The sequence below is a fragment of the Cinclus cinclus genome, chromosome 11 (assembly GCF_963662255.1).
Source record: "Cinclus cinclus chromosome 11, bCinCin1.1, whole genome shotgun sequence".
Taxonomy (NCBI): domain Eukaryota; kingdom Metazoa; phylum Chordata; class Aves; order Passeriformes; family Cinclidae; genus Cinclus; species Cinclus cinclus.
This window is the reverse complement of record NC_085056.1, coordinates 19,378,145-19,515,770: the sequence shown is the minus strand read 5'-3', so window position 1 is coordinate 19,515,770 and position 137,626 is coordinate 19,378,145. Positions and strand designations below refer to the sequence as shown.

At 49.3% G+C, this 137,626-nt stretch overlaps 2 protein-coding genes across 2 annotated transcripts; one reads left to right on the top strand and one right to left on the bottom strand.

Moving 5' to 3' along the window:
* The first annotated feature begins 35,902 nt into the window (after positions 1-35,902).
* On the top strand, positions 35,903-46,646 carry LOC134048148 (uncharacterized). Its single transcript, XM_062499747.1, has 5 exons — positions 35,903-36,148; positions 37,583-37,741; positions 37,918-38,035; positions 46,363-46,492; positions 46,583-46,646. The coding sequence occupies exons 1-5, from the start codon at positions 35,903-35,905 to the stop codon at positions 46,644-46,646; spliced, it is 717 nt and encodes a 238-aa protein (XP_062355731.1).
* Positions 46,647-51,310: 4,664 nt separating this feature from the next.
* On the bottom strand, positions 51,311-125,994 carry LOC134048147 (hydrocephalus-inducing protein-like). Its single transcript, XM_062499746.1, has 72 exons — positions 125,697-125,994; positions 125,477-125,541; positions 122,415-122,534; positions 120,276-120,395; positions 117,767-117,901; positions 116,162-116,361; positions 112,921-113,051; positions 111,396-111,591; positions 108,261-108,453; positions 107,079-107,178; positions 105,758-105,876; positions 104,358-104,581; positions 102,321-102,388; positions 99,373-99,605; positions 98,481-98,581; positions 97,097-97,232; positions 96,488-96,652; positions 95,409-95,561; positions 94,862-94,936; positions 93,379-93,617; positions 91,946-92,120; positions 91,535-91,678; positions 90,056-90,199; positions 89,250-89,566; positions 87,523-87,688; positions 86,943-87,002; positions 86,429-86,653; positions 85,435-85,563; positions 82,370-82,547; positions 81,661-81,860; positions 80,799-80,932; positions 80,649-80,708; positions 80,221-80,319; positions 79,708-79,844; positions 77,822-77,943; positions 77,507-77,734; positions 76,998-77,150; positions 75,716-75,955; positions 75,281-75,461; positions 74,636-74,803; positions 74,165-74,407; positions 72,915-73,042; positions 72,329-72,424; positions 71,918-72,037; positions 71,242-71,375; positions 68,335-68,593; positions 67,885-67,909; positions 67,687-67,778; positions 67,068-67,255; positions 66,711-66,893; positions 66,352-66,471; positions 64,917-65,076; positions 64,639-64,811; positions 64,285-64,483; positions 63,506-63,605; positions 62,830-62,929; positions 62,169-62,337; positions 61,646-61,884; positions 61,265-61,325; positions 60,435-60,639; positions 59,827-60,059; positions 59,099-59,250; positions 57,969-58,161; positions 57,316-57,424; positions 56,470-56,724; positions 55,995-56,137; positions 55,430-55,651; positions 54,094-54,263; positions 53,481-53,581; positions 52,391-52,898; positions 51,475-51,589; positions 51,311-51,406 (listed from the first exon to the last, which is right to left on the bottom strand). The coding sequence occupies exons 1-72, from the start codon at positions 125,992-125,994 to the stop codon at positions 51,311-51,313; spliced, it is 11,622 nt and encodes a 3,873-aa protein (XP_062355730.1).
* Positions 125,995-137,626: the final 11,632 nt, after the last annotated feature.

The window sequence follows — 137,626 nt, the reverse complement described above, 5'->3', positions numbered from 1 at the left end:
CTATCCTTCCTGGACCCCTTTGCTTTTAAGGGCTGTTTCCCAAGGTGCTCTCCAAACCCGTCTCTTGAACAGGCTGAAGTCTGCCCTCCAGAAGTCCAGAGTGGAAGTTTTGTTGATGCCTCTCCTTGTTTCACTGAATATTGAGAACTCTTTCACAGTCACTGTACACCAGACAGTGGTGAACAGATGAAGTACATTAGTTCTTAGGGAATCTCCTGCTGATATCCAGTACCTGGGTCCCAGGGAGGCAGCAGACTTCCCTGTGGAATGGATCTGGTCAATACACAGGGCCCTCAGTTCCCCTTACAGGGGAGTCACCCACTACCACTACCCTTCTTTTCTTCTTAGTACTTGAGGCTGTGATCTGTCTGACAGACAAAGTGCAACTGGGACACTCTCCAGACAGAATTTTTCCTTTAGTGTCATTTGCCTGACCCTCTGGATGCAGGGCCTCATACCTATTCTGTCAGGGCACTGGGTAGGTGATAGGGGTCAGGATATAATTTTATTGCCTCTCCAATAGAGAGCCATTTCCATTCCCCAGTGTCTCCTAGGTCTCCTCCTTCTGCCTGATTGCAACAAGGGCAAGGCTCCTCTGACTCCTGCTGAGCTTCTCTCAGGGTTGGAAGGGTGTAACTCCACCAGTTAATTTCTGTTTTGCTCTCCCTAATGCTCCTCAGCCTTTGCACTTCCTCCTAAAGCTTTGCCACCAGACAGAGCAGATCATTCACCTGCTGACACTGCACGCAGGTGTCTTTTGCACTATCCTCTGATATTAACACCAGGCTCAGACCCTCCTTGCAGCCAGGGGCTGGACAGCTGAGTCCTTCCTGGGGGGTTCTGTTTGAGTTAGTACACTCCTGCTGGCAGAAGCAGCAATGGCTTTTGATCATTTGTAAACCATTGCTGGGGGGGGGGGGGGGGGGGGGGGGAAGAAAAGGATAGAAAGAAAGAAAGAAAGAAAGAAAGAAAGAAAGAAAGAAAGAAAGAAAGAAAGAAAGAAAAAGGCAATCACCTCTCAACCAGCCAAAAGACACAATCCACTACACAACGAGGGTGGCTGGCTACACCCTTTCTGCTCAGCTGCTTGCATGAACTGAAGTGCAAAATTGAAAAAACACCACACAAACTGCTGTGCCAAAACTGCCATGTAAAAACTGCTGTGCCAAAACTGCCATGCCAAAAAACTGCCATGCCCAAAACTGCCTTGGCAGAACTGTTGTGCCAGAACTGCCATGTCCAAATTGCCAAGTTCCAGTTTCCTTTGGGTCAGGTTGCTCACACTCCCCAGAGTAATTTAAAATTGCCTCCAAAGCACCAGGAGATGGACCCTCACCCACTTGAATGGCTGGCAAGAGGATCCTTTAGTGCCCTGGACTTCTTGGTTTTCCACTGTTCTCTATCTACTTAGACAGCATCTCACTTCCATACAAGCTCCCTGTGCTAAAAGAAAATCCTCTTACCTTCTCTGGCTACTTTCCTGGGCTGTTGATTTCCATTTTTTCTCATTTGCTGCCTCAGCCTGAATGCCAGTTGATCCACTTTTCCCTCTGAAGCAACTAGGTTTCCCCAGGGTAAATTTCCAACTGGTTTTGGTTTTGTGGGTTTTTTTCCCAGTTACATCTGTCCACATGCTAGTTAAACTATCACCAGGACATTTTCTCCTTCCTTCCTTCCTTCCTTCCTTCCTTCCTTCCTTCCTTCCTTCCTTCCTTCCTTCCTTCCTTCCTTCCTTCCTTCCTTCCTTCCTTCCTTCCTTCCTTCCTTCCTTCCTTCCTCCCTCCCTCCCTCCCTCCCTCCCTCCCTTCTTTCCTTCCTTCCTTCCCTCCATCTTAGGGATGGTTTTATCTCCAAGACCACTGTCCTGCTGTCACAGAAGCTTCTGAGATCTCAGAGCAGAGAGGACTTGTTTATGAGAGGAGGTAGTGCAAGATCCTTTCCCTCTCAGGACATTCTACTACCATGTACTGGCATGGGACCCAAAAAGCTCTGGATCATGAAAAGGTCTCTCCAGGAGTTTGCTGTCTCCCTCCTGCACACAAAGTCCCTCGCTCTCTCAGAGCCTCTCTTTTCATCCATATAAAACCTTGAATGTCACTGAAGGGGTGCGGTGTCTCAATTAATTGATTTCCTTTGGAAGTGCTCTGGGATGCTCTTGTGAAAGACAGAGTAGGGAACAGGCCAGGTCCAAAATGGAAGAAACAAAGAGTGATGCTGGTAACACGTAGCTGCAACCCAGAATTGTCTCCCCTTCCCAGGGAAGTCCTGCAGTGGGCACTCCGTGATCTTTATCTGCCTCCCCCGAGCAGCTCAGGGGTAGGAAAAGCCAGTTGAGGTGCCTGGGGGGATTCTCCCTCAATTTTGGCAGAGGCTTTGAGCCAGGGGGTTCTTCTGAGGGGTGCTGGCTTTCCAAAACTCTCTGAGCTTGCAAGTGTACAGTAAAACTACCTGCTGTGCCAGTGAACAAGTTATCCTCTCATTGATTTGGGACCCCCGTGGCTTGGGGTCAGCGCTTGCTGGGGAGCTGCTGCTGCTCCTCCCCCAAGTGCTTTGCTCTCCTGCACTCAGACTTCTCTCTGCAAATGCGTGGTTTATTAAATGATCTGCTGGCTTTGTCTCTCCCTGTGGATGCAGGCAGTGCTATTTTCTGCAGCCACTGACAGAGGTATCGCTGGAAAACTTCATTGAGGAGAAGAATATAGAGCAGGAGAAGGGCTATTGTGAAGATAAAACTGCCCTTGTGAGCCACACAGTCCAGGAGGAGATGGCAAAGGTGCAAGAAGACCCCATGCTGTTCTCCCGATGACATTTTTTCCATTGAACCAGTGGTAAGTGATAGCATTTTCCTCCTCTTCCTCCTCCCTCTCTTCCTCCTCCCACCTCCCTCCCCATCCTCCTGGATGCCGATGCACTCACTCAGCAGATCCTCAGGTGGATCCATGTGCTGGGAGGAAAGACATCAAGTCTCTGGTGTGGCTGCAGAGCTCGCTGCTAAAAGCAGTTCTGCCCTGCAGGCTCAAGGCAGGGAGCCTGACAAGGCTGAGCTCTGCTGCCAGGGCTCCAGCTCAAGGGCACTCGTTGCGTGTCCTTGCACTGTCCACAGGACCAGTTCTTGTAGGTACGTGGTGTGCAGGGTTTAGCAGAGGGTGTTGGAGCTCTGCCAGTTGCTATCTTGACCTGAAGCATGCAATGGTTTGCTGTAAAAAGGAGGCCAAATTCAGCCCAAAGTTAATCCTAGAAATGCCAATCCCTTCCTGCATCCATGACTTGCACTATTTCTGAGTCTCCCTTCCTGTGTCATCTGTGAGCCTGGACTCAAGGCTGGAAGGTCTAAATGGGCCTTTTGAGTTCTCTTGCACACAGGGACAGAAAGCCTTTCCTGTTTGTGCAAGCAAACCCCCCATGTCCTGCCATCAACCAGAGCCCTGATTCTGAGTATTGGTATTGTGAGAGATGATGAATGCCTGGTGCCTGCACAGTGCAAAATCCCTTCTCATCCTGGAGTAAACCCTAGAATAATGCCAACCTCCGCTTTCTTTCAGAACATGTGAAACTATTCTTTTTATTTCCAAGTAAGGGGATCATGGTCTCTTCTTGAGAAGAGCCACCAGTGCACAATGGCAGTTCCACACTGCTGTAGCTGACAGCAGCATGATGTGACCAAGAGCTTGTGTCAGAGCAGTAGGATTGTTGTGGAGAGTGGGAGCTGATCAGCTGAGCATTAACACACACTTCCAGCACTGTGTTGAGCTGGGTTTGGAGTGTTTCCTTGGGCTCCTTGTGTTCTTCACTCATCACTGACGCTCTAAATAAAGGCTTAGAGGACTGAGGTTGAAAACAAGAAATGTGAAGTTGGAAGATTAACGTTTTGCTGTCTCTTTGTGCCTTAGGAGGGAGAAATTGGGCCGAACTGTTGCACCAAAATCAAGGTGACCTTTAAACCTGTAGAAGCACTGGAGTATCGAAGTGTGGCTTACTGCAACATCTCAGGTACAGCTCCTTTCCCCTGCTTGTCTCACCCACAGTGAAGCCATGGTGCAAGCCTGAGCCCGCTGGGCTCCCCTGTAACTGCTGGGAAGAGTCCCTGCTCAGCAAGGCAGAGCTGGCACATTCCACTGGCCCTGCAGCTTCCAGGGAGTCCTCTCGTGCAAGGCCAGGGCTCAGAACACCTGTGTCTGGATTACTGATCCCAGAACAAGCAGGCAGTGCAGGGAGACGTTTTCATGCCATGACTTTGCCAGCATTTCCACAAAGGGCAAAGAGCTACAGAGCAGAACAGCTTTAGTGAACCAGCACTAAGCCCCCTCTAGACCACTGACCTCCAGGATGGGTCCATTTGACATGGATCCATCATCAGGCAGTAGGAGCTGAGTTAGAAATGTGCTCCCTGCCCCTGGATCACATCCCACTGCCCAGACACCAGCAGACCAGAGGTGGCTGAGCCCTGCTGAGCCCAGGGTGTTTGTAGAAGGACCACCCTCAGCCAGCAGCTTCTTCTCTCCCTGTGTGGCAATTGTCGCCTTGCAGCTCTGTCTGTGGAAATAGAACAGAGTGCCGAGTGTCAGAAGTTGAGGGCTTTGGCAACAAAGTCGTGTGCTACTGGGCTAGACAGTTTGGTAGTTGCCAAACCATGAGCTTTGTGCCTTCATTGAATGGATTTCAAAGCTCCTCTAAGCGCATGGGAAGGAAGCCATAGAATCATAGTATGTTAATGATATTAAGGATGGAATGGACCTTAGTGGCAAGACCAGGTAGCTCCAAGCCCCATCCAGCCTGGCTTTGAACACTTTGGGGCTGGAACCTCCACAACTCTCCTGGGGAACCTGCTCCAGTGTCTCCCCACCCTCACAGTACAAAATTTCTTCCTAATATCTAACCTAAACTTCCTTTCTTTCAATTTTCCCCATTACTTCTTGGCCTGTCACTACAAGACATCAGGGATGTTTTAAACTCGGCAGATGGGTGGCTAAAATTGGAAAGCAGCCCAAGGAATGGCTTAGAAATTGGAAGTCAGCCCCAAGGAATATCTCCCAAGGGAAGAGAAGAGTCCAGATCTTCTCCTGTAGCAACAGGAGCTGGTTGCATCTAGCTCAGAGTCAGGGACTAGCATTGAGGCAGCCTGGAAAATGCAGTATAACAGAGAGAATTATTGTACTGAAATGGACATCTCTCCCCAGGCCGAGAGAGCAGGCTGCCCCTGCACCTCATAGGGGAAGGCCAAGGACCCTTCGTTGAACTCAGCTCTCATACACTGAACCTTGGGAACATTTTTGCCAACACCCCCTACGTCTATGAGGTGAGCAGCAGGCCTAGGGATGGATCCTGATGGCTCCTGAGGCAGCAGCAAGCCTGGTGGATCTGTGGAATTCCTGCCAACCTGGCTAGTTGTGAGCAGGGAATATTTGATGTACTGGTCAAATCTGGGAGGTCAGGAAGGTGTGTCTGTTGTTCATGAAACCCCAATCCCTGCTTTTGTGTGGCCTTCCTTGGGGATCAGCTGGGAGGCTTCCTGCAAAACAGCCCCCTGGCATATGAAACCAGCACTGGGTTCAAAAAGCTGCATGTTCAGAGGCTTTTGTGGCAGCTCCAGACACAAGGCACCTTTGTACTGAGCTGTTCAGAAGCAGCTGGAACAAACTGGCTACGTTTGAGCTTTGGTCCATTGCAAACGATTTTCAGTCAGGTGTCTCCTGCTTATTCCTGGAAGTCACAGGAAAGCCATCCAGCCCTCTGGCTCAGTGCTGGCCCTTTCAAAGGGCTTGGCAGTTCTTCCCTTGCTGACCAGTCCCGCACCACACTTCAGCCTTGGTGCATCTCTGACTCTAGAAAGAGAAGAGTGTTCCTAGGAATAAAGCAAAGGATTTTTCTACCTATTTGCCTTCCCCCTCCCCGCCACAGTAGTGTCAAGTTTGCAAAAGAAAATGGAGAACAACTAAAAGAGGTAAAAAATGAGGCACTACATCATGCTAGACACTTTCAAGAGCTTGGCTGTGGAAGAGAAAGACATGCTGAGTTTTCTTACCAAAAGATGGTGCTGTCTATACATTTTGATGCTGATGCCTCATTTTCAATGTATTGTTTTCATGATATGGGACAAGGTGAATGAGTAGATGGTACTGCTGGAGCTGTGTTAACTGGGGCAGCAGCTGCAGCTCTGTGGTGATTCACTGTGCAGCTGCAATCACCCCACGTTGCTCTCAGGGCCAGGTCTGAATGAGCTTGCTGATGCTGACCAGAGGTGGACTGCTCTGTGTCCATGGGATAGCCCCAGAGTGACTCTGGTTATGTGGACTTACCACTGCTTTGCATGCAAACCCAAAGGCAGAACTTGTCCTGTTGTATTTTTTGGATTTCTGCCATTCAGCATCACAAAGCATCTTCTGCCTTTTCTGGGTGTTAATTGTGTCATTAGACAACAATTCACACAAAGGGAAGACTGCACGTGCATTTCCGTTTTGCTTTCTTGCTGCTGCAGGTGAAACTGATTAACCAAGCACCTATTGATGCTCCCTTCACCTATATCTGTACAACTGCAAACGTGGGCTACTGCTTCAAGTTTGCACCTGAGGAGGGCATCATTGCACCAGGTGGGATCCAGACCATCCAGATCTCCTTCAATGCCACCGTACTGGGGAGGTTTGAGGAAGAATTCCAGTTCAGTGTGGCTGGATCTCCTATGCCTGCAATCCTGACAATCAAGTAAGGACTCTGGGAGCTTGCTGGGCACATCTGTAGCTGTCTCTGGGACATCCCCCACCGACCTCATTTTGGGGTCAAGAAGAGAAGAAAAGTGCTGCCTGAGGTCCTCATCTCTGCTCTGATTGTGGCATTGCCTTAGGGGGGAGGTGCCTGCTGCCCTGTGTGCTACCTGAGAGCTGGAATGACACCTCCCTGCAGGGATCTCCCTCTGCCTTGGGCCATAGCAGGCAGTGGGAGGGAACAGCTTTGGGCAGTAGCTGCTCTGGGATGTCCCACCTGAACACCCAGCAAGGCTCCCAGGGCTTTGGAGATGGGCCAGCCTGGGTGATTCTGCACCAGCAGCAGTGATTTTAAAAACTTCTGTGAATAATCCATCCCAAATGGGCAGCAGCAGCCTCACCTCACCTCTCATGGCCATGCTGTGGGGGACAATCTGTGCTCCCAACTCCTGTGCAGAGAGTGCTCTGGTACCTCCTTTCCACAGCCAGGAAAGGGCTGATCCCGTGGGCTGGTGCCATTGCAAGAGATAATCCTGGTCCAGTAGAAGGGAGAAGGGGTGATAACAGGGGAGGCAGAGCTCAGTCCTCAGGACCACAGCAGCATGAGGGCTTGTCCCTGCTAGCCTGAGCCATGTGCTGGAAGGATGATGTAGTGTAAGCAGGAAAGCTGATGCTGGCTGCACTGGAGCTTTGGAGCTGGGCTGTTGCTGTTGGGAGGCCCTGGATCAAGGCAGCAAAGAAACAAAAACAATCTGCAGTCCATTATACCAATGAGATAAGGGAGATGGATAAAAAAGGACAAGCAAGTGATCACTTAGCAAGAGAAAAGTGGTGAGTAGGTCTTCCCACAGTAGAGAAACAATTATGCTGGCTTTGTCTTTGGAGTACTGCTTTTTTATTTTGGAAATTAAGAGGGAACCATCCACCATCAAATGATTGATTCTCCTCTGTCCCTCCCCCAAAGTGGTCACAGGATGTTATTGCATAAGCAGCTTTCTCCTTGAGCAAGGGCAGGTGTGCCCTGTTGAGGTGTGTAGAGCAGAGCCAGTGGCAGTCCCGTGAACACAACAGAAGGCACAGTTCACTGGTCCTGGATTTTTAACCAAAGGCCGAGTGGGCATTGATTGGCATCAGCCATGAAATAAACTCGTGAGTGTTGTGCAGCTTCAAGTGCTGATTTCAGTGGATGTTGGGGCCTGTCTGCTGAGTTCAAGCACAGCTGAGGTGGTGTGGTAGATTCAGGACATCCACGTCCTGAACGGATGAAGTGCAGTAGCTGTTGGCTGTGCCAGCTGGTGCACTGGTGACAAGCTGATCCTTTCCTGAAGCGATGCACTTCACTGGGCTCCTCTGAGAACGAGCTGTGCTTTTGGAGCCCTGAGCACACTTGCTAAAAACAAAAAGTTGCTGATAAAACAGGCGAAGGGCAGGTCTTTGTATGGAAATCCGAGGGAAGGTTTATTGGGTCTTGAAGGCAGTCCAGGGACAAAGACAAAACTGGGTTGAAGGCAAAGGGTTAACTATGGGACGAAAGAGGCACGTCCTGAGGATCAAGGTCCTATAGGGACAGGGAAAAGCAGTGCAGAGGAGGGGCAGCCAACCAGGGGAACCAATAAGGTAACAGGGCTGGAGCAATATGGGCATATCAGGAGCAATAGCGATCAGGAGAAGGGAGAACATTCTAGGAGGAATAGCAATGAGGTGAACAGGCGCTGGACAGGGGTGGAACAACTCTACAAGCCAAGAGAACTTCAGACATCAGCATGTGCCTGCAAAGGCCTATGGGAGGGAGGTACTTCTCACCCCAGCCTGGAGGGGTGTTTCTCCCTGCCTGCTCCTGCTCCTCCAGAGCTGAAGCGGCACAGCCCCAGTGGCTGACTCCTGAGCCTCCGTGCTTTCCTCTAGGATTCATCTGTTGATTGGGTAGAATTGTTGCTGCTGTTTCCAGAGAATTCTTGAGGCTCCCTTGACTCCATGTCTCAAAACTCTGTAATGATTGTGTGGGTTAAAATCTGCTGAGAAAGTTCCTCCATGGGAACACCAGTTACAGTTAAGAAGCAGCAAAGCAGGGAACCTGTGGCTGGAAAGGCTGGTTACAGAAGTTTGTGGGGACACCTTTATGTCTGTCATCTTACAGATGGGGAATCTGAGGCACAGAGCCATGTCTGGGTGTGTGTTCAGGGTCCTTCATGGGACCACCAGCAACTTGGGGGCTCTTCCTGCCTGCCCTGTGCCCAAAGCCCCATCCGTGGCTGTGGCTGCTAGCCACTTGGGCTTTAGCTGCCTCCTGTCCACATGACACTGTGCTGAGCACATGGTGGTGTGTTGATCTGAAACCCACAGTGCCCCCGACTAGGTTTTCTGTCCCCAAGCCACTACAGCCAGACACTTTGCAATTGCCTTTAACCAAGCCATTTCCTCCTCATTGCAGGGGACATGTCTGTGAACCGACTGTACACTTCAACGTCGATGAGCTCGACTTCGGTGACATTTCCTTTGGTGAGTGTTCCCTGGGCTTAGACACAGCATGAGGGATCTGTGCATTCCAAAGTGGAACGCTTGAATGTGAAGGCATCCGTCACTCATGTTCTGCCACTGCAGCAGCATCTTCAGGGTGTGAACTCCAGGGCTGCTGGTGCCTCAGGTAGCATTTTGCCATTGTGAGATCAAATAGTACCAGGGAATAGAAAGGCAGTATTTTCTGGTGTCTCCGTCCTGGTTTAAAAGACAAGATGTCTGCCAAGAAAGGAGGGAATCTTGCTGAATGGGAAGATGACTCCCTCCCTCCAAATTATTGTACCTGTGGAATTCCAGGGCTTCCAGGCAAAACTATGGGAAAAGGAATGACAGTTCTTTACTAGAATATAGCAGAACAGCACAAACAACAAGGCAGTAACAGAAGTTTCCAACCTGCCAAGTACTGTTTTTCCCCTTTGGTATAGTTACGATCACAGGCAGGAGGAGCTGTGGGATCTGGCAGGGCAGTGATCCCCTCCCAGCTGGCAGGGAAGGTGTGGGAAGGGAAGGTGTGGGAAGGTGTGGGAAGGTGTGGGAAGGTGTGGGAAGGTGTGGGAAGGTGTGGGAAGGTGTGGGAAGGGAAGGGAAGGGAAGGGAAGGGAAAGGAAGGGAAGGGAAGGGAAGGGAAGGGAAGGGAAGGGAAGGGAAGGGAAGGGAAGGGAAGGGAAGGGAAGGGAAGGGAAGGGAAGGGAAGGGAAGGGAAGGGAAGGGAAGGGAAGGGAAGGGAAGGGAAGGGAAGGGAAGGGAAGGGAAGGGAAGGGAAGGGAAGGGAAGGGAAGGGAAGGGAAGGGAAGGGAAGGTGTGGGAAGGGAAGGTGTGGGAAGGGAAGGGAAGGGAAGGGAAGGGAAGGGAAGGGAAGGGAAGGGAAGGGAAGGGAAGGGAAGGGAAGGGAAGGGAAGGGAAGGGAAGGGAAGGGAAGGGAAGGGAAGGGAAGGGAAGGGAAGGGAAGGGAAGGGAAGGGAAGGGAAGGGAAGGGAAGGGAAGGGAAGGGAAGGTGTGGGAAGGTGTGGGAAGGTGTGGGAAGGTGTGGGAAGGGAAGGGAAGGGAAGGGAAGGGAAGGGAAGGGAAGGGAAGGGAAGGGAAGGGAAGGGAAGGGAAGGGAAGGGAAGGGAAGGGAAGGGAAGGGAAGGGAAGGTGTGGGAAGGGAAGGTGTGGGAAGGTGTGGGAAGGTGTGGGAAGGTGTGGGAAGGGAAGGTGTGGGAAGGTGTGGGAAGGTGTGGGAAGGGAAGGTGTGGGAAGGTGTGGGAAGGTGTGGGAAGGTGTGGGAAGGTGTGGGAAGGGAAGGGAAGGGAAGGGAAGGGAAGGGAAGGGAAGGGAAGGGAAGGAAGGGAAGGGAAGGGAAGGGAAGGGAAGGGAAGGGAAGGGAAGGGAAGGGAAGGTGTGGGAAGGGAAGGTGTGGGAAGGTGTGGGAAGGTGTGGGAAGGTGTGGGAAGGGAAGGTGTGGGAAGGTGTGGGAAGGTGTGGGAAGGGAAGGTGTGGGAAGGTGTGGGAAGGTGTGGGAAGGTGTGGGAAGGTGTGGGAAGGTGTGGGAAGGGAAGGGAAGGGAAGGGAAAGGAAGGGAAGGGAAGGGAAGGGAAGGGAAGGGAAGGGAAGGGAAGGGAAGGGAAGGGAAGGGAAGGGAAGGGAAGGGAAGGGAAGGGAAGGGAAGGGAAGGGAAGGGAAGGGAAGGGAAGGGAAGGGAAGGGAAGGGAAGGGAAGGGAAGGGAAGGGAAGAAGGAAGGGAAGGGAAGGGAAGGGAAGGGAAGGGAAGGGAAGGGAAGGGAAGGGAAGAAGGAAGGGAAGAAGGAAGGAATTGTGCAAACTCACGGGCAGCAGCGGATCTCGGCAGTGCCAAACAGCAGCAGGCAGAAGCAGGGAAGGCAGGCGAGTTTGATGATGGTGCTGAGCTGCAGCCTAGTGAAGTGCTGGGGACAAGCACTCAACCTCCCACAGCACCACACGGCTGAGCTTCCCCATCCCCGAGTGGAAGGAAGGAAAGGTCTGCTCCCTGCAAAACCTCAGGTCCCACTTCAAAACTGCCCATGGCATCATGCCATAACTCCCAAAAAACCATGAACAGAAAAACCCACCCCCCCACAGCCAAAACCCCCCAAACCCCTATCCCCTTCCCAGACCAAGGGGAAAATTCACTACAAAGCCTAAACCCATAACAATGAAGTTCATGAGCTTTGCAAGAAAACTAATTGCCTTTCCTGAGCTGCTTCTTCCCCACTCTTCATCACCCCTGAGGCACTTTTTAAGTTGCTTTTTGAATCAATGAAGCAAGAAAGGCAACAGGTTCTGTAATAGCAGATTCTTGCTGCTTAATCCGATTTCATTCCTGAGGTCTCTTCAGCTGAAGGCAGCTGTTGTAGTTTTGCTTCTTTTTAACTGTTGATTGCTGTCTGCATGTGGTGACCTCAGTCTCATTGGAGTTTTTGAAATCTGTGTTTGTCCTTCTTGTGGCCTCTCTTGCCTCCCTGCTGGAGTCACTGCTGGAGCTGGCACTGATCACTGTTGATGTGCACAAAGAAGCCCTGGGCTGTGCCACAGTTGTTTTTTCCCCCCCATCTGTGTTCAAATGACTCTTGGTGAGCAGGCCTGGAGAGAAGTCTCCTCCCCACCGAGCTGGCCAGCCAAGCCAGATGTCCACTGCAGAGCAGGTTGTGGCTGGTGTCCGGGCTCTGCAGGACATCCTCACCGTAGCAGCGTGCACTAGAGGGTGAAGTGCCGCTACCTTCCTGAAAAGTGCCTTTAGTAGAAGGCGGTCAGGCAGGCACACAGACACACACTAAGTCCACACGGCCGCAAGGAGCAGAATAAACCACGGAGAAAAGATGAGAGGGATCCTCTGTATGGAGTTCTGATGGAGGTTTCTTGTAGCCACACACCAAAGGGGTCCAGGAGCAGAAGAGCCAGAAAAAAGGAGGGTCGAGGCTTAAGTACAAGGCAAGAGGGGGCAGAGTAGAACACGAGGGTCCAAGGGGCTGAGAGCACAGGGGCGATACAAAGGTGGGGCAAAGGGCAACAACCAACAAAGAAATGGGGGTGGAACACTGTGGAAAATTTGGGCCAATAGGTAAACAGAGAAAGGAGAACTTTGCAGAACTGGGGTGGACATTAGGGATGACATAACTGGGGTACATTAACATAGAGGAGCAAAGAATTGTGGGGAGAATCCCTTTTTGTCACCCTGGGTTAAATGCCCTTTAGACGTCTCCTTGTCTTTCCTTCCAGGGCATGGAGATTGGTATCTCCCTGGCAGGCCCCTGGGTCTCCACGCTTCACCATGTGTGGCTGTATCTCTGGCTTTCCAGCAGGGAAAGCAAATCTCAGAGCTAAAGCGGGGTAAACACTTGCAGGCAGCAATCACAGGGAGCAGCACGGGTGTGATGTCCGGGTTTTTTGGGATGAGGTGGGACATGTTACTAATTGCTAATCTCAAAGCAAGGCTCTGGTTTACCTCCAGCTGAGTGGGCTCTGAGATGTCACATGCTCAGTGTGTTTGGCCCAAACCAAGAGATGCCTTAAGGATCCTGCAGAGAGAAACTGCATTAGGGTACTTTGCATCATATTCCAGTTCCTGATTCCATCCTCACTTTCTTTGATGTAGCTTCTCTCAATGACGACTCACTGTTTATGTATCTTAAAAATTGTGGGAGTGTTGGCAGACTTAACAGGGAATTTTACAGCTTGGATTTTCAGAGTAAATGCTTGGTGTGGGTGCACACTCATCAGTGGGAAATAACTGGTGCTGGTTTGGGGCAGGTGAGGGAGCTCCTCCCCATCAGAGAGAAGCTTGCAATACTCAGCAGGGCTAAGAGTGGGCATTTTCAAGGCTGCAGTTTGGAATCAGCATCAAAGAGAACTAAATGACAATTAATTTCTCATGCAGCTTCTCGGTGAGCTGTAGTTCAGACAATAAAGTGCTGAACTCCAATCACACTTTAATCCTACCAGGATATGCACACCAGGAGTCATGACATAACTGGTGCCTAAATGGAATTTTATGTCCTTTTCCTAGGCTTTCCCTACACCATGACCTGTTGCCTCACTAACCCCTCCCCAGCATCCCTGAGGTTCAAGCTCCGCATGTCTGACGATGGCACTCAGCCTGCTGTTAGTAGCTTTGATCAAATACACAAGCAGAGTGACCCATCCTGGAGGCAGGGAATTCATTTTTATGTGGAGCCAAGGGAGTTTACAATGAATCCCAGCCAAGGGACCATCGCTCCCCAGGGACACCAGGATATCAAGGTATGGGAAGAATCCAGCTGAAGCTTCACTGCAGTGTGCGAGGGCTTTAGCTCTGCTGCCAGCTTTGAGCATCGTGTGGGTGAGATCTGCACTGGCGTGAGGCCTCTGTTAGCTGGGTTAATCGGGACGCTCCTGAAGAAGCACTGTTTTGTTTCCAAAATCGTACGCCGAGATCACATACAAACAAAAAACTCTGTAGCTATGAACTGCCCAGCACCTGCTGGGCCACACTTTGCCCTCAACTTCCTGCTGTAAATCTGATTCTGTGCAAGTCAGCAGATTTCCTCTGCATTTATGTCATTGTAGTGAGATGAAAAATTTGCCCCTTAATTTGAATACAGTGGTGTGTAGAGCTTTCATCTAATGTTTTAATTTATTTGACCTATACCCTGATAGCAAGGTGTGTTTAACAAATCTGGTATCGCCAGGAGTCTTTTGTTACTCTCAGAGACTGTGCTCTACACATGGACCAGCAGAAGAATTAAGGCAAAATCCTCCCTCTCCTTTAGCATGAAACAAGAACTGGAGGATATCACACGTGGGTAACGAGCTTTTGTATGGAGGAATTTACTCCTCTCCCTCTCCTCTCCTCTCCTCTCCTCTCCTCTCCTCTCCTCTCCTCTCCTCTCCTCTCCTCTCCTCTCCTCTCCTCTCCTCTCCTCTCCTCTCCTCTCCCACCAGGTGACCCTGTGTTCCAACACCGTGATGGATTTCTGCCCGAGAATGCTGGTGGACCTGGAGGGTATTGGCAATGGAGTGGCATCAGTGACCATCATGGCCAGGTACCAGCACTTCCCTGGCCTCCCCCAGCACGCTGCCTTGACCTGGATTTTCTGGCTGGAGCTGCCAAGGAGACGTGTTGTTTAATGACCTCATGTTCTGCCCAGCCGGATGAGAGAACAGCAGTGCTTGGAAAGCAGCCTGTGCTGAAAAGCACCCCTGCTCACAGCCCAGCATGGTCCTGGGCCTTTTTCTAAAGGGACCAGGAATGATGCGATTTATTGGCCTGGTTTTTGGTGCTTGAAGTGGAAGAAATTTCCCGGGGGACTCCTCTGCTCCTTCCTGCAAGAGGTGGAGTCGTGCTGGGTTGTAACCAACCTGCACTGGTTTGGGACACACCAAGCAGCTTGCTGAGAGTCAGGGCCTGCTTCTGTTAATGAGGGCACGTGACCGTGGGGAAGTGGCTCACAGCAAGAGTGGTGAGGGCAGGATCTTACAAGGGGGAAACAGCCCTTGAAGTGACAGGCCAGCTCTTGTTTTTCTCCTTGCCTCTGCTTCCCATTTTGAGCGTTAATGTTCTCAGACTAAAACCAAAAGTTGTTCTTGCTGCAGCAGCATTCCATCCTGCTATGCTGCCACAGGCGTCAGTTTAATGACAAGAGAGATGCAGTTCCCTGGTGCTGTTCCCTCTCCCAGGCAGAGCCATCCAGTCAATGCCTGGGCTGCAGTTTTTTTAAGCACGTGCAACTAGAAACAGGCATAGACCTGTGGACTGAAGGACTGAGGGAGATGTAGGAACTGGGAAGGGGTGATCACCCACTCTGCAGGACAGGTGGTGTCTCATGCCCTCCAAGGTTAGGGCAAATTGTTGAGTTCTCAGGCAGGGCAACAGTGCCAAGGGAGAGAAGGGAGTCATTTTTATTGAGACACTAGAGTCGTGTGTTCCTTGAGCCTTGGTGAGCACTGCTCTTTGTTGGGAAGGCTCCCCCAGAGCTCATGGATCACTAGAACTGTTACAGGAGTCGTTGTAAGCCTTCTTGAGTAAAGGAGGGGCTGAGGCAGCTGTGAGACAGCTGTGCTCTGCTTGGGGCACTTGGCAGTCTCTGGGTGCTGCCTCTCAGGATTTGCCCCTCCTTGACAGGACATGTTTGAGTGGGAAGACTTTGAAGGCAATTTATCAGTGTCGGGCTGTTAAACGTCTATTTGACAGTGACAAACGTGTTATGCTCCATTTCACAATCTTCGAGGGTAAACGTTCCCCATCCTCTCAGTATCTCTGATTCCCCTGGGGTCATCTCATTGCCCAGATGTCTCGTTCCTGAGCTGCGAGTGTACCCTCACGTCCTGCTGTACGATGAGTGCCGCCTCAAGGTGCCCTACGAGAGGAAGTTCCTCGTTGTGAATAACACCGACCTTCCTGGCTGCTACGGGCTTATTCCCCAGGTTTGGCATCACATGCACCTCCTTGCAAATATTACTGAGGAGATTATTCCAGGGGAAAAGGGTTTGGATAAGTCCTTGCTGGTTTCTATTCAGAATTAAAGATCTGCTGAGAGCAGGATCCTACCTGAATGTAAACTTTAGGATGCAGTGTAATCTCCTGAGGAAACAGTTTATGTTTTAGTCTTCAGGGTCTTTTCTTGTGGGACACCTTAGAGGGCTGTGAAAAGCTGCTGCACACACAGACACCCATGCCTGTGTTGGCAGCCTCCTTGCAGGACCCCCTGAGGATGCTAAGCCTACAATTCTTGCATCTTGTTTCTGCCTTTTATATTTGCCCTGGGGATTTTTAAAAATGTGTGTAAGTTGCCGTTGTGGTGGATGTTAAGGAGTTTGAAATTTCTTCAGAGGTCCCTCCTAAATTGCATTTGATTCTGTCCCTTCTAGAAACGCAAGGAGGACGCTCCTGTGTTCTACTCCAGCCCCAAACCCTGTGGGATTGTCCAGCCTCACAGCATTGCAGAGATTCCAGTTACAATCGAAGTCCAAACATTGGGCGAGCATCGCACCAGTGTTCTTATCAGCGTGTTTGGGGATGAGAGAAACCCACGGGTGAGTGCAAGGGGAGATGTGTGCCTTTGTGCAACTCGTCCTGGCAGGCTGCAAAGGGTATGGGGATTGTTCTGGGGAAACCAGGCACAGGCTGCTTTGGAGGACAGGAGGGATTGGTGGCATAAACAGCTCATGCCTTATAGGTGGTAATCTCAGTGTCTGACACAGAAAGTAGCTCATCTAAGCTGGAATCGAGGATAATTCTAGTTAATTAACCTTTAAAATGCTAGTAACTTTGAAACATCTGTTATAAAATGTCTTGTCATCTCTCTGAGCACAAAAGAAGATGTCAGAAGACTTCTGGGAACCTTGAGCTTTCTCTGAAAGAAAGGAAATGTGACATTTGAAGAGTTGTTGCAAGGATTTCAACTTCCATTAAAACCTATGCAAATGAGGATGCCAAATTCCCTGGATGGCACCAATCATCTGAACCTGGGCCACTGTGGCACTGCACAGAAATCAGTCACCAGGAAGGACTGGCAGTGCAGGCTGTGCCAGTGAACCTGAAGTTGGACAAAACAGTTGTTTCAACTCTCAGGCTGCTTACCTTTTAAGCTGAGTCTCTCCCCACCACAATAACTAGTTGTTCAACTGTCTGCCTGGTCTTAACCTGACATTTCTTCCAAAGCTTTTCCCTTGGGGCCAATAATTTGTACTTCGAAAGTTTGTCTTTACCTTGATCCTTTTGAATTAGGAGGTGAATGTGTAACTTTGTTTTCTTTTCCAAAAGCCCAGCATTTCAACTGGACAGTGCTAGCTGTCCCTAAAGAAAGTAACTTAGGCAGTGTTGAGCTGCTTAAGCTTTTCTAGGTTTCCCTGTTGAGGTTTGTTTTGGTTTTTCAAAAAAATCTTTCTTGCTTGCTTCCTGGAACAGAGACAAGAATTACAGAGCACTGGACAGCTGGCAGACATCTACCCGAGTCCAAGGCTGATAGAGTTTGGCCTGATCCCAGCACTACAGCCTAATTCACAAACTTTTACCCTCTTCAACAAACGTCTTGTCCCTACAGACTTCAGGGCAGAGATAGTAAGTATCTGTGGGGCTGTTTTCCAGGGAAATTGACTGGTCAGTAGCAACCATTACTTGGTTTTTAGATGCAAGCTAGATCGCCCTGTGTGAGAGGAGGCAAGATACTCCAATATTCCATCTGAGCGAGGCAAGAGAAACCTGGCTCTGGAGGTTTTAGCTGGGGCACCCCTCAGTGAAATCAGGGGCAGAGATGCTGGAGCACAAATTAGTCTGGGTTGTGTTGACAAGTTCTCCCTTAATTTTATGGAAGGCCTTTAGCTGGGTGTGTCACAGTTTTGGAGCTCTGAGATCAAGAGAAACCTGTGGTCCTTTGCTCCCCGGAGCGCATGGATCGCCGTAATGGTTTCCCTACATTTCCCTAGGGGTTCCATCTATCCATTTGCTTTGTGCCAAACTGCTGTTACTAGAGGAGGGCAGGCTACAAGGTCTGTCCTCAGACTGCTTGCGGGGAGGCAATTTTCACAGCTCCTGTGGGTCGAGCCAGTTGGGCTGTCCACACAAAGACATGTCTGGGGGTTGTGCACCCCCACATCCTATGGTCTCTGTGCCTGACACGGTGCCAGAGCTGCTCAGCCAGCTCCCGAGCCCATGCCCAGAGTGGCTGCTCCCCGACCAACGCTGGGCTGGGTAGCAGGAGGGCAGGGCTTGCTCTCTACAGCACGCAGATACGTGGAAGCGTGGAGGACAGAGGCAAAGAGAAGACAGGGATCTTCCCTGTGGAACCCAAGGCAGCCTACTCCAAGGAAGGCCCAGGCACAATAGACACAGACACTGAGTGTGCAGGAACTTTTATACAGGGGAGGTTCTAGGGGAGGGTACAAATCCTCAAGCAATAGGGGGAAGATTGGGGAGGAGCACAAGGCAGGGTTTACAATGCTTTAACCAATGAGGAAACACAGGGGGAGGGAGCAATTCAAACAAACCCATGGGGCTTCAAAGCTTAGGGGATTGCCCAAGGGGATTTCCAAAGCAGGGGCTTGGCACAAGGAGGGATTGACAGCTTGGCAGGGGGAAGGGCAAAGAACATTCCACAGCAAGGGGCAGGTACAATGTGGGATTGACAATTCAGGAGGAGGAGGGACAGAGAACATTCTGTAACAAAGGGGAGGTCTTAGGGAAGATTGACAACTGGGTAGGAGGGTACAACTTGGACTAGACCAGCAATAGAGGGGGGAACAGGGGCAAACCATTAAAGAAAAAACACACCGCAACATGTGCCGCTGAAGAGCATCTTTGGGGACCAGCTGCAGAGAAAGGCAGCTCCTCAATATGTGGAGGTTGCATTGGGCAGAAGGAGCTGGGGCTACTCCCCAGGCAGGGGGAGCAGGGCTGGTGCAGCCAGTGGAGGGCTTGTAGGCTGGGGCTGGGACTGGGGGGATGACTGATGGAGGGGGTGATCTGTGAGGGGGTTGAGATTTGTTCTTCTTCACGTTGGGTGTGTTGAACTTGTGGAGCTGGTTAAAACCTGATACTACGGACTTGTTTGAGTCTGTGGATAAAGCATCAGGCCGTGTGGGAGAGTCCAGGTTCAGCCTCCTGGGCCAAGGAGGAGGGCCGTGAACTTTCCTCTTGCTGCTTTTCCATCTGTTTGGGGATAAATGTAACCTTAAAGTGAGGGATTTTTCCAGGACAGCTTTCTCTAGCTCCACAATGAAATTCTGCTTTCAGCCTGTGCAGGGAGCAATGCACCTTGGCTGGGTGGGCCTGGCGTGTCAAGGATGGGTTTCACAAGCTCGTACCAGGGCCGGACCTGCAGAGCTGTGTCCGTGCAGCTGTGCTGCTGCAAGGCCTTTCCTCCCTGCCTGGGGCACCTTCCCACTCTCTTGCCCAATCCATGAAGTCCATGAGAAAGCAGATGAAGAGAAGAGTGGTGGGAAGAGTGGGCCATGTCCACACGGCGCATGTTATCCAGTTTCCTTTTTGCTTCCTGCTTTTCTGCCCTGCTGTAACCATTCAGAGGTGACTTTTCCAAAGCAGAGGGCACTGGGGCGCCTCTCTACAGCTGATGATAAGTGGGAAGTGAGGGCTTCAGTCCTTCAGGGGATGTTGAGAAGCACTGATGGCCCCTTGGGAAAGAACAGTTTGGTGCTGGGGTTTTGCTGAACTGGTTTTGCGGAGTTAATTCTTCAGGCTCTCCGCAGTATCCTCCAGCTCTATGGTTTCTGGAGTGGGACTTGAGCAGTCCTGGCTTCCTCTGGCCTCGAGCCTTTGTAAGAAGCCACGAGAGACAAAGCAGCTTTCCTTGGCACATAGTGCAGAGAAAGACTGGGGAAGGAACAGTCTCCTGTGGAGGAGTGTCCCGTCGGTCGGGCAAAACTGGGATAATTAGGAGAGTCTGTTAAAGGAGGGGGAAATACAGGTTGTATAAGCTCTGCTGTTTCCCGATACTATAGCTTAAATTTAGGGAAATTAAGCCCTTACGATTTTTTATCCTCCCCTCTTTATTCTTTCCTTTTCTTATATCCCCCAGAACACCAGGGTGTGTCATTTCCATCCTAAATGCGTAATATGCTTTTCTTACAGGCCTGCAATCCCCACTGCTATGTCATTGAACCCAGAGAAGGAGTGATCCCCGCTACGGGTGATATTCCTGTGACCATCACAGCAACGTTGGATGACACTGGGATTTTTGCTGACACTATTCAGCTTTTCATTGGGAACAGCCTTTGGACCACCTTCATGTTGCTGGCTGTGGGCACCGGCACCACAATTGTCATGGACAAACCATTCATCCCAGAGCTCAGCTTGGGACACCAGTTCAGGTAGGAGATCTCTCCACTGCCACCTCTCCTCCTGTCTCAACAAGGAGCAGTTTTGCTGTAGTTCTTCAGAAAAGATCTTCTTCAGTTTACAAGCCCTGACACCTTCCCCAAAGGCAGAGACTCCTTTAGAAACATGGGATGGCCAGTTGAATGTTGTTAGATGCCCTCAAAAGCCACTGAAAGGGAAACCAGTTGCTAAATGGCCAGTGAATTGTCTTTAGTTCTCATACATTGTCCTGACTTGACCAAGTAATGCTCTCACAGGCTCCCCAGAACAAAAGGTTCTGAAATGGTGCCCGGATGAGGCCGTCCCTCCATGTGGCTGAGGGACCAAGGGAAGATGGCATCACAGCCTTCCCTTCCAAAATGGTGCCTCTCAGGCAAGCAGGGGCCCTGGGAACAAAGAGACAAGAGGGTGAGAACCCCCAGCAGGAGGGCAGGAGCTCTCAGAGCAGTTCCAGAGGCAGATGGAAACTTGCTGGTTTGTGTGGGGTCCACAGCAACGCTGCTGCAGCTTCCTCGTGCTGTTTGTGGGCTCTGCTGCTGCCCTGCTTTGCCCAGGACCTCGCTTGGTTTTTTGCTGCCAGCAGAGTTTGCAAAGTTCACTTTAAAACAGCTTCTAATTGCGAAATGGATACCAGTGCAAAAGTTTCTACTTTAGAGTGAAAAATGTCATTGTCTGGGCACCATTGTCCTGGGAAGTTGCCTCAAAACATTAAATAAAACTAAAGACAGTAGAACAGATGATTAGAGATCTCTTGGGGGTTATGATGAGAGAGCCCCTCATCCAGAAATAAAACCCAGCTTTAGATAACAAGCTACAAAGCTAAAGACAGGGCTTCTTTGGGGAGCAGGTCATTATAGGCACTGAATGCCGGTCTGGGAATGGAACATCCAGGTTGTGTTTGACTGTGGGGAGCACTTGCAGCTCAGCAGGGTGACAGGCAGGCATGGCTCAACTGTGTCTCTGACGTGGCATTAGAAACACAAGCAGAGTTACCCTGAGCACCTGCTTCAATTTAAAATGGGGAATGTGACCTAAGTCACCTGGGAGTGTTGGAAAATATCATCCAACCCCCCCAAGAGTGTCCGAGAAACATCCCTGATAAATACCTGGTAGAGCTGCAGAGTTTCTAGCGTTGGGCACTGGGGAGGGGGCTGTGCTGGCTCATCACTGGCCAGGTGTGCCCCTTGGTGCCTCAGATCTCACCTTCTTGGCTTGCCTTCTCTGTCTTTTCCTCTCCCACTGTGCTTTTTGCATCCCCACAAGGTGTTAATCCCCATCCTCTGGAGTTCCTCAATGCAAGCAGTTGCAGCTGCCTGCACCACTGCTACCAGTATCATCCCTGGGCTGTCTTTAGAACAGAGCTGCTCCAGCCTGGATTGAGAAGGGCTGGATCAAACCATTTCTCAGTTCAACGCACCAGCACCCACCCAGCAGCTGCATCCTGACCAGGAGCTATTCGTGCAGGTGTCCCTTCCTCCCATGGCAGGTCCCTGTTCATAGTTACATTATTTTCCAGGCATGAGTGTTACCCACCTAAGTTCAAACCCCAACCACCAAAGGAGAAGAGAACCTGCTTGGATTACTCGGCATCTCAAAGGAGACGCTTCAAGATTAGAAATGGGGAGGACCCAGCCACAGCCCTCAGAGAATCGTGGGATCCTGCCCAGTCTTTAGGAGCAGAGGTAGATTTTCTTGTACACCTACTGTGCACCTATGAGTCATGCTCCTTCTGTCCTCCCTTTTTGCTGCCCTACTGTCCTGTGCCCCGAGAGTGCGCTGGGCAGCAGGGCCACTGGCTGGACATGGGGTGTGTGGGAGGGAGAGAGTTTTCTTTGGAGAAGCCTGCTGAGATCCTACAGACCTGTGCAGAGTGTGGGACTTTGTGGCCATGTTTTCTTCACAAAGGTAAGATGAGGCTTTTATCTGCATCATGATGATAAGACCTCCAGCTTCCTTCCCAGAGCAAGCTGTGATGAGTGCTGATCTCCATGTACCCTCTTCCCAACCCAGCCAAGACCACCTGTTTTCAGACCTCTGCTTTTACCTGAGAGCTGGTATTGCAGTGGTGGCCCTGAAGCTGTCTTATAAACTGAGACTTTGCAAAGTGGCTGTCTCTTCCTCCTAGCATAGAAAATGGCTTGTTTTTCAGGTGCTGCCATATACTTGTGAAAAGTATTACATCCCACTAGGCTTGGGGGGATTCAGGTTATCCACGGACGTACTGCACCCTCCCCTCAAAGTGGAGAATGTAAGAGGGAATCTGTCTCACTTCCACATTTTCAGTGTGGCAAGCAGGGCTATAGCTCCTAGTCCCTTTGGCAGCCCTCAGCATTGCCCACAGAGGGGCCTCACATCCCTCTAGACCCATCACAAAGCGCTGCTGAAGCAACTGGTTGTTGGAGAGGCCGTTCAGGACATGTTATAGGGCTGCCCAAAGACACTGGGCAGCACCTATACTCAAAGACCCATACTGAAAGATCAATGCATTAATTAACACACCCTCTCAACAAGAGTAGGGTGGGATCCTTTCTCAGATGCAAACCTTGGGAAAGACCTTTGCTAACCAAGCACTGTCTTCCCTTTCCTCAGCGAACCAGTCAGCTGCAGATAGAGACAGTGACGAAGCTGATAAAGAAGCCTGCTCTGGAGCTGCAGGAAGAGCTCCCCTCCCATCCCCGAAACAGCAGGTTCCCTGACAAAAAGCTGCACCAGAGTCTTGTCAAGTGAGTAGGGACTCCCATCCCCATCTCCAGGTGCCTCGTGGGGAACACCCAGCAATGTTCCCTTGTCCTGAGAGCTCCTTGTGTCTGCAGAGTTGGGAATAGCCTGGACTTGAGACAGGATGTGGTCCTGGTGGCTGTGACACTCTCCATGTGAGCAGCGGAGTGTCCTCTTTTCCCCAGCACCGCACTGAGCTTTGGACTGCTCAGCTCCCCACAGGTGTGGGGTTCTGTCCCTTAAGCTGAGGGGACCCAGTGCAGACTTTCAAGGCCTTCCAGACAGCGTCAATTCTGTCCCTGCTGACTAGCTCTGAAAGACACAGCTCCTAGCTGATATCTTGGTTCCAACTAACAGAACACCCAAACAAAAACAAACAAACATACAAACAAACAAACAACCAAAAAAAATCAAACAAACAAAGAGAAGAGAACTGCACAACGTTGCAAATCCTTTAAAACCCAAAATCAGATGGCTTGAATCCTGGTGGGCAGGCAGGGCTTATCTAGGTAACTTGGTCTGTCCCTTTACACCACCATGATGCAGCACAAGTACAGGATGCTTCAATTCAGGAAGAAGATGCTCTGCAGAGCAGATCATGTAATCTGGTTTCTGAGCAATGAAGATTTCCTGTGCAGGCCAAACTTATTGCTAGGCCCCAAAGCAATTTCAGGCTCAGGCTATACACAGGCTAAGCAGTTTCACTGAGATCAGTGAAGGCCCAGTGTACTCACCTATACTGGCTTTTCATGGCAGAAGAGCTGTGGTCAGCTAATTTCATTTTCACGTACCATTAGTAGCTGATAAAACCTAGGACCTGTACTCCTGACTTCCCAAAGTCATTGCCAGGTGGTCAGGCCATGGATTTCATGGGCTTGAGCTGAGTTTTTACAGCAGAGAATAAAGATCTTGCCACTTTATTTATATCCCCCATCCACTTGGACATGTAGCCAGGCTGTGGTTTAAGGACTGTCCTTATTCCTCCTTGCAGAGTTGAGCTGCCCAAATATGTGCTGGACATGGGCACTGTACGTAAGGGTTACACTGAGAGACGCACTCTGGTGATCACCAACCCTGGGCAGATCCCAGTGTCCTTCCAGGTCGATGTGTCTGAGAAGAAAGCTCTAGTGGACAAAATAGTACCAGAAAGGAAGTGTATACAGAGAGAGAGGTGAGTAAGCCTTCCATGGGTTACTGCTCAGGGTAGTGTCCCTGCAGGGTTTCCCTCCTCCAAAGACTCTGAGCTCAGATGTGTTTGATTGCAAAGTCAGCAGCAACACAGGATGGCCACTCTTAGCTCCCTGGCTCCCAAGAGAGGAAGGATCTTCTTCTGCTGAGATGGAACATCTTTTCTATTTTAGTGGTGAGCTCTCCCAGTTTAGATGCTGCCTGCAGGGAGCTGGGCTCTGGGTTTGCCTTGGCACTACCTGTAGAAGTGTCTTTAAGTCTATGATGTTGATTTACACCTTCTTCATCATCCCTCTTTACCAAAACAGTGGGATTGTGGTATGGGTAGGTGTGGGGCCCAGACAAACCCTTGGTGCTGGTCTTGCCACAGATGAGGTCCTTGCAATGCTGATCTGCCAGGGTTCTCCTTATGGTGGGACACCATCCATAAAAGCTCATGTCCTTTAGGCTCCCCTGCAGCTGCAGCAGTAGGCAAACCCAGGAGAAGCTCTGCTCCAGCAAGGTAGCCCAGGTCAGGTCACGTCACACAGGAAAAGTGTGGAGCTGGGAGAGGAGGCTGCTTAAAGGAAGCCTGTGTATCAGGTCTTCTTTCAGCTCAGGCTGAAGTTGGTTTCATGGGGAGGAGATAGACGAGGCTGCTTCAAGTAGTTTCCATGGCAGATAGCACAAGTTAGCTGGGTTCTAGCAGGAAATCTGTCTGACAAGAGCCTGTCTTGCAGGAGAGGAGTTCCTGCAGCCTTTGCTTTCTGACTGATAGGATTATTCTCATTAAGGAGCAGGCTATGCCCAGAGAGAAGTGGGGTGAATGAATTGAGTTAGAATTGTAGGAGGGACAAGCAGATGTTAGCAATTTGTGAAGTGGTTTAAACTGGGAAATCAAGGGACGAAGGGCGCTTTCAGTCATCAGTGCAGAGAGCTGGTGGATCAGCCTTTGGCAGTGGGCTGGGGGTGTCTGGGTGTGCCTTAAGAGGGAGGTTGCACAGTCGAGACCTTACGATGGCAAGGCTTAGGTTTGGCTGGTGCTGGAGGGCCTCTTCCACCATTCCCCTCACTTGGGATGTTCCCAACCTGTGTGGGTGGAGGAAGATTGTGCTTCTGCCTGGCCTCAGGGTCAAGCAGTAAAGTGCAGGGCCAGCCAGGACTAGTGAGCCCAGGTTTGTGGTGGTGACTCTCAGAGATATTTTCTATTTTGTTTGCTGAAAGGAGCTGAAGCGGCTGGCTCAAAAGCTTGAGGAGGAGGAGGAGGCAAAAGCTTTAGAGGAGGAGGTGAAACGGAAGGAGGAAGAGAAATGGAAGAAGGAAAAGAAGGATTTCTCCTTTGGGAAGCAGCCTGCAAAACCAGAGAAAAAGGAACACAAATCCCCAGAGAACAGGGGAAGGAAATTTGCAGAGAAGAAGGAAATCAAATCCCCAGAGAGGGAGGAAACCAAACCCCCAGAGAAAAAGGAACAGGAAGCCCCAGAGAAGAAGGAAATCAAAATACCAGGAAAGAAGGAAACCAAACTTGCAGAGAGGAAGGAAACAAAATCCCCAGAGAAGAGGGAAACCAAAATACAAGAGAAGCAGGAATCCAAACCCCCAGAGAGGAAGGAAACCAAACTTCCAGAGAGAAAGGATAGCAAATACCCTGAGAAGAAGGAAACCAAAATACCAGAGAAGAAAGGAACCAAAACCCCAGAGAGAAAAGAAAGCAAATCCCCTGAGAAGAAGGAAAGCAAATCCCGAGAGAAGAAGGAAACCAAACCCCCAGAGAGCAAGGAAACCAAAGCTCCAGAAAAGAAGGAAAGCAAATTCCCCGAGAAGAAGGAAACCAAAATAGCAGAGAAGAAGGGAACCAAACCCCCAGAGAGAGAGGAAACAAAATCCACAGAGAAGAAGGAAACCAAAATACCAGAGAAGAAGGAAACCAAAATACCAAAGAGGAAGGAAACCAATCACTCAGAGAGGAAGGAATGGAAATCCCCAGAGAAGAAGGAAAGCAAATCCCCAGAGAGGAAGGAAACCAAAATACCAGAGAGTAAGGCAAGCAAATCCCCAGGGAAGAAGGAAACCAAAATACCAGAGAAGAAGGAAACCAGACCCCCAGAGAAGAAGAAAAGCAAAGCCCTAGAGGATAGCAAATCGCAAGGGAAGGAAAGCAAATCCCGACTTACAAAGGAAACCAAATCCCCAGAGAAGAAGGAAAGCAAATCCCCAGAGTGGAAGGAAAACAAACCCCCAGAGAGGAAGGAAACTAAAATACCAGAGAGTAAAGCAAGCAAATCCCCAGGGAAGAAGGAAACCAAAATACCAGAGAAGAGGGGAAACAGACCACCAGAGAAGAAGGAAAGCAAAGCGCTAGAGAAGGAAAGCAAATCCCCAGGGAAGGAAAGCAAATCCCGACATACAAAGGAAACCAAATCCCAAGAGAAGAAGGAAAGCAAATCCCCAAAGAAGGAAACCAAAATACCAGAGAAGAAGGAAACCAGACGCCCAGAGAAGAAGGAAAGCAAATCCCGAAATACAAAAGAAACCAAATCCCGAGAGAAGAAGGAAAGCAAATCCCCAGAGAAGACGGAAATCAAAATCCTAGAGATGGAGGGAACCATAATCCCAGAAAACTGGAAATACAAAGCCCCACAGATGTGGAAAATTATAATCACAGAGAAAGGGCAACCCAAAGCCCCTTGGGAGGGGGAACCCAAAGCCTCAAAGAAGAGGGAACCTAAAGCGCCTGGAAGGGGCGATCCCAAAGCCCCAGAAGAAGGAGAACCCAAAGCCCCAGAGAAGAGGGAGAACCCAAAGCCCCAGAGAAGAAGAACTCAAAGCCCCAGAGCAGAAGGAGAACACAAAGCCCCAGAGAAGAAGGAGAATCCAAAGCCCCAGAGAAGAGGGAACCCAAAGCCCTAGAGGAGAGATGTGGAGGGAGCAAGGTCCTCACAAGGCTGCCTTAAGAAAGCTATCCCCTAGATAAGAATTGCTTTGTCACAATGACTAGTCTGAAACCCTTCTCCTCGCTTTGGACCCTGCTTTATTTCCTTGTACCACTATTGGTCATATTTCCTTAGCCCCATTCCGTTGGTCATTTTGTCAAGCCACACCTTCCCTATAAAGCCCCCTACTTTCACCCAGTTTGGTGGATAACTGCTGTCCCTGGACTCCCCTTTGCAGAGACAATAAAGAACCCTGTGGAACCTTCCATAGTGCTCCCAGTCTCATTTCTCTGCGCCGGCCAAAGGTACCTTGAAAGCCCAGCTGAAATCACTCTGAGCTGAAATCACTGTAAGAAAGCTGATTGGCTCAATTCCAGGCCTTGCTTGCATATTGGTACCTTGTGGCTGAAGCCTTCCTGAGATGCCAGGACAGACTGTTCCTTGTGGAACTCCTGCCCGGGCACATCGGTGGCAGCCAGGGCTTGGACCCCAGGCCTTAGGCCGCTATAGAGGGACAACTCGAAGCCCCAGAGAGGGAATGCAAAGCCCCAGAGGAGGGGGAACCCAAAGCCCCAGAGAAGGTGGAAACCGAAATCCCAGAGTACTCAGCTGAGATGAAGAAGAGGTTTCAGATCTATGAGTCATCGCAGCAGGACAACGCACAGGTTTTCTCCTCCTGTGACGGGGTTCAGGGTTCTGTGCAGTTACCCATGATCCAAAACAGAAACACGTTCCAGCCTTCAGCTGAAAACAAGCTTCACAAGACCATAAAGCCTCAGGAGAAGGTGGAGAAGAAGCCTGAACAAAAAGGTGGAGGCCAAAGAAGTCTTCAGTTATCTCAGCTGGAGACAGAAAGCAAAGTTGCAGAACGGGCAGTCAGAGATGAGCATGTCAGGGTGTGGTGCTTGGACATCCAGGTCACAAATCCGAAGGCCATGATTAGGGAGATCCTGAGGGATGGGAGGCTGCCAACAAAAGATGAGGTAAAACCTTGCAAGGCTCAGGTTTTGAGCATGCTGTGGTCTTGGGTCCTGGAGTATTGTGTCCCCCCAGGTGATAATGGCACAGAGCCTTGTCCGGGCCCCTGATGATGTTCCACAATGACTCCGTAGCATCTGTGTGGATGGGGAGGTTATCACCATCCATCCCTCAGTGGGCAGAAAGTGGGAGTGCTCTGTGTACAAGTATCCCATCTGTTCAGAGTTTCCCAGCCTGGAAATCATTAGAAATGGTCCCAGGACAGGGCAGCTCATGGTCATTGTTTTCTTCAGCTGAGTCACTTGGGAGAGGTTTCTGTCCCAGTCCTGCTTGTAGCTCTTGCCTCTGCTCTGGAGCCTGCTCACCCCACTGGGCATAACAAAGCAAAGCACTTGCACTTCATATAAATGAAAAACCCCATTGCTAAAAGATCAGTGCCTTTAAAGAGGATGAAGGTAAGAGAAGTATAAACAGGACTTTCTGTTTCTGTTTTAGATGCTGAGACATCTGGGACTGCATCCCGAAGGGCCTCCCCTGCCCCCTGCTGCTGTCTTCTCCATAGTCAACTACCCAGAGGAGTGGTTGGGTTCTGCAGAGTGTGTGAAGCCCTTCACCATTGTTGCACCGGAAGGTGCTGCTATGGAAGACAATCGGGTGGGTGCTCCAGTGGTGCTGGCACTGAAGGTGCCAGGGCAGGGACCAGGCTAGATGGGGGCATGGGGGACAGGTTGGATGGAGAAGGATCACTGTGGAGAGGTAGAGAAGATGTGATGGGGCCCCGTGTCTGCAGGTCTCCTTTCTGTCAGGGATGGGACAAAAGCGACAGCTCTGCGGGAGACAGAGCAGTTCTGTAAGACAAGAGGGAAAAAAATCACCTAAAACTGTCAACTTCCTTTGAGAACAGGGTCCTGAAGTGAGAAGGGGTGTCCTAGGTAAAACAAACACCAGTAAGGAAGACCAAGACCCTGGGCAGGTGGACTTATTTGTTTATTTATTCTCTCTTCCATTGGTTGAGAAATACCTGCTTTGCTTTCCAGGATGGGGATGTCTTAGGGCTCACCTGTCCCTCCCTTTTCTCTCTCCCCTTAGGCCAAGGCCCCAGATGCCAAGGGCAGTTCTGCCGAGGGCCAACCAAAGACACATAAAGCAACCAGCAGAGACAACTCTCCAAAGGAGAACCAGATCTCCACACACAGAACAGAAAGTCCCCAGGATTCCTCTGCAACCAGATCCAAAAGTGTGCTGAAAAGAGCCTCAACCCCCACAGAATTCCTCAGGTGAGCCGCATGGGAGGAGGTGATGCCTCTGCTTTTTGGTCCTCTTGCCAAACAAGGTCCGTCATCCCCAGCTCCACAGTGACCCTGTGCCAGTGCCTCCACGGGATGGCCAGTGCACCCTCCTTGTTTCATTTGCTCCTTAGCAATGTCTGAAGCCTCCTCTTTAATTGCCAGGCTGAAACGGTACCGATGGATAGTGCCTGACCACGGTGAGGTGGAACTGAAGGTCCACTTCTCCACCAAAACGTCAGGGAAGTTTGAGCACACACTGAGGTTTGAGCTCGTGGAGACAAAGCGCCAGTACGAGCTGCCCTGCAGTGGCACGGGCGTGTACCCCAGCATCAGCCAGAACCCGCGGTAAGGCTGGCCCTTGGCAGCCTCCCACACTGCTGCCCCCTGAACTCACAGCCAGGGCTGCCCCTTGGTGCTTCTGGCCTGGGCAGGTGGTGCTGCTTGAGGTCACCCAGCATCTCTTCCTGTGCTGGGAGCTGGGAAGGCAGATGGTACCTCAGCCACCAGGAAGGGTTATGGCTTTCTGACTACATTTCCTATTTAGAGCATCTCGTAATTCCTTCTTCCCCACTTTCTCTGCCCAGGCTGGTGTTTCCACAGTGGAGGGAGACCATGGAGGCAGATGAAATCATCTTCAAGGAATATGTTGAGAGCACAAAGCAATTCCACTTTGGACCTCTGCTGTGTGGGAAATCAAGAGAGTGGTATGTGCTCCCTGCTGGGCCTTGTTCTTTCCTGGACATGCTTGGAGAGACATGCTGTCCTGCTGGCACAATCCAGGGCAGTCCCCAGCAGAGTCCTGGGAGACACATGGGTTTGAAGGACCACAGATGTGTGAACTTGAGCAGATAAGAGGCAAATGGGCCTTGGAGGAGCTGCTCTGCCTACCCGGTGGGTGTCTTGGTGGCCGCCTTGGTGGCCAGAGCCGCATGCTGCTTCCAGACCAAAGGAGACTTGGGGGGCAACTTCTGTCCCCCTCCACATCTCAGCTTCACCCTGTAGGGAATGAACTGTATGGTGGTTTTAGAGGTGCTTTGAGCTCTGCAGGTAGCCTGATTGAGCAATTCTTCTGTAGATGGTTTTGTGAACCTTTCATTAATCTGTAATTAATAATAAGATTTATGGTTCACCTGCCAATGGGTGTCAGGGGGAATGTACAGCATCATGTACATTTTCCTGTGATGACATTGCATCCTCACTGCTAGGTAAAGTCTGCCTAAACATGCTGTCATTGAAGCTATTGTGTATTTCTACATTTACTGTCACTTTTTTTTTTTAAATACTATTTATCATTAAGTTCTTGTCTCCATGGGAGATCTGGAGGGCTAGGTCTGTTTTGGCAATGCAAGGAAATGAAATCGAAATAGTTTAAAAAACCGGACAATCTTTAGCCAGGTTGATGGATAATCTGGGATTTCTATTTGCCTCTTTAACCCTTTCACTCCAAAGTCATTTCCACACCTGAGAGAAGGGTCGCTTGTTATCTATTTGCATTCCTCTTGGGAATTGATGCTTTATATTTTTTCTCAGATGTTGAGCTAACGCATGAAATCCAACGGATTTTCATGACTTTTATGAAAGAGATTAGCTAAACTTTCTTCCAAAAGAGAAGAGTTTAAAGAAAGAGTTTTCTTTCTTTATACCCTGCAGGGAAGGCACCCCAAGAAGGGGAAAGAACCCATGTGCCTGGTGTACTGTTGTTTTTCTAGGCACCTTTGAATTTACATTGTATTAAAAACTCTTGAAGTGCCTGAGCATCATCAGGCTTCTGGTGGAGGCACCAAGTCCAGGGGAAGGCATCAAAGTAAGGCAAGTGTTGCGAGGAGCAACCAGAGTCAGACACGTAACACTCATAGAGTTATGGTGAATGCACCACTTTATTATACAAGCCGTTTTCTTTTATAAAGTTCTGACATACGTGCATGTGCTCATGCACCTAATAGTAATATTTATTGGCTACAAGTAACTGTTCATGTGCTGCGACTACCCCACTAATTGGTTACAGCATTTTATGTTTATGTTCTACTTTCTTGCTCTTGTGATTAGCACATCCTGGCTTGCTCTCTTATTCTTGCCACCTGTTTATCTCTTATTCTCAGTCCAAGGTTAGCATGCCTTTGCTAGCACTAAAATAGCCCAATTTATCCCAACACTGCAAAGCAACTCTCTTCTGCCTCACTGGCCCAAGACTCCTCCACAGGCAAGGATGAGCACACGTCCATGCCCCTGACTGGGATTCATTTCCCTCACTTGTTTGTTAGAACTGGGTGTGCCAGCACTGCTTCTTCGAGTGCACATGGTGCTCTCCTCGACGTGTGGCAAAGGCAACAGTCTCCTCTGCAGCCTTTTCCCCTTTTGTGGACAAGTACAAGGCCCAGAACTGTCCCGGCAACTCAGAGAATATAACCATCCTCAACAACTCCCCTGTGGATGCAGCGGTCCAGTTCTCCTTTGAGAATGATGGGAAAGCAGTGACATTCCTTTTAGACCCTCCCAGCATGACACTAAAACCAGAGGAGAAGCAGGTAGGAGAAGGGCGGGTAGAGCAGGCACTGTACAAGTGCCCAGGAGCTGCTCCTCCTGCTCACACACAGTGCTCTTTCTATTTCTTTCTGTGGGGCCGGGTCCAGGAGCTGACCATTTGGGCATACCCCACTTCCCCTGGCTTCCTGGAAGACAAACTCATCTGCTGCATTGAGAAGAACCCAGACCCAGTGGTCTTCAGCTTGTGCTGCCATGGGGTGCACGTGATGCTGGAGGTCAGCCCCCTGGAGCTGTCTTTTGACAAGCTGCTTCTGCACAGGTCAGTCCTCCCACAAACACTCCAAGACTTGTGACAAAGAGAAAATGTTTGACCTGGTTTCCAGGGCATGGATGGAGCTGCTGCAAGTTGCATTCAGTGGTGAGGCTGGTGTGACCGTCCAGCAGCTGATGCCAAGTGCCTTCCTGTCTCTGCAGGACTGACAGCAGGACCTTGGTCCTGAAAAACAACACCCTACTGCCCATGGCCTGGCAGCTCACTGGGCTGGATGACCTTGTTGAGGCCTTCTCCTTGTCACAAGATAACGGCATCATTGATCCCCGCTCAGAGTTTGAAGTGACCCTGAATTTCAAGGCCGAGCAGATTGGCAGCATTGAGAAGACCCTGCGACTAGAGGTGAGAGGGACTGGGCCCTGCCCTGCAGCTGTGTGCTCTTAGGGGTGGACTCAGGAAGAGCTGCACCTGACAGATTCAAGGGTGCTGTGACCCCAACCTCTGCCTCTACACAGCATTTGCCAGGATATGCAGTGCATCCACAACCCCCCAGATAATCAGACACTGCATCCTGAACCTGTACCACAACCACTTTGTCCCTGTGAGTGGTTGAAGGCTGTTGTTTGGTTGTACAGACTGCAGTGTTACCTCTACATTCTTCCTGGACCTTGTCTGAACCTCTTGCATAGTGCAACAAACTCTGATGTAACTTTCTCTTTTCTCCTCTGCCCCTGTTATTCTTGGGCAGGGGAAAGTTACAAGGTATGTGTTGGGGGTTGCTTCTTTCCCTTTTCCCTCTGTGGAATTTTCCCCATTGTCATGCTAAGATACCTGTTGGCTGGGCCCTGGTGGCAAGGGGGAGGGGAGAGAAGAGGGAAACCCCGCGAGATTCAAACAGCCAGAAGAGGAAGAGGAAGTGGAAGGCTCTGGCTCGCCCCATTTCCCCAGCAGAGTTTGGACGAGAAGGACGATCGCCGCCTCTGACCCATTCCTGCCATCCCAGCCCCGGGAGCCATCCTCACTGGTGTCGGACCCTGCACTGCTGCCTTCTCGCTGTAACCTGCCATCATCCAGCACTCTGCTGAGTCGGGACCGACGCCGTGAGCGGAGGGCTCTCTCTCCATCTCTCTCTCCCACCTGGGACAGCGCTGCCATCACCCCCAGCCCTCCTGCAGCTCTGCGGGACCTGCCCGTCCCCAGAGCCGGGAACTGCAGCTCAGGGAAAAGGTGCCTGCAGCCAGAAAGGGACTGGGACTGAGTTACTGTTCTGTTTGTGGGCAATTTCATAGCTGTTGTTGTTCTTGTTTGTCTTGTTAGATATACTAGTAAAGAACTGTTATTGCTATCCCCATACCTTTGCCTGAGATCTCCCTTAATTTCAAAATCATAATAATCTGTAGGAAGGAAGGATCATATTTTTCAGTTCAAAGGGAAGCTTCTGCTTTCCTTAGCAAACACCTGTCTTTCAAACCAAGACATGTTGTAATGCACATTTATGGTTTTGTGTTGCACTGAGGATGGTTTGTTCTGTTTCCCCCTCTGTTTGTATTGTGGTTGTCCCCTTCCCTTAACCCCTCCCTTTCCCCTGGCCAGCTCTGAGTGGCTGTGACCTGGGGTTCCTCCGCCCCTGAGCTGGGGTTGAAAATACCCTGCGTTTCCCATGCTATCTCTCTTCTCCCTGGAACCCTTCAGGACAATAAACTTGGATCATCCCGGGAAGGAGAGCCTCCTCTAATCTTTTACCTTTGTCCATGTCAGATAAAAAATCCCCCATCTCTCTGACCCCGAGCTAGCCGAGGCAGGTCAGAGAGACCAGGGGGAAGATCTGACAGTTCTGTGTGCAAGCAAAGCAAAATAGGGATTATTCCCTGTTTGGAATGTTGAAGCAGTAGAATGATCTCGAACAGTATTTTTACATGATGCTACATCAAGCAAACGAATAGTAGGGCTTGAGGAATAAGGATATAAATGAAGTTTTGTTGAAAGTACCTTTTTTGGTCACTGTGTGATAACTGTCATCACCATGAGGTAAATATTTAACAATCCATTTAAATTTTCCTAAATTGTATTCTTTTGTGATCAGCTATGATTAATTTAATTTCTGTTGTACCCATCACTGAATTATCTGACCACAACCTCCAAACAAGACAAATGGTAAAGTAGCAAAGGGCTGCAATAACTGAGCAGCCAAGAGGATAAGTCATATTGGCATATATTGGCTCTGCCAAATTCCGTGGCAGTGCTTTCATTTCCTGTCCTCTGGTTTAAAATGCAACACATTTTCATTACTTGACCCTGGACTGGGCCAAACTGGTATATCTCCAAGCATGGAACTTGAAATTACATAACACCAAGCTCAGTGCTCCTGCGCTGCCTGCAAGGTTACAGAGCGGACGCTGATGAAGACAAAGAGCCTTCATCGGAAATAAGACCCCGAGAGGATGAGAGACCCCTAACTTTTAGTAGAGCATGCACAACACAATATAGTGACATAGATTTTAGGAATAGAAACTAGGAGGAGTTTTCCAGAAAGTTTTGTATTAATATGTGTTAGCATATAGTATGGAAGTGGGATTTTTGTCCTGATCATTTCATATGTGAGGAACGGCGGGGTCCTGCCTGCGTTATAAATAAGAACATGTTCGGGGGTAGAGTTAAAGTTTGTTGCAGAATTGTAATACGTTGATTGATTGTGATGTTATTAATAAGTTGTGTAAAGAGTTAATTGTTGAAGTTATGAATTGTTATTCAATTGTTGGGGGTAACTGGGGGGAGGGAGGTCATGACTGACAAGCTGTGGGTGCTGACAAGCTGTGGGTGTTGACAAGCTGTGGTTGTTGACAAGTTCTGGGCGTTGACAAGCTGGGCGCTGACAAGCTGTGGGTGTTGACAAGCTGTGGTTGTTGACAAGCTGTGGGTGTTGACAAGCTGTGGTTGTTGACAAGTTCTGGGCGTGGACAAGCTGTGGGTGCTGACAAGCTGTGGGTGTTGACAAGCTGTGGGCACTGACAAGCTGTGGGTGTTGACAAGCTGTGGATGCTGACAAGCTGTGGGTGTTGACAAGCTGTGGGTGTTGACAAGCTGTGGGCATTGACAAGCTGTGGGTGTTGCCGGGTTGGTGCTTGTTGGACAGAGAAGGAAAGAACTTTCCAGACTAATTATGTCCTAAGGTGATGACACCGGACTCCATCATGATTGGACCATGCGCTGACCAATGGGGACAATGGATTTGGAAATGATTGGCCCAGAATGAAGAGTGGTATGAACCAATCGCGAGGCGAAGAAGGAGCCAATCACCGAGGGGATTGAAAAACACACCAATCAGCACGGATCGGGCTCTATAAGAACCCCCGGCTGTGCTGTCCTGGGCTCCTCTGACGGAACTCGGGCTGCTGGGAAGTTATCTGTGCTGCGGGCACAGTTTCTGTAGTGGTTTAGCCTGTCGGGCTTACCGAGTGGGGTCTAAGCTTTTCTTGGGCTCCTGCCTTTGGTGCTTTCATAAATAAATAGCCAAGCTGTGTCTCCAAAGAGTCTTTTCAGTCGTTTTTAACACCTTTATCCCTGGTCAATTTAGGTTATGCTTTTATACGAACCTAAATCTTACTAAATTACTGCCAAATTTTGTATATTTTTAAACATGTACATTTAGTATTTGATTGTATTCATTTATATGCAATTGCTGCTATTAAAAGAATTGCTGCTAATTTTTTTGTTGTTTGGTAAATTGGACAGATAGAGTAACACTTATAACCATGGAGATGGAATAAGGTGATCTTTCAAGTCCCTTGCGTGTGCTATGATCGTGTGACGAATACAGCGCTTTCACGGTCCTTCTCCCACTGGGAGCTGCCGGGACCGCACGGAACCGATGGAGCCGAGCAGCGCCAGCGCCGCAGTCCGGGACAGTGAGCGAGCGGGCCCGCGGCTCCCTGCACAGCGACACGGCAGGGAGTGGGAAAGGGAATGATCGACCCGACTGGCGGGGTCGTGTCGGTGTCGGGGCGGGGCCGGGCAGGGCGCAGCCGCCGGCGGTGCCGCAGATGGCGGCGGAGCGGGAGCTGGGCCCCGGGGCTGCAGCGGGTGACCGGGGCGCGGCCGGAGGGTGCCCGTGCTCCGCTCTGCTCGCTCCTAGGCAGGGGCTCATGGAGGAAGCCCGGCGCCCCCTGAGGGAGTTCGAGGTCGGGGACAAGTTCTGCCGCTTGCCGCTGCCCAGAGCCGCCGTGCTGCTGCCGCTCGTGGTGCGGCTGGGGCGGCTGCACCTGCTGCTCACCGTCCGGTCCATGCAGGTACCGGGGGGCTCCAGGGGCGCGATCCTTCCCGGGACACCATCGGTGCGCGCCCTCCCGGCACCTGCGCACCCCCGATCCCGCCCTTGTTCCCAAGGGCACGGCCAGGTGTTTCCACCTTGCTGGGATCTGGCGTTTGCCTGCCAGGAACACGCCGGGTCCCCGGAAACCCGGGACAGGAAATGACAATTTCCAGAGTCGGCAATGATTGATTACTTAAATAAGGAAATTGACAACGCAGTGCGGCTTTATTAAATGAGATTCCTTGGTCTGCAGTTAATATTACTCTTTTCTCTCTTTAATGCATAAAAGGCTACAGCCTAAGGCTCCCAGAACTATTTCTCCAGGATTTTGTTTCCTTTCACAACTCTTGTTTTCTGTCCCTGCCTCACATCAGCTGCCTGTACGCAGGAATTACTTCTTTCTGTTGCTGGGTCTTGCTTAAAAAACAAATAATTGCAGTTCCAGAGCTGATTCATTGAGTGTAAATGTGATTTTTACTGATTCTTGATGCACAAACCTACTACTGGAATGTACTTAAAGGTATCGTAGAAATAACTCCCTTTTGATGTACAGTGTAGGAGGGGACACAGTCTCGGAAGCAATAACTAAGTAACTATTCATTTGGAACGAGTCTGCTGAGTCGCGTGTGTGTCTGCGTCCCGAGAGGCAGAAACACACAGGCACACTTCGACAAAATGGCAAACTTTTATAGCCTTTTGTGGCTGGGGGTGGTCCCTGTCCCCTTTCCCACTGAATGGTTACTCAGGAACTTAGGCTCTCTCCTGACCGCCAGCTCTTCTGTCCCTTCCCTTCTCATCCTTCTTCCTGTTTTGGTCACATCTTCAACCCTGCCCCTGTCCCTGTTCTCAACAACACTCAGCAGATTAAACAAAACCCATCCCAACTATAGATAATAACAAATAGGAAACAGAACCAAGCATTTTCATTCTTTTGCTCCGTAATGTGTTTGGGTTAAAGCAAAAGTTATTTCTTCCTCCTACTGGTACATTATTTAATTGTGTCTTTCGGACGTTCTTGCTCTGAGAGTATTTTAATCTTGCTCTACAGGTTATCTGTCTGGATTAATCTGTCATTTATGCAAACAAGATGATGCAAAATGTAAACTTTGACATACAAAAGCAGAAGTTACAGTATGAATTACACAACACTGCACAGGTGCAGTGCATGTTTGATAGCAAGGGTTTATGGATTAACAGGGAGTAGGCTCAGCATTCCATTAGGTAGCTACTCTTGCTACCTTGCATGTTTCCTTTTTGCAGAAACCTTAACCACCATTTCAAGCTTCTTTGACTGGAAAGATAAACATGAAGAGATACTGCAATACCAACATTCCTCTGTGTGGATCCAGTAAGAATATAAGCCTTGTTATATTTAACAGTAGTACATTCTGGTCCTGTGGTCCTTTTCTAGCTGAGAAGATCACCAGGGGAAGTGTGTTTTCCAGGAGGTAAAAGAGAAGCCACTGATGATGATGATATTGACACTGCTCTCCGAGAAGCTAAAGAAGAAGGGTGTCTTGAGCCAGAGAAGGTGGAAGTCATGTGTAGGCTGATGCCTGGAATTGATAAAGTGAGTCAGCATATCATTACAAAATAAGTTTGGGTGGTTTGCTTTTGTGAGGTTGGCAGTGACCTTTTCAAACCTGCAACCTGCTTCTTCAGGTGTGCAGCCCATTTGTCCAGCAGAGCAAGGGAAAAGGGTTCTTGCTGTGTTTGGTATTTGTGAGACCACCTTTGGGGCACCAGTTAGTGATGCTCTGGAGTACCACACAGACAGTGCTGCGCTGGCAGGAGTTTAGCAGAGAGCCACGAGCACAGTCACAGGGCTCCAGCGAGTGGCTGATGAGCAGAGAGGCTGAGAGAGGTGGGCTTGCTCAGCTTGAAAGCCACCACGGGGTTTGGCTGCTTACTTCTTCTGGGTGGTCATAGAGAGGACAATACCAGAACTCTTCTTGAGGCAATGGACACAGCAGCAACATGGACATTTTGATGAGATACAAGAAAAAAATACTCTTCACCATGACGTCAGCCCAAAACTGGAGCAGGTGTTCCTGACAGGCTGTATAATCTCCATCCCTGGAGCTGTTCAGAGCTCACTCACCCAGGCAGGGTCCCAGCAGGCTGCTCTAGCCTCACAGAGGTCTGCTTCAGTGTCTGCTTACTCCAGGGCTCTGCAGATGGAGAGGGACCACCAGAGGGGATGTGCACTGGGATTGTGTAGAGACCTTTAGCAGGGAGACTGCTAGAGGTGTCTTTGGAGTGTAGGTCACCATTTGTAAACTAACAGATTCTTAATTTCAATAGCAGTGTTCAGTATTACATAGGATCGGTTTTCCCATAGAACAGAGGAATTGCTGTTTCTGAGAACTTTTTGTTCACCAGGTTTATTTCTGTGCCTGCTGTTTTCCTATCTGTTAGCAATATCCTCTCCCCATTTAAAAAGGGAAGAACTACTTTGGAAATTGTATTGCAAAAAGCTTTATTTAACTTCGTAAATTATAATTTCTGTACAGGTAACCACATAGTTCAGAGGCAGTGTATAAAAAGATCAAATTTTCCCTGTTTACCAGTGTTGAGGGTTAGTTCTCTCCCTTTTTTCCCTCTGTGGAATTTTCCCCATTGTCATGCTAAGATACCTGTTGACTGGGCCCTGGTGACAAGGGGGAAGGGACAGGAGGGAAGAAGCAAGCCCCGCGAGATTCAAACAGCCAGAAGAGGAAGCGGAAGGCTGGGCCTCGGCCCATTTCCCCCGCGGAGTTCGGACGAGAAGGACGATCGCCGCCTCCTGCCTCTCTGTCCCATCCCAGCGTCGGGAAACCACAATCGGACCCTGCCTGGCTGTCTTCTCGCTGTGAACTACCACCATCCAGCACTCTGCTGAGTATCGGGACCCACACCGTGAGCGGAAGGCTCTCTCCATCTCTCTCTCTCTCCCTGGGACAGCGCTGCCATCACCCCCAGCCCTCCTGCGGCTCTGCGGGACCCACCCGCCCCCAGCACCGGGAACTGCAGCTCAGGGAAAAGGTACCTGCAGCCAAAAAACACTGGGACTGAGTTACTGTTCTGTTTGTGGGTAATTTCATAGCTGTTGTTGCTCTTGTTTGTCATGTTAGGTATACTAGTAAAGAACTGTTATTCCTACCCCCATATATTTGCCTGAGATCTCTCTTAATTCCAAAATTATAATAATCAGAACATTCACTTTTTTTTTTTTTCAGTCCAAAGGGAAGCTTCTGCTTTCCTTAGCAAACACCTGTCTTTCAAACCAGGAGAGATTTTGGCCACCCAACATGGTGCCCGAGGGCATTGAGAGAAAAGGGTGAAAAAGGAATAACAGTTCTTGAGTTACCTCAGTTTTGTGTTAGGTGGCATCATGTTGTCCAGCTTACCGTGGTTTGGGCTCCATGTGGCCACAGCTCTGTCTCTCCCATTTGCAATCCCTTACTTGAGCATGGGTCCTATAACTCAGGCTGCTGTAACTATTATCCAGTTCCTTTTGTGGGCTGATAATGTGAGAAATTCATGGATTTTTAACTTCCTCTGGAAGGTCGGCACATGGATTCAGAGCTATCACACTCTAACTGTATGTTTTTGGGGTTACTTTAATAATGGTACATACTGTGAGGATATGACACCAGGGAAAATTTTGTCCCAACCCCTTACACAGTTTTTTGGGTCTGCTCCACCAGCTTTTGAGGGGTTCAAATCTCTTCTAAGCAGTAATGATATCATACAGTGGCTGACATTGCTAATAGGCCTTGTAAACCTGTTCTATTTAACATTCTGAGATGAGGGGAGATTGACTTGGATGACAACCCTGATACGTCCCCCAAGGAATAGGGATCCTGCCCCAGAGCCTGGCCCTGCCCCAGAGCCTGGCTCTGCCCCAGAGACTAAGGATTCTGCCCCAGAGCCTGACCCTTCCCAGCCCCTGCTCCAGAGACTAAGGATTCTGCCCCAGAGACTAAGGATTCTGTCCCAGAGACTAAGGATTCTGTCCCAGAGCCTGACCCTGCCCCTGCCCCAGAAACTAAGGATTCTGCCCTAGAGACTAAGGATTCTGCCCCAGAGGTTAAGGATGTTGCCCCTGAGCCTGATTCTGCCCCAGAGTTCACCTTAGAAAGGAACCATCCAGAGTGGGTGGGGTTTCTAGTGAAGGAGATGGGCCAAATGCTGAAGGAGTACCTTTCCCCAGCTCTTGAGAAACTCTCCCCCTGCCTTAAAGAGGAAGAACCTGATGGTGCAGCAGTGGAACCCACAGATGTTACATCTCGCCGGGTTTCAGCTGAACTGCAAGGGCACTCACAGCCAGCAGTAGTTGCCCCTGTGGAAACTAGAAAGTCCAAAGTGAAAACAAAGCACCTGGATAATAAGGACCAGAAAGCAGGGCCCTCACAACCAGCAGGGGAGCCAGAGGTTGAGATCGTCACAGAGTCCCTGTCATACGAGAGTCTCCGTAATCTGCGTAAAGATGTTGTGCGAAGAGGCCGTGAGGCTTTTACAACGTGGTTACTGCGGGTCTGGGACCTTATGGGTACAGGTGTGCAACTGGATGGTACTGAGGCAAGGAATTTGGGACCCCTGACCCAGGACTCAGGTGTGGATCACATATTCATAAGGCAACCAGGCCCCCTTTCCCTCTGGGAGCGGCTTTTAATGAGTGTAAGAGAGAGGTTTGTCCATAGAGAGAGAATGCAGGAGCACCACCATAGAATGAGCTGGAAGACCGCTGAGGAGGGGATCCAAGAGCTGAGAGAAGTGGCAGTACTGGAGATACTCTTTGGGAGGGGTGGACAACATGACAATGACCCCGACAAGGTCAGGTGCACAGGGCAGATGTTGTGGAATCTGGCACACCTGGGGCCATCTCAATACACTACATTCATTGCAGCCATTAATGCTGACACCAACCACGAGACAGTGGGTTCTGTTGCCAATAGGCTCAGGAATTTTGAGAGTATAATGAACGGCCCAATGCAGGCTCAGGTCTCTGCTGTGATTAGGGAACTCGAAGAGGAGATGAGAGAGATGAGGGAGGAGATGAAGAAGGTCAGTACAGCACCAGTGCGAGTCACAGATGCCAGAGTTAGAGCCCAACGCCCCCCAGCTAGGGATAGAGGGTACACCCCACGAGCTGACCTGTGGTTTTTTCTGTGTGACCATGGGGAAGACATGAGGAGGTGGGATGGGAAACCCACTTCTGCCCTGGCAGCGCGGGTGCGTCAACTCAGGGAGGGAAACACTAACCAAAGGAGCTCCACTAAAGTGAAGGTAGCCTCAACTTCCCATAACCAAGATGCAGGGTACTACAAAAGGGAGGATGATTTGTCAGATCCCCTTGAGGGAACCTCCAACATGTATGCCCAGGAAGGAAATAATAACCAGTGCTAGAGGGGCCCTGCCTCTAGCCAGGGAGAGGCACGGGAAAACCGGGTCTTTTGGACGGTGTGGATCCGATGGCCTGGCACATCAGAGCCACAAAAACATAGGGCATTAGTTGACACTGGTTCACAGTGCACCCTAATACCATCAGAACATGTGGGGGAAGAGCCTGTTTCTATTGCTGGGGTGACAGGGGGATCACAGGAATTGACTTTGCTGGAGGCTGAGGTGAGCCTGACTGGGAAGGAGTGGCAGAAGCATCCAATTGTGACTGGCCCAGAGGCACCGTGTATTCTAGGCATAGACTTCCTGAGGAATGGCTATTACAAAGACCCAAAGGGACTCAGGTGGGCTTTTGGAATAGCTGCTGTAGAGGCAGAAAACATTAAGCAATTGAACACCTTGCTTGGACTGTCAGAGAACCCATCTGTAGTGGGACTCCTGAAGGTGAAGGAGCAGCAAGTGCCAATTGCCACCTCCACAATGCACCACCGGCAGTACAGGACAAATCGAGATGCCGTGATCCCCATCCACAAGATGATCCGTGAGCTGGAGGGCCAAGGGGTGGTCAGTAAAACCCACTCACCCTTCAACAGCCCCATCTGGCCTGTGCGCAAGTCTGACGGAGAATGGAGATTGACTGTGGACTATCGTGCATTGAATGAAGTGACTCCACCACTGAGAGCTGCCGTGCCGGACATGCTGGAACTCCAGTACGAGCTGGAGTCCAAGGCAGCAAAGTGGTACGCCATCATTGACATTGCCAATGCATTTTTCTCTATTCCTCTGGCAGCAGAGTGCAGGCCTCAGTTTGCTTTCACCTGGAGGGGCGTGCAGTACACCTGGAACCGACTGCCCCAGGGGTGGAAACACAGCCCCACCATCTGCCATGGACTGATCCAGGCTGCACTGGAAAAGGGTGAAGCTCCAGAACATCTGCAATACATTGATGACATCATTGTGTGGGGGAACACAGCAATGGAAGTATTTGAGAAAGGAAAAAAGATCATCCAGATTCTGCTGGGAGCCAGTTTTGCCATCAAGAGGAGCAAAGTCAAAGGTCCTGCCCGAGAGATCCAGTTCCTGGGAGTAAAGTGGCAAGACGGGCGGCGCCAAATCCCCACTGAGGTCATCAATAAGATCACCGCGATGTCTCCACCAACCAACAAGAAGGAAACACAAGCTTTCCTAGGTGCCATAGGCTTTTGGAGAATGCACATTCCTGAGTACAGCCAGATCGTGAGCCCTCTCTACCTGGTCACCCGGAAGAAGGAACGAATTCCACTGGGGCCCTGAGCAGCAGCAAGCCTTTGCCCAGATCAAGCAGGAGATCACTCATGCTGTAGCCCTCGGCCCAGTCAGGACGGGACCAGAGGTGAAGAATGTGCTCTACTCTGCAGCCGGGAACAAGGGCTTGTCCTGGAGCCTTTGGCAGAAGGTACCTGGTGAGACCCGAGGCCGACCACTGGGATTCTGGATCCGAAGTTACAGAGAGTCTGAAGCCAACTACACCCCAACAGAGAAGGAGATCTTGGCTGCTTATGAAGGAGTTCAAGCTGCCTCAGAGGTGATTGGCACAGAAGCACAGCTCCTCCTGGCACCCCGACTACCAGTGCTGGGGTGGATGTTTAAAGGGAAGGTTCCCTCTACCCACCACGCCACCGATGCCACATGGAGCAAGTGGATCGCCCTCATCACACAGCGCGCCCGTATGGGAAACCCAAATCGCCCTGGGATTTTGGAAATAATTACAAACTGGCCAGAAGGTGAAAATTTTGGTCTTGCTGATGAAGAGGAGCAAGAACAAGTGACCCGGGCTGATGAAGCCCCGCCATACAACCAACTGCCAGCAGATGAAACTCACTACGCTCTTATCACTGACGGTTCCTGTCGCATCGTGGGGATGAACCGGAAGTGGAAAGCAGCCGTATGGAGCCCCACACGACAGGTTGCACAAGCTACTGAAGGAGAAGGTGGATCAAGTCAACTTGCTGAACTCAAAGCCGTTCAGCTGGCCCTGGACACTGCTGAAAGAGAGAAGTGGCCAAAGCTTTACCTTTACACTGATTCATGGATGGTAGCCAATGCTGTGTGGGGCTGGCTGGAAAGATGGAAAAAAGCTATCTGGCAACGTAGGGGAAAACCAATCTGGGCTGCTGATGAGTGGAAAGACATTGCCAGTCGGGTAGAGAAGCTACCCGTAAAGGTCCGTCATGTAGATGCCCATGTCCCCAAGAGTCGGGCTAATGAGGAGCACCAACACAATGAGCAAGTAGATCAGGCTGCAAAGATAGAGGTGTCACAGATAGACTTAAACTGGCAACACAAGGGAGAGTTGTTCCTGGCTCGATGGGCCCACGATGCCTCAGGTCACCAAGGCAGAGATGCTACCTATAAGTGGGCACGAGACCGAGGGGTGGATCTCACCATGGACAGCATTTCCCAGGTTATCCATGACTGTGAGACGTGTGCTGTCATCAAGCAAGCCAAGCGAGTGAAGCCCCTCTGGTATAGGGGGCGGTGGTCCAAATATAAGTATGGGGAGGCCTGGCAGATTGACTACATCACACTGCCTCAGACACGCCAAGGCAAGCGCTACGTGCTGACCATGGTGGAAGCCACCACTGGATGGTTGGAGACCTACCCTGTGCCTCATGCCACTGCCCGCAACACCATCCTGGGCCTGGAAAAACAAGTCCTTTGGAGACATGGTACCCCTGAGAGAATTGAGTCAGACAATGGGACTCATTTCAAGAACAGCCTCATAAGCACCTGGGCCAGAGAATACGGCATCGAGTGGGTGTACCACATTCCTTATCACGCACCAGCGGCTGGGAAAGTGGAACGGTGCAATGGGCTGCTTAAAACCACCTTGAAGGCACTGGGTAGGGGGACTTTCAAGAACTGGGAGATTAATCTACCAAAGGCCACATGGTTAGTGAACACCCGAGGTTCCACTAATCGAGCAGGCCCTGCCCAGTCTGAGCCCTTGAGAGCGCCAGATGGGGACAAGGTTCCAGTGGTGCATATGAGAGGCATGCTAGGAAAAACTGTTTGGGTGAACTCTGCCTCCAGCAAAGACAATCCAATTCGTGGGGTGGTCTTTGCTCAAGGGCCAGGTTGTACCTGGTGGATCATGCAAAGGGATGGAAAGACCCGGTGCATACCCCAAGGAGACCTTGTTTTAGGGTGAACTACCTACAATACTGTGCCTGTATCTGTAACTGTATGGATGTGTATAATTTGAAGATTTTAATTTGATTTGGCATGATGGTAGGGGAAAATTTGGGGTGGATAATGTTGAGGGTTAGTTCTCTCCCTTTTTTCCCTCTGTGGAATTTTCCCCATTGTCATGCTAAGATACCTGTTGACTGGGCCCTGGTGACAAGGGGGAGGGGACGGGAGGGAAGAAGCAAGCCCCGCGAGATTCAAACAGCCAGAAGAGGAAGTGGAAGGCTGGGCCTCGGTCCATTTCCCCCGCGGAATTCGGACGAGAAGGACGATCGCTGCCTCCTGCCTCTCTGTCCCATCCCAGCGTCGGGAAACCACTATCGGACCCTGCCCGGCTGTCTTCTCGCTGTGAACTACCACCATCCAGCACTCTGCTGAGTATCGGGACCCACACCGTGAGCGGAAGGCTCTCTCCATCTCTCTCTCTCTCCCTGGGACAGCGCTGCCATCACCCCCAGCCCTCCTGCGGCTCTGCGGGACCCGCCCGCCCCCAGCACCGGGAACTGCAGCTCAGGGAAAAGGTGCCTGCAGCCAGAAAGGGACTGGGACTGAGTTACTGTTCTGTTTGTGGGTAATTTCATAGCTGTTGTTGTTCTTGTTTGTCTTGTTAGATATACTAGTAAAGAACTGTTATTCCTACCCCCATATCTTTGCCTGAGAGCTCTCTTAATTCCAAAATTATAATAATCAGAACATTCACTTTTTTTTTTTTCATTCCAAAGGGAAGCTTCTGCTTTCCTTAGCAAACACCTGTCTTTCAAACCAGGACAACCAGTCCTGCTCTGCTTCCAGCTTTTTAATTTCTTGACCTGATCTGCACAGAAATGGTACATACTGCACAGATTGGTCATGAGATCTCATCTTTTCATTGGTTTTAGTGCATTTGCATACAGAAATCAGCTGTCCAATTAATAGCCTCAAATCATGGAAGTTTCCTCCTCCTTGCTTTCTTGCTTGCTTGCCCACTCTCCTTTCTTCATGTTGTTTATGTTTATAGGGCCTGAAGTTTGAAGAAATTGTCCTTGAGTCCCCAGCTGGAATAGGACTGTTTTGTCTTCACTACCCTGTGAAAAGATCCTAGTAACCCTTAATGTAAAAACTAAAAGCTTAATATAACACCAAAGCAGAACAGAAAAACTTACCAGAGGGACCTGCCGTGCCCAACGCGTGACAAACCTGAGCAGCAGCTGCCTGATTGTGCCCTGGGACTGTGCTGGTACTGCTCATCTCCAAGAAGCACCAGCTGGGTTCCAGTTCCCATTCAAGACGGCTTTTGTCCAAGCTGCCTTGGTGCTGGCTGGGGGCAGGCAAGTCTCTGGAGCTCTGGAAGGTTCTTGGCTTGTCTGCCTGGCCAGATGAGGCAAACTTTGCTAACAGTGTCTGGGCAGGTGAAGATGCTGGAGTTAACTGCTGTGGAGATGAGGTCCTGGCTAAGAGAGCAGGAGGTGTCACCAGCACTGAGCAGCCAGACAGGAGGACCCCACACCCCCTCTCAACAGGAGCAGGGTGGGATCCTTTCTCAGATGCCAACCTTGGGAAAGACCTTTGCTAACCAGGCACTGTCTTCTCTTTCCTCAGTCAAACAGCTGCAGATAGAGATGGTGATGATGCTGATAAAGAAGCCTGCTCTGGAGCTGCAGGAAAAGCTTCCATCCCATCCCCCAAACAACAGGTTCCCTGACAAAAAGCTGTGCCAGAGTCTTGTCAAGTGAGTAGGGACTCCCATCCCCATCTCCAGGTGCCCCGTGGGGAACACCCAGCAATGTTCCCTTGTCCTGAGAGCTCCTTGTGTCTGCAGAGCTGGGAATAGCCTGGACTTCAGACAGGATGTGGTCCTGGTGGCTGTGACACTCTCCATGTGAGCAGCAGAGTGTCCTCTCTAACGCTAGCCATGGATTTATGCACAGAATCACGAACGAGACGGGACTGCTGTGGAACGTGTCTCGAGCTGTTTCTTTTCCAGCATCAGTCTCATTACATGGTTGGGACAATGGGAAGATGCCAGCAGCTCACGTCCTCAGCAGCAGCTGCAGAACTCAGTGTTACAACTCACTTCAAAAGTGTTTGAATGACACAATGCAAAAGCATGTTGACAGTAGTTTTATGCAACTGCTGTAAGTACACGTACCTTCGGTTAAAACAATGGTTGTTTATTTTGAGTACAATACCTGCTTGTAAGCCTTAAAATACAATGCACTGAGCTCCATTATTAAGCTTAGACCTTCCTAATATCTTGCCAGATATACTTCTCTGCAGCTTAGGGAGTTACTCTAGGCAAGCATTGATACACAGACCATTGTTTTATTTGTCCTTGCCTTCTACATCTCATAGAACTTTTCTGATGACAAATCTTACGGGTACTGCTTAGCTCTAATTAGACTTCTGCTGTTTCTGAGGCCTGCTTTTTGCAGCTTTCCCAAAACCCCTTCAATTTTAAGGATTCCCACGATTCCCTCTCTCGGTACAACTGAAAAGAAACTTGTAACCTTGTCATTTATTAACTACCTTGCGTTTCATAGCTTTACTATAGTATATCTTCTAATTACAGCATCTTGTTTTTCCTTGCATTAAGTGTTGCCAGGTTACAACACAGAAATTTTAATGCTGTGAAAATCCAATCTGTTCAAAGGATGTAAGTCATATCTGATAGCAGTTACGATTCATTGTTTGAAAAAAATCTTGCCTCTTCCAAAGTCTTAATTCAAAAACTTACTCCACGTCTATACCTTCATCCACTATCTCTGTAAGGTTTTGAGAACTCTCTGTGAATCCATTTCCTACCTCTCTTTTGTATGATAAAAACGTCTTTGATAGTTTTGTCCATCATTTGTCATGCACAGCAAAATCTGCAGGGCATGGCTATCAATATTACTGCTAAAAAGACCAACACCCAAAAACCTATGTTACAAAGTTTTCTTACCCAAGGTGCAAAGCTCAGTTTGTTGAGCCAGCCATCTAACAATGACCCATCATCTTCTTGAATTTGAGCTGAGGGAGGGGATCTGTAATAGAACAAAACAAAAACCACGCTTTTGCCAAAAGAGCTCAATGAAACCAACAGTTAACACATTTATAAATAACACAAAATCAGAGTTTGTAGGTTCCATTGATGAACAAGAAACGTCAGGTGTGACCTGTGATCCCTCTGTTTGGCTCAAGTCTGTGTACTTGCTTCTACAGCCTCCAACTCATCAGCACATATGGTTTGATGTTTTTTTGCTGGCGTCCATTTAACTCCTGCACTTGTAGAGACTCAAGCATACCCTTTCCCCCCAAGTTATTAATTGGAAAGGACCTTCAATTTGTCCTGTCTCAGGGTTTCTAATTAAAACAGGAGAATTTTCTTTCAATTTTGCATGTGTATTATTTGAAAAATGTCTAAAAATTGGTGGATCAGGTTCTGCAAAAGAGCTGTTCAAGAAATTAAAAACATACAAAGCTTTTGCTCATCTGTGGTGTGACCTCTACTCCCCCCCTTCTGTTGATCAAGAATATGTTTTAATGTTTGATGTGACCACTCAATAATTGCTCGACTTGTGGGAGAATGAGGAAAACCAAAGATGTGACAAACACCCCAATCCTTTAAAAATGTGGCCAATTTTTGAGATATATATGGGGGACCATTGTCTGTGTTTACTTCTTGGGGCACACCCAATGAAGCAAAAGCTTGCAAAAAACGTTGACAGGCATGATTATCTGTTTCACCTGTGTGGACAGAAGCAAAACTGCACCAGAGAACGTGGCCACTGAAAGATGAATATATTTAAATTTACCAAAGGAGTGGTATTTAGTGATATCTGTTTGCCATCATTGCAGGCTTTGCAAACCCTGCGGGTTGACCACTCCTGTAGAAACAGGAGGTTGCACAAGCTGACAATCAGGGCAAGTGCTAATGATAGCTTTAGCTTGACTTTTGGAAATTCGAAACATTCGCACAAGTGTTTGAGCATTTTGATGAAAAAGGCATGACTCACTTTTGCTTGTTCAAGAATGTTTGGCAAAGTGTTTGAAATAACCATTGTCAATTTGCCCTCCCTGGTCCTACTCATCCCACTGTTCCTGATAATGGGCCAGGAGCTGCTGGCCTTCTTGGCCAACTGGGGACACTGCTGGCTCATGTTCAGGTGGCTGTTGACCAGTCCCCCCAGGGTCCTTTCTGTCTGGCTGCTGTCCTGCCACACTGTTCTCAGTCTGTAGTGCTGCAGGGGTGGTGGTGGCCAACATGCAGGACTCAGACTTGTTAAACTTCATGTTGTTGGACTCAGACCCTCTATTCAGCCTGTCCAGGTCCCTCTGAAGAGCCCTCCTACCCTCCAGCAGATTGATACTTGCTCCCAGTTTGGTGTCATCTGCAAATTTATGGTCCCCTCCCATCCCACTTCTTTTTTAGTCACGTCTTCAACCCCATCCCTCTCCCAGCTCACAGCAACACTCAACAAACCAATCTGAACAAATCTAAGCAATCCAAACAACAGCACAGAGAACCAACAACTTTTGTCCTTTAACCCAATAACCTTTTGGCTTCAGCAAAATATCACCTCATCCCTCACAATCCACCCTTTCCTTTTATTCTCCTTTTTTTGCTGAAGTCCTTGATGTAATTATCCTGTCTGGCCAGCATAAAATTACTCCTTTTGCAAAGCAGTTATAAATAAGATTAATCGGTCTTTTATTAGGTAGGTGTTACATTCAGTCTATTTAAAAGTTCCTGATTTGTCAGTTCACGTTGCTGTCCATAGTTCTCCTCCAACTCAAGTAAAGTGAGCTGTAGATATACTTGTATGCAGTGCCTCCCATCAGCAGTTCCATCTGCGCCTGCTCGGATGAAGCAAAGCTCAGATTGTAACTGTGGCCACAAAGATGACCTTCCTCATCCATACCTGCTTCCCAAGTTCTGTGCACTAGAACAGCACGCTGTAGGGATATAGAGGTGAAGCACAGAAGCCATGACACTCCACCCAGCAATTTCCAGAGTCTTGGAACATCATTTCCTATTCCTCTTTTGTCAAGGTCTGTATGATTTCTATTCCCACTGCTCAACACCCGAGCGATTCAGCCCACAGTGGAGCAAAAGTCTCGCTGGTGGCAAATACAGAGGTCAGTCCAGTCTTACCCTTGACTGTTTACTATTAAATCATCTTTTGAAGATTAACTTTCAAGGGTCATTTCCTTGTACCACTGTCCAAGTTTGGGGAGGAGCATCCACTGGTCCTTTGACTTGGGAGGTGTGAGACCACTCCTTTTCTGCAGTTCTGATAACTGTTTCCAGTTGTTAAAAGTACCTGAAAGGGACCTTTCCATGCTGGTGTTAAGGTATCATCTTTCCAAGTTTGTATTAGAACCAAATCTCCTGGTTTTGCCTGGTGTATGTGAAAGTCTAGAGGTGATGTTGGGATAACAACCCTTTTCTTCTAAGATCCATGTAAAAATAAAGTGTAACTGCCTGCAAATAACTTCTGAGATAGAAGTGATTAGTTCCAGCCATTGGCAACCCCTCCTCCCTCCCCAGATAAGGTAACCCAATAACATTTCTTAGGGAGAAACTCCTATGGCCTTTCTTGGAGCAGTTCTCATCTGTAATATTGCTAATCTGGTTTCAGTCATTAATTTGATAATATGGTTCTTAAGGATAGCATTCATTCTCTCCACACGTCCAGAGCATTGAGCGTGTCACAGAGTATGAAATTTCCAATTTACATCTAATGCAGCACATAGAGAATGTAAATTTTTTGAAGTAAAATGTGTTCCCTTATCTGAATCCATTCTTTCAGTTATCCCATATCTGGGAATTATTTCTTCTAATAGCATCTTGGCCATTTTGGAGGTAGTTGCAGCTGAAGTAGGAAACCCTTCTACCCAGTGGGTGAGGTGATCAGCTATTACAAGAAGATACTTCCATCTCTGGAGTTTGGGAAACTCAGTGTAATCTATTTGCCTATTTTGAAAGGGTCTAAGGGCTCTTCCCTCACTAGGGTGTATTCTCATCACTTTCTTCTTTCTCTTTGAACAAATCAAGCACTGTTCAGTCACTATTTAGCTACTCTATAGACTCCCTCACAGCAATAAGTGTTTAAGAATTGATGACACAGCGCTCGACTTCTTCAGCGTATTCCTTGGTGTAGCTTAATTAAAACTTCTCTAGAAATTGCTTTATTCATTATTTGCCTCCCTTCCCTGCCCGGCTGGGACTGGAACTACACCACAGGGAAAGTGCCTGCAGCCGAGAGAAGGTTGTGGTTGGGTATCTGGTTCTGTTTGTTGTTGCTGCCAGTGCTGCTGCTTGTTTGCTTGGTTAGACATCCTAGAAAAGAATTGTTACTCCTTTTCCCGTATCTTTGAAACTAAGGGACTTTCCAGCAAAGTTAGAATAATTTGGAGGGAAGGGGGTCATATTCTCCATTCCAGGGAGGTCCTGCAGACACCTGTCTTTCCAAGCAAGACAAGCTGACAATTAACAATTTATTGCCAATTGTTTAATTAAAAATTAGTTAATTAACTTAGGTAATTAAAGATAGGATAAAGGTGTTCACTGGAGCTTGCAAGGGTAGCTGCAGAGGTCTCTGGTGAAGGGTGGGAGACCATCAGCAGCAGAAGACACGATGTTGCTGGCTCCTGCTGGATGCTGCAGCTAACACAAACGCTGTCACTCAGGTGTTAGTTTCCAGTGCACCTGCTTCTTGGGTCCTTGGCCTTTGTCTGTCTCCGTAACAGAGAGCGTTTTGGTTTATCAAGAATCTTCTGCTCCCGGGCTCTGCCTTTCACAATCACCCGCGCCTTCTTCTGAGTTGGCTTCAGGTTAGAAATCCTAGGAAGAAAGGGACTGGTATTAGTCAGATGAACATTTCCAGCCAGCCACTTCTCTGTCTCCTTGCACTGCACACAGTGTTGCATCCTCTGTCTGTGCAAGCAGTGAGCAGCAAATTAAACAACTGCACTCGCTGCAGGGAGGCTGCAGAGGTGCAAGGGCAGCAACATGACCAGCTAAGTGCCTGGGGACCAACCACAGCACATGGGGTTCCATGTGGAGAAGCAGGCCTTGCTTGTTCCAAAAGGAAGCAGAGCTAGGGACTGGCTGGTCCCCGTATCTCTCGTTACAGATTTTGCAACCCTCCAGGAGCTTAATGTTTCATAGAGTGTCTTTTCACAGTGTCTCCCTAGCAAGGCCAGATGATGATCTTTCTGTGCTCCTCTGGGTGTTTTGCTGCCTCTCTGGGGCTGCCTGTCTCCAAGCCCACCTCCCCATCCCAGTCAGAGGGACTGAAGGGAGGGTCTTAAGGGATGAACCAGGCTGTGCTTGGTGATGGCCAGCAATAGGACAGGAGGCAATGGGCAGAATCTGAACAGGAAATTCCACCTGAACCTGATGAAGAACTTCTTCCCTGTGCAGGTGACAGGTTGCCCAGAGAGGGTATGGAGTGTCCCTCACTGAAATTATACCAGAGCCCTCTGGACACAACCCCGTGCCATGTGGTCTGGGACAACCCTGCTTGAGCAAGGAACAGGGACCAGATGACCTACTATGGTCCCTTCCATCCCATGCCACCCTGTGACTCAGTGATACCCATCCGAAGTGGGAGTTCTGGGCAAGTGCGTAGACGTTTCCCACCTGCACAGCATGGTGGTCTCAAACTTCCCCATGCACTTCGGGGAGAACAGCACGTGAAAGATCTGCTTTTGGTCAGGAGGGATGATGCCATGGTAGGGGTTGATGGAGAACAGTGGCAAGTCATGGATGACATCTGGAAAGATTTCCAGAGAGGAACAGACACGCTGCAAAGAGAGGTGCTTCTGCTTCGAGCGGCGTAGCTTCTCTGCGTGGTCCTTCTGCTTGGGCTGCTGCTCCTCAGACTGCTCCTCCTGCTCCTTGGGCTGCTCCTGTGGCTCAGAGACATGTTGATCCTTGTAGTGGTGCTGCTTCTTGGAATGCTTCTTCTGCTTGGAATCCAGCTGCTCCTCTTCAGAAGACTGCTGCTGCTCAGAAGGCTGCAGTTGCTCAGAATCCTGCTGCTGCTGCAGCTCAGGAGGATGTATCTCAAAAGGATGCTCCTGCTGCCACCAGAAACGAGGTAGCCGCTTTTTGCGATGCCTTAGAGTAGCAGAGGAGAGGAACTGACCTGCAGAGAGGAAGATGACACCTTTCAAAGACAAAATCCTATGTTCCCAGCAATTCTGCCTCCTGCTGCAGGTAGGTGGAAGAGAGCTGGGATGCACTTGGAGCATCTCTAGCTGAGTATTTTCAGCAGGAAATAGAGCATCTGGGAGCAGGGTCTCTGCCTGCAGCACACATTCCTGTGCCGAAGGAGAAGAGTTGGATTTAGACACTGACTTTACATTTGCCCTGGAGTGGGGAACTGCACACAGACAGTGGCTGCAGGGCAGCTCACTCATTACACCGTTGTTTTTCCTGGTCTCAAGACTTCTCAAAGAGATGACCTGATGTCCACCTTCCCAGTCCTGACCCAGTGTGTGGCTCTCCCCAGAGACTGGCTCAGCTCCTTTACAGAGGAGAAGTGGCAAAGTAAGAACAGAAGAGGCTGAAAGGCAGAGGGGGGCAAGGACAAAACTCTCCAGCTGCACTTGGGAAGATGCTGATGAAAGTGAACGTGTGGACAAGGATGCAAAAGCAATTCATGTTTTGTGGTCAAGTGGCAGGGTCTTCTCCCCAAGCCCTCAGCCACCAAGTGAAATGCCCTTACGTGTCAGAGTGGTTGAGTATGGCTTCTTGACTGCTTTACTATCTGCAGCTTCCATCCAGGTGTATTCCAGGGCTACTTTCCCTGTGTTGCGCATCCTGAAACTGAAAAGCAAGAAAGAGGAATTTAAAAAAAAAAAGTCCAAGAAATATAAAGCATATAGTACAGTAACATTGTCTGATAGACTCCTGGTATCACTTTCTCCTCAGGAGCATCTTCGTCCCCAGGCAACCCTGCCATGTTCAGACTGCTCTCCTGGGTGGCCCAAAAAGTATTTCCAAGTCTGGAAGTTTAAGGTGAAAGGGCTAACATGGTGCCCAGGACGTTGAAGCTAAAGAACCCTACTCTGGACTTTAGGTCTTGGCTTGACTGCAAACTTATTCTTGAGCAGATGAAGACAAGTGACATGCAGTAAAAACAAACCCATGGCTGGTCTCAGCAGAAAGATATGGCAGCACTGAACCTCTGCTGACCACCGTCTCCTGCTTGGCTTTGTGTGCACATAAATGGGCCTGTGCTGGTTTTGTCTGGGGTAGAGTTCTGGGAAGCGGGCACTGGCTCAGCCCTGGCAAAGGCAGCTCCCGCTCACAGGGCCCTGCTGGCCTCCAGCACTCACGTGGCTGTCCTTGTCTGGTTGGGCAAGGTGTCCTTGAACTGAACCAACCCTGTGTTCAGTTTGAACTTGGTGTAGGCAACAAAGGCACTGAGGTACACCTCGGCCTCCTGGATGCTCTCATCCACAGTGTAAGCTGGTGCCGGTTCTGGTTCTGGGGCTGTCTGGACCATCTGTAAACAGAGGAGGGAAGAATCACTGAGCAGAGCCCACAAAGTCAGGCTGACAAGGGAATCTCTTGGCCTCCAAGATCAGCCTCACAGAAGGACTAGGAAGGACCATTCACTTTTACTTCCCTGGAAAGATGATAAAACTGGGACTGATCTGCTATAGTAGTTGTTTCTATCTGCTGATCAAAGCAGTCACTACCACAGCTGTTAATATATCCATGGAGACTATAGCTGCATTCCAGTCCCTGTACTTCAACCTTGTAGAGGGACTGCCTTTTTTCCTGGTCTCCTATAAATCAAGCAGGTCTCAAAATTTGGGCTAAGTTCCCCTGCTGCAGCTCTATGGATGGAGAACCCCAAGACTGAAGAGTTCTAGAAAGAGCCTTTTTCTTCTTGTCTTAGGAGCAAGTGCTCTCCAGATGTCATGTGTGGAGCAACAGCCACACTGCTGGGAGCTGGGAGTGGGCACTTTGGGAAGTGAAAGATCTCAGTAGCAAAGTCTCCAACTGCAGATATTCTGTTAGAAAAGAGGATGGTTTAGAGGCCTTAAAATGGTCCAGAAACTCAGAAAGAACCTTCACCCAAGATGAGTATATTTGGCAATAATGACAATAATAGCAGGAGTCTCTGGAGATGATCCTTCTCCAGACTCCTCCATTCTGTCATACAGTGCCTGGGCTACTCCATGATGAGATATCCCACACAATACAGAGACCACAACCAAAATCTCTGGTATCCAGGCAGGTAAAACTTGGGAGTTTACCAGCTTATGCAGTAGAAGTGTATTTCTCTCCACTTCAAAAGAAGAGACAGAGTGCAGCAACAGACTTAACTCCTTGTTGGTGAAAAGGCACCTAATGAGATGAAGAGATTTCTAACACCCTAAAATGGGATAAAGTCATAAAGCCTTGTCTTCCATTCAACATGGGCTGCAACGCTTGTGCTTGTGGCACAGACTGATAGTTTGTGTGTGGCTAAAGGTCTCTTGTCAAAAGGCTCTTGTGTGATTGTATGTGGTCACTGTGCATCTCCCCTAGAATGCACTGCTGCTGAACCCCACGGCTGCCCAATGTCCAGAGGAAGCAGGAGCTGCTCAGCCAGCAGTGATGGTGTTATGGTGGTTCTTTTTGTAAAAGCTGGGTTGGCTATTTTGCCGTTTTGCTCCTTACCTTCTCTTTCTCAGGCCAGCTGGCTTCTGGGTCTTTCCTGGTGGTATCCTTCCATGTGACTATGGACATTCGGTTGTCCCAGTCCTGAGCCTTCCTTCGTGGCAGCTCAAAGTTGATACTGGTCACCTTACATTTCACAAGGTGCCTCCTGAAGGTGGCTGGCACATCTGATTTCAAGGTGACTGTGATGTCCTTGGCACAGCCAGGATGGAGGTGTCCCATCTAGGGAGAATCAGGGAGTCAAGACCAAACTGGAAGCACTGCCAAAGGGAGGACTGACAGCAAAAGGGACTGATGTGGTGAGGAGCTGTGCCAGGAATCTGCACCTCAGTGTGGATTTATGTGAACTCTGATAGACAAAAATGAACAGAAGGTGCCACCTCCCATAACGTGAAGCCTTTTCTGCAAGGCTGGCAGCCTCGGCCCAGCCAAGCCAGGGACTGCATCTCCTACATGGATGGCACTACATTTGGCTATTACTGCTATGTGAGGACTCCCTACCAGCTCCCAGGAACAGCAGGGCAAGATTTGAGCAATGGGGAAAGGGAGAGCAGTCCACGCTCACCTTGGGGGAGAACTGGAATGCGGCGTCTGCCTCCCACTCAAAGCGCATGACCTTCATACTGGTATGGTTGGTGATGGTGAAGGTCCTGCGGCAGGGCCTCCTGACAGGACAGTCCCCAAACTGGATGTGATTCAATCTGACAGCTGTTAAGGAGGAGAGCAAGAGATCTCAGTATGCAGGGAGCTCCACCCGCCCCTTTCATGTGCACAGACAGCTGTATGTTCAATGCTTCCTTGCTCCAAGCCTTCCTCCCCGTGGGAGGGAGTTCCCCAGGCCTCTCCCCATCCCACCACTTTCAGAGAAACACTCTGACACATCCCTAAGCCAGCGACATGCAGCATGGCACACGCTGCTCTGCATGCATGGCTGCCACAGCCACGGGCCACCGAGTCCTGTGGCCTGGATAGAGAAAGGACACACATGATCTGATATTTTCTTCTTCCTTGCTCCACCTAGGCAGCCTCTCCTCTCTTACCATAAATAATGTCTTTCTTCAGACTGCTCTTAGCATTCCTCTCCTCTATGTCTTCCTCTAGTCCATCAAGGGTGAATTCATCCTTGTGGCCTTCACCCACCAGCTCTATTAGGGTCTTCTTAGAGTAGATGTCCTCCACTAACAGATGAATATTCCCTTCCAGACGTTGAGTCAGGGTGGGTTTGAAAATGACATCAAACTCTGTTGATTGCCGACAATGCAGAAGGAAGAAAGGCTTCTCTGGGGGCTTGCTCTCTGCACAGCAATGGAAATCAGAGTTAAGTGATACAGCTCTACAGAGGAAATACTTCCATAGGATATATGAGGAAGAAGAGGTTGAAACCAGCTGCCCTCTAAGCACAGGTTCTACCCCAGTGGTTCCAAACCCTCTTCCTATGTTCACGAGACTGCCACCTCCAGACACATCAGCACTTAGAGCAGCTGAACCTCACGTTGATGCCCAGCTGTCATTCCATCTGCTTCCAGCCAGTTCCAGCCATATGGAAAGCTGAGCCAGAGAGTGCTTTTGGCTTCTACTGGCTGTTTGTGTGCTCAGGGGCTGCATCTGTTCCAGCTGGTACCTTCCCAATGCAGCAAATACCTCAGAGGGTCCACTGAGGTAGTGACAGTCCCCCACAGCTCAACCCACCGTGTCTAGAAGAACTGAACAACTTCTCACAACTTTCTAGGAGGAAACCCTGCAAAAGGTCCCCAAGAAAAGCTGGGGGGACAGAGAGCCCAAGGAAAGAAACTGTGTCTAACATCTGGCTGCTGCTCAGAGAAGCCAAGAGCAGGGCACATGTTTTCCCTCTGTGCATGATCACGCTTCATGGTTAATAAATTTACCATTTCCAACGCAGTCCTCTTCCACATCTTCAGTGTAGAATCTCTCAAGTGTGGAGCCCCTGCCTTTCAAGAAGAACGCTCTGTGCTCATCCTCCAGGTGTAACATAAACTGAGAAAAGGGAACAGAGAGCACAGTGATACTGGTGTGAGTACAGGATGGCACAGGGACTGACACCGCAGTGCTGCTGGTCCCGCAGGGGAACCCAGCACCTCTCCCACTACAAACAGCCCTTAGCACAATAGGTTAAGTCAAACCAGCCAGGAAAAAAGGGTGTTCAGAGGCATTTGGATAGAACTGACACAGAACTGAACAAGACAGGAAGTAATGAGCAGAATGTAATTAAACCACAAGCTTACTTAAAATGTAGCAAACTGGGATCAAATACAATCTAATGGAACTGGGAAATCACACATGTCCATGAGAACAAAAGGTAACCAGAGACAGGGGGGAAAATACTCCACCACCTTTCCTGTGTTCAGCTTAAAGACAGACTGGAAGAAAATTTTCCAAGAACTCCCTTCTTGGATGTCAGTCACTTGCTTAAAAAGAATTTCTCACACCTCTTCTTAGGTGTGCCATGTTTTCTGGGACCCTTCCCCTGTGCCACAGGCATTTGTTCCCAAATCAGACCATTCCTTGAGCAGGTTCTCACCTTGACAGGTACGATGCCATTGTTACGGATGACCAGGGGGAGCATCTCTGAATCCCCCACCCGGAGTCTCTTGAAGCGCAGCACAGCATTTCCCCTCTTGCTGCGAGCACTTGGGCACACGACTGTCACCTGTGGCTCATGCCCCTTCCCACTGATGGTGAAGGTCAGGGTTTGGGGCTTAATTTGCACAGAGCTGCAGGAAAGGCACAGAAACAATTTCAGCTGGCACTAACCCATTTCTCTCTGGGCAAGTGAAGCAGCAAGGGCCACCCACAATGTTTTCCCTGCCTGGTGCCCCTGTACCCCACAACACAGCCCCCCACCAGCCTCTTCCCAATCCATGCAGGGCCATTCACAAGAGGAATCTGCTCCAAAGAGCCAGAGCCTTCCACAATAACAGTTAATAATTTCACTTAATTGAATCATGCAGTACAGCAGGTAAATAATGAGGCACTAGATGAGATATGGCAAATCCCCTGGCTGCAGGGAGATGAGACATCTGCAACAAGCAAAAGCACAGCAGAAAAGCAGTACAAAAACAAGAAGGCAAAAGCAAATCATTGTCACCATGAATACAGATCGTTTCCAAGAACAGTATAAAAGCAATTACTTATTAACAATTAAGACTTCTCTTGTTCCAATTCAGCCACTAAAGGGTTGAGGAAGGACAGGTCAAAGCCCCACTAGAGAGGTCCCAGGGCAGAGGAACTGGGGTCCTCTTTCATACCAGCTCCAATCACTCACATAAAACAGCTTAATGAATGTCAGGGAATTACAGAGGGTCACTTAATTTTACAGGAACTAAGAGGAAATTGTGACTGATGACTTGCTGGCATCAAAAGTGCTTCATCTAAGCCTTTGTCCTTGGAAACCCGCAGCTCAGCTGCAGCACATCTCAGTAACTTCCAGTTGGCTACCTAATATTTCTGTGTCTTCATAGCTCCTCCTCCAGGCTAAACCATCAGCCTCATTTTTCTGCTCTTTCTAACAGCTACTGCCTCCCATGCCAAGTACTCTGCCTAAGGCTACTGAAAGCATTAGAGCTAACAAGAGATCTGTGCCTTCCCAGTGGAGAGGCAGTTATCTGGTGAGTGGTGAGGTCTCCCCCAGTATTTTGCAGGGTCATTTACCTTTTTGGGATGACAAGGGAAGCCTTGAAAGTACAGCTGTAGTTCTGCTTATCCGGTGGGGTGAAGGTCACTGTAGCAACGGCCTTGGATGAGCCGGGAACAGACATCTTGTCTGGACACAATTTGAAAATGTTGTTGATAGGGGTTTTTTCCTTGGGAGAACACAGAGAGGAATGTTAGGAGAAAGCACCTTTCAACATGACACAGTTTTATTCATAAATGCATTACTGAGAACAGCCCCAGACAGTGTGTCTTCCTTCCTGCTTCCCTAGGCAGGCTCCCTCTCTCCCAGGGAATGCTGACCTTGTGCTAGAGCATTGTGTGTTTTGAGTGCTGGCAGCTGCCCCAGCATATATGGAAGGTGGCTACTGCATGCAAAAACCCTGCAAATAACCTAGAATTGGCCTTCAAATAGAAGGAAAGCCAGGGAAGTCCTCCGCTTTGAGGGCTGGCGTGTCAGTTTGTAACAGCCCCTCTCTGAGTGTGCTTCCAAGAGAGGTTCAAGAGGATTCATTTCTCCCACTGAAGACCCAGCGGTGTGAACCAAAACCTTGCCCAAGACACACAAACTTCAAACAACTGTTCCCTGGCTCTGCTGCTCTCCCCTGCAGTTTAACCTGCACTAAGCTAGACTAGTCTGGGCCACAGGAAGCAATCCATCTGGAGAACAAAACAAACTCTCACAAGGCCTTTAGAGGGCAACCATCACCTTGGCCTCTTGATCTTACCTTTCCAGGCAGGGGTTTGATGGAGAGGACCACATCACATGGCAGACCACTTGCATTGTAGATATTGAAATTAGCTTCAGCCTCTTGCTCAACCAGAACCTTGGTGAAGATGAATTTGTTCTCATCTCTGACAAACAGACCTGTGCCTTTCACTGACCGCAGCTTGTGGCTGAGGTTGGTGCTGCTGCAGATCGGGTACTCCTCAAAGGTTAACATGACATCCTCAACAAATCCTGTGGATAGACCAGAGGAATGAGCATGGAAAAGCCTCCCTGATGAATTTATCTGCACCCTGCTGGCCTCTCAGAAGGCTTGGTGAGCCCTTTCTGCCCACGTGACTGCTAAACCCAGGCTTGGATGGGGGAGCTGGCTGTGAGGATGGAGCTCAGTCATCCTCAGTCTTAGAGAGCAGTGCTTTCCTTTTATCCTTCCGTGCATCCCTCTCAGCCTGGGAGGGATGAGTCCACTGGTGGACTTGAAGAGGGCTGGAACCTCTTCAAGGATTTTAAGGTGGGACACCAGGGTTAGTGTGCCTCTCTATCCTAGCAGCAAGTTGAGGTGCTGATCAGCAGCAGGTGTGACCAAGGGAACCTGTGCACAGGACGTACCTGGAAGGCAGGATTCGGCAATCAGGGTAAAGGGAATGCCCAGGGGATTGTCCTTGGGGTTTCTGCCCGTGATGTCAATGTAGAGCTGCTCCTCATATGTCCCCTCCTGCCCTGCGAGGCATTCCACTGTGATCTTCTGCTGGCCCCATGGAGCAACAGAGCCAGAGCAGGGGGACACCCTGAACATGCCAAGACTGAGGTAACCCTGCAGAAAAAGTTCCAAGAGAGGCTGATGGCTAATAGCTGTGCCCTGAGCACCCCAGCAAAGAGTATGTCCTGCCTTGGCCTCCAGCTGGGGCCAAGTACCCAGTCCCAGGGCAGGGAAGGATGAATCCATGGCCCAAAGGCAGCTCCAGGCTGAGACCAACCAGCCAAGAGGAGCTGCAAGCCTGTCACAAGTGACAGAGAGAAAGGAGTTTGTGTGTAAAGAATGAAGGTGGTAGCTGTGATCCTTCAACCTCCAGAGGTAACACAGGACAGTAGAAATGGCTGTGAGAAATGATGGGAGAGAGGTAAGGGACTGGGAAGAAGAAAAAGCAATGTGTTCTGAGCTCTGTGGACTGGGAGTTTAGTGGGGGATGTTTTTGCTTCTGTGGTGTTCACACACCTATGCTGGCTAGCAGCTGTCAAACACAGGACCTGCTCCCCTCTCTTGACCCCACAGCTCCAGGTCTGAGCCAGAGTACAGGACTGTCAGTGGGACTGAGCAGATCCTGGACTCCATCCTGAAGACTACATCCCACCCTGTGGTGATCAGCCCCCAGCCTGGGCACAGCAGCATGTTCTCACATCCCCTGCAGCAGCACTGCTGGGGAGCAGGAGTCACCCACCTGTGTCAAGGAGCTCGATTTCAGCTTTGTAGCCAATGCAGCAAATTCCCCTTGGTTTGAACTGTGGAGAAAGCAGAGGTGTCTGTCATGCTGAGCTCCCTTGCCTTTCTCTGAGGTCAAAGCTGGCTTTCCTCCCCACAGAGGAAAGCCTTCCTGCTGCTGATGGCTCCCAGAGAGCAGCCTGCAGCACCCAGTGCTGCAGAGAGCAGCTCTACCACCAGCTTCATAGTACACATGGGGATGCCAAGGTGATGTTTTGCTCCCTCTCCCCAAGCCAGGGATGCAGATGGATGATAGCCCAGGTCTCCTGGCTGCCTGCCACATACCAGCCATGGGGTGGTGCCTCCTCAGACAGGAAGGGTGGTGCAGGGCTTCTCATACCTTTTGCTTGCCAATGCAGATGCATCCTCAGGTGCTTGTAGGATGTGGAATTTGAAGTTGAGCATGCCTCTGTTCTCCAGCACGACAGTCTGGGTCTTCTTGGTGCCCTTGAGCATGGCCCCAAAGTTGATGGGTGAGGCAGGCTCAATACTGTACTTGCTGTACACAGCTTTTGCCGACACCCTCACTGGGATGGTGGCAACAGTCTGGCTTCCTTCCCCTGAGCTGGCATCTATCACCTGTGTGCACAGGAAGGGGTGGTAAACAAAGCCAAGAGGCCAGCTTGCTCTACCCCAGTCGCCAGCCTCCACCCCAGGCCTCCATCAATTTACCCTCCCTGTTTAAGCATCTCCTCCAGAGTCAGATTCTCAGCTCCACTTAGGAAGCCTCCCAATGGTTTTGAAAGACTTTGTGTATGTAGGAGAGAGGATTCTCCAGTTAAAGCCTTCCTTCCTTTAGATACCTATCCTGTTGATGCTCCCAAAACACCGTGTGATAACAGAGCCTGGCCCAGGGGGCTCACCTGGCAGTACAGGATGGGTTTGTTCTTGACGACCATTTCCCTTGTGGGGTGGAAGAGCATCTCAACATTCACACCAGGCTGGGAGGCAATCAGCATGCCCGACTGAGGCTCAATAGTGAAGTGGGATGCCAAATCTTGCATCCTGGGACCTGCATTCTTCAGCACAAAACTGAAGGGGAGAAAGGGAAGGAATGGAGATCTCTGCAGTTAAAGTATAGTTGCCACCAGCACAGCCAGGACTTCGCATAGGACCACAAAACAAAAAGAAAAAGGAGAGTCCAACTCTGCTCAGGGAATCCTGGATCTTGACAGAGAGTGCAGGCAATCACGAGGTTACTGCAAGAACCCTTGACACCAAAATTTTTCATTCACTTCTTTACAGAGTTTCAGAAAGAGAAAGGAGGTGACCATCAAAGAAAGGCAATGAATCTCAGCATTTCAGTGGCTGAAATTTCTAGGGCTCTCCTCTGGATTCCTGCTGAGTTGTGAAGAACTGCTGGTTTGTGGCTGGATTCTCTGGGAAAATAGTTGAGATTAGAGAGCCCAGGTTTTGTATTTACCAAGAGGTAGCCAGCATGGAAACACGTTCTAGCCATTGACAGAGGCAGAAGGCAGGCCTGGCAACCCCTGGAAATGTTCACTACCAGGCAGCTGGACTTACCGGTACTCAGTGTTGTACATCCCTTTGTTCTTTACACTCAGGACTTTCTTCACATTATCCAGGACATTAATGGTTCCGAATTCCAAGCTTCCATCTGGACCTGCAGAAAACCCGCAGAACAAGGTCAAACACGGTATTTGTGAGCTGCTGCAGAATACACCAGGTCACAAGCTACATGGAGGTCTTGACACAAAACACTTTTCAGCAAGCATCTGAAAGTGTTGAAAGTGTTTTCTTGAAAGTGTTTTCCAGCTACTTCTCTGCTTTCTCACTCAAAATATCTGCAGGTTTAGTACCCAAGGAGCTCGGCTTCCATTTCCTCACTTCCAAGCACAAATCCTATTACTTTGTATGCTGTGCTGAGCCTGTGGAAATTGCCAATTACCTGTTGATGTCACTGTTGTTTCAAAGCTCCTAAATCCATTGAAGCTGCACACTTCGAAGTCCAGAGGGGAGAGACTTAAAGCTGTCAGTGTCCTGACAATGCTTTATTCCATGCAGCTTGCAGGGTATGTGCTTTATGTATCCATCCCATCCCATCCCATCCCATCCCATCCCATCCCATCCCATCCCATCCCATCCCATCCCATCCCATCCCATCCCAGTGCTTTGGTTGCCCACCTCCCAAGTTAATGAAGTGCATCTGGACTGATTTGTCTGGGAGGCATCCACTGACCTTCAGGCATGTCAAGACTCAGAGAAATGTCGTAGACCTCTGCAGAGATTTCAATGTTTTCAGCCTGAACAATCCCCAGGATGTTTTCTGTATCGGAAACCTGAGACAGCAAGAAACAAACATTGTTCAGATGATTCTTTTGGTAGACAGCCTGTAAGTCCTTGTCTCTGCTGGCTGCTTCCTCTGTGGTCTCCCTGGCTTCACAGGTGTTGCTGGACTCACAAACTTTGTTAACCTGTTTATCTCATGGGTTGCCACAGTGGGGATTCTGCTGCAGTAAAACGCCCTATCAGCCCAATTCTTCATTCCTGAAGCAGGGAATGCTGCTGCTAAAGCATCCTTGAGAGGCACAGGGATGTAAGAACAACCACAAGAACTGTGAGGTGTCTCAGAGCAGATGGCATTGACATGCCTCTCCAATCACCTAGCACCCTCTCTGAAATGCAGCCCCTGAATCATGGGGAACAAAAATCCGGGGGAGAGTTTGTTGCACTATGCAAGAGGTTCAGACAAAGTCCAGGAGGAATGTAGAGATAACACTGCAGTCTGTACAACCAAACAACAGCCTTCAACCACTCACAGGGACAAAGTGGTTGTGGTACAGGCTCAGGATGCAGTGTCTGGTTATCTGGGGGGATGTGGATGCACTGCACGTCCTGGCAAACGCAGTGTAGAGGCAGAGGTTGGGGTCACAGCACCCTTGAATCTGTCAGGTGCAGCTCTTCCTGAGTCCACCCCTAAGAGCACACAGCTGCAGGGCAGGGCCCAGTCCCTCTCACCTCTAGTCGCAGGGTCTTCTCAATGCTGCCAATCTGCTCGGCCTTGAAATTCAGGGTCACTTCAAACTCTGAGCAGGGATCAATGATGCCGTTATCTTGTGACAAGGAGAAGGCCTCAACAAGGTCATCCAGCCCAGTGAGCTGCCAGGCCATGGGCAGTAGGGTGTTGTTTTTCAGGACCAAGGTCCTGCTGTCAGTCCTGCAGAGACAGGAAGGCACTTGGCATCAGCTGCTGGACGGTCACACCAGCCTCACCACTGAATGCAACTTGCAGCAGCTCCATCCATGCCCTGGAAACCAGGTCAAACATTTTCTCTTTGTCACAAGTCCTGGAGTGCTTGTGGGAGGACTGACCTGTGCAGAAGCAGCTTGTCAAAAGACAGCTCCAGGGGGCTGACCTCCAGCATCACGTGCACCCCATGGCAGCACAGGCTGAAAACCACTGGGTCTGGGTTCTTCTCAATGCAGCAGATGAGTTTGTCTTCCAGGAAGCCAGGGGAAGTGGGGTATGCCCAAATGGTCAGCTCCTGGACCCGGCCCCACAGAAAGAAATAGAAAGAGCACTGTGTGTGAGCAGGAGGAGCAGCTCCTGGGCACTTGTACAGTGCCTGCTCTACCTGCCCTTCTCCTACCTGCTTCTCCTTTGGTTTTAGTGTCATGATGGGAGGGTCCAAAAGGAATGTCTCTGCTTTCCCATCATTCTCAAAGGAGAACTGGACCTCTACATCCATGGGGGAGTTGTTGAGGATGGTTAAATTCTCCGAGTTGCTGGAACAGTTCTGGGCCTTGTACCTGTCCACAAAAGGGGAAAAGACTGCAGAGGAGACTGTTGCCTTTGCCACACGTCAGGAGAGCACCATGCACACCCGAAGAAGAGGTGCTGGAAGACCCAGTTCTAACAAAAAGTGAGGGAAATGGATGCCAGTCAGGGGTGTAGCTGTGTGCTCATCTTTGCCTTGCCTTGATGCCTTCCCCTGGACTTGGTGCCTCCACCCCAGAAGCCTGATGATGCTCAGGCCACTTCAAGAGTTTTTGATATAAGGGAAATTCAAAGGTGCCTGGAAAAACAACAGTACACCAGGCACATGGGTTCTTTCCCCTTCTTGGGGTGCCTTCCCTGCAGGGTATAAAGAAAGAAAACTCTTTCTTTAAACTCTTCTCTTTTGGAAGAAAGTTTAGCTAATCTATTTCATAAAAGTCATAAAAATCCTTTCTATTTCATGCGTTAGCTCAACATCTGACAAGGAAATTTAAAGCATCAATTCCCAAGAGGAATGCAAATAGATAACAAATGACCCTTCTCTCAGGTGTGGAAATGACTTTGGAGTGAAAGGGTTAAAGAGGCAAAGAGAAATCCCAGATTATCCATCAACCTGGCTAAAGATTGTCTGGTTTTTTAAACTATTTTGATTTCATTTCCTTACATTGGCAAAATAGACCTAGCCCTCCAGATCTCCCATGGAGACAAGAACTTAGTGATAAATAGTATTTAAAAAAAAAAAATTTCTACAGTAAATGTAGAAATACACAATAGCTTCAATGACAGCATGTTTAGGCAGACTTTACCTAGCAGTGAGGATGCAATGTCATCACAGGAAAATGTACATGATGCTGTACATTCCCCCTGACACCCATTGGCAGGTGAACCATAAATCTTATTATTAATTACAGATTAATGAAAGGTTCACAAAACCATCTACAGAAGAATTGCTCAATCAGGCTACCTGCAGAGCTCAAAGCACCTCTAAAACCACCATACAGTTCATTCCCTACAGGGTGAAGCTGAGATGTGGAGGGGGACAGAAGTTGCCCCCCAAGTCTCCTTTGGTCTGGCAGCAGCATGCGGCTCTGGCCACCAAGGCGGCCACCAAGACACCCACCGGGTAGGCAGAGCAGCTCCTCCAAGGCCCATTTGCCTCTTATCTGCTCAAGTTCACACATCTGTGGTCCTTCAAACCCATGTGTCTCCCAGGACTCTGCTGGGGACTGCCCTGGATTGTGCCAGCAGGACAGCATGTCTCTCCAAGCATGTCCAGGAAAGAACAAGGCCCAGCAGGGAGCACATACCACTCTCTTGATTTCCCACACAGCAGAGGTCCAAAGTGGAATTGCTTTGTGCTCTCAACATATTCCTTGAAGATGATTTCATCTGCCTCCATGGTCTCCCTCCACTGTGGAAACACCAGCCTGGGCAGAGAAAGTGGGGAAGAAGGAATTACGAGATGCTCCAAGTAGGAAATGTAGTCAGAAAGCCATAACCCTTCCTGGTGGCTGAGGCACCATCTGCCTTCCCAGCTCCCAGCACAGGAAGAGATGCTGGGTGACCTCAAGCAGCACCACCTGCCCAGGCCAGAAGCACCAAGGGGCAGCCCTGGCTGTGAGTTCAGGGGGCAGCAGTGTGGGAGGCTGCCAAGGGCCAGCCTTACCGCGGGTTCTGGCTGATGCTGGGGTACACGCCCGTGCCACTGCAGGGCAGCTCGTACTGGCGCTTTGTCTCCACGAGCTCAAACCTCAGTGTGTGCTCAAACTTCCCTGGCCTTTTGGTGGAGAAGTGGACCTTCAGTTCCACCTCACCGTGGTCAGGCACTATCCATCGGTACCGTTTCAGCCTGGCAATTAAAGAGGAGGCTTCAGACATTGCTAAGGAGCAAATGAAACAAGGAGGGTGCACTGGCCATCCCGTGGAGGCACTGGCACAGGGTCACTGTGGAGCTGGGGATGACGGACCTTGTTTGGCAAGAGGACCAAAAAGCAGAGGCATCACCTCTTCCCATGTGGCTCACCTGTGGAATTCTGTGGGGGTTGAGGCTCTTTTCAGCACACTTTTGGATCTGGTTGCAGAGGAATCCTGGGGACTTTCTGTTCTGTGTGTGGAGATCTGGTTCTCCTTTGGAGAGTTGTCTCTGCTGGTTGCTTTATGTGTCTTTGGTTGGCCCTCGGCAGAACTGCCCTTGGCATCTGGGGCCTTGGCCTAAGGGGAGAGAGAAAAGGGAGGGACAGGTGAGCCCTAAGACATCCCCATCCTGGAAAGCAAAGCAGGTATTTCTCAACCAATGGAAGAGAGAATAAATAAACAAGTCCACCTGCCCAGGGTCTTGGTCTTCCTTACTGGTGTTTGTTTTACCTAGGACACCCCTTCTCACTTCAGGACCCTGTTCTCAAAGGAAGTTGACAGTTTTAGGTGATTTTTTTCCCTCTTGTGTTACAGAACTGCTCTGTCTCCCGCAGAGCTGTCGCTTTTGTCCCATCCCTGACAGAAAGGAGACCTGCAGACATGGGGCCCCATCACATCTTCACTACCTCTCCACAGTGATCCTTCTCCATCCAACCTGTCCCCCATGCCCCCATCTAGCCTGGTCCCTGCCCTGGCACCTTCAGTGCCAGCACCACTGGAGCACCCACCCGATTGTCTTCCATAGCAGCACCTTCCGGTGCAACAATGGTGAAGGGCTTCACACACTCTGCAGAACCCAACCGCTCCTCTGGGTAGTTGACTACGGAGAAGACAGCAGCAGGGGGCAGGGGAGGCCCTTCGGGATGCAGTCCCAGATGTCTCAGCATCTGAAACAGAACAGAAAGTCCTGTTTATACTTCTCTTACCTTCATCCTCTTTAAAGGCACTGATCTTTTAGCAATGGGGTTTTTCATTTATATGAAGTGCAAGTGCTTTGCTTTGTTATGCCCAGTGGGGTGAGCAGGCTCCAGAGCAGAGGCAAGAGCTACAAGCAGGACTGGGACAGAAACCTCTCCCAAGTGACTCAGCTGAAGAAAACAATGACCATGAGCTGCCCTGTCCTGGGACCATTTCTAATGATTTCCAGGCTGGGAAACTCTGAACAGATGGGATACTTGTACACAGAGCACTCCCACTTTCTGCCCACTGAGGGATGGATGGTGATAACCTCCCCATCCACACAGATGCTACGGAGTCATTGTGGAACATCATCAGGGGCCCGGACAAGGCTCTGTGCCATTGTCACCTGGGGGGACACAATACTCCAGGACCCAAGACCACAGCATGCTCAAAATCTGAGCCTTGCAAGGTTTTACCTCATCTTTTGTTGGCAGCCTCCCATCCCTCAGGATCTCCCTAATCATGGCCTTCGGATTTGTGACCTGGATGTCCAAGCACCGCACCCTGACATGCTCATCTCTGACTGCCCCTTCTGCAACCTCGCTTTGTGTCTCCAGCTGAGATGACTGAAGACTTCTTTGGCCTCCACCTTTTTGTTCAGGCTTCTTCTCAACCTTCTCCTGAGACTTATAGGTCTTCTGACCTTTGTTTTCAGCTGAAGGCAGGAATGTATTTCTGTTTTGGATCACGGGTAACTGCACAGAACCCTGAACCTTGTCACCGTAGGAGAAAAGCTGTGTGAGGTCCTGCTGCGATGACTCATAGATTTGAAACCTCTGGATCAAGTTCTTATCCATCTCAGCTGGGTACTCTGGGATTTCGGCTTCCCCCTTGTCATGGGCTTTGGTTTCCCCCATCCCAGGGGCTTTGGTATCCTGCTTGTTAGGGGCTTTGGGCTCCCCCTTCTCTACGTCCTTGAGTTCCCCCTTCTCTGGGGATTTGGGTTGTTCCTTCCCTTGGGCTTTGGGTTCTTCCTTCTCTGGGGCTTTGGGTTCACCCTTCTCAGGGGCTTTGGGTTCTTCCTTCTCTGGGGCTTTGGGTTCTTCCTTCTCTGGGGCTTTGGGTTCACCCTTCTCAGAGGCTTTGGGTTCTTCCTTCTCTTGGGCTTTGGGTTCATCCTTCTCAGGGGATTTGGGTTCTTCCTTCTCTGGGGCTTTGGGTTCATCCTTCTCAGGGGATTTGGATTCTCTCTTCTCTGGGGCTTTGGGTTCATTCTTCTTTGCGGCTTTGGTATCCCCCTTCTTTGAGTATTTGGGTTCCCACTTCTTTGGAGGTTTGGGTTCCCCCTTCTTTGGGGCTTTGGTTTCCCCCTTCTCAGGGGCCTTGGGTTCCCCCTTCTCAGGGGCTTTGGTATCCCCCTTCTTTGGGGCTTTGGGTTCCCCCTTCTTTGGGGCTTTGGGCTCCCCCTTCTCAGGCGCTTTGGTAGCCGCCTTCTTTGGGGATTTGGGTTCCCCCGTCTTTGAGGCTTTGGGTTCACCCTTCCCAGGGGCTTTGGTATCCCACTTCTTTGGGCCTTTGGGTTCCCCCTTCTTTGGGGCTTTGGTATCCCACTTCTTTGGGGCTCTGGGTTCCCCCTTTGGGGCTTTGGGTTCCCCCTTCTCTGGGGCTTTGGGTTCCTTCTTTTCTGGGGATTCTGTTTCCTCCTTTTCTGTGGATTCCGTTTCCTCCTTTTCTGGGGATTCGGTTTCCTCCTTTTCTGTGATTTCCCAGATCCTTTGGCCTTTGTATATACGCTCCTTTAGGATTTCAGTTTCCTCCTCTAGGATTTTGGTTATCATATCCTCTAGGATTTTGGTTATCTTTTCCTCTAGGTTTTTGGTCTCCTTCTTCTCTGGGGCTTTGGGTTCCCCCTTCTCTGGGCTTTTGGTCTCCTTCCTCCCTGGAGATTTGATTTCCTTCTTCTCTGGGATTTTGGTTTCCTTCTTCTTCAGGGCTTTGGTTTCCTTCTTCTCTGGTTTCGCAGACTGCTTCCCCAAGGAGACACCCTTCTTTTCCTTCTTCTGCTTCTCTTCCTCCTTCTGCCTCTCTTCCTCCTTCCACTTCTCTTTTTCCTCTAAGGCTTTTGCCTCCTCCTCAAGCTTTTGAGCCAGCTGCTTCATCTCCCTTCAGCAAACAAAATAGAAAACATCTCTGAGAGTCACCACCACAAACCTGGGCTCACTAGTCCTGGCTGGCCCTGCAGTTTATTCCTTGACCCTGAGGCCAGGCATAACCATGAGACCATTTCCCTGAATTTTCCTCAACCCAAAGAGGTTGGGAACATCCCAAGTGAACTGTGGAAGGGGACCTCCAGGACCAGCCAAACCTAAGCATTGCCATTGTAAGGTCTCGACTGTGCAACCTCCCTCTTAAGGCACACCCAGACACCTCCAGCCCACTGCCAAAGGCTGATCCACCAGCTCTCTGCACTGATGACTGAAAACACCCTTCGTCTCTTGATTTCCCAGTTTAAACCACTTCACAAATTGCTAACATCTGCTTGTCCCTCCTACAATTCTTACTCGATTCATGCAGCCCCCTTCTCCCTGGACATAGCCTGCTCCTTAATGAGAATAATCCTATCAGTCAGAAAGCAAAGGCTGCAGGAACTCCTCTCCTGCAAGACAGGCTCTTGTCAGCCAGATTTCCTGCTGGAACCCAGCTGTAACCAAGGCAAACTTGTGCTATCTGCCATGGAAACAATTTGAAGCAGCCTCGTCTGTCTCCTCCCCATGAAACCAACTTCAGCCTGAGCTGAAAGAAGTCCTGATACACAGGCTTGCTTTAAGCAGCCTCACCTCCCAGCTCCACACTTTTCCTGTTTGTCCTGAGCTGGGCTGCCTTGCTGGAGCAGAGCTTGCCTACTTCTGCAGTTTCAGGGGAGCCTAAAGGACATGGGCTTTTATGGGTGGTGTCCCACCATAAGGAGAACCTTGGCAGGTCAGCATTGCAAGGATTTCATCTGTAGCAGGACCAGGACCCAAACCAAGGGTTTGTCTGTGCCCCACACCTGCCCATACCACAATCCCACTGTTTTGGTGAAGAAGGGAGATGATGAATAAAGTGCAAATCAACACCATAGACTTAAATACACTTCTACAGGCAAGCCCTGAGCCCAGCTCCCTGCAGGCAGCATCTAAACTGGCAGAGCTCACCACTAAAATAGAGAAGATATTCTATCTCAGTAGAAGAAGGTCTTTCCTCTCTTGGGAGCCAGGGAGCTAAGAGTGGCCATCCCTGTGCTGCTTCTTGCCTTTGCTATCAAACTGAGCTCAGAGGCCTTGGAGCAGGGAAACCTTCCAGGGACACTACTCTAAGCAGTAACCCATGGAGGGCTTACTCACCTCTCCCTCCGTAGATGCTTTCTTCCCTGTATTATTTTATCCACTAGAGCTTGCTTCTCCTCAGGGAGGGCATAATACTCATCCTCATCCATTTTCAAGATACGTTGCATGTTCCTCTGAAAAGCTTTTGTCTGCTGCAATTCTTTAGCACAAACCAGAAGAGAAACCATGAGTGACCAGAAGCAGAGCTGGGTGCTCTGGGTCAGCCGCAAGGATTCACAGCTTTTCCCAACCCAGCCTATCATACCAGGAGATGTTGGGGAGCTCATAACCCTGCTCCAAAATTCAAACAATCACCCAAACTATGGCTGGGCAGTGAGTTCCTGTGCTTTGCCTGGCTTAAGCGCACCAAGGCTGAGGACAGTCATTTGTCACTGAGCTACAGCAGTTTGCACTTGTGCCCAAACTTTAATGTTAGAGATTAGGGTGAATCGTAAAACCTCAGATCTGCAACTCTGAGTTCTGGTTATGCTGAGGCAGAAGGTCGAAAGATTAATAAAAATGTTTCTTACAAGCTCTGCTGCAAACCCAGATACGCAGAGATAAGGTCGAGGGCTTGAGAAAGATTTGAGAGGGAGGGAGATATCTTACCTTCCTTCTCTCTTTTAGCATCCCTCCTTTTTCTTTCATCTTCCTCCTTGGTTATCCAAGAAGCACAATCCTGATGCAGGTTCACTATGTAGATATGATGATGATTGTTAACAGCTTTGAGTACACAGAGCAGAGAAGATTCCAGGCTGCTTGTGAAGAGGCTCTCCAAGCCATCAAAGACCACTCCCTTGGAGCAGTCTTCATGCTGCAAATAAAGGGAAGAACAAGTCAGCCATTGCACGCAGGGGGCTCACAGCTGGACAGTTAAGAGATGTCACAGGGCACCAGCTATCCTTGTTCCAAGGGCATTAGCTAAGAACAGCTTGGATCTGTCATTAGGCTCTGCCAACTAGGGGCATCTGCAGCTTCCCCCAAGGTTCCCTGCACACAGTCCAGGATCCTCCAGCAGCATGTACAGACCTCCTCCTCTCCAAGTCATACATCTCTGCCTGTCTCTCCAGAGCAGGAATGTCTCCTTTTCCCCCACCCCACACACCTTCAGCCTCTCACATAGGATGTCCACCAGCAGGTCCTCGGGCAGCACACAGCTCAAGCAGTTCAGCTTTTCCCCATGACTGCTGACGATGTTCAGCTGTTGTGGTGCAGGAGCAGTGGAAACTGTGAACTGTAATGTGGAGCATTGTTAGGAAAATAAACCATGGTGGAAAGCCCTGAACAATTCCCACTGCTGGGCTTGCAGCTGGGGTTCCTCACTAGTGGAGAGTAGAACAACCCTGCAGTGCAGTATGTGAGGCTCCAGGGGATGGTCCTGGAGGGTCCATGCCTTGGCCAGCAGAGACCCAAGCTTGCAAGCCCCCAGTGCAGCCTTCCAGCACTTTACTCGCTGCCTGCAGCCATACTAGCCAGGACTGCACTTCACCAGCAAACCACTTAGAACCAGTATAGCTGTCTGCCAGAGCACATTCCCAGCTCAAGTCATACCCAGCCTGCCAGCTGGGCTTGGCACTATGGACCCACATAACAGGCCCTGGCTGGCACACAGCCTCCACGGTAAGCAGCCCCTGCCCATCTCAAAAACAATGCAAAGGTCCCAGACATCAACCAGAGCAGACTGTGTTTACCTTTTTGTTGGATTTGCTGGCTGGCTCCTTTTTCTTTTGTGCTGGAATGTTCTTGCCTTTGGCATTTTTCTTGATGATTTTTTCTCCAGAGGCTTGTTTATTCTTGGTCCGAGCAGTAAGCTTTTTACCTGCATAGGGGACAGATGGTTCAGGGGGGCTTTGAAAAACAATTAGGTACCTTTCCCCGCAATGGGCGTAACCTTGGGCCCTTGAAGAAATGTGGCACTTTTTCCCCAGTCTGCCGGGCACTGGCAGCACTGTTTCCCAGAAGCAGCTCCTTCCCTCCTTCTCCTACCAGCATGGTAAAACATGCCATCCCGTATTTGATTTTAAAGCCAGCACTATGTCCCTCCTAACAACTGTGCATGCAGGTGACACTCTTGCACAGCAGCTCCCCTGCAGATCAAGCCAAAGATTTGTCCTTCAGGACCATTTTTCCATACACTGCACCCATCCTGCATTCTCATGTGGGGACCTGAAGCCCTACCCCACTTGCATCACCTGTCTCCACTGAAATGAAATCTTCCTTGTGGGAAAATCCCAGCTGGAACCCAGACTCTTCTTCCTTCCACCAGCTCCCAACCCAGCCAGGTTCAAAACTGAGCAATGCAAAACTTCCCCCTTGCACTGAGCCAGGTCTGCCTCACCCTGCAGAGCTCAGGGTACCAACTTCCCAGTAAGTTTCATTAAAGTCTTCTGTCTTACACGTAGAACAGCCCAGCATGCATGAGCTGTGTGCCCTGACAGTGGGCATAGGTAAATCTCTGGAGAAAAGAGCTCATCTGTAGCATGTCTCTCATTGGAAATTCCTCTGGGAGGTTGTCCTTCCCTTCTTCTCCTTTGCAAGGTTAAACCCATAGTCAGTCCTCTTGTGCTTAATGAGCCACTTCAGAAGGCTTTTTCCTTGTTAAAGTGGGCAGCAGTTCTGCCTGCTGCCCCATGAGGAGCAAGCTTGACTCAGCTTAGAGGAAATATAAAATATTTGGGAAAGGGACAGAAGTGCTTCACCACCCGCAGAAAAATAAACATGTACCAATTATGTGCCAAGAACGGCAGCAAAGGGGCTATAAAAGAACCCCTGACTGAGCTCTTAAAATTTATTTCTTTTTTTTTAGACAAGCCAGAGATGCACTTCACCCATGTTCCCTAGGAGACCCAAGGACTGAAAAGGTGCTGCTCTGAGTAAGCAGAAGTGGACAGTTATGGTAGGTTTCTCAAGCACTGGCTCTGGGTCCAGCATTTCTCCTTACCAGCATCATCTTGGTCTTCGCCTTTCAGCTCCATGGCAGCCTTGGTGCAAAGCTCCCGGGCGCGGCGCCCTGCTTGGCTCTGATCATTGGCGATGGCCTCTTTCACCATGGTGTCAATGGACAAGTGAGCAGTGTCATAATAGTGACACAGGGCCGCCACTATCTCTGTCTTTCCTGAGAGAGAGGAGGACTGCTTGGTGACACTTGCATACGAGGCATTACAGGGACAGGCCTTGGAAGAACCTCAAACAAGATGTCGAAGTAAAAAGGACAGTGGGAAAGCAAGTGTCCCTCTGGGGAGGCCATGAGGGAGGCAGCTGGAGTGTGGGTACAAGCTCTGAATTCTAGAGCCAAGAGGATCATCTCCACCTCCTGTTCAGCTGAGGACTTTGGCTTAAGCACCATGGTCCACCAGGATGTGTTCCTCCTGCCTGCCCCTCTCCCTGCAGCCCAGGGCTGCAGCTCACATACCTGCCCGGGGTGGCCCATGGACAATAACAACAATCCCTCTGTCCTGCTGTGCTTCACAACTCTCTGAAGATGGGTCGATGCCCAGGTGGCGCATGACAGCCTGAGAGATAGGGCTCCCAGTCACTTCCACCATGGGCTCAGGAGAGGGTGTGACAGCCCCATGATATGCTGCAGTGCAAAACCAGGGGGAAAAGTCAGCCTCCCGCCCTCCTTTGATCCTCATCATCCTCCCCATCTCCTCAGATCCCACGAAAGGAGACTTGGTGAAAGCAACATGAGCTTGTTCTTTTGTTGCTCGGAAGGTGCAAATATAAAAGAGCCAGGGATATTAGACCTGGTCCTACTGGCTGAAGAACTCATCCAATCCTAGTCTTTGTGGCTAAGGGACACAAGGGAATATCCTGATTATTTTCCCAGTCTATGGCAGGTAACTATGAGCTTGCTTTGGCTACATTCAGGGTTGGGAGAGGATGCCCCAGCCCTTCACCCAAGAGTTCCTCCACCAATCTGGGGAACAGGCAGCTGCTAAAAGCATGGGCTTTCCCTGGAGAACAAGGTGACAGACAGTTCAGGGTGTATGGGCTGGACTCCCTGCTGTGACCACACTCAAGACAGACATGGCCAAACCCTCACTGTTTTTCTGACCTGGTACTGCCTTGTCCATTGCCTTGGCCTCTTCCCTAGCCTTCAGCTCTGCCTGTTGAGCTTTCAGCCTCTTCTGTGCTTCATAGTACTCCAGCACCTCTGAGGGCAGCGTCCCACCCACGGTGCGTGGAGGAATTAGGAAGTTCTTTTGGTACTCAGACCCCACTGCTATCCGCAGGATCTGTGCATGTAGGGAACAGAAACCATACGCAAAGATTCCTTTTCTTGCCTCTCATCACACACACTCAACAAACCCATTTTTTGTCTCCTACCCTCCTCCCAACAACTCAAACTATTTAAGTCCTCCCACAGCACATCAACAGAGCTGGCTTTGCCCTGGGGATTGCCTCCATCTCCCTGGCAAAAGCCTGGGAATGCTGGAGTGCTGTGAAGCTTGGGCAGCATGTACAATGGGGACCAGACCTGCCTTCTCACCTTCTCCTCCTCAAGGTACTGCTCATCAAAATCCAGTGAGTAAAACTCAACAGGGAAGTTGCATGGGTTCTTCACCACCACTGTGGCATCCACCCCATCACTGTCCACCAGCACCCATCCCATCCTGAGTGCTGGGGGGCTAAACTCCAACCGTGGCTCTAGACCTTGTCCTGAGAGGTGCAGCTTTAAGTGATTGATGCTTCCACAAATGTTAAGCTTCAGCTCATTCTTGTAAGACCTCTGAAAAGAGAAAAGGGAAGAAAACTCATCCATGGAGTCCCAGGTGACAGGACTCCAAATACAACATTTGCCCCAAGGTCAGGGTGTTATCAGCCCCTCCAAAGTGAATGGAAACCAGGTATTTACTTATGCTAGATACTACAGCCTCTGTGTCCTGGGTCTGAGTAACTGGGATGAATCCTGGTGTGCATTCTAACTGGGTGTTTGGGTATCAGATGGAAGTACAATGGACTGTCAGGTGTTTTCACCTAGTCATGCAGCAGTGCAGTGCTCATGAGAAGGGCCCTCGGGGTTACAGTGTCCAGACACAGTCCTGGCACTGCCAAGTCAGGCAAACACCAGCTCCAGGAGAGAAGCAAATGAGCTCTCACTGGCTAGAAATAAGGGTCATCATCTCTGCTTAGTGTCTGGCTCTGGTCATAGCCAGACACAAGATGGTTACATCTCTCGAGCAAATAAAGACCCCTGCGACTGTTAGCGGGCACAGAAGCACTTGTGTCCATACTGGTACACACTGTCAGTTTCCAAGAGCCAGCAGCCACAGGAAAACTGCTCTTGGGAATACTCCATCCTTTAAGTTGAATCCCCAGCTGCATAGGAATGAGCAGGCAGGCTAGAGCCCCAGGGACTGCTGGCAGCACACCAGTACAGGTGACTGTCCTGCTGTGCCCAGGTGTCTGGTGACTGTTTTGTCTGTCAGTTCTGCAGCAGGACGAGCCTAGACTGGCCATTCCAGGACTGTCCTCTGCAAGCGTGCAGCTGCAAATACAGCCAGGCAAGAGGGAGGCACAAGGGGAGTTGGGCACATCCCCCTCCTTGTGCCAGGAGGCAGCCACAGAGCCCTGATGCTCTCTCTCTGTGCAAGCTCCCTGTGGGCATTTCGAAGCACATCTCGCAGGAGTACTCTTGGGGTGAACTGAGCCATGCTGAGAATGGAGCTTGCAGAAAGCTCCCTGTGAAGGCAGAGCTCATACCTCTGCACCAGGCCCTCATTTCCAGATAGCCCTGACAGGCCTCCTGGGCTGACACCTGCCAATCTCACCTCCTGCTTGGGTGTAAACTGGATTTGTAAGTTCTGCCACCTTCCTGGATTGAGGGTTCCTTTGGAGGGCGTCACTTCAAAGGGACAGGGCTCATCCTCCAGCACCTGCTGCTTCTGACGCATGGCTGGTATAATGCATTTGCGTTGATTGTCCTGGGCACAGAAACCAATCGTGTGAGGTCTCCTCAGTGTGTGAGGACAGAACCTCAGTTCCTGCAGTGCTCTACTGATACTGTGCTCAGAGTACCCACAGCCAAACCAAGGTTGACCCCCATAGCCTGGAGCTGCAGCGAAAACCTGTGAACTGGGCAGGCAGATAGGGAACTACTGTCCTGAGAGGAGGAGGAACGGGTGAAGACAGCAGAAAAGTAAAGCATCAGCTAATGGAACAGGTCCAGGCAAAACAGTCTTGATCTAGTCCCTCAGAAGCTTCCTCAGACACACTGTAGATTCAAGTGCTCAGGCAGCCACAGGAGCAGAAAGGGCAAGAGACACAAAGAAAACCCAACCAAGAAGTTACATGTTCGATGTCGCCTGTGCTTTACCTTCCTGACAGGCTTGATGGCAGTAATGAACCACTCGCAGGGTACACGGAACCAGTTGTAGAGCTGGACTGTCTCAATCTGGCACTGCCCAACATGGATATCAGAGAACTGTAGTGTGTTCTTGGAGAGGTTGAGCGACAGTCCCAACACAGTGGCATGGAGGTGGATGTTATACGTGGGGCCTTTTGCCACCTGGAGAAGGACAGAGAAGTCAGCGGAGGGTGCAGGTGACATCTGCTGCTGTGCCAAGCCTGCTGTGTGCCCCAAGAGCTCTGGTACCTCTATGGGCAGCAGCACATCCACGTCACCCCGTAGCCAGCGGGTGCTTTCAAAGCACACTTCAAGCATTCTGGTCTGGTTGTGGGGCAGGCCCTGCATCTGGTCCAGATTCACTCTGAAACCTTGAACAGATGAAAACAAAGCAGCTGAGATACACAAGAAACACAAAACGTGTCATAAGCACTTTAAGGCCTTACAGGTGTCCTGGCTGAGAGGTCTGGGAAAAACCCCATGCCATGGTGTGACCTGGACAAAAAAGAGTGCACCTGAACACCCCTCAGACACAGTGAGCCATTGTGTGATGGAAACCCAGCCCTGCCTCAAGGCCTCTTTTGATCCACCAGAGGATGTCACAGGCTGTTTCCTCAATAAAGGCTGAATACAAGTGCTGTGATAGTGTGAACTCCAACCAAAGCACTTCCAAAACACAGCAGACCCCGCTGGTTCACAAAACAAGCTCACAGAGCAGCCAGAGAGACTTGATGCTCATGGAAGCTGTGGGGAATAAATTCCCAGACGCAAGTTTTTCTCAACAAGGTGTCCACTCAGTTATTGTTGCTTGTGTTGATGTGTCTACCCAGTTGACCATAACTGTTGCTTGTGTTGACTATTTCTTGTTAACGTTTTATGTTAGTGCTCCTAGCTGTTTGTCCCTTTCCCCCATCCCAGTACCTGTGGAGGGAGCAAAGCCCCTCACAAGGCCTCCTTGGAGAACTATCCCCTAGATAAGAACTGCTTAGTCACAGTGACTAGGCTAGAGACCCTTCTCTTTGCTTTGGGCCCTGCTTTATCTCCTTGTAGCACTATTGGTCATACTTCCTTAGCTCCAAACCATCAGTCATTCTGTCAAGCCATACCTTCCCTATAAAGCCCCCTACTTTCACCAAGTTCAGTGGATTGCTATTGTCCCTGGACTCCCCTTTGCAGAAGACAATAAAGAACCCTGCAAAACCTCTACACAGCGCTTCCGCTCTCATTTCTCTGTGCTGGCCAAAGGTACCTTGCAAGCCGAGTTGAAATCACTTGGAGCTGAAATCATTATAAGAGTTGATCGCCTGAACTCCAGGCACTGCTTGCATATTGGTACTTTGTGGCTGAAGCCTGCCTGAGACACCAGGAGAGGCTGTTCCTTCTGGAACTGCCTATTTGGGTCAGTTGGTGGCAGCCAGGGCTTGGATCCCAGGCTGCTACAAGTAACTACTTTTGTATCCACGCCCACCTCCACTACCCCCCTCGAAAATGGCACATGAACAGCAAGTGCTCATGGGATTCCACTCAGTGGTAAAAACCCCTAATAACAACGAGCCAGTATCACATCTAAGACTAAAAAATGGTACTCCCAGGTGGGGGAAAACAGTGGAGAAGATGAAAGCACCAACCAGAGCTTTTTTTTTCACCTTGTTGCCATGACTTCAATAGCACCCGGCTGGCATGGCATCCATAGACCAAGAGCCAGCAAATGTTTTCCTAGGGATTATCACAAGGATGGGCGCCCCCACTCTGTTGCCTGGCAAAGCTGAATTCCCCCTCCTTTGTACTGTCCAGTAGGAACAGGGTTTGTTTTGTGCACAACCCCTTGGGTTCTGCACCCAGTGCCAACCTTTAATAAAGGCTTCCTAGCCATTCATTTCCGGAGCCAAGGGCAGAAGATCCTGAGAGGTGACCAGAGTGATGAGCTCATCTGGCCCCTGCACTTCAGTGCAGGGCAATCACAGGCAGGCCAGGTCCCTGGGCAGGACTGGCCAGGAGAATTTTGCCTCTAAAGCTCCCAGCAGGGGCACTGAGAAAAAAAAAAGCTCAAAAACCTCCCCAGGTTCAGTGTCTTAACATAATCTGTCTGAGACATCTCCTTCAAGCCCACAGGAAGTGTCTCCAGCACTGCTTACCTGTGTTCTGCAGGGCAGATACATCGACCTGGAAGGACACTGGGATCTGCCCAGGGTTGGTGATCACCAGAGTGCGTCTCTCAGTGTAACCCTTACGTACAGTGCCCATGTCCAGGACATATTCGGGCAGCTCAACTCTGCAAGGAGGAATAAGGACATTTGTTAAACCACAGCCTGGCTACATGTCCAAGTAGATGGGGGATACAAACCAAGTGGCTAATTCTTTATTCACTGCTGTAAAAACTCAGCTCAAGCCCATGAAACCTGTGGCCTGACCACCTGGCAATGACTTTGGGAATTCAGGAGGAGTGCAGGCCCCAGGTTTTATCAGCTACTAATGGTACGTGAAAATAAAATTAGTTTAAAAAGGACACTGGCCACAGCTCCTCTCCCATGAAAAGTCAGTGTAGGTGAGTACACTGGGACTCCACTGATCTCACTGAAACTGCTTAGCTTGGTGTACAGCCTGAGTCTGAAATTGCTTTGGGGCCTAGGAATAAGATTTGCCTTCACAGGAAGTCTTCACTGCTCTGCAACCAGATCACATGATCTGTTCTGCAGAGCATCTTCTTCCTGAACTGAAGCCTCCCATGCTTGTGCTGCATCATGATGCTGCAAAGAGACAGACCAAATCACCTAGATAAGCCCTGCAACCCCACCAGCATTCAAGACATCTGATTTTGAGTTTTAAAGGGTTTGCTGACATGTGCAGTTGCCTTCTCCTTTTCTTTAGTGTGCTCTGTTAGTTGGAACCAAGACATCAGATGGGAGTTGTCTCTTTCAGGGTTAGTAAGCAGGGACAGAATTTGTGCTGTCTGGAAGGCCTTGAAGGTCTGCACTGGGTCCCCTCAGCTCAAGGGACAGAACCCCACACCTGTGGGGAGCTGAGCAGTCCAAAGCTCAGCGCGGTGCTGGGGAAAAGAGGACACTCCACTGCTCACATGGAGAGTGTCACAGCCACCAGGACCACATCCTGTCTGAAGTCCAGGCTATTCCCAGCTCTGCAGACACAAGGAGCTCTCAGGACAAGGGAACATTGCTGGGTGTTCCCCACGAGGCACCTGGAGATGGGGATGGGAGTCCCTACTCACTTGACAAGACTCTGGCACAGCTTTTTGTCAGGGAACCTGCTGTTTGGGGGATGGGATGGAAGCTTTTCCTGCAGCTCCAGAGCAGGCTTCTTTATCAGCTTTGTCACCATCTCTATCTGCAGCTGAGCGTTTGACTGAGGAAAGAGAAGACAGTGCCTGGTTAGCAAAGGTCTTTCCCAAGGTTGGCATCTGAGAAAGGATCCCACCCTGCTCCTGTTGAGAGGGGGTGTGGGGTCCTCCTGTCTGGCTGCTCAGTGCTGGTGACACCTCCTGCTCTCTTAGCCAGGACCTCATCTCCACAGCAGTTAACTCCAGCATCTTCACCTGCCCAGCCACTGTTAGCAAAGTTTGCCTCATCTGGCCAGGCAGACAAGCCAGGAACCTTCCAGAGCTCCAGAGACTTGCCTGCCCCCAGCCAGCACCAAGGCAGCTTGGACAAAAACTGTCTTGAATGGGAACTGGGACCAAGCTGGTGCCTCTTGGAGATGAGCAGCACCAGCACAGTCCCAGGGCACAATCAGGCAGCTGCTGCTCAGGTTTGAGCATGCAGCAGGGCATGGGTTGGGACCAACAAACTCCCCAGCAATGACCTGCATCTCCTTCAAAGCACCATCAACTCCATCCCTTGAGCATGGCCTTCAGGATCTCTCCCTGGGGTAGCCAGGAATCTGGTGCAACCCCAGAAGAGAGCATGAGCAGAGTGGAAGCCCTAGGGGCAATGCTGCGGTGACACATGGTTCTAAGTGGGCAGGGAGGTCCCAGGTGCCATCAGAGCACTGGGACGCTGCTGTGGGCTGAAAGAGGCTCAGGTGCCATGGAGAGGGTGGCATGTGCCAAATGGGGCTGCAGCTGCTCTTACTACCATGCCAGAGTCAAGCAGTCCGGGCTTCTGTTTCTGAGTCTTCAAGGTCTGGGTCTTTGGGGTCTGTGTTTTCAAGGTCTTAGTCTTTGGGGTCTGAGAATTCACCGTCTTGGGGCTCTGAGTCATCTTCTTAATAACTGATTGATTCCGCTGACTGTATTGTTGCAGGGGTCTTAGGAGCTTTTCATTTTTTTCATTTCCTGAAGGAAGAAAATATCCACAAAGAGAAGTGTGAGCTAAGTGGCAAGTCACTAGCTCCCAACACTGGCTTCTTCCAGAAAGAAATCACTCTTTTAGAAAGAAGTTATCTATGCAAAGTGGATGCTGCTAGTCCTCTCTGAATCCTCATGTTTGCTCCCACTCATCTTCCTCCCCACAGAGGAGCATCTCATTGCCTGCAATGTCACGCAAATCCAACCCTGTCAGAAGCCCTGCCATCCTCTCTTACAGTTTTCCCAAGCCTTTCAGTCTAGCCATCATCCTTCAGGACCCTGCCAGATGTGCTGGCAAGCTCTGCAGGATGGCTCCTGGGACAAAGCCCATGTGGGATCCCCTGCTCAAGACCTATGAAGCAGTCAGAGGGCTTGAGTTGGTCCGGGAGTCCTGTAACCCTCAGGCTTGGTGGACGTGAGCATGAGCTACCCTATGTGCATATGGTAGGGAACAAAACCAGAGGGACCCTTCCTAGGGGCAGACAAGCAGTGCCCACCTTTGGTGTTCCAGGGCAGGTTCACACTGATCATGGGAAAGGATGCTTCTCCTTTCAGGCAGATATTCTCTGGGTCCAGTTCTGCCACTTTAAGCTGGAAAGTCCTGCTGAAGGCTCCTGGTACTCCTGGCATGTAAGAGAATTTCAGCACTTGCTTCTCACCAGGTGCAACGGAGCCCTGCAGGGATGGGAGAGGAGGGAGGGAATGCATCAGAGTGTTTGATGGGGGGATGGCTCAGGGGACAGACAGGCTGAGAGGACAGGTCCTCATCTAGAAGAAACCATCAGACCACATCACTTTTGTGATAAAAGTATTACAGTCTTGGCTTTGGCAATTGTTAAAGTAAATACTATGTTTCATAATGCTGACTGTTGTAAAAGAAGTTTTGCTAAAGTTTAGAGTTCTTTTAACGTGAATGTTATGTTGCATTGTGACACCAATGTTGGTGAAGAGTTGATGCAACATTAACATTTAACCAGTGGAGGAATGGAAACCTGTTGAATGTGCTGGAGTGACAAATGACCAGGACTAGGACAACTGCACGTGCTCCAAAAAGGTGGGATGGAAGAGGAACTATGTTAAAATATTTCAATATATATATAACCATTTGTAAATATGTATGAGGCTGTTGCAATACCCAGGGTATATAAGGGGTCTTGATGTGTGGTGTGGTGTGCCTCTGGCTGCAGCTAAGCACCCAAGTCAAGCACCCAGTGCTGTGACTTGATTTATTGACTTTGTCCCCTGTTGTCTCTTACTTAATTTTCTTTAAATTTTAACTGAGGCATGGGCTTCGCTTCTCACACCTTCTACATCCCTTGTGCCCATAAGGTCGAGCCTCCAGCCCCAGGGTGCAGTGTGTTTTCCCAAGGGCTCATAAGGCTGCAGCCTCAGCACAGCCTGATATGAGCACAGCTCTGCTGCCAATGGGGTTTGCCCTCTGCCAGCAAGAGCCCACCTCAACAAAAAAAAAAAAAAAAAAAAAAAAAAAAAAAACCAACAACAAAAAAAAAACAACCCCAAAAAAAAAGGCTCTTTTGCTGCTGCTGTGGAAGAGAAATCCCTGCGCTCAGCAGGGCCAGCAGCTCCTCTCATCCCTTGTAGGAGACAGGCATGAAGAAATGGGAACGCCATCGGCTTCCTCCTCCTGCTGCAAGGAGGGACAAAGGCAGGAGTGCTACTTCGGCTGGGAGACATCCAGGCAGGACTGAGAAGCTTGGACAGTGGTGGGATGCTGCCAATTTTTCTCCTTGCTCTTCCAGCCCTGCTGCTCCCTAGCTCCCTCACTGCCCCACAAAGCCGCTGCACAGCAGCAGAGCTGCAGGAGGCAGGGAGCAGCAAGCCTAGGAAGGGATATGGAAGTGCTGCTTAGCGCTGGCAGCAGGGAGGCAGGGCCAAGGGCTATGTCCTGTGTGATCGCACAGCCTGGCTAAGGTGACCCTCAGCAACGCTCCAGTGCCAGCACAGCCTGAGATCTCAGCTGTCAGAGTCCCCAAGTGACTGTGAGGAACCAGTTAAATTTTAATTTATGCCTCAATATATGTTAAGAAGACACTTTCTGATACGGGGTGAAAAATTACTATGGGGGCTGTACCCTAACCCTTAACACCCTCCACGAGGAAAAGAAGTTGCGAGGAGAAAATGCATGCAGGCTCCACCTCTGGGGGGCTGCGAGCAGACTCCAAAGCCCAGGAGAATTTTGCCTGTCTGAACAATAGTCTTCCTAAAAGGGCTGAATTACAGGAGGAATCTTTCCATATGAAAGCAGTCAACGCTGCCAGTTTTTCCCTGCCGTTTTTGGCTTTTTGTTGGGCTGGGAACAGCTGGAGGGTCCGGCTCCCGGCAGAGCCACTCCCCGCTCACCGCGGCACCCTGGTGCTCGGCTGTTTGCCCGCGGGCCAGCCGCGCCTGCTGCCGGCTGCGGGTGGTGGCCAGCACTGCGGCAGGCGTGCCCGCTCGGGGCGGCTGGCCGCACACAGCTCCATCTGCCGAGCGGCACACGGACAGAGCGCCCCAGGGTTACAGCAGCACCGCTCTGTGCCTGCCAACTGTTACTTTGCGTTTCTCACTTTCTCTCTCCGCTGTTTTATCCCCTTCTGGTTGGGACCGCACACTTTCTTCATCAAAAAACAGTTTTCAGATATAATACTTGTTTTGTTTACACTTTGTTTTCATCTGAGAAATCTAGCAAGTACAATTGTTCTCTGTTCCCCTTACAGCAGCACAAGACAATAACTGTGAAGGGCAACCAGCCTGCTACTGGCACTGTACCACTTCAGCTCTGGAGAGGCAGAAGCAGGCAGGGAGAAACGCCCCTCCAGGCTGGGGTGAGAAGTGCCTCCCTCCCAGAGGCCTTTGCAGGCACATGTTAATATCTTGAGTTCTATTGGTTTGTACAGTTGTTCCACCCCTGTTCACCTTGGATGTACCCTTTCTGGAAAGTTCTTCCTTTCCTTGATGCCCCTTGGCTATAGTTTGCCCTATTGCTCCAGCCCTGTTACCCTATTGGTTCCCCTGGTTGGCTGCCCCTCCTCTGCACCGCTTTTCCCTGTCCCTATAGGACCTTGATCCTCAGGACTCGCCTCTTTCGTCCCATATTTAACCCTGTGCCCTCAACCCAGTTTTGTCTTTGTCCCTGGATTCCCTTCCAGACCCAATAAAGCTTCCCTCAGATTTCCATACAAAGACCTGCCCTTCGCCTGTTTTGTCAGCCACTTCTTGTTTTTAGCAAGTGTGCTCGGGGCTCCAAAAGCACAGCTCGTTCTCAGAGGAACCCAGTGAAGCGCATCACTTGAGGTGACCAACAGACTTGTGCCTCCTCCCACTGGTGTGTGCCCTGTGACAGCAGAGCCACCCACCAGCCAAGGCCATGAGGGAGTCTGTCAGGAGAGCACTTGCTTCTCTGCACCCAGCAGAAACAGCAGAAATTACTTACAGCCCTCTAACAGCTGGGTTTGAGATTTTCCTCTCTGATTTTTTTCCCCCTTCCCCCCTTCTTTTTTCCCTTTAACACTCTCCTGGGCCACTTGACACAGGACTGGGGTCGGTCACTTGTGGTACTTACAGTGGGGGGGATGACCAGAAACACGCCAGGCAGATGTTGCTCTGCAGTGCTAGGATTTAGCACCCAGTTGAATTTAATCTTGCCAGTGTTCGCCAGGGTGACTGTGCTGTGACAAATTTCATTAAATATCTGGAGAGAAGGCATAGGAGTGGGAAGTTACAGACCCAGGCCTGCTGCTGGGAATCTCCTTCCTCTCTCCTGGGGCTGAAAGCAGACACATAATGGGAGCAGGGACCACGGAGGAGATACAGGCACGGGGGGACCTAAGGAACCCCCAGGCACAGGGCACCTGCACAGGAGCAGGGAGCTCTGGCAGCACACAGAGGTGTGGTAAACAACCATGTGAGGGCCAGTAATAAAGGAACCAGGGGACCCAGGCCCTCTGCACTGTGAGGGTTCACCAACAGCCAGGAGAAACAGAAACAGCACTGAGGCAATGCAGAAGGCACCTGTATGCAAGTATTGGCAAGCAAAATACATGCAACAAGGGAGTCACACAGGGCAAAACAGACAGGGCCAGCAGCTGGAAATATCTGCCCCTTTCAACTGAAAAACAGTGACTGTGGGGATTATTCTGGGACAGACTCTCCAACTATAATGACAGAAAGCCAAACTTATTCACTTGAATATTGTGTGGATTAAGTAAGAACTTTAGACAAGAGCATGTCTTTGGGAAGATCAGGCTTTAGGAGTGGATCAGCAAATGGATGTCTCAGGGACATGCCCCTCTGAGCATCCCCCCTGGGGCCCTGCCTGCCCCAGGAAGCAGTGTTGGGTACCCTGAAAAAGAGGCATTCCCAGCATTTTGGAGAGGGTTAGAGATGGCCATTTAAAACCAGCTTGGATGCCAGATGTGTCCCTCAAAGGTTGTAATTCCAAGCTCCAGAGCCAACAAAGGGGCTGGGAAGGGGAAGGAGCCCTGGACTGAGGTGGGCAGGAACCCATCAGCTGTGGTTCAAAGGCAAGGAGCTGTGCCAGGGCACACGTGTGGTACCTGAAAGCCGCAGTTGATCTCCTGGTGGCTCAGGGAGTAGCTGATGCGTGAGGCCTCCCCGGTCAGCTCCACCTCGTAGGTGGGGCCTCCCTTCACGTGGCACAGCGCCGTTACACTGGCGATGGTGTTGACGTGGCCAAAGAAGCTGAAGGAGACCTTCTGTTTCTCTCCCGGCTGCAGCTTACCCCACAGTGGCCAGATATCAAAAACCTGGTTGAGGAGAGACTGAGATGTTGAGTGTGGAAATGGATGCAGAAGAACAGCTGTGCCTCAGAGTAAAGTACAGTCAGAGCTGGAGGGGCGCTCCACAGGTGCTGCACAGCATCTTTGGGTAGCCCTATGACATGTCCTGCATGGCCACTCCAACAAACAGTTTCTTCAGCAGTGCTTTGTGATGGGTCTAGAGGGATGTGAGGCCCCTCTGTGGGCAATGTTGCAGGCCACCAATGGGATTGGGAGCTACAGTCCTGCTTGCCACACCGAAAATGTGGAAGTGAGACAGATTCCCTCTTACATTCTCCACTTTGAGGGGAGTATGAGGTACGTCCATGGATAACTTGAATTCCTTCAACTCCTGTGAGCAATAGATTATTTCAGGAGTATATGGCAGCACCTGAAAAACAAGCCATTTTCCATGCTAGGAGGAAGAGACAGCTACTTTGCAAAGTCTCATTTTATAAGACAGCTTCAGGGCCACCACTGCAATACCAGTTCTCAGGTAAAAACAGAGGTCTGGAAACAGGTGGTCTTGGCTGGGTTGGGAAGAGGGTACATGGAGATCAGCACTCATCACAACTTGCTCTAGGAAGGAAGCTGGAGGTCTTATCATCATGATGCAGATAAAAGCTTCATCTTACTTTTGTGAAGAAAACATGGCCAAAAAATCCCACATTCAGCACAGGTCTGTAGGATCTCAGCAGGCTTCTCCTATTTCTCCCTCCCACACACCCCATGTCCAGCCAGTGGCCCTGCTGCCCAGCCCACTCTCGGGGCACAGGACAGCAGGTCAGCAAAAAGGGAGTTCAGCACGACCATGACTTGGTGGTGACAAGCTGGGGAGGCAACACAAGCAGTAAGTGAACAAGAAAATTTACCTCTGCTCCTAAAGATTGGCGAAGATCCTGCTCTTCTTTCAGGGGTGAGGCTGTCTTCTTCATCTTTGTCATCTTGAAGCATCTCCTTTGAGATGCCGAGTAATCCAAGCAGGTTCTCTTCTCCTTTGGTGGTTGGGGTTTGAACTTAGGTGGGTAACACTCATGTCTGGAAAATAACATAACTATGAACAGGGACCAGCCATGGGAGGAAGGGACACCTGCAGGAGTAGCTCCTGGTCAGGATGCAGCTGCTGGGTGGGTGCTGGTGTGTTGAACTGAGAAATGGTTGATCCAGCCTTTCTCAATCCAGGCTGGAGCAGCTCTGTTCTAAAGGAAGCCCAGGGATGATACTGGTAGCAGTGGTGCAGGCAGCTGCAACTGCTTGCATTGAGGAACTACAGAGGGTGGGGATTAAAACCTTGTGGGTATGCAAAAAGCACAGTGGGAGAGGAAGAGACAGAGAAAGCAAGCAAAAATGTGAGATCTGAGGCACCAAGGGGCACATCTGGCCAGTGATGAGCCAGCACAGCCCCCCCAGTGCCCAACGCCAGAAACTCTGCAGCTCTACCAGGTGTTTATCAGGGATGTTTCCCTGACACTCTTGGGGGGGTTGGATGATATTTTCCAACACTCCCAGGTGACTCAGGTCACATTCCCCATTTTAAATTGAAGCAGGTGCTCAGGGTAACTCTGCTTGTCTTTCTTATGCCACGTCAGAGACACAGTTGAGCCATGCCTGCCTGTCACCCTGCCGAGCTGCAAGTGCTCCCCACACAGTCAAACACAACCTGGATGTTCCATTCCCAGACAGGCATTCAGTGCCTATAATGACCTGCTCCCCAAAGAATCCCTGTCTTTAGCTCTGTAGCTTGTTATCTAAGGCTGGGTTTCATTTCTGGATGAGGGGCTCTCTCATCATAACCCCCAAGAGATCTCTAATAATCTGTTCTACTGTCTTTAGTTTTAATGAATGGTTTGAGGCAACTTCTCAGGACCACGGTGCCCAGAAAATTTTATTTTTCACTCTAAAGTAGAAACTCTCTCGGAGGCAGGGATAGGAGATGATGTGATGAACAAGTCCTGCTGTCAAGCAGTACAGAACCCATAAGGGACATGTTGCAGTGGGGAAACGTTAAAAATAGTAATAAGTGTCACCAAAAAAAGGGAGTGGAGAATCCAAGGTGTCCACTGAAAGCGGAGCCCTGTGAAAGAAATCATCCTGACACTAAAGGAGTTGCTTCAGAAAAGAAGGAAAGGGAAGGTAACAAGATGTTCAGCATCAGCTCAGTAGTTCTTTCTCTGGTGTTGGGACTTTCTGGGCATCCTCCAGCACAATGCAAGGGAGGAAGGCAAGGAGCAGAGAGCAGCTCCTGCAGAGAGGACCCATCCCAAACCAGGGGGGGCCAAAAGGGCCTCCAGCTGCACTGTGGACCTGGGACTAGGAGCCCTTCATCAAGGTAGACATTGCCTCAGGCCACAGAGATATGAGAAAGCAGCTTTCACTGCAGTTTCCTTCCCAGGGGAAACCACTATGGGGGCTATGCAGCACCAAACTGGTGGAAAACCCATTCCCTGAAAATCCAGCTTGACTACAGCTGGTCAGTGCTAGTTGCACCAGGGAAAGTCAGAAGAGTCTGTCAGATCCTAGGCAAACAGCCTTGCTTTTGCCAAAGTACAACAGGACACCAGAAACAAGAGCTTCAAGGAGAGAGCAAAGGTGCACATACCTCAGCCTGTTCACCTGGCTGTCTGAATGGAATGACCAGTGGTACTGGACAGGCAGTGGGCTGCAGTTGGTTATCTCCAGAGAACGCACTTCTTCAGTGCCAGCTGGGATGCAGCCAAACTCCAGGGTGCTGCGCTGGATTTGGAGACTGGGGAAGTGGACTTCTCCTTGAAGGGTGATACACTCCACATAAGGATGGCCATTGACCATGTTTATCTTCAGAACCTTCTCTTCCTTCCAGCTATGAAAATCCAGTTTATAAGATGGGTCAAATGCAATGTAGAGATGACAGGTCTGTCCTACATCCAGTGGCACAGGCTGCAAGGAGATGAACAGTAATTAATCATCCATGTGATGACGTCCCAAGGTCTGACAGCTTGAAACAGTAAATGCTTGAAGTCTGATCCCAGCATGGGCTTCTTGGTTCATCGTTCATTCCTTTACAGCAAGGGTGTGAGTGCAGGCACAACAGTCTAGTCCAGGATTCCCTCAGGCCCAAGTTTCTGTGCTCAGCAGCAAGACAAGGGGGTGGCTGCTGGAGAGCTGGGATGCTTTCCAGGAGACACCTTTACTGCATGGCTGGCCCAGACCTAGTTGCCTGCTCCTTCTCCTTGTGCCTTAAAGCCAGGATGGACCTTCTCAATTCAGATAAGATTTTGATTCCTTCAGCAGCTCTGCTGATGCAGCTCAGGCCAATCCACTGCTGACACTACAGAATAAACTTCTTGACTCAAGGCTCTCCCAACAGAAAGGCACCACCACATCCCTCCTCTTCAGACCCCACTGGAGGAGTCCAGGGCTGCTCACCTGGCCATCCGGGAGGGGCTGCTGGTCCGCATCGCAGAGCAGAAACGGCTGCTCCAAGTCCAGCATAAGGTCGAGTGGCAACAAGCAGGTGTTCTTTAAAGCCAAAGGCTTGTACTGCAGAGTCAGGACATCATCACTGGGTTTCTATGGAAACGGGAGAAAAGAAAAAAGAAGCCTCAACTAGCCACGGACCTCCTTCTGCTTCTGCTGTATCTCACATTTTTCAGCCCCAGAAGTGCATACATCTCTACCCTTTCTATTTGTGTCTACCCTTCCAGGAGATTTTTCTTTATAGCAGATGCTTTTCATGTTTAGAAATCACAGCATCCTCTGGGGGACAGGGAATCATTCCCAAGTGCAGATGAGGGAATAGGCCCCTCAGAGGAGGTGGCTGCTTGAACAAGATCCAAAGCAGAAAGTGAATCCAGACCATTTGTGTCCAGTTTTGTCTCTCTGTTGGGCAGATCAGCAGTAGATGATCATCACTCATATACAGACATTTCTTACAACCATACAGGCTCTAGCAGCCTCATCAAAGCAGTTCATCTGCAACATGTGTCCTGCAGCCCCTGCTACAGGGACACAGTGTCTGGTCTCAAAGCTATGAGCAGCCTAGGCTCCTCCTTCCTCTCTATCCATAGTGATGGGCTTCCTGCAGGGTTTACAGAAACCAGAGTTTGGGAAACTAGTTCTGCATGTACTGATATCAGGCAGGTGCTGTGCCATGCCATGCAATGAATCAGTTTGTGTGTGTGGCATCAAGCAGAAGCCAGGCAGAATCAGGGAGAGCTGAAAAGCTTCTAGTTACACCTGAACTGCCTGTTCCAGGGATTCTGTACTTCAGTGGAAGCCTGGGAATCAGACGAGAGGCCTGAAACTACAAAAAACAGATCACAAAACACCTCTTTTTCAGACAACTTGCAGGAGAGGGAAAGATGATGCTGGAGTGGGATCCAAAGACTAAAGGGCACCTGCTCTGCCTCAGTGTTATCATCACTGCAGCTGCAGGATGTCTGGGGGTCCTTTGAAGCAGGTGAGGCTCAGGGAAACGCACAGAGCTATACCATATAGCTATATCATAAAGTATCCATGCCAACAGCAGAGAAGGCAAAGAGACACAGGAGATGATGGGTTTTTCCTTGTCAGCCTGAGGAATTCACAGGAATCTCCATTTTTCCCAGCTTCCCTACAGCATTGGTGTACAGACATCCCTGTGACTTGGAGGATCCTGAAAAATCTCCCTTTGCAGTGAGCAGAGAGACTGGCATTTCTCTGGAAGTGGCCATGATCCTCCTTGGCAGTGCAGCTGTAACTGCAGTTTTACATTGGGGAAGTTAAATACCACTCTCATCCCTAAAAGCATCTTCACTCACTTCACAAAGTGCCTCAGGAAGGGTAAAGAGGGGCTTTAACACAAGCACACACCCCCCCCCCCCTCAGCCATGCTGTTAAATGCCAGGATGCAATCCAGAAACTTACCTTCTCCACCCGGAAAGAGAATTGTCTCGCTGATACTTCTATAGAGGGATCAATAAACTTGCAGGTAATGGTTGTTTCTATTATCTTCTCTGTCCTGCCGGCTACCTCTATGACAGTTTTACACATCACGTAATCCTGCACCTCCTGCATGCAAGGGTCTCTTGTCACTGCTGGGTGGTGGCAGGGCATCCAGCAAATGCCCTGTGTTGGCTCAGCACCCACCACCCACCACAGGCCCTATTGTTGCCTTAAGACTTATGGCAAATGTCCCCTTTTCCTCCTGTGATGCAGCTTCTTTATTCTGCACTAAATCTTCTGTAACACTGCACCCCAATATCAAGGGACTGTGGAACAAGCCCAGGGGAGGGCATCTGATGGCTCCCCAGGCTCAGCTCTTGGTGGGGACCTCACCTGCTCGATGGGGGAGAAGCCTCGCAGCACCATGTCCACAGACTCGCCCGGCTGCAGCTCCATCGACAGTGGCTCCAGCCCAAACACGGGGCTGGTGCCTTTGGGGCTCTGAGAATGATCTTCAGTCTCGGGGCTACGGAGGGCTGAGATGCTCTTGCCCTTCTTCTTAGGTGGGCTGTGACATTCCACACTCCAAAAGAGCCGATGGAAATGGCGGCCCTGGTTTGTTAATTTGAACCGACGAGTACAGGGAAGTAAGCTAGAATAGAAGCCAGGATGGAAAACAGTATGTAAGTAGCTATTTCCTTGGTCATCAGATTGCTCCTAATGACCAATCTGAGGGGTTAATAGCTTGGAGACTGTCTTCATTTCCAACTCTTAGTGTGGATTAGAAATAGTGTCTGATAAGCTGCCCTTCTGAAGTCATTATTGCAAAGAGAAATATGTTTATAATGGTAATGTAGCATTTTCCAGGCGAGGCTAACAGGACCTGGTGTTTTCCTTCAAAATGTTTGTTCTGGGGTCATTCATACTGTGACTGCATTTTGTATTAATCTACACCCAAAACTGTTACTGAATCTTTGAGATCCTGCACTTGGGAACCTTCTGTGTGGGGGTACGATTGCAGGCATTTTTAAAAGCCAGCTCAGAGACACTTTCTGGATGATCCCAGCAAGCTGGTAAAAATCATCTGCCTGCTCCAGGACAGGAAACCAGGGGAGCAGGACCTCTCCTGTTCGCAGCAGCTTTGGTTTTGCTCTGATAGTCATTTGTAGGAATTTTTGCACTGGCATCCATTTCGCAATTAGAAGCTGTTTTAAAGTGAACTTTGCAAACTCTGCTGGCAGCGAAAAACCAAGTGAGGTCCTGGGCAGAGCAGGGCAGCAGCAGAGCCCACAAACAGCACGAGGAAGCAGCAGCAGCGGTGCTGTGGACCCCACACAAACCAGCAAGTTTCCATCTGCCTCTGGAACTGCTCTGAGAGCTCCTGCCCTCCTGCTGGGGGTTCTCACCCTCTTTCTTGTCTCTTTGTTCCCAGGGCCCCTGCTTGCCTGAGAGGCACCATTTTGGAAGGGAAGGCTGTGATGCCATCTTCCCTTGGTCCCTCAGCCACATGGAGGGACTGCCTCATCCGGGCACCATTTCAGAACCTTTTGTTCTGGGGAGCCTGTGAGAGCATTACTTGTTCAAGTCAGGACAATGTATGAGAACTAAAGACAATTCACTGGTCATTTAGCAACTGGTTTCCCTTTCAGTGGCTTTTGAGGGCATCTAACAACTTTCAACTGGCCATCCCATGTTTCTAAAGGAATCTCTGCCTTCAGGGAAGGAGTCAGGGCTTTGAACACTGAAGAGGATCTTTCCTGAAGGACTACAGCAAAACTACTCCCTGTTGAGACAGGAGGTAAGGTGGGAGTGGAGAGATCTCCTACCTGAATTGGTATCCCAGGTTGAGCTCTGGGACAAATGGTTTGTCTATGACAATTGTGCTGCCAATGCCCATAGCGTGGACCAGAACGCTGAATGACAAGGTGTTGTGAATGAACACACGGATAGTGTTATCAAAAAACCCAGTGTCATCCAGGGTTGCTGTGACAGTCACAGGAAACTCGCCCCTAGCAGGGATCACTCCTTCTTTGGGTTCAAAACTGAAGTACCGGGATTTGAAACCCTGTAAGACAAGCATAATACGCATTTAGGATGGAAACCATACACCCTGGTTATTTGTGGGACATAAGAAAAGGAAAGACTAAAGGGGGAGAGGATAAAAATCATAAAGCCCTACTTTCTCTATATTTAAGCTACAGTATCAGGCAACAGCAGAGTTTTTCAATCCATATTTCCCCCTCCTTTAACAGACTCACCTAGTTAACCCAGTTTTGGCCAACCCAAGGGATGCTTATCCTCAAGAGTGTGTTCTTTCCCTAGTCTTTCTCTGGAGTGTGTGCCAAGGAAAGCTGCTTTCTCTCTCCTGGCTTCTCACAAAGGCTCAAGGCCAGAGGAAGCCAGGACTGCTCAAATCCTCCTCCAGAAACCACACAGCTGGAGGACACTGCTGAGAGCCTGAAGAATAGCTGTGCAAAGCCAGCTGAGCAAAACCCCCAAGTCTCCATTCTCCAGGGTCCATCAGTGCTTCTCAACAGCCCCTGAAGGACTGGGACCCCTGCTTCCCACCCATCATCAGCTGCACAGAGGTGCCCCAGTGCCCTCTGCCTTGGAAAAGTCACCTCTAAGTGGCACCTCTAAATAGCAGAGCAGGAAAGCAGGAAGCAGAAAAAAATCCTGCAGGACCTGCCCTCTGGGCATGGCTTGGTCTTCCCAAGCATCTCATCCTCTGGTTTCTCATGGACCTCCCTCTACAGATGGGGCATGAGAGCTGCAAGTGCCCCAGGCAGGGAGGAAAGGCCTTGCAGCAGCACAGCTGCACAGACACAGCTCTGCAGGTCCGGCCCTGGTACGAGCTTGTGAAACCCATCCTTGACACGCCAGGCCCACCCAGCCAAGGTGCATTGCTCCCTGCACAGGCTGAAAGCAGAATTTCATTGTGGAGTCAGGGAAAGCTGTCCTGGAAAAATCCCTCACTTTAAGGTTGTATTATCCCCAAACAGCTGGAAAAGCAGCAAGAGGAAAGTTCACAGCCCTCCTCCTTGGCGCAGGAGGCTGAGCCTGGACTCTCCCACACAGCCTGATGCTTTATCCACAGACTCAAACAAGTCCATAGTACCAGGTTTTAACCAGCTCCACAAGTTCAACACACCCAACGTGAAGAAGAACAAATCTCAACCCCCTCACAGATCACCCCCTCCATCAGTCATCCCCCCAGTCCCAGCCCCAGCCTACAAGCCCTCCACTGGCTGCACCAGCCCTGCTCCCCCTGCCTGGGGAGTAGCCCCAGCTCCTTCTGCCCTATGCAACCTCCACATATTGAGGAGCTGCCTTTCTCTGCAGCTGGTCCCCAAAGAGGCTCTTCAACGGCACAGAGATCAGAGGCTGTGGGGGTACACAACCCCCACACATCTTTGTGTGGACAAGCAGTCTGAGAACAGACCTTGCACCCTGCTCTCCACTATTAACAGCAGCTTGGCACAAAGCAAGTCTAGATGGAACAGGGAAACCACAGGGAAATCCATGCTCTCTGGAGAGCAAAGGACCACAGGTTTCCCTTGATCTCAGACTCCAGAAATGTGACACACCCAGCTAAAGACCTTCAATAAAATTAAGGGAGAACTTGTCAACGCAACCCAGACTAATTTGTGCTCCAGCATCTCTGCCCCTGATTTCACTGAGGGGTGCCCCAGCTAAAACCTCCAGAGCCAGGTTTCTCTTGCCTCGCTCAGATGGAATATTGGAGTATCTTGCCTCCTCTCACACAGGGCGATATGAAAAACGGGCATATAAAAACCAAGCAATGGCTGCTACTGACCAGTGGATTTCCCTGGAAAACAGCCCCACAGATACTTACCATCTGTATCCTGAAGTCTACAGGGATAAGACCATTGTTGAAGAGGGTAAGAATTTGTGAACTAGGCTGTAGCAGTGGGATCACACCAAACTCTATCAGCCCTGGACTCAGCTTGATGTCTGTCAGCTCTCCAATGCTCTGTAATACTATATGCTGTTTCAGGAAGCAGGCAAGAAAGATTTTTTTAAAAAAAGAAAAACAAAACAAACCGCAACAGGGCAACCTAAAAAAGCTTAAACAGCTCAACTCTGCTCAAGTTATTTCTTTAGGGACAGCTACCACTCTCCAGCTGAAATACTGGGCATTTGGGGAAAAAACAACAAAAACAAAACAAAAACAAAACAAACAAAAAAAAACAAAAAAAACCCACACAAAACATGTTCACCTCCAAATTAAAATGGATTAAGGTAAGAGAAACTTTCAAATTACAAAATTATTGACCCAAAGGTAAAAGCTTTGCAAGAAATTTCTAGTTAAGACCAGGCAGAAAGTTAAACAACTGGTTATTCTGGTGGGGAGAAACCCTCCTCTTTAAGGTAAGCAGCCTGAGAGTTGAAACAACTGTTTTGTCAAACTTAGGTTCCCGGGCACAGCCTGAACTGTCTGTCTTTCCTGACTGACTGATTTACATGCAGTGTCACAATGGCCCAGGTTCAGATGTTTGGTGCCATCCAGGGAATTTGGCATCATCATTTCCATATGTTTTAATATAAATTTAAATCCTTGCAACTACTCTTGAAATGCCAGCTTTCCTTTCTTTTAGAGAAAGCTCAAGGTTCCCAGAAGTCTTCTGACGTCCTCTTTTGTGATCAGAGAGTTGACATTTTAAAATAGATGTTTTCAAAGCTAATAGCATTTTAAAGATTAATTAAATGATTTTATCCTAGGTTCCAGCTTAGATGAGCTACTTTCTGTGTCAGACACTGAGATTACCACCTATAAGGCATGAGCTGTTTATGCCACCAATCCCTCCTGTCCTCCAAAGCAGCCTGTGCCTGGTTTCCCCAGAACAATCCCCATACCCTTTGCAGCCTGCCAGGACGAGTTGCACAAAGGCACACATCTCCCCTTGCACTCACCCGTGGGTTTCTCTCATCCCCAAACACGCTGATAAGAACACTGGTGCGATGCTCGCCCAATGTTTGGACTTCGATTATAACTGGAATCTCTTCAATGCTGTGAGGCTGGACAATCCCACAGGGTTTGGGGCTGGAGTAGAACACAGGAGTGTCCTCCTTGCGTTTCTAGAAGGGACAGAATCAAATGCAACTTCAGAGGGATGTCTGAATAAACTTTAAACTCCTTAACATCCACCACAATGGCAACTTACACACATTTTTAAAAATCCCCAGGGCAAATATAAAAGGCAGAAACAAGATGCAAGAATTGTAGGCTTAGCATCCTCAGGGGATTCTGTAAGGAGGCTGCCAACACAGGCATGGGTGTCTGTGGGTACAGCAGCTTTTCACAACCCTCTAAGATGTCCCACAAGAAAAGACCCTGAAGACTAAAACATAAACTGTTTCCTCAGGAGATTACACTGCATCCTAAAGTTTACATTCAGGTAGGATCCTGCTCTCAGCAGATCTTTAAGACTGAATAGAAACCAGCAAGGACTTATCCAAACCCTTTTCCCCTGGAATAATCTCCTCAGTAATATTTGCAAGGAGGTGCATGTGATGCCAAACCTGGGGAATAAGCCCGTAGCAGCCAGGAAGGTTGGTGTTATTCACAACGAGGAACTTCCTCTCGTAGGGCACCTTGAGGCGGCACTCATTGTACAGCAGGACGTGAGGGTACACTCGCAGCTCAGGAACGAGACATCTGGGCAATGAGATGACCCCAGGGGAATCAGAGATACTGAGATACTGAGAGGATGGAGAATGTTTACCCTCGAAGACTGGAGCATAACATGTTTGTCATTGTCAAATAGATATTTAACAGCCCTACAGTGATAAATTGCCTTCAAAGTCTTCCCACTCAAACATGTCCTGTCAAGGAGGGCAAATCCTGAGAGGCAGCACCCAGAGACTGCCAAGTGCCCCAAGCAGAGCACAGCTGTCCCACAGCTGCCTCAGCCCCTCCTTTACTCAAGAAGGTTTGCAAGGACTCCTGTAACAGTTCCATTGATCCGTGAGCTCTGGGGGAGCCTTCCCAAAAAGGATCAGTGCTCACCAAGGCTCAAGGAACACACAACTCTAGTGTCTCAATAAAAATGACTCCCTTCTCTCCCTTGGCACTGTTGCCCTGCCTGAGAACTCAACAATTTGCCCTAACCTTGGAGGGCATGAGACACCACCTGTCCTGCAGAGTGGGTGATCACCCCTTCCCAGTTCCTACATCTCCCTCAGTTCTTCACCCCACGCCTCTACACTGACTGTCCCCTGTTGCACTTGCTTAAAAAAACTGCAGCCCAGGCACTGACTGGATGGCTCTGCCTGGGAGAGGGAACAGCACCAGGGAACTGCATCTCTCTTGTCATTAAACTGACACCTGCGGCAGCATAGCAGAATGGAATGCAGCTGCAGCAAGAACAACTTTTGGTTTTAGTCTGAGAACATTAACGCTCAAAATGGGAAGCAGAGGGAAGGAGAAAAACTAGAGCTGACCGGCCACATCAAGGGCTTTTTTCCCCTCATAAGATCCTGCTCTCATCACTCTTGCTCTGAGCCACTTCCCCACGGTCACGTGCCCTCATTAACAGAACCAGGCCCTGACTCTCAGCAAGCTGCTTGGTGTGTCCCAAACCAGTGCAGGTTGGTTACAACCCAGCACGACTCCACCTCTTGCAGAAAGGAGGAAAGGAGGCCCTTGGGAAATTTGTTCCACCTCAAGCACCAAAAACCAGGCCAACAAATCACATCATTCCTGGTCCCTTTAGAAAAAGGCCCAGGACCATGCTGGGCTGTGAGCAGGGGTGCTTTTCAGCACAGGCTGCTTTCCAAGCACTGCTGTTCTCTCATCCGGCTGGGCAGAACATGAGGTCATTAAACAACACGTCTCCTTGGCAGCTCCAGCCAGAAAATCCAGGTCAAGGCAGCGTGCTGGGGGAGGCCAGGGAAGTGCTGGTACCTGGCCATGATGGTCACTGATGCCACTCCATTGCCAATACCCTCCAGGTCCACCAGCATTCTCCGGTAGAATTCCATCACGGTGTTGGAACACAGGGTCACCTGGTGGAAGAGAAGAACAGTAAATTCTTCCTTACAAAAGCTCATTACCCACATGTTATATCCTCCAGTTTTTGTTTCATGGTAAGGGAGGATTTTGCCTTAATTCTTCTGCTGGTCCATGTGTAGAACACAGTCTTCTGGAGTAACAAAAGCCTTCGGGCAATACCAGATTTGTTAAACATACCTTGCTATCAGGGCATAGGTCAGCTAAATCAAAACATTAGACAAAGTTCTACACACCACTGTCTTCAAATTAAGAGGCCAATCTGACTACAATGACATAAATGCAGAGGAAATCTGCTGACTTGAACAGACTGAGTTCAGCTTTACAGCAGGAAGCTGAGGGAAAAGTGTGGCCCAGCAGGTGCTGGGCAGTTCATGGCTGCAGAGTTTTTTGTCTCCACTGGAGATCCCTGCGGTGAACACAAATCATTCTGCTCCTCAGGAGAAGAGAAATGAAACCAAGAACAAAAGCAAACTGCTTTATACAATGACATTTCTCTAACAGCCACCTTGTGTCCTCATCCTTCCTCTGCCCACCTGCAATCAAAGAAATTGCTCTCAAAAACACAAGAACAGCATCACTACTTGACCATCGGGTATTTGATTTCAGCTTGTGATTTTGGAAGCGAAACAGGTCTCCTCGAGGAATATGCCGAGTCAGCCAGCTAACAGAGGCCTCATGCCAGTGCACATCTCTCCCTCACACGATGCTCAAAGCTGGCAGCAGAGCTAGAGCCCTCCCACACTGCAGTGAACCTTCAGCCCCACCGGCTGCACTCTTCCCATACCTCGATATCCTGGTGTCCCTGGGGAAGGATGGTCCCTTGGCTGGGATTCATTGTAAACTCTCTTGGCTCCACATAAAAATGAATTCCATGCTTCCAGGATGGGTCATTATGCTTGTGTATTTGATCAAAGCTGCTAACAGCAGGCTGAGTGCCATCGTCAGACATGCGGAGCTTGAACCTCTGGGACACTGGGGAGGGGTTAGTGAGGCGACAGGTCATGGTGTAGGGAAAGCCTAGGAAAAGGACACAAATATCCATTTAGGCAGCAATTACGTCACGACTCTTGGTGGGAATATCCTGGTAGAAGTGTGATTGGAGTTTAGCTCTTTATTATCTGAACTACAGCTCACTGAGAAGCTGCATGAGAAATGAATCATCACTTAGTTCCCTTTGACACTGATTCCAGAGTGCAGCCTTGAAAATGCCCACTCTTAGTCCCGCTGAACACTTCTGCAAGCTTCTCTCTTTCTGATGGGGAGGAGCTCCCTCACCTGCCCCAAACCAGCACCAGTTATTTCCCACTGGTGAGTGTGTACCCACACTGAGCATTTACTCTGAAAATTCAAGCTGTAAAATTCCCTGTTACGTCTGCCAACACTCCCACTGCTTTCAAGATACATAAACACTGAATTGTCATTGAGAAGAAGCTACAGTAAAAGAAAGTGAGGATGGAATCAGGAACTACAACATGATGCAAAGCACTCTAATGCAGGTTTTCTCTGCAGGATCCTTAAGGCATCTCTTGGTTTGGGCCAAACAGACTGAGCACATGACAGCTCAGAGCCCACTAAACTGCAGGCAAACCCAAGCCTTGCTTTGAGATTAGCAATTAGTAACCATTTCCCATCTCACCCAAAAAACCCGGACATCACACCCGTGTTGCTCACTGTGATTGCTGCCTGCAAGGGTTTACCCCACTTTAGCTGTGAGATTTCCTTTCCATGCTGGAAAGCCAGAGATACAGCCATGCATGGTGAGGATGTCCTGCAGAACCCAGGCACCGGCCACAACCTGCTCTGCAGTGGATATATGGTTTGGCTGGCCAGCTCTGTGTGGAGGAGACTTCTTCCTGGGCCTGCTCACCAAGAGTCATTTGAAAACAGATGGGGAGGAAAAGCCAACTGCAGGCACAGCCCAGGGCTTCTCCACGCTCATCGACAGTGATCAGTGCCAGCTCCAGCAGTGACTCCAGCAGGGAGGCAAGAGAGGCACAAAAAGGACAAACACAGATGTCAAAACCTCAAATGAGACTGAGGTCACCACATGCAGACAACAATCAGCAGTTAAAAAAACTCAAAGATACAACAGCTGCCTTCAGCTGAAGAAAATTTAGGAATGAAATGGGATTAAGCAGGACCAATCTCCTGTTACAGAACAGTATTTCTACCTGATGCCTTTCTTACTTCATTTATTCAAAAGGCAACTTAACAAGTGCCTCAGTGGTGATGCAGGGTGGGGAAGAAGCAGCTTGGGAAAGGCAATTGGTTTTCTCAGAAAGTTCATGAACTTCATTGTTGTGGGTTTAGGCTTTGTAGTGAATTTCCCTCTCGGTCTTGGAAGGGGGATAGGGGTTTGGGGGATTTTGGCTGTGGGGGGTTGGGTTTTTCTGTTCAGGGTTTTTTGGGAGTTATGGCATGATGCCATGGATGGTTTTGAAGTGGCACCTGAGGTTTTGCAGGGAGTGGACCTTTCCTTCCTTCCGCTCAGGGATGGGGAAGCTCGGCCGTGTTGTGCCGTGGGAGGTTGAGTGCTTGTCCCCAGCACTTCACTAGGCTGCAGCTCAGCACCATCATCAAACTCGCCTGCCTTCCCTGCTTCTGCCTGCTGCTGTTTGGCACTGCTGAGATCCCCTGCTGCCCGTGAGTTTGCAGAAGGAGTGATTTCCCTCCCTCCCTTCCTCCCTTCCCTGCCCTCCCTGCCGGTGCCAGCTGGGAGGGGATCACTGCCCTGCCAGAGCCCACAGCTCCTCCGGCCTGTGATCATAACTATGTAATAAAAACAACATAAGAATTGTTCATTAAAATAAAAGGACTACCAGGAGTTCAATAAAATAACAGAAAATAGAACCGGATCTGAGAGGGCACAAGTCATGCACCCGTAGTCCACAAGAATGTCTTGATTAGTTTGAGCTGAGTTAATTAACCATACTTAAGTATCCATTGTTCAACGTGTAAAAAGGATCTACTGATAAGGCAGAGGTTCATAGGTCAAGATACGTCTGCCGGGAAGAGGAGTCTTCTTCATTCCAACGACCACCGGAGGGCAAAGTACGACCCCTATCAACAGGCAGTGCCAGCGCAGACAAGATTGCAAAAAGGACACGTACACCAGAAACAAGGGGTATAAAACCCAAAGGACTGAGAGAGGAAAGTGCGCGCCGTTGGTGGAGTGCTAACTCCCGGCCGCCCAGCGCTGCTTTTGCTTGTTACCGCTTGCTTAATAAATTCCCCTTGTTGATGTTCAATTGGCTCTGAGTCAGTGTGTGTGACAAACACTTATAACAACTACACCAAAGGGCAAAAACAGTACTTTTTCCGGGTTGGAAACTTCAGTTATTGTCTTGTTCTATGTGTTGTCCTTATATATTCTAGTAAAGAACTGTCCTTCCTTTTCCCATATTTTTGCCTGGAAGCCCTGGAATTTCAAAGGTATAATAATTTGGAGGGAGGGGGTCATCTTCCCATTCAGCAAGATCCCCACCTTCCTTGGCAGACATCTGTCTTTTAAACCAGGACAGAGATACCAAAAAATACTGCCTTTCTATTCCTTGGTACTATTTGATCTCACAATGGCAAAATGCTACCAGAGGCAGCAGCAGCCCTCGAGTTCACACCCTGAAGAGGCTGCTGCAGTGGCAGAACGTGAGTGAAGGATGCCTTCACATTCAAGCGTTCCACTTTGGAATGCACAGATCCCTCATGCTGTGTCTAAGCCCAGGGAACACTCACCAAAGGAAATGTCACCGAAGTCGAGCTCATCGACGTTGAAGTGTACAGTCGGTTCACAGACATGTCCCCTGCGATGAGGAGGAAATGGCTTGGTTAAAGGCAATTGCAAAGTGTCTGGCTGTAGTGGCTTGGGGGCAGAAAACCTAGTCGGGGGCACTGTGGGTTTCAGATCAACACACCACCATGTGCTCAGCACAGTGTCATGTGGACAGGAGGCAGCTAAAGCCCAAGTGGCTAGCAGCCACAGCCACGGATGGGGCTTTGGGCACAGGGCAGGCAGGAAAAGCCCCCAAGTTGCTGGTGGTCCCATGAAGGACCCTGAACACACACCCAGACATGGCTCTGTGCCTCAGTTTCCCCATCTGTAAGATGACAGACATAAAGGTGTCCCCACAAACTTCTGTAACCAGCCTTTCCAGCCACAGGTTCCCTGCTTTGCTGCTTCTTAACTGTAACTGGTGTTCCCATGGAGGAACTTTCTCAGCAGATTTTAACCCACACAATCATTACAGAGATTTGAGACCTGAAGCCAGGGGAGCCCCAAACCTCCTCTGAGAAGAGCAGCAACAGTGGACAGATGGATCCTAGAGGAAAGGACCAGCTTGTCACCAGTGCACCAGCTAGCACAGTCAAGAGCAATAGCTTAAACAGCCGAACATGGATGTTCTGAATCTACCACACCATCTCACCTATCCATGAACTCAGCAGACAGGCTCCAAAAGTCACCAACACCCACTGAAGTCAGCACTTGAAGCTGCACAGCACTCAGGAGTTTATTTCATGGCCAATCAATGCCCACTCAGCCTTTTGGTTAAAAATCAAGGACCAGTGAACTGTGCCTCCTATTGTGTTCACTGGACTGCCACTGGCTCTGCTCTACACATCTCAACAGGACACACTTGCCCTTGCTCAAGGAGAAAGCTGCTTATGCCATAACATCCCACGACCAGTTTGGGGGAGGGACAGAGGAAAATCAATTATTTGACGGTGGAAGGTTCCATCTTGATTTCCAATATAAAAAAGCAGCACTTTTCCTACAAAAACAAAGTCAGCATAATTGCTTCCCTACCATGGGAAGACTTACTCACCACTTTTCTCTTGCTAAGTAATAACTTTCTTGTTCTTTTTTATCTGTCTCCCTTATCTTATTGGTATAATCGACTGCAGATTGCTTTCATTCTTTACTGCCTTGATCCAGGGTCTCCCAACAGCAACAGCCTAGCTCAAAAGCTCCAGAGCACCAGCTTTCCTGCTTACACTACATCATCCTACCAGCACATGGCTCAGGCTAGCAGGGACAAGCCTTCATGCTGCTGTGGTCCTGGGGACTCAGCTCTGCCTCCCCTGTTATCACCCCTTCTCCCTTTTGCTGGGCCAGGATTATCTCACAATGGCACCAGCCCACGGGATGATGCCCACATCCCTGGGACAGTTCCTGCTGCACGGTTCCCTGCCTCCCACATCAGCCTTTTCCTGGCTGTGGAAAGAAGGTACCAGAGCACTCTGCACAGGAGCTGGGAGCACAGATTGTCCCCCACACCATGCCCATGAGAGGTGAGGTGAGGTGAGGTGAGGTGAGGTGAGGTGAGGTGAGGTGAGGTGAGGTGAGGTGAGGTGAGGTGAGGTGAGGTGAGGTGAGGTGAGGTTGCTGCTGCCCATTTGGGATGGATTATTAAGGGGAGTTTTTAAAACCATTGCTGCTGGTGCCAAATCACCCAGGCTGGCCCATCTCCAAAGCCCTGGGGCCTTGCTGGGTGTTCAGTTGGGACATCCCAGAGCAGCTACTGCCCAAAGCTGATCCATCCCACTGCCTGCCACAGCCTAAGCATGAGACATCCCTACAGGGAGTAGTCACTCCAGCTCACGGGTAGCCACACAGGGCAGTAGATACCTCCACATTAAAGGGATGCCAGAACCAGAGCTAAGATTAAGACCTCAGGCAATGCCTTTTTTCTCTGCTCCACTAAAAAATGAGGTAGGTGGGGGATGTCCCAGAGTCAGCTACAGATGGGCCCAGTAAGCTCCCAGAGTCCTTACTTGATTGTCAGAATTGCAGGTGTAGGAGATCCAGCCACAATGAACTGGAATTCTTCCTCAAACCTCCCCAGTACGGTGGCACTGAAGGAAATTTGGATGGTCTGGATCCCACCTGGTGCAATGATGCCCTCCTCAGGTGCAAACTTGAAGCAGTAGCCCACGGTTGTGGTTGAAGGTATATAGGTGAAGGGAGCATCAATAGGTGCTTGGTTAATCAGTTTCACCTGCAGCAGCAGAAAAGCAAAATGGAAATACATGTGCAATCTTCCCTTCGTGTGAATTATTGTCTAATGACACGATTACACACAGAAAAAGCAGCAGAAGATGCTTTGTGATGCTGGATGGCAGAAGTCACAAAAATACAACAGGACAAGTTCTGCCTTTGGGTTTGCATGCAAAGCAGTGGTAACTCCACATAACCAGAGTCACTCTGGGGCTATCCCATGGACACAGAGCAGTCCACCTCTGGTCAGCATCAGCAAGCTCATTCAGACCTGGCCCTGAGAGCAGCATGGGGTGATTGCAGCTGCACAGTGAATCACCACAGAGCTGCTGCTGCTGCCCCAGTTAACACAGCTCCAGCAGTACCATCTACTCATTCACCTTGTCCCATATCATGAAAACAATACATTGAAAATGAGGCATCCAAATGTATAGACAGCACCATCTTTTGGTAAGAAAACTCAGCATGTCTTTCCCTTCCACAGCCAAGCTCTTGAAAGTGTCTGGCATGATGTAGTGCCTCATTTTTTACCTCTTTCAGTTGCTCTCTGTTTTCTTTTGCAAACTTGACACTACTGTGGTGGGGAGGGGGAAGGCAAATAGGTAGAAAAATCCTTTGCTTTATTCCTAGGAACACTCTTCTCTTTCTAGAGTCAGAGATGCACCAAGGCTGAAGTGTGGTGCGGGACTGGTCAGCAAGGGAAGAACTGCCAAGCCCTTTGAAAGGGCCAGCACTGAGCCAGAGGGCTGGATGGCTTTCCTGTGACTTCCAGGAATAAGCAGGAGACACCTGACTGAAAATCGTTTGCAATGGACCGAAGCTCAAACGTAGCCAGTTTGTTCCAGCTGTTTCTGAACAGCTCAGTACAAAGGTGCCTTGTGTCTGGAGCTGCCACAAAAGCCTCTGAACATGCAGCTTTTTGAACCCAGTGCTGGTTTCATATGCCAGGGGGCTGTTTTGCAGGAAGCCTCTCAGCTGATCCCCAAGGAAGGCTGCCCAACAGCAGGAAATGAGGTTTTGTTAGCAACAGACACACCTTCCTGACCCCCCCAGATTTGACCAGTATGTCAAACATTCCCTGCTCACAACTGCCCAGGTTGCCAGGTATTCCACAGGTCCACCAGGTTTGCTGCTGCCTCAGGAGCCATCAGGATCCATCCCAAGCCATGCTGCTCACCTCATAGACGTGGGGGGTGTCGACTAAAATCTTCCCAACGTTCAGTGTATGAGAGCTGAATTCAACCAAAAGTTCTTGGCCTTCCCCTATGAGGTGCAGGGGCAGCCTGCTCTCTCGGCCTGGGGAGAAATGTCCATTTCAGTACAATAATTCCCTCTGTTATTCTGTGTTTTCCAGGCTGCCTTACTGCTAGTCCCAGACTCTGAGCTGCATGGGACCAGCTCCTGATGTTCCCGAAGAAGATACGGACCCTTCCCTCAGGATATCTCTGACTTCCAATTTCTAAGCCATTCCTTGGGCTGATTTCCAATTTTAGCCACCAGTTTGAGTTTAAAACATCTCTGATGTCTTGTGACAGGCCAAGTAGTAATGGGTATAAATTGAAAGAAAGGAAATTTAGGTTAGATGTTAGGAAGAAATTTTGTACTGTGAGGGTGCTGAGACAGTGGAGCAGGTTCCCCAAGAGAGCTGTGGAGGTTCCAGCCCAAAGTGTTCAAAGCCAGGCTGGATGGGGCTTGGAGCTACCTGGTCTAGTGGGAGGTGTCCCTGCCCATGGTAAGGGCCTTGACACTAGAGAATATTTAAGGTCCATTCCATCCTTAATATGCTATGATTCTATGGTTTAATTCCCATTCAATTAGAGGAGCTTTGAAATCCATTCAGTGAAGGCATAAAGCTCATAAAGAGTTTGGCAATTGCCAAACTACCTGGCCCAGTAGCACATAACTTTGTTGCCAAAGTCCTCAACTTCTGACACTCAGTACTGTGTTCAACTTCCATAGAGCTGCAAGGTGACAATTCCCACACAGGGAGAGAAGAAGCTGCTGGCCAAGGGTGGTCCTTCTACAAACACCCTGGGCTCAGCAGGACTCGGCCACCTCTGGTCTGCTGGTGTCTGGGCAGTGGGATGTGATCCAGGGGCAGGGAGCACATTTCTAACTCAGCTCCTACTGCCTGATGATGGATCCATGTCAAATGGACCCATCCTGGAGGTCAGTGGTCTAGAGGGGCCTAGTGCTGGTTCACTAAAGCTGTTCTGCTCTGTAGCTCTTTGCCCTTTGTGGAAATGCTGGCAAAGTCATGGCATGAAAACGTCTCCCTGCACTGCCTGGCTTGTTCTGGGATCAGTAATCCAGACACAGGTGTTCTGAGCCCTGGCCTTGCACGAGAGACTCCCTGGAAGCTGCAGGGACAGTGGGAATGTGCCAGCTCTGCCTTGCTGAGCAGGGACTCTTCCCAGCAGTTACAGGGGAGCCCAGCGGGCTCAGGCTTGCACCATGGCTTCACTGTGGGTGAGACAAGCAGGGGAAAGGAGCTGTACCTGAGATGTTGCAGTAAGCCACACTTCGATACTCCAGTGCTTCTACAGGTTTAAAGGTCACCTTGATTTTGGCGCAACAGTTCGGCCCAATTTCTCCCTCCTAAGGCACAAAGAGACAGCAAAACGTTAATCTTCCAACTTCACATTTCTTGTTTTCAACCTCAGTCCTCTAAGCCTTTATTTAGAGCATCAATGATGAATGAACAACACAAGGAGCCCAAGGAAACACTCCAAACCCAGCTCAACACAGTGCTGGAAGTGTGTGTTAATGCTCAGCTGATCAGCTCCCACTCTCCACAACAATCCTACTGCTCTGACACAAGCTCTTGGTCACATCATGCTGCTGTCAGCTACAGCAATGTGGAACTGCCATTGTGCAGTGGTGGCTCTTCTCAAGAAGAGAACATAATCCCCTTCCTTGGAAAAAAAAATAGTAGTTTAATGTGTTTTGAAAGAAAGCAGAGGTTGGGATTATTCTAGGGTTTACTCCAGGATGAGAAAGGATTTTGCACTGTGCAGGCACCAGGCATTCATCATCTCTCACAATACCAATACTCAGAATCAGGGCTCTGGTTGATGGCAGGACATGGGGGTTTGCTTGCACAAACAGGAAAGGCTTTCTGTCCCTGTGTGCAAGAGAACTCAAAAGGCCCATTTAGACCTTCCAGCCTTGAGTCCAGGCTCACAGATGACACAGGAAGGGAGACTCAGAAATAGTGCAAGTCATGGATGCAGGAAGGGATTGGCATTTCTAGGATTAACCTTGGGCTGAATTTGGCCTCCTTTTTACAGCAAACCATTGCATGCTTCAGGTCAAGATGGGAACTGGCAGAGCTCCAACACCCTCTGCCATACAGGGGAGCCCCTACCTACACAAACTGGTCCCTGTGGACAGTGCAAGGACACTCACTGAGTGCCCTGGAGCTGGAGCTCTGACAGCAGAGCTCAGCTTTGTAAGGCTCCCAGCCCTGCCTTGAGCCTGCAGGGCAGAACTGCTTTTAGCAGCGAGCTCTGCAGCAGCACCAGAGACTTGATGTTTTCCCTCCCAGCACATGGAGCCAGCTGAGGATCTGCTGAGTGAGTGCATCGGCATCCGGGAGGATGGGGAGGGTGGGTGGGAGGAGGAAGAGGAGGAGAAGGAGGAGAAAGAGGAGAAAAATTAGGTTCTCAGCTATCACTTACCATTGGCTCAATGGAAAAAATGTCATCGGAGAACAGCATGGGGTCTTCTTGCACCTTTGCCATCTCCTCCTGGACCATATGGCTCATGAGGGCAGTGTTATCTTCACAATAGCCCTTCTCCTGCTCTATTTTTTTATCCTTCATGAATCTTTCCAGCCACAGCTCGTTCCATGGTTGCAGAAAATAGCACTTCCTGCAGCCACAGGGAGAGACAAAACCAGCAGATCATTTAATAAACCACATATTTGTAGACAGAAGTGTGAGTGCAGAAGGGCAAAGCACTTGGGGAGGAGCAGCAGCAGCTCCCCAGCAAGCGCTGACCCCAAGCCACGGGGGTCCCAAATCAATGAGAGGATAACTTGTTCACTGGCACAGCAGGTAGTTTTACTCCACATTTGCAAGCTCAGGAGAGTTTTGGAAAGCCAGCATCCCTCAGAAGAACCTCCTGGCTCAAAGCCTCTGCCAAAACTGAGGGAGAATCCACCAGGCACCTCAACTGTCTTTTCCTACCCCTGAGCTGCTCGGGGAAGGCAGATAAAGATCACGGAGTGCCCACTGCAGGACTTCCCTGGGAAGGGGAGACAATTCTGGTTTGCAGCTACGTGTTACCAGCATCACTCTTTGTTTCTTCCATTTTGGACCTGGCCTGTTCCCTACTCTGTCTTTCACAAGAGCATCCCAGAGCACTTCCAAAGGAAATCAATTAATTGAGACACCGCACCCCTTTAGTGACATTCAAGGTTTTATATGGATGAAAACAGACGCTCTGAGAGGGGGAAGGGCTTTGCTGTGCAAGAGGGAGACAGCAAACTCCTGGAGAGATCTTTTCATTATCTCGGAGCTTTTTGAGTTCCCATGCCAGTGCATGGTGGTAGAATGTCCTAAGAGGGAAAGGATCCTGCACTATCTCCTCTCATGAAAACAACCTCTCTGCTCTGAGATCTCAAAAGCTTCTCTGACAGCAGTACAGTGGCCTTGGAGATAAAACCATCCCTAAGACTGGAAGTAAGGAAGAATAAAATGTCCTGGTGACATTCTAGAACACAAACTGGCATGAAAACAGATGCAATTGGAAAAAAAAAACCCACAAAACCAACACCAGGTCGAAGTTCACTTTGGGGAAACCTAGTTGCTTCAGAGGGAAATGTGGATCACCTGGGGTCCAGGCTGAGGCAAGCAAGTGGGAAAAAATGGAAATAAACAGCCCAGGGAAGTAGCCAGAGAAGGTAATGGGATTTTCTTTTAACACAGAGAGCTTGTATGGAAGTCAGACACTGTGTAAGTTGATAGAGAAGAGTGGAAAACCAAGAAGCCCAGGGCACTAAAGGACCCTCTTGCCAGCCATTCAGGTGGGGAAGGGTCCATCTCCTGGTCCTTTGCAAGTGATTTAAAATGGCTCTGGGGAGTGCAAGCGACCTGGCTCGAAGAAAGCTGGGGCTTGCCATGGCAATTTGGGCATGGCAGGTTTAGGCATGGCAGTTTTTTGACATGGCAGTTCAGGCATGATGGTTTTTATATGGCAATTCTGGCATGGCAGTTTGCACAGTGCTGTTTCAGTTTCTGCACTGCAGTTCACGCAAGCAAGCTGAGCAGAAAGAGTGCAGCCATCAACCCTTCTTGTGTAGTGGGTTGTGGCGTTTGGCTGGCTGCGAGGTGATTGCCTTAATTTTATTTCTTCTTTCTGGTTTTCTTTTTTTCCTCCCCCTCAGCACTGGTTTACAAATGATCAAAAGCCATTGCTGCTGCTGCCAGCAAGAGTGTACTAACTCAAACAGAACCCCCCAGGAAGGACTCAGCTGTCCAGCCCCTGGCTGCAGGGAGGGTCTGAGCCTGGTGTTAATATCAGAGGATAGTGCAAAAGACACCTGCGTGCAGTGTCAGCAGGTGAATGATCTGCTCTGTCTGGAGGCAAAGCTTTAGGAGGAAGTGCAAAGGCTGAGGAGCATCAGGGAGAGCAAAACAGAAATTAACTGGTGGAGTTACACCCTTCCAACCCTGAGAGAAGCTCAGCAGGAGTCAGAGGAGCCTTGCCCTTGTTGCAATCAGGCAGAAGGAGGAGACCTAGGAGACACTGGGGAATGGAAATGGCTCTCTATTGGAGAGGTAATAAAATTCCATCCTGACCCCTATCACCTACCCAGTGCCCTGACAGAATAGGTATGAGGCCCTGCATCCAGAGGGTCAGGCAAATGACATTAAAGAAAAAATTCTGTCTGGAGAATGTGCCAGTTGCACTTTGTCTGTCAGACAGATCACAGCCTCAAGTATTAAGCAGAAAAGAAGGGTAGTGGTAGTGGGTGACTCCCCTGTAAGGGGAACTGAGGGCCCTGTGTATTGACCAGATCCATTCCACAGGGAAGTCTGCTGCCTCCCTGGGACCCAGGTACTGGATATCAGCAGGAGATTCCCTAAGAACCAATGAACTTCATCTGTTCACCACTGTCTGGTGTACAGTGGCTGTCAAATAATAGAGTTCTCAATATTCAGTGAAACAAGGAGAGGCATCAACAAAACTTCCACTCTGGACTTCTGGAGGGCAGACTTCAGCCTGTTCAAGAGACGGGTTTGGAGAGCACCTTGGGAAACAGCCCTTAAAAGCAACGGGGTCCAGGAAGGATAGACATACTTCAAGAAAGAAGTCTTGGAGGCACAGGAACAGACTGCCCCTGTGTGCTGAAAGATGAGCTGACAGGGAACACAACCAGCCTGGATGGGCAAGGAACTTTTGAAGGAACTAAGGGGAAAAAAAAAAAAAATTTGAAATTTTGCCCCCCTTTGGAAAGAGGGGCTGGCAACTCAGGAAATGTTTAAGGATGTTGCCAAATCATGTGGGAAGAAGATTAGAGTCAAAATCCCAATCAGAACTTCAGGAAATCCAGTCACTGCAATCAACCTTTCCTTCCCAAAATGCTATCCTTATCTGGAGTATAAATGGAACTGCAATGATGAGTGCTGAGGTCTGAAGCCCAAAACACACATCCTAATGCCAGGGATGGTTTACTTGGCCTAAACCATTCTTGGCCTAAACCATTTACTTGGCCTAAACCATTCAAAAGCACAAACACCTCCCTGAGGCCATATGTTAGATTTAGTCTTGGCCCAAGTATCTCACTGAAATGTGTCTTTCAAACCAACCTCCTCTTCAGTTTATTCTCATCTTCCTCAGTAGGAAAAGTCTTCCACTGGAAGTGGGCTGTGATGTTACTCCTGTTTTCGATGAGCACGGTTGTGTAGTTTGATGTGGTGATGAAAGTGTTCTCAACCTTCACGGAATTGGCGCTCAACCCAACGTTGACATCTACAGCTTCTCCGTGAAGGTTTGTGCAGATACCTTTTTCACCTGGAACAAAGCAAAGAGGAGTCTTTGCTCAGCTCAGTTGCTGATGGAAGCACAAGGAGCAGAACAAACCACAGGTTGCACAAGGAAGTGTCACAGTTTTTAGCTGAATGACCATTCTATGGATCAGTACATTTATCACATCCTGACAGCTCTGTGTGTACAGCGTGAGGATGTCCTGGGCACCTCCTCAAACACCTTATTTCTCACTGTGTTGGTAGAGGTTTGGCCCCAAGGTGACAGTATGTACAGTGAGATTGGGCAGATGTGCTCAGGTGACCCACTCAGATCACCAGGATTTCTGCATCAAAGCCCTCCAGGTGATGCTGAGGAGCCCTGTTCAGTCTGGCCTTGCCCAGGGTCTCCCCTGGGCATCCCACGAGACTCCTGTCTCTCCTGATCCCTTGGACCCCTTGTTGCTGACAAGCAAATATGCCTGGGGGCATGTGGGCAGAAAAAGGAAGCCCAGAGGAACCAGTGAAGTGACAGCCCACAGCAGGAGGGGACACAGGTGAGGAAACACAACCAGCCTGGCTCTGCAAGATGACAAACCTCTACAAAGTGAACACCATGGAAATCATCATTATCATCATCTCCCTGTCCAAACCCACAGCCACATCAGTCTTGAAATATTTTATGTTGTTCTGATCTCAAAAACCAAGCTGGAGCATTTCAAATTAAATAAAAAGGAGACAAAAAAAAAAGATTAGGAAGTACAGAGCAGCTTCTATATGAAGACTGAATAGGATTTATTAGTCTGCAAATCAAATGGGAGATAAATATGAGAGGTTTGCAACAGCATGAATTGCCTGGGAAAAGGGGATGAGGAAAAAATTTGTCTTGATTTATCACCAAACAGGAACTCGAGGGCCTGGAAACGTTATTAGACAGAAACTAAATATATGTGTAGAGGGCAACATAGAAAAAGAGTCTGTAACAAGCCAATGGAGAAGCAGCATACGGGACAGAGGTGTGCAAGAAATACATTGCATTGGAGAGACTGTGCTGGAGACCTCACGCCTCACATACAGCACTGCCCAACAATAAAATAATTTAACTGCACCCAGGCATAGCCACACAATAGTGGAGAATCAGGGTTCCTCCTTCCTCCACTCAGCAACTCCCAGCAAAACAGGATTCCAAAAATCCCAGCCCTGTTAGAGGGGATCCACTTTATCAACCCCCTAAACACCAATGAGTTCTCAAGATTTCTTTGGGGTAAAGCTGTAACAGGGGTGGTGGTACACCTAGAGGGAATCGAGGGGGATGGGACAACAGGGAGTGATGGTGGAGAACTGTCCTGTGCCCCATGCAGTGCCCAGCACTCACCTGTGTTGCAGCACACTACCAGGGACCCGGAATGGTCACCAACCGTCAGCGGGTGAAATCCCACTGTCACCTGCATGGTGTCACCAGCGGCCAGAGTTCCCCTGTCTGGAACCACGCAGAAAGGACTGCAACACAAAGACAGGGATCAGGACTCAGGGCCACATCTGGGGATGATACTCCTTCTGCAGTGCAGGTCACTTCAGCTCACTTGGGCAAGCAGGGAGCAAACAGATCACAGTCAACAGAAGACAGACAGAACAGACAGGATCAGGAACAGCTACTGACCCACTTCTGAGGAGATCCAGCCCTCAGAAGATCCTGTGGGATAAAATGACCTCATGTCCCCCGTACTCTGAATCCAGCCCCCTGCAAGGAGACTCAAGGGTCTGACTGCCAGCAATCCCATCAGAGAATGGTTTGTGAAAAGCACAGAGAAGTTTAAGAGCTATTTGCATGCACAACTTGACACCGACTGCCTCAGGAATTTCCCTTTTCCTGCTGCCTATAAACCTCATCTCAAGAGATGCAAATGTTAGGGCATTACCTGTCCTGTGAGATTACAGCCTAGGAATCAGACAGGGAGAAGAAACTTTTCCTTGAAGAGCAAGGAATAGTTTCTGTTGAATTTGCAGTGTGATTCTTTGGTTTATTTTACCTTGAAACATCCAAATTTAGCCTAAAAAGAGCACATTTTATCATCATTTCAATGAATGTTGCTCTAAGAAAAGGAGCAATCAAAACTCTGAAAAAGTGCAAATGCAGATTAGAGCAATACAGTGACATGGAAACAAGACCCAAAAGGAGGATGCCATTTACAGTGTGAAAGATACAATCGGAGCTAAATGCAGCAGTGTTACAGGAGCATATCAGGAAGCAGAACAGGAGGTTTCTGTGTATTTACCAGCAATGCAGTCTGGGACTCTGGGTTGTCATCCAGGCTGGTAACTGTTTGCTTGGCCCACCAGACAAACTCTGTGCAATGTGTTGGAAATAATTATGCAGATGTGTTGGTGCAATTTGGATTTAACAGGAGCAATCAGGATTGGTCACCAGGTCAACAGCTCTTGCCTGACAAACACAAGGCTCCGTACTTTGATGCTCAGGGACAGCTCAGGTGAAATGTGCTTCTGCCCAGCCGCTATTGGGCTTTGTGCTCTTCTGCAGTCCCACCGAGGAAACAAAAGTTCCTGGCCTCGGTGATTTGTTGGTGGTCAATCTGTCATTTAATTCTGGGGAGTTTGGTGATGCATGCATCACATGCAAAAATAAGGAGAACATCTGGCAAGCTGAACTTTATTCATGTGAGCAGTGACAGCTGATGAACTTGCTTGAGGTTGTGCTCATTAAGGACCTCTTGCTGCAGTTATGGGCCTGAGCTGTTCCCATTACCACCAGTGAGAACATCACTACTGGCTGAGGGAGAAGCCTTGGGCCAGCACTGTTCATGTGCTGGACGAGAGACTTTGGAAAGAGGGGAGGGAAGACAAGACCCCACCAGCCCCAGAGCTGGATTACTGTACGTGCTCCTGCATCTGCCCCAGGAGTGATGCCAGGACTGCTGCAGGTCTCTGCTGGGGCTTGGTGTGGGCAAGGCACAGGATATATTCTTTTGCCAGAAATTTTGCCAGAACAGAGAAGCTGCCAGTTAAGGGAATCCCTGGCCACTCTTCAGCCCTCCATTCCATTCCATTCCATTCCATTCCATTCCATTCCATTCCATTCCATTCCAACCCAGTCCTGCCCCATGTTACATGCCTTCAGATGGCAGGATGGGAATAACAATCCTGGGGGTGACTTCAAGGGTTGCCTGAGAAGGAGGGGATCTTCTTATTTTCAAATTATCAGGAGAAGAGGATCCAGCCAAGTTCAGGACTCAGTTGTCAGGAGTAAAAAACTGAGTGCAAATCAGCCCCTGCATCTCCTACATCCCACCCCAGGCTGTACCCAGCAGACTCCCCTGTTAGTGCTGTAGCAGTCATCTCTCACATAGACCTGGCTCCCCAAGACCCAAGGACACAAGCTCTGCAGTTAAACTTAAATCATCTGAATTTCAGCCAACATCACTAAGCTGAGCCTGTTCCCTGAGCCCACAGATAGAAGAGTTGTGAAGACGACATCCTGACACTCTACCAACCAGAAGAAAACCACTAGCAATAGATGGGGCTGACAGGCTAAATTTTTCGCTTTTATCTGCTAACTGTGAGCTGTTCCTTAATATAGTCTTATCCTGTTAGATCTACCCTTTCGATGAATCACTACTGCACCCAACAGGCAGAGAAGATAAGGTATGGAGGGAGTTTCAATAGGTCGTTTTCTTCTGCTTTTTAACTAGGTCCATTTGTATGCTTGTTTTCTTGTATGGCATCCAAAGACAGGTTCAGATCTCCCAATGGAACCTTGCAATCCCCAGACACCCGTCTTGCTTTGAACAGTGTTTCTGCTCAGATTTCCAGAGGTCCCCTCCAGCAAAAGTCATTCTCTAATTTTATGTTCTGAATCAGTCCAATTGCTTTTCACATATTCACTAAATATCTCCTATTTCCTATACACCTGTGCATGTTCCTATGGGCATGTGGTATACTGATAGGCATGAGAGGAGCTCACCCTTTATTAAAGTTCCCAATAAAGAATTCAGGATCTTTGGGCAAACATTTAACACAAACCAAAATGAAAAAGCAGCAGAAACACAGAAACTTCAGAGTGTTTAAAAAGAAATCTCAATGAAAGGGGGCATGACCTAATTCAGAGATTGAAATCATCTGTTTGAAATTTTAAACTGGCTTGCAAAGGTTTGTCATAGAACAAAAGAGTTGACTGATGCCCTCAGCAGACACGGGAAATCAGATCAGCTTTTAGTGACAGGACCTGCACTGGCTGCCTGCAACACAGCTCATGTTGGGCATTTGATACAGGGACCACAGGAAAGCCACGTGCCTGTAGTCTCCCATAGAATGGGTCTGTTTGGCTGACAGTGCTGAGTAACCATTTCAGAAGCTGCTTGTGCCCAGGAGGGTGCAAGCCAGCTACTAACATGTACCAGCAGCCTCCAGGAAATTTGGGACACACAAAGCTCAAAAGCTGCATCCTGCATAAAACATGAGAAGCACCAGCAAACCCCACATGTCCAACCAGGGCTGCAGGGCAGCAGCTCCCATGCTCTGGTTCTTTTGTTGCTCTTTACCAGCTCTGTTATTACCCACAGGTGTTTTGCACAAGGACACGTGAGCTGCCTCACCTCTGGGTGCTCAGCTGGTAATGAGCTTCCACGTTACCAACATTGCGAACCAGCAGAGTCTTCTGGCTGCTGTACTTGACTGGGCACTCTGAGAAGTCCAGCTGGTCAGGGAAGTCCAGGATAGCTTGGGCAGCAATGGCCTGAATAGGCACAACTATCCTGTCCCTTGCAGTGAGACAGATGAGTTCGTGGGAATAATCCTGCAGGAAAAGAAACTGTCTCAGCACAGGGCATTTAGTGCCATCCCCATGGCAGAAGAAAAGCCATTTCCTATAATCCTTCAAGGACATCAATTTAACTATTCCACTACAAAATGAACACTAAGTTGTACTAAACTGTCACATTTTAAAGGCACCAGTGCACTTTGCAAAACCTGTCTCAGTGGCATTAAACTCTTGGGTCACTTGGGTCATACAGAGAACTGCCCTAGGCTACCATAATTTTTATGCTAAATTTTAATGATGTTAAATAATTCCTAAGTTCCTTCTAAGGAACACGGAGCTAGGGAACACAGGACATTCCTCTTTAGGTTTCTATTCCCGCTATTTGAGAGTAGGATAAAGTGTTAAAATGACTCTAAGCAGCAAAAGGAAGATGAGAAAACAGCTGTATCCAAAGAACTCCTGCACCTCTGGCCTGGTGTAGAAACATCACTTGGCTCAGAACTGCACTCTAACTTTGCCTCTCCAACCAAGTCAGGAGAAGAACAGTGCTAAGAGGCAGCAGGATGCTGTTGGAAAGAGCCTCTCTTTGTTTCCCTCCTCCCTTCCATGTCTTGTCCTAAACCCTTCTGCATGAACAAGCCTCCAGATCACAGCGCTGAGATCAGACTTGCCAGGGCCTCAGCACTGGTATTCAAACCTCCACACAAAAGCATGCTTGGCATGGAATGGGTTCCAGTTAACAGAGCAACCACAGTGACAGGCATGAAGACACAGCCACAGCAGTGTCACCGCCACAGGCTCTGGGGTCACAGGTCTGCCTGCAGGTTGTACCTGTGCTACACGAGCTCTTTCAGGCAGGTGTCCAAGTCCCCTGCAGCTCAGCAACCTGCTGCTGACTAAGGGCCCCTAGAGCTCAGTGTGCCTCTGCCAGGCTGGGCTCACAGGCATAGCACATGCTCTGGCCTGGCCTTGCAGCTGTGTCATGGTCATTTGTGCTCTGGGACAGCACAGCTGCAAGGCTGGAGAACAGAGGGTGTGAAAAAGCACCATCTTTGCTCCAGCCCAGGGTGAGGCAGGGAAGCTGTTGCCAGCCAGGAAGGAGGAAAGCTCTCTGACCTCTTTGTTTCTACTATTTTCCATTTAATTAAACCCTTTCCAGTGCACCTAGAGATGGTTGCACATCTATCAACACCCCTCTGTGTTTTTCATACTGTTGCCCATGCATCTTCCCTCGGGAATGCTCAGCAATGTGCAAGGAGGGCAGGCAGAGCCCGTCAGGCCTGGCTGCAGTGCCTGACAGCACATGCCAAGGTGTGACTGGCTGCAGGCTGCCTGTTCCCAGCCTGGAGCCAAGCTCACAGCATGGAGTGGGCTGTACCCAGAGTGCAGGGAAAACAATGGCATTGGAGATAATTCTGTGTTTTGGCTCCTCCAGTCTCACCTTGGTCTCGTCGGGGGTGAAGCGGATGCGCACATGGGAAGATGTGCCTGGTGGGATGATGTGGTATGCATCATTGGGGCACAACAGCTCGAAATAAGGTGATCTCTCCATGTAGACCTGCACCAGCCGTGGAAACTGCAGGAAAGACATAAAATGATGTTTTTGCCACTTGTGGAAACAGGACAAGAGGAGACCTGTCCATGCCCTGGTGACATCCTTCCCTGACCCCTTTTCCAAAGCACTTGCAGCTGTGGAGGTACAGGTGCATAATTCACAAGGATGAACTTGAACCCCTTCTGTCTGGGTGCAGCATTTTGGCCAGGGGCAGTAGGGCAATGTCTGGTGGGAAGGAAGGGCTGAGCAGGTCAGCACCAGCAGGATGGGGACAGAGCCCCTGAACCAAGTGATCTGCATCTTCAACAAGGCCAAAACACCTGCTGGCTTCTGCCTGCACACAGCCATGCTGTTGTGTTCCAGAGGGGGGATGTGCTACTGGAAAGCAAAAAAGCACATTGTCCTGAGGGAAGGAAGAAATTCCCTTCTAGCAGATCAGGTTTGGGTAAGGCAGTTCTGGGGATACGGCCATGCAGGCAGACCAGCAAGAGAGGAGACCAAACACTGTGGCCTTATTGGGAATGGAAGCAAACTGAAAAGCAAAAGAAGGAACACAGCAAGACAATCCCTAAAACAAGGAGCTGGCAAAGAGCATTTAAATGGGCAGTTAAGCACCAAGGAAGAATCATAAAATGATGAGAGCAGTCAGCTTCCTAAATGTGACAGAAACACAGCCAGGCTGTGCCCATCAACTATGGGCTTCAAAGGCATTTTCTGCCTGAAGGAGCACTGACTCACAGTGTGGTTCCAGTATTAAAAGCCAATCTTGGCTCTCTGGGGGTTCTTGCTGCCTGTGCAGGCAGGCTGGGCTGCTGGGCATTCCTGCCTGCAGCCAGGAGGACAGGTTCTACCCTTTGGGATACACAGACACAGCAAACATGCATTTTCCAGCACACAGATATCAACCTCTGAGCACCAACATGCTCTCAAAAAGTCTAACCCAGATGATTTTGACTCTCTTCTGTCTTCCCACTGGACCACTCTTGGCACAAGCCTCATTTAAGAAAATGTTTCCACTACTGAAATTCAAATGGTCTCGGTTTTTCAGTTGTCCTCTTTACAGTGGAACACAACTGCTGACATTTTCCAGCTTTGTCCCTCTCAACTATCTTGGGAAACTGCAAAACAATCACAATTTCTTCAGGTGAAGATGAAAACCTCCAGGAGCACATGGCTTTGGATGTGCTGTGGTTCTCCAAAGGAAAAGCAGAGTACCATGTTGTTTTTGGAAAACCTGAGCAGAGCTGGATGAAGCTTAGCAGGAGCCTGAAGTGGCACCTAAAGGCCTCCTGCTGCCTCTGCTACATCAGTCTGATTCCAGGGCTGTTTCAGAACACATTTCCTGCAGTGCCAATGCCATTAACGGTAAGTGATTCCATCAGAAAGTGAAGACTCAGCCTCTTAGCTTTGACTGTGAGCTGCACAAAGGAAGCCAAACAGGCTGACAGAGGCAGAGAGTCCTCCTAGGAACCCAGATTAGCCAAGGAGACACAGGATGTGGCATACACTCAAGGTGAAGCATGAGAGCAGGTAAAAATTGTACAGTTCTCAATATCCCTATCAGTCCAGAGCTTTCAAGAGGACACTCCTTAGGGATAGATATCATCAACTGTGGAGGCCCCGGAGCCTGCCCAAGAGTCAGCAATTTCCATGTTCTGGAAAGAAAGGACCTAAGTTGTGAGAGGGACATTAGAGCATGAAGAACAACTTCTCCCCACAGTCCTTTGCAGTTTTATGTTAATGCATCCCAGTTGTATTTCCCTGGCTGGCCCACTGGCCTTCTCCACCTCTTTTCCCCTCCCCTCATATGCTCCCTGGAATGTTCTCCCTTCCCTGCTTACCCATTGGCCCCATTTTGCTGCAATGTCCCACCCCCTTTTACCCTATTGACTATCACCCTTTGCCCCACCTTTGTACCACCCCTGAGCCCTCAGCCCACTGGCCCTGATGTTCTGCTCTGCCCCCTCATTCCCCATATTTAAACCTGGACATTTCACTGCCTTAGTCCCTGGGCCCTTCACCTGTGCTGGAATAAATCTGCCTTGTGGAACCCTGCACAAAGACGCTTCCTGTCTCTCCTTTGTCTGTTGCATGAGTTATCCAGCAGGTGTGATTCTTCCCCCATGAATAAGCCTGTGCCACTGAAGTGACTCTATTCCACTACTGGAGATGCTTTCAGAAAGTTGCAGCACTTCGCCATCGCCCACTGCAACAATCAACCATCAAAGTATGCCAAAATTCCCCAGGAAGATTTCCACCATCCTGCAGAACAAAGGTGCTGAGACATTTTCTTCTGGATGTGCTGCAGCAGACAACTCACTCTGCTGTACACTATGGGAATTACACCACTCTCCTCATTCAGCATAGTGTTAAAGCTCCACGTCCCAGCACTTACCTTGTCCTTGTTTATGAGAGACAGTACCATTTCCGAGACCTCATGAGCGACGGAGTTCTGAAATACCATCTCTGGTGGGGAAACCTGAATAAAGGTCTCTTTCGGGGCAACTGGCAACAACTGGAGAGGCAAGAGAGAGCAGGGAGAGGTTCAGCTGCTGGGAGGAAGGTTCATGAAGAATTTTACACTGATCCCCACTGAAGTACACACTCTGGGTGTGCCCAGGACACATTGGGGAAACAGTAGCTCACCCACCTCCACTCTGAACTGATCAAGAGCTGCTGGGCCACACAGAGCAGGTTCAAGCCAAGCTGCTCTTTTGGCATGTATTTCTCCAGGTTTCCTCTCCAGAATGCCAGGCAGCACTTACCTTACGCACAGCTCTGTGCCCATGTGATCACACAGGTCTGGGGCACTGACTGAGCACTCATGGAGTCAGTAAAACCCAGGAATTTAGATCAGGCTCCATGGGAAACAATTTTGGGATGTCCTTTACTCTAAGACAGGGAAACCAAGGCCCACACAACTGCAACTATGTTTTCTGATGTAGAACTCAGACATCATTAAGAACAGAACAGTACCAGAGGAGATGTGAGAGATGAGGTGAAATTTTGCTGAAGCAAAAAGGTTATTGAGTTCAAGAATGAAAAATTTTGGTTTTCTGTGTTGTTTTGATTGTTTGTTCAGGTTGGTTTGTTGGGTGTTGCGGTGAGCTGGGAGAGGGACGGGCTTGAAGACCTGACCAAAAGGAAGTAGGATGAGAGGGGAGGGGACAGAAAAGCTGGCAGTCGGGAGAGAATGTGAATTCCCCAGTATCCATCCATTGGCAAAGGAGACAGGGACTGCCTCAGCTGGGTATAAAGGGTATAGAAAGATTGCCATTTTCCTTGAAGGTGTGTTTGTCTCAGGGGAGAGGGAGACACACCTGGCTCAGCTGAATCATTACTAATAAACAGTTTTCTTTTGCTTCTATGCTTTTGTTCCCTTTTAATTGAATTTAAGAGTTAGTACATTTCTAACAGAGGTAAAGGCAAAAATAAAGTAACACAGAAGCTGGGAAAAAGATAAATTAGGTGAATGCTGAATGAGAAATAAGGTTCAGTTCTTTTCTAAGCAACTTGGGTAAGAGTAGAAGTGGTTTCTTGTAATCTATTATTGCTATCTTATTTAATACCATTGTGGCACATCTGGAATGCCACAACAGCAGCAAATGCTTCTGGAGCAGACATAGCTTTGAGAAAACTCTCCCCTGCTTTGTCTGCCTTCTCCAGCCACACTGCTGTCAGTGCAGAGACACAAGCAGGTCTCCTGTGTGCCTTCACAGCAGACACAATCTGCTGAAGGGAATGGCTGCAGCACACTTGTCCCTTAGTTGTGCCCCTCTCTGAGGTGTTCCTAAGGCCCTTCTCCAGGGCAATCCTTAACCCATGTATTACATGTCTCTTGCTGCCAATTTCCTGCTCAACAGCCCACCTCGGTCACCTACCTGTTTGCACAGTGCTTTATACTGAGCCAGTCCTGCAAGAAAGGCAGCTTTAAACACACCTCTCTGTGTAGGCACTGATCCAGATAAAGCACATCCATTGCCTCTGCCCAGGGGGAGTCCCCTGTACATCTGGCAGCCTGCAAAATCAAACACCCCATCCGGGTCCCAACACATTGTTCCAACCCAAAACATTAATGCATTAAGTTTTGTTAAATCTGAAGGAATTACTGCAGGTCCTCGGCCTTCAAAGGCCAACACTGCCACTCTGGAGGGAATCCTATGACCCCAAGCATTTGATGGTGACCACACCAAAGCAAGAGGTGGCTATTTCAGCAGGAGAATGGCAAATGGCAATTTTGTGTCTTTGTGTCCCCAGCCTTTCCCCCCTTGTTTTAGCAATGGCAGCTACACTCCAGCAAATCCCAGCAGCTTCAGCAGAGGTTATTTGTGTTGGCTTAGTGCAGATCAGGACTCCAAGTCCCCCACTTCCAGCAGTTTGCAATGACAACAGGACCTGGACACTGGGGTATTCTGCTGGAGACAAGCCTGTCACAAGCACACACCCTCTTCAAACTTTGCATCGAAAAGAAAAGAAAAGAAAAGAAAAGAAAAGAAAAGAAAAGAAAAGAAAAGAAAAGAAAAGAAAAGGTTACCTTTTGACCAGTCTTACCCACATCCACCAATGGGTGAATTTTGGGCAGAAAACTCCCTCCATTTCTGGCATGCTCCTTCCTCTTGAAAAACTTCTCCTTTAGGAAGGTAGAGGGGGTCAGCTGAAAGGCAAAAAAAAAACCACCAGCTAGAGCCTGTGAAATGCCCTTGTTCCTAGAGGCTTTTCTTGGTCACTTGCTACTAATGAATAATTTGTGATCTCATCACCTAGGACAGTTCTGCAAGCCCTGGAAGTTACCTGCTGAAATACTTAGCATCAGTAAATTCAGCATCCAGAGTGCAATGCTCCAACATACTCCAACCACATGGCTCTGTGCCATTAGCTTCTCTGTGATTAGATGTGACATGTTTGGGGATTTCTGCTCTTTAGGCACCTGTTTCCTCTTTTGTGTCATTGGACTGAGGCAGTGACCTTTTCAGAGAGTTGGGAGGAGCTCTCAGAACTCCCCTAACTCCATCCCTGCACAACAGTCAAAACTCACAGCAAGGAGAGAACACCATTGGGTGAGTCCAAGAGACACAAGAAAGCCAAGTTGTACCAAGAGGGAGGTGCACAGGAATGTGTCCAAGTTTTAGTTCTCTCTGTTAATCAGCACTTGTGTTCTCCTGCTTGGCTCACAGACCCCTCCACAGAAGAAACCAAAAGGATCTCCTTGACACAGCCTCAGCAGTGGGGCATCTTCAGTCAAGTGAGCTCCAGCCAGCCAGGGGACCTCTGTGGCCCTGACTCCTCCTCTGCTGTCTGCAGGGCTGGATCTGTGTCCCACACAGGAGATGAGACAGAGCAGCTGGTGTGGAAGCTCCCCTAGCTGGGACCAGCTGTGCCTCTCAAGGCTTTGGGCAGAGTTGGAGCTTCCCCCCCCCCCCCCCCCACATGCCCAGGAGCAGGTTGGTCAGAGCAGCACAGGTGAGTGTCCAGCTTGGCAGAAGGAATTACTGTGACAAAGGGAAAGGGAAAAAGCACACGCTCAGGGCTTCACCTTTACACTGGCTGAACCCGGATTTACTTGACCACAGTGGCACAGCCAGGCAAGATGCTGGACTGTCCCTGAAGAAACACATGGTGTTCCCTACTGCACCAGGACAGCCCCCAGCCACAGGAACATGGCACAGAGAGGTGGGGAGGGGTTCTGCAGCTTCACAGTGCTGCTGCACAACAGGCAGGGCAGGGAGAGGAGGGACACGAGGGGGGTTTCCAGCCTCAACACAGCCCCAGTGGGTACTTACAGTAATAGACTTCAGTCTTTCCCTGGACAAAAGACGAGGTGTCGATGTCTTTTTCGGGGATGCAGAAGCCATTGTGGAGGCAGGATGTCGCAGATGAACGACAATGCCTCAACAAAAGTGGAAGGAGCAACAATGAAACTCAGAAAACCCAGAACACAATTCATGGCAGACTCAAGGGATATACTGGTGCTAAAATTTTATATTATTTGAAAGTAGCTAAGTGCTTGTTTGGCATTAGTAACTAGTATTGTTAGGCCTCTAGTTGGACTTTATTTTAACTATATGACTATATTGTGCAATTCAAAGATGGATCATACTGAAACCTGGAGCTAAAAATCTGAACGTTAATGCCAGAACAGACAAAACTGTAGCTTGAATATTACTTTAAAATAGCAAGAGTGGACCTCCTCTTCTTTAGGTTAAACACTTCAGGTTAAACAACACCTGCTCTCTCAGCTGCTCCTCACAGGACTTGTGAGAGACTGGAATGTTATGGCTAATGGCTTAAATATTGTTATAAAATACTTTTTGCTTTAGGTGACAAAACTGTATAAAGCAGCTGTGACCACCAAAGCCCACCCCTCACTGAAAATGCCTCCTGACTGGAACTTTGGACTGTGAGTTAAGCTGCCTAAGGGAACTTAAGCCAAGATAAAGGTGACACTATTGTCCTATTATTTCAGATCTGGGGAGATGTAAACAAGGCTGAGGGAGAAAAATATATCTACAACAAAGCCAAACGCAGCAGCTGTCCTGAAAATCAGCTCTGTCTGGGTTCAGGGGGGGGAAGTCATAGCCACAGGCTCCTCTGCTGAGGCCAGGTTTGCACACAAACCTCCCATCAAGAGAGGGAGAAGGAGGAAATTTTGGGTGTGGTGTAACCTCTGGCAATAGGCGGTGGACACCCATCCTCCCTCACACAAACTGGCTTAGCTCTAAAACTCCCCACTCCCACGAGACCACATCCAGAGGACGTTCCCACGGGGGCAGCTGAGGGGGTGTCATAGCCCACCAAAGTGCCCCCAGACCCATGCCTGAGGCCTTGCACCAGATGACTGCATGAGATGCAAAGTAACACAACAGATCTGAAAATCCAGAGCCCAGCTCATGGCAGACTTGAGATATACCGGTGCTAAAGATTTTATATTATTTGAGAGTAGCAGAAGACACTTGCCCTGCCCCAGGTAAATACCTGGGCAGTCCAATATTGCCAAGTCTGTATTAATCCATTCGAGTCTTGTGTTTTGTGAGACTTCACCATGGAAAAGACCAGAACATTTAATGGTATGCCAGTGGGATCCACGGAAGGGTGATGTTTTCTACTTAACCTGTCTCTATCACTCTCTTGCTCCTTCCCTTCCCAATCCCCACCTCCATCCCCAACCCCCTCTTTTTCCATTTCTTTCTCTCTCTCTTCCTCACATTTGCTGTTACATAAAATCCAGACTATTTACTTTGGCATATGGTCTCATTTGCACCTTAATTCAGAGGCAACTCCTTAATAACTTTGATAACCAGATCATAACAACCCAGTGAAACCTGAACAGAACTCATCCACCTTTAAGCAGTTTAAGTAATCACTACATGGAAAACAATGTAGAGATTAGTATACTTAGGAAAGGTTGGATTTCTTCAGTGAAAAAAAGCCCAATCAGTAGACCATATGTTGTTCATCCACTCAGCCCCTGTTCAGTACATGCCACTGAACTGCTGCACCCGAAGACTGGCATTATCACATCCTGTATTTCCCTTCGGCATTCTCTTTCAGAGCACAGATGTGACAAAACCAAAAAGTGCAACTTTAGTCAACCTTTACCTTCAAACCTAATTCAGCATCGGCTCGCAGGGCCCGAGCAAAGCTCTGCGAGTTCAGTTCTCGCCCTCAGAGACCAAAGCTCTGAGAACAATTCACTTGGCCACTGGCGCAGTGTGGCCGCCCGCACACGCTCAGGCTGCGACCAGCGGGCCAGGAGCGCGTTCAGCGGGTGCTGAGGCCACAAAGCCGCCGCAGACGCAGGGGCCGCGTTCGCGGTTACCGGGCAACCGCGGCACCCGACAGGCGGGGCGGGGCCGGCCCGGGGGCGGCGGAGCCGGCCGGGCCTCGCTCCCTCCTTCGGTCCCGTCTCGTTCCCCCCCTCGATCCCCGCTCGGTCCCCGCCTGTTCCAGCCTTGGTGCCCCTCGGTCCCCGGGCCGAGCGGGAGCGATCCGCTCCGGGGCCCGGAACGTGACGGGCACGGCGGCAGCGCTCGGTACCGCCAGAGCCTCGCACCCAGCTCCGCGCCGCCCGTCAGAACGGGAAAACCCAGGGTCTCAACAGTTTGTGTTCGGCGCATCGTGCAAGTGCCAGTCAGCGAGCTGCAGGTCCTGGGCACTAGCGTGCACCTTCCCGTTCTTCTTAGGGACACACAAGCAGCAGAAGTAATTTCCTGGTGTCATGGTTCAGCACCTAATCAGCAGCCAGGAATTGGTGCTCCAGAAGACTGGCATTACCACATCCTGTATTTATTTCTCTTTGTCATTCTATTTCAGAATAAAGATGTGCTAAAAGAAAAACCAAAAAAGTACAATATTTATCAACCTCTATCTTCGAATGAAATGCAAGACTGATTTTCAGTTGTATTACCAGCATTGCAGTTAAAACGCGCTGGAACCATAATGGTTCCAAGTTTCCTACTTGCAGTAAACTTGGGGTTTTAATATTCTTTCCAAGTTTATCTGTAATACATAGGTTTATACATTTTAAAGAACTTAGGTTTGTTAAATAACTGCATACTCCCTCATGCTGTTGAGCAATAGCACAGATCGTTTGTGTCTTCAGAAGTGGTTTGTCTTAGTAAAAAGACCTTGAAGTGAAACACTTTCCAAGTTCCCCAGAATTTTAGAAGTACTTTTGAAAACAAAGGAGGGGGAAGAAAACCCATCAAGCCTATTAATTTAGGATGTTTCCGGGTCTACTACTCTGTGCAGCCTAAGGAAGCTGTAATGGAACAAGGGAAGAAGGATCTTACAGCCGTGTTATCCCTCAGTGTACAGAAAACCTTCACACGGAGCTCCTGCGTGGCTGCTTTAAAGACTGGTGACAGAAGAGCAACATGGGATTGAACTAAGACAGACAAACATCCAGTTAAAGTCACATTACAAGTTATTTTATTTTCAGATGGGGCTGCAGACTGTATGCTGCTCAACAGCCTGGGCGCTCCGAATGTCCTGCAGCATAGCTGAGCCATGAGACTTGTGCAGTAGAATTAGAAAAAGGTGAAGCACAAACATTTCTTATGCACCTACATTGCATTACCAACTCGTCACTTTAAAAGTGGTTTTGCTCTTTCAGTGGAAGTTTCTAGCTGGGATTGAAGGGTTTTTAATTGTTGAAAAGCTCTGAGTAGAAGCAAATATTCTCCCTGGGTATCTGTGGTAGGTAGGTACCTGGCACCTGGCAGTGGAGGAATGTGCATGTACTTCCATTTAGATCTCTGAAGTATTCATTATAGTCAAGAGCATACCCAACCACAAATTTATCTGGAATTTCAAAGCCTGTATCTGTAAGAAAATACAGTTCTTTTTATACTTCAGTGGTGTAAGTAGCTTTTAAGTGCACAGTTTCTATTCAACACATACTCGAGCTAAGAGTAATAGGCATCATCTCTTTCAGGATGCTTCCTTAAGGATCTGAGCTGTGAACTGATGGCAGAGGTTAGAATTTGAACTATTCCCTTTACTCAGTGAGATAATTAAGGTGCTAAATGAATGATTTTTATTAACAAAGTAGTTGTTTAAAACCTAGTTATGAGTTAGAACTAGGAGAGGAGACAAGGAGCGAGATTTTACTTGAGTGACGGTAGATGAACTGTGATTGAGTAGGACTTTTCAGTTTGGGAATAAGGCAGGTTTAATAATGCAGAATCAAAACATATGCCCTCGAGGGTCAAAGCAAAGCAAAAGAGATAAGATTTGATTCTGTTTCTGCTATCTAAATAGTTAAATTTGTATATCAAATAGCTACAGCTGCACTCAGGCCAAGCAGAGGAAAAAAAGAAGGTGGTCATGAGGTGTCTCAGGATGGCATAGCTGGTCATTAGTTCACAGGTTTTTATGTCCTTTCTCCCCATTTCTCTTGGCCTTCATTAAACTTATGTGCCAGTTGTCAGATGTGCTGCCTGAAATGAAATTGTAAGACTGTGTTTGGGAAAATACAGAAAAAAGATACTAGGAAAACACAATACTTACAGTCTTGTGTGTAACCTGGACCCTGACATATCCTTTAAACAAGCTGGCTGTAAGGCAGAGCAGAGAAGGTTGGTTATTAAAATACCTCTTGCTCTAAGCTGTAGACTTCCCTTCTGCCACGCCTCCCCATAGGCTTCTAGAATCATGCTTTTAAGTCAAAACAGGGAGATTATTGCAGAGAAGGAAGTAGTGCTCAGCCTTGGAGTGGAGGGAGAAGCAAAGGCTCTGATCTAAGTCCATTCTCTATATCCAAGTGGCTCTACGTTGTTCCCTCCAGTTCCCTCCAGTCCTGTGTCTCAGATCACTTCCATGCAGCAATGCCCCAGGACACTAGAATAGCACAGAGGGGGAAGCATGTCCAAATGGCTGGTAATGATTTCAGTGGGTAGGGAGGAAGGGAGGGAGAAAAGGACAATTTCTTCTGCAAAATAATTTCTATTCTTGGTTTGCCTGTGCACTTCAGAAGAAACTGAGAACCTCCTGGACAGTCACTAGAAGTACTGTCTGAATAACTGCTGCATAAAGCAATGTTTTTTTCTAAAGCATTGTAGTTACTTGACAGACTCAGGGATATTCCACAAAATTTTGTTTTAGTGATCTACTAAAAGTAGATCTAGAATGCTACTTGACGTCAACTTCCAAGTGCTGACAGACACTTAAATTCTGGAAACTTCTACAGTTAAGGATATTAAAAAATATCCGGGGTCTTGTCATTAGAAAATCTATGGAAAGGATGAATTTCCTTGAAACATGAAGTAAGAAACAGGGAATCCATCAGACATCATGGACTACACAGAAGAGCCATAAAACCTTTTTTTATTAATTTGAGCAGTGGAGATGGTGGTGCATGGGTGAATTTCCCAGTTTAAGCAACTTAATTTTTAAGCAGCTGCATAAGGATCACATCCTGCATTTGCTTCCTCCCCCCCAAACTTGAAGTTAAACAAGCACCTGTCAGCATACACTGAGTATTCACCCAGATGATTTGAATATGTTAGTGAGTGGCTATATCCTTGCACCTTACAACTTCTACCATCCTTGGTTCCTTGTGTTTTATTTTTGAAAGCAATGCTTTCATTGTTCCACTGTTGTAGCCTGGCTAGCTGTTAATATGGTGGAAGGTAAAGAGGTGGCAAGGGCCTTTGAATGGGTTCCACAGAGATGTTTATTTCAGCCACACACGTGGATACTCCAGGGTCAAAGGCAAGGCAAAAGCCTCATGGTGAGGGTCTAGGTTCAAGCATATGGGTGGTCGGGGCAGGGAGAGCATCAGAGATCAATTATCAGGGGACATAGGGGTGGCACAAAGGTGGAGTTTGGGTATGGGAGCCGATGGGGAAATAGTGTGGGAGTGACTGAAAGACTGAGGGACAGGGAGGGGGCACAGGGCTGACTGAGGGAACAAAACAGGGCTACATTGGCATAACAGAGCAGCGTCTAGAGAAGCCTCTTGGGTCTCCCTAACTAGGGAATGCCTCTCAGGGTGTCCACATTCTACCAGTCTCAATAATGTCCTGAAAGGTTAAAAAAATTAAGTTATCCTTCACATTTGAAAAGAAAACCAGATTGTCAGTGGATTAAATTAGAGGACACGAAGCCGGCAGCCCAGTAACACAATTAATTATTGTTATATGTAAGACGTATTAATTTGAAACGAAGGGAGAAAAATATCTGTGGCATTTCACCCCTCCTTCAGTCATTACTTTCCTCTACTACTAACACATGCTGGAATAGGGAAGGGTAGGGTAGGGTAGGGTAGGGAAGGGAAGGGAAGGGAAGGGAAGGGAAGGGAAGGGAAGGGAAGGGAAGGGAAGGGAAGGGAAGGGAAGGGAAGGGAAGGGAAGGGAAGGGAAGGGAAGGGAAGGGAAGGGAAGGGAAGGGAAGGGAAGGGAAGGGAAGGGAAGGGAAGGGAAGGGAAGGGAAGGGAAGGGAAGGGAAGGGAAGGGAAGGGAAGGGAAGGGAAGGGAAGGGAAGGGAAGGGAAGGGGTGTGGAGGCCCAGGGGCCTGCCACTAGGGCCATAATGTTGCAGTCCTACAGAAGCAGAAGCAGGCAAGGAGAAGCACCCCTCTAAGGTTATGGTGACAGGTGCCTCCCTCCCATAGGCCTTTGCAGGCACAGCTACCAAAACCCAGTGCTGATCCCAAAGTAGGGGTGGATGGAAATGTTGCTCTTTTGAGGCAAACCGTGTTTCATGCTTAGACAGCAAAGAAGGGCAGAGAGATAATTTAGACTAGAAGCCCAAAAAGAAAGTGAATTTAAAAAGTGCCAAACGGTTTATCTGGGGTAAGAACAGAATAAAACATAAGCTGTGTGAAGGGAGGGAGTTTCTCACAGGTGCCTTTTGTGGTTTTTGGGTGCACTGTTGGGACAACCGAGTGGAGAATAAAGAAGCTGCCTCACAGGAAGAAAAAGGCACAGTGGCCATAACTCTAAGGCAACAATAGGGCCTGTGGTGGGTGGTGGGTGCTGAGCCAGGGCAGGGCATTGTCTGGATGCTCTGCCACCACCCAGCAGTGACAAGAGACCCTTGCATGCAGGAGGTGCAGGATTATGTGATGTGTGAAGCTGTCACTGGGACAGCCAGCAGGACAGAGAAGATAATAGAAACAACCATTACCTGCAAGTTTATTGATCCCTCCATAGAAATATCAGCCAGACAATTCTCTTTCTGGGTGGAGAAGGTAAGTTTCTGGATTGCATCCTGACATTTAACAGCATGGCTGAGGGGGGGTGTGCTTGTGTTAAAGCCACTCTTTATCCTTCCTGAGGCACTTTGTGAAGTGAGTGAAGATGCTTTTAGGGATGAGAGTGGTATTTAACTTCCCCAACGTAAAATTGCAGTTACAGCTTCACTGCCATTGGGGATTGTGGCCACTTCCAGAGAAATGCCAGTCTCTCTGCTCAGTGTAAAGGGAGGTTTTTCAGGAACCTCCAAGGCACAGGGATGTCTGTACCCCGATGCTGTAGGGAGGCTGGGAAAAATGGAGATTCCTGTGAATTCCTCAGGCTGACAAGGAAAAACCCATCATCTCCTGTGTCTCTTTGCCTTCTCTGCTGTTGGCATGGATGCTTTATGATATAGCTATATGGTATAGCTCTGTGCATTTCCCTGAGCCTCACCTGCTTCAAAGGACCCCCAGACATCCTGCAGCTGCAGCGATGATAACACTGAGGCAGAGCAGGTGTCCTTTAGTCTCTGGATCCCAACTCCAGCATCATCTTTTCCTCTCCTGCCAGTTGTCTGAAAAAGAGAGGATGTTTCCTTATTTGGTGTCTGTAGTTTCAGGCCTCTCTTCCAATTCCTAGGTTTCCACTGAAGTACAGAATCCCTGGAACAGGCAGTTCAGGTGTAACTAGAAGCTTTTCAGCTCTCCCTGATTCTGCCTGGCTTCTGCTTGATGCCACACACACAAACTGATTCATTGCATGCCATGGCACAGCACCTGCCTGATATCAGTACATGCAGAACTAGTTTCCCAAACTCTCTGGTTTCTGTAAACCGTGCAGGAAGCCCATCACTATGGATAGAGAGGAAGGAGGAGCCTAGGCTGCTCATAGCTTTGAGACCAGACACTGTGTCCCTGTAGCAGGGGCTGCAGGACACATGTTGCAGATGAACTGCTTTCATGAGGCTGCTAGAGCCATTAAGGTTGCAAGAAATGTCTGTATGTGAGTGGTGACCATCTACTGCTGTTCTGCCCAACAGAGAGACAAAACTGGAGACAAATGGTCTGGATTGACTTTTTTGATTTAGATCTTGTTTAAGCAGTTGCCTCCTCTCAGGGGGCTATTCCCTCATCCATGTGTGGGAGTGTTTCCCTGTCCCCCAGGGAATGCTGTGGTTCTAAACATGAAAAGCGTCTGCTTTAAAGACAAATCTCCTGGAAGGGTAGACACAAATAGAAAGGGTAGAGATGTATGCACTTCTGGGGCTGAAAAATGTGAGATGCAGCAGAAGCAGAAGGAGGTCTGTGGCTAGCTGAGGCTTCTTTTTCCTTGTCTCCCGTTTCCATAGAAACCCAGTGATGATGTCCTGACTCTGCAGTACAAGCCTTTGGCATTAAAGAACACCTGCTTGTTGCCACTCGACCTTATGCTGGACTTGGAGCAGCCGTTTCTGCTCTGCGATGCGGACCAGCAGCCCCTCCCGGATGGCCAGGTGAGCAGCCCTGGACTCCTCCAGTGGGGTCTGAAGAGGAGGGATGTGGTGGTGCCTTTCTGTTGGGAGAGCCTTGAGTCAAGAAGTTTATTCTGTAGTGTCAGCAGTGGATTGGCCTGAGCTGCATCAGCAGAGCTGCTGAAGGAATCAAAATCTTATCTGAATTGAGAAGGTCCATCCTGGCTTTAAGGCACAAGGAGAAGGAGCAAGCAACTAGGTCTGGGCCAGCCATGCAGTAAAGGTGTCTCCTGGAAAGCATCCCAGCTCTCCAGCAGCCACCCCCTTGTCTTGCTGCTGAGCACAGAAACATGGGCTTGAGGGAATCCTGGACTAGACTGCTGTGGCTGCAGTCACAGTGTTGCTGTAATGAAATGCATGATGAACCAAGAAGCCCATGCTGGGAATCACACTTCAAGCATTTACTGTTTCAGCTGTGAGACCTTGGGACATCATCACACAGGTGATTAATTGCTGTTCATCTCCTTGCAGCCTGTGACAGCGGATGTAGGACAGACCTGTCATCTCTACATTGCATTTGACCCATCTTATAAACTGGATTTTCATAGCTGGAAGGAAGAGAAGGTTCTGAAGATAAACATGGTCAACGGCCATCCTTATGTGGAGTGTATCACCCTTCAAGTAGAAGTCCACTTCCCCAATCTCCAAATCCAGCCCAGCATCCTGGAGTTTGGCTGCATCCTGGCTGGCACTGAAGAAGTGCGTTCTCTGGAGATAACCAACTGCAGCCCACGGCCTGTCCAGTACCACTGGTCATTCCATTCAGACGGCCAGGTGAGCAGGCTGAGGTATGTGCACCTTTGCCCTCTCCTTGAAGCTCTTGTTCCTGGCGTCCCGTTTGTACTTTGCAAAGAACAAAGCTGTTTGTGCACTGTACTGTAACAGTGGATAACAACTGGACATAGCCAGTAGGACAGCTGGATATACTTTTCAAACTTATTCTTAGTATTCAATGAAGTCTCATCCTTCTGTACACTTCAGCTCTGCTGTAAATTTCAGAGACTTTTTTTTTCACAAACTTCTAACAACTTACTCTCGATCTATAATCACTGAGACCAAATTGAGCCAAAATGCCAAGTGGGATTACTCTTTCTCAAAGCCTGCAGTCACACAGAATGAAGCAGTAGATAAATCATCGTGTGCATCCCCATACACATAATAGTCCAGTTACTGACAATACTACTTACAAAGGGAGATTCAACATGTGCAGTAACTTTTTTACTTTTGCTACAAATTGCCTGAAAGAATAAGCTGCAAATAATAACTTGAACCTGTTTAAATTCAGGGATGGCATTGCAATACCCTAAAAAATTCTAAGGTTACCTGGTGCTGGTGCAGTACTACAAGAGATCTGTAAGTGTGTATTACTAGTTGTTATTCGTCTTAGGTAAAAATGGCTCAACTCAGCTTTACAAAGCAGGAAACAAGTCATGGAGAGTTGAAATGAAGGAGTTGGGACAGTGTCACCTGTCTGTTTTCTGTGAGAGATGCTCTTAAGCAGTAGCGGTAGTAATGTACTCATCTCCTATAAGTTTGATCCTTGTCAACTACTATCCACCTCTGCAATTTTTTCTGACCTTTTTGTTTTCTCATTTCTGCAGTTGAGTGCCGAAAGGAAACAGAGAACTTAAATGTTACTTCCAAAATATTATGAATTGTTTTCAAAGTAAAAAATACTCAGAGCTTTTAGAAAACGCAACGGAAGGGTTGGAATGCATAAACAGTAGAAGATCTTGAACAGTATTTTTACATTATACTACGTCAGCCAAACAAATGGACAGTAGGGCTTGAGCAACAAGGATATAAATGAAGTTTTGTTAAAAGGGCTTGTTTTGGTCTCTATGTGATAACTGTCATCCCCATGATGGAAATACTTCACAATCCATTTAAATTTTCCTAAGCTGTATTATTTAGCGATCAGCCGTGATTTTTTTAATTTCTGTTGTACCCATCACTGAATCATCTGAGCACAATGTCCGAACAAGACAAACGGCAAAGTAGAAAAGGGCTGCAATAACTGAGCAGCCAACAGGATAAGTCATATTGGCATATATTGGCTTTGCAAAATCCTGTGTGAGTGCTTTCGTTTCTTCTCCTCTTTGGTTTAAAATGCAACACATTCTCATTACTTCTGATGACTCACCTCTGAAAGAAAAGGGCCGTAGATGCTTTTGGCAGGGTAAGTTGCATTTACAAATTGGTTCACCTTGTTGGCAGCAGGACTGCATTTTTTCTTATAAAAGCTGCTCATCAGCTTGAGTGGGGAGAAGGTGCAAAAGGGTGAGAGGGGCTGATGGATCTCTGATGGTCTGAGGATCCAATGGAGCCAAGAGCTGGAAGGTGAAATACCATTTATTGAGTTCAGGGGTCTTTAGGGGAAAGGAATATGTGCCTGAAAGCTCTGTTCTGTCAGCCACATTCACCTAGTCAAAGGGTTTTTTCCTGCACCCGTGTGTGTGGCCAGTGCCACGGGATGGCAGCTCTTTCTGCTGTGGGGGCACTGCAGCCTCCAGCTGCAGAGTATGCAAACTGAGCTGCATTGAAATGTGTTCCCCAGGGCTCAGTGTTGGGGCTGGTCCTGGTTAACACTTTAATCGACGATCTGGATGTGGGGATTGAGAGCAGCCTCAGTAGATCTGCAGGCTCCCGGTTGGGTGGCAGTGTGGATCTGCTGGAGGCCAGGAAGGCTCTGCAGTGAGACTGGGACAGACTCGATCCATGGGCCAAGCACAGAGGCGTGAGGTTCCACGAGGCCAAGTGCCACATCCTGCAGGTCAGCAGTCGCCTCAGCGTGAGCCAAAGCGTGCGCAAGGGGGCAAGAGGCCAATGGCCCCTGGCCTGTATCAGCACCGGTGTGGGCAGCAGGAGCAGGGCAGCGCCTGCCCCTCTGTGCTGGGCACTGGTGAGGCCACACGTCAAGTGCTGTGTCCAACTCTGGGCCCCTCACTTGGAAAAGGACATGGAGGGGCTGGAGTGTGTCCAGAGAAGGGCAGCAAGGCTCATGAAGGGTTGAGAAAATGTGCTGCGAGGAACAGCTGAGGGAGTTGGGTTTGTTCAGTCTGGAGCAGAGGCTCAGGAGGGGCTCCAGGGCTCTCTCCAACTCCCTGACAGGAGCGTGCAGTGAGGCGGGGCCGGTCTCTTCTGCTGGGCCTGCAGTGAGATCCAGAGGAACTGGCCTCACGCTGAGAGAGGAAATTCAGGTTAGATTTTAGGGAAAACATAAATTCAGTGTTCAGGTGTTCAGGCCTAGGAACAGGTTGGCCAGGCAGGTGGTGGAGTTGCTGTCCCTGGAGGTGTTCAAGAGGCCTCTGGATGTGACACTGGGAAATGGTTCATTGGTTTCGGGTTTGCAGTGGCAGTGCTGGGCTGACCTTGAACTGACGCTCTTCAAGATCTCTTCCACCCCTGACGCTTCTCCCATTCCAAGTGCTTCCCGCCGGGCTGAGGGGAAGGCTCAGTGCGGTCCCGAGTCCGAGGGTGGCCGCGCCCTGAGGCGCTCGGGCGGCGCAGCGGCTGCGGCGGATCCTGAGGGGCCGGGCCGGGCGCCGCCCTCAGATCCCCTCCGCGGGGCTGCCGCTGCCCCTCAGTCCGGGGATCCTTTCCCTCAGCCAGGGGATCCTGTCCCTCATCCTGGTGATCATGTCCCTTATCCCGGCGGGCAGCACTCGGCAGCGCAGACCCGCCTCTCCTCGGGGTCTGCCCGGAGCCCCCCGCGCCGCCGGATCACAGGTACCTGAGCCGTGCCCCATTTTCTCCCTCGGGAGTCCCCAGCCCTCCCACAGAAGAATGCAGCTGCCGTTTCATCTTTATAGACTGATGCCTTCCTGTTCCCCCCCACCACCCCCCCATTTAATCTTAAAATTTTGATATGTTCTTTTCCTTTTTTATATTCGGGCTGGAGTGCTTGCTAAGGCTTCAAAGTGGAGCTCTGATAATGAGCTGTAAATCACACACGGCTCCTCTGAGGGAGGACGATGGGAGGGAGCTGAAATAGGCCAGGACACCCCCAAGTCCTGCTCACAGCGCAGCGTCCTCACGGCCTCAGCTGCTGCTGTGGGCTTTGGTTTCCATAGGGAGCCAACAATCCACACTTCTCCCCTCCGGGCTTTGGTCCCTGGATTCCAAAGGATGAGTCCCACCGAGGCTGCCTGGTCTAGTGACCGTGCCAGCCATGTGCTCTAGTGCTGCTGAACACACACATTGACAGATCTGCACTTCTGCGGGAATGGCTTTGGAAGTTTGAAGGGATGTTACTGGGTTATTTTCTGTAACTGATGGAGAAGAGGTAATCTGTTGTATATGCAACATTTGCCAGGTGTTTGTTGAAGCAAATCTAGTTGCTTGTCTTCCCACCTTGCCTTGTGATGGGACAACAGAGGTGTGCTATTTGCATCTAATGAATGGAGGCTGCCTTATAAATACTCTTTTGTGTACCTTCTGTAGGTTGGAAAAGTAAAAGATCCAGGAAAGGTCAAGATGTACCCTTGTATACCTACAGTTTTAAACCCCTTGTGCTTCCTATATTGTATAATTGCATATATGTGTATTAAATTAAACTCTTCTGAAATGCAATTAGCTCCAGAGTGAAGTCTTTTTTACAGCCTTCCTTTTGTTTGGGTGATTTTTGTTGTATTTTAGGCTGGAGGGGTGGTAGCAGTAGGACAAAGAGGTGAGGAAGGCTCGCAAGCTCTTACCTGTTGTGGCAGGGTTGGATTTGCAGGAAAACGAAATGCAAGTCTGTTATCACTTCTGAAAGGCTAAAGGGAGATGAACTCTCTGAATTCTCCCTCTCTAATGGAAGCAGGAAAGGAATAGGGGCTATCAGTAACTCTAAACAGAAAGCAGGGCTGGCTATTTTCATTAAGATGACCATGATACTGCTTTGAGCCTTTGCTCCACTTTGAGAAGGTAAACAAATCCATTATTAAGCTGGATTTGCCACTGATAGGAAGTTTCTACCTGGAGCTAAGTCATTTTTTGAGTAAATGGCATAGGCTACTGTGATGCAGGACTCAGCACTTGGACTTGTTAAACTTCATGTTCTTGGATTCAGCCCCTCTATCCAGCCTGTCCAGGTCCTCCACAGAGCCCTCCTACCCTCCAACAGATGCTCCCAGATTGGTGTCATCTGTCAAATTACAGTCCACTCCCCTCTCATCCCACTTCTTTTTTAGTCCCTTCTTCAACCCCACTCCTCTCCCAGTTCACAGCAACACTGATCAAACCAAACAGAACAAGTCCAAACAATCCAAACAACAACACATAGAATCAACTACTTTCATTCTTTAACCTAATAACCTTTTGGCTTCAGCAAAATAGCGCTTCATCCCTCACAATCCACCCTTTCCTTTTATTCTCCTTTTCTGCTGAAGCCCTTGATTTAATTATCCCGTCTGGCCAGCTGTTGGGGATTGGTTCTTTCCCTTTTCCCTCTGTGGAATTTTCCCCATTGTCATGCTAAGATACCTGTTGGCTGGGCCCTGATGGCAAGGGGGAGGGGAGAGAAGAGGGAAACCCTGCGAGATTCAAACAGCCAGAAGAGGAAGCGGAAGGCTCTGGC

What these genes read in the sequence shown, in the direction of transcription:
- LOC134048148 (XM_062499747.1), top strand. Translation starts at nt 35,903, where the DNA reads ATGGCGGCGGAGCGGGAGCTGGGCCCCGGGGCTGCAGCGGGTGACCGG. An exon ending in TCACCGTCCGGTCCATGCAG is followed by an intron (nt 36,149 to 37,582) that starts GTACCGGGGGGC and finishes GTCCTTTTCTAG; the next exon opens with CTGAGAAGATCACCAGGGGA. An exon ending in GAGCAGAGAGGCTGAGAGAG is followed by an intron (nt 38,036 to 46,362) that starts GTGGGCTTGCTC and finishes CTCTTTCCTCAG; the next exon opens with TCAAACAGCTGCAGATAGAG.
- LOC134048147 (XM_062499746.1), bottom strand. Translation starts at nt 125,994, where the DNA reads ATGCGCCGAACACAAACTGTTGAGACCCTGGGTTTTCCCGTTCTGACG. An exon ending in CGAAGACCAAGATGATGCTG is followed by an intron (nt 73,043 to 74,164) that starts GTAAGGAGAAAT and finishes TCCCCTATGCAG; the next exon opens with GTAAAAAGCTTACTGCTCGG. An exon ending in ACCCCCACAGAATTCCACAG is followed by an intron (nt 66,894 to 67,067) that starts GTGAGCCACATG and finishes TTTAATTGCCAG; the next exon opens with GCTGAAACGGTACCGATGGA.